General features: G+C 44.8%; 1 protein-coding gene across 3 annotated transcripts; it reads left to right on the top strand.

Moving 5' to 3' along the window:
* The first annotated feature begins 70,878 nt into the window (after positions 1-70,878).
* os9 (OS9 endoplasmic reticulum lectin) lies at positions 70,879-131,154 on the top strand. Of its 3 annotated transcripts, XM_041180480.1 has the most exons (16): positions 70,879-71,068; positions 95,406-95,582; positions 96,812-96,875; positions 98,268-98,344; positions 100,739-100,837; positions 103,486-103,611; positions 104,264-104,465; positions 109,544-109,711; positions 112,282-112,403; positions 114,240-114,300; positions 114,602-114,687; positions 119,027-119,263; positions 121,666-121,849; positions 125,476-125,649; positions 128,979-129,091; positions 129,960-131,154. In XM_041180480.1, exons 1-16 carry the CDS (start codon positions 70,925-70,927, stop codon positions 130,095-130,097), a joined length of 2,172 nt encoding a protein of 723 aa, XP_041036414.1. In that variant the 5' UTR covers positions 70,879-70,924; the 3' UTR covers positions 130,098-131,154. The 3 variants fall into 3 exon arrangements, with proteins under 3 accessions (XP_041036414.1, XP_041036416.1, XP_041036415.1); XM_041180482.1 differs by lacking the exon at positions 125,476-125,649; XM_041180481.1 differs by lacking the exon at positions 103,486-103,611 and having other exon boundaries at positions 70,880-71,068.
* Positions 131,155-144,179: the final 13,025 nt, after the last annotated feature.

Raw genomic sequence — 144,179 nt, 5'->3', positions numbered from 1 at the left:
ACCTGCTTTTCCATTGCTGTTAGTATATTTTTGAATGGATATTACTGAACTGCAATATTTCTTCCTGGCCTCCCATGCTAGCTGATATTGTAAATGATCCCCTCTCCTCAGACACTGCCCCTTGCTTTCTGTTCTGCCATCGTCACCCCCCCACCCTCAAATAAACCTACTCTTGACCTTGCAAACTACCATCCCATATCCAACCTCCCTTTCCTCTCCAGGATGCTTGGGAGTGTCATTCCCTCCCAAATCTGTGCCCACCTTTCCTGCAGCTCCTTGCTTAAATCTCTACAGTCAGGTGTCCGTCCCCTGCCACAACACTGAAATGGCCCTTATCAAAGTCACAAATTGCATCTTTTGGGATTGTGACCATGGTAAGCTATCCCTCCTTATCTTACTTGATCTGTTTGCAACAGTTGACTGCACCTCCAATGCCTCTCTTCCATCATCCTGTTGAGAGAGACTGTATTCACCTTATCTATCTAATCATATCCAGAGAATCACCAGTAAAGGCTTCTCTTCCCGCTCCTGCACCTTTACGTCTGGTGTCCCCCAAGGATCTATCCTTGGGTCCCTCCTATTTCTCATCTACATGCTGCCCCTCAGCAACATCATCCAAAGGTACAGCATGAGGTTCCATTGCTATACTGAAGACACCAAGCTCTACCTCTCCACCACCTCTCTGGACCCCTCCACTACCTATGTATTGTCAGACTGCTTATCTGACATCCAGTTCTGGATGAACCACAATTTCCTTCAACTAAGTGTTGGGAAGGTTGAAATTCGGCTACTGTGAAAAATTCCCTCCCTGAGCTACTGACTCTATTCCTCTCCCTGTTTGAAACCTTGGCATCCGATTTGTTTTTGAGCTAAACTTCTGACCCCATATCCTCTCCATCACAAAGACTGCCTACTTCCGCCTCTCTAAGATTGCTAATGCCGCCCCCACCTTAGCTCATCAGCTGCTGAATCCCTCATCCATGCTTTTGTTACTTTACTCGACTATTTCAATGCTCTACTGGCTCATTTTCCACCCTCCAGAAAATTGAGCTTGTCTAAAACTCTAGTGCCTGTATTATAGCGCTCACTGAGTCCCATTGACGCATTATCCCTGCCTTTGCTGATCTGGATTGACTCCCAGTCCACCAATGCCTCAGTTTTAAATCTGTCATCCTTATGTTCAAATCCCTTTATAGACTTACTTTATCTGTCCCTACAACCCTCCAAGGAGTCTGCATTCCTCCAACTCTGGCCTCTTGTACATCCTCCACTCCCTTTGCCCCATCACTGGTGATCATGTCAATCACAGCCATTTGGCCCCTAAGTTCTGGAACTGCCTTCCAGAGGAACATGGGAACAGGAGTTGACCATTTAGCCCCTCGAGCCTATTCCATCATTCAGCTGAGATTATGGTGGATCTACAACCTTGCTCCACCTTCGCCCCATATCCCTTAATACCTTTGGATCACAGAAATCAATCTCAGATTTAAAAAGTACAACTGATCTAGCATCAATTGCTATTTGCGGAAGAGATTCCAAACATTTACCACCCTTTGTGTGTAGAAGTATTTCCTAATTTCACTCCTGAAGGCTCCAATTCTCAGACTAGGACCCTGGTCATAGATTTCCCAACTAGCTGAAATAGTTCCTCTCTATCTATTCTATCTGACCTCATTAACATCTAGAAAACTTTGATCAAAACACCCCTTATGTTCTTAAATTCCAGGGAATAGGACCCCACTTTGTACTCTTCATAATTTAACCCTTGGAGTCCAGGGATCTTTCTGGTAAATCTACACTGCTCTCCCTCCAAGGCCAGTATCTCCTTTCCATGGCGTGGTGTCAAGAACTGCTCACAGTAATCCAGGTGTGATATAACCAGAGCTTTGTATAAGTGAAGCATGAATTCTACCACCTTGTATTCTATTGCCCTAGGCATAAACCTGCCAGTTAGAGTACCTGCCCATCATCCCTATTCTCTGTCTCCTGCCACTCGGCCAATTTCCTGACCAAGTCAATAATTTGCTTTCAATCCCATGAGCTTCAGCTTTAGCTAAGTCTCTCATGAGGAACTTTATCAAATGCCGTCTGGATGAACATATAAATAACAGACATAGACATTCCCCTGTCCACTTTAGTCACCTATTTTAAAATATTCAATCAGGTTCATCAGACATGACCTGGTCTTTACAAATCCACACTGATTCTCTCTGGCTGAACATTGACAAGATGTCAGTCACCCTGGCCTTTATTATAGAATCTAGCATTTTCCTGACAATAGATTTTAGGCTAACTGGTTTATAGTTTCCTACTTTGCCTCTCTCACCTTTCTTAAATAATGGAATGACATGCAATTTTCCAATCTAAAGGAATGGTACCTGAGTCAAGAGAGCTTTGGGAGATTATAATTAGGGCATCTGCTCTGTCCTCACCCTGCTTCCTTTGAAACCCATGGATGGAAACCAGTGCCATTGTTTCCTTCATTATTGTTATTTGCTTATATTAATTTTGATGAGTCTCTGTCCCTGCTTCAATGGGCTGCATATTATAGGGCGGGTGGGGGCAGACGGCTGAATACCCCCCAATACCCCTTCGGAAGGAAAGTCGGCAGGAAGCCGACTCGCTCCATGCCAGCCCACCTTGCAGCCATAACACGCTGCGGCGGGCTAAATTGACAGAATGTAGGACTTCTGCCCTTCATTCGGGAGCTGCCAGCTAATCTGATTGGCCAACAGTCCTGACAGCGCCAATATCTCAGTAACAGGTGCTGCTGGGACTGCCTCCAATCCCAAGAAGAAGGCCCAATGGATCCTGGAGTGAGTTAAGTCCAGGGTATTGGGCAGGGAGGGCTCGGCCAGTTTAGGGAAGGGGGTGGGGGCGGTGGGTTCTGAAGAACAGGCAGGTAGGAAGAAGTGGGGGGGTACTATCTCAGGGGGCTGCCCCCCCCAATGAACAAAGGGCACCCCCATCCCAGAAGATAGTACCCCCTCCCTGCCCGCCCTTTTAAAAACTTATTTACAAAAACGGCCTGCCCACTCCTGCCCGTCTGCCCACATCAACCGTGGTATGGCATGGGCAGCATATTATCGGGGTCAATTGGCCTGTTAACAAGCTCAATTGATCCTTGATTATTTATTTAAATATGGCAGGCAGGGTGCCAATTTTGGTGCCCGCTCACCTATAATGTTATGAGGGTGAGCTCAGGGGTGGGCAGGAAGGTGTTGGGATGGGCAACTTCCCTATTTTGCATGCCACCCACACCAAAAACATGCCCAGTGGGGGCACATAATTAGCCCAATATTAGTTTCCTTGGGATGTCTGGTATGCTGAGCTCTTCCTCTGTTGTAAATACTGATGTAAAGCAATTATTCAGCATGCCCAATATTTCCTTATTTTCTTTGACAATGTCACTGTTACCCATTATTAAGGAGCCCATATTGCTCCTGACCACCCTTTATTCCTGATATTAAGGTCTTGTGTTGATTTTGATTTCCTTTGCAAGTTTCTTTTCATACATCCTTTTGTAGCTCTTATAGACTGTTTTATTATCAATTGCTGCTTTTTGGTCCTTCCCACTTGCCAGAAGCTGTGCGACTTTTTGCATTTGTTGTAAAGCTAGTTTTAGCTTTAGGGGTCTAAACTTGTTCTGTATCACATTCAATTCTTATTTGAACACACCACCCCGCCACCCCACTGATCTGTGGTTTTACCGAACAACAGATATGCCCAGTTTATTATGGACAGTCTCTGCCTCATCATATTGAAGTCGGCATTGCCTAAGTCTAGAATCTTAGTTATATCTAAAAAAAACCAGAAAATGCTAGAAATACTCAGCAGGTCAGGCAGCATCTGTGGAGAGAGAAACAGAGTTAACGTTTCAGCTTGATGGCCCTTTATCAGACGCACCAATATTTTATCATGCAGTATTGAACTTTTGTTCTTGAATCTTCGGGTGGGATTTAATAAGAAGAGCGAGGCTCTCAATGGCGGGACAGGAAGTGGGTGCCACTTGCGTCAGGAGCCGCAGCACACGCAATCACAATACAAATTTTAACTCTGTGTGGTGGGTATGTTTCCCACATGCAATCACCTGACAGGGGGTCCCTCATCAACTTCCGATGCAGGGGCCACAATGAGGGGTGGTGGTTGAATAAAAAAAATTGAGAAGGATTGAGGGCACAATGGTGGCATGGGCGCTGAGACACTGTTATGCTTTGCACATGTATATTTATATCACAACATATGTTCACTTGACTACTGTGTGCATTATGTGCATTTATTTGGATGTCCTCCTTTGAAGGGCATATTGCGTTATCATGCTTCATGTTTGGCATTTGTGCTGAGTGAAAGGGACTAGGGACACCTAACCTGTGTGGGCAACAAAGTGGCAATGTGTTAGAGGTCACTCTTTATTGGATCCTAATGTGTGTGGAGTGATTTGCACTGGGTCTGCACTGGGGTGCTGCTTTGGGTTGCATTAGTGTGCTTCAGTTGGAGTTTGGTGAGAGAGGGAGTTTGCTGAATACGGAAGGAGGGATCCTTTCATTTTCTACCTTCCTCAGTAAGAAGAGTGGCAGCCTTGTAAGTAGGACCTGCTAAGTACTTATTCTGTCCTTAATATTCTCTAAACTAGAGGAAGTAAAAATAAAGGGAGTAATTTAAGGGGCAGGGCAGCTCACCCAAGTGGAATGCTCCTCCTGTGCATTGTGGGAAGTCAGAGACACTTCCAGTGTCCAGGGTGATCACTTGTGCAGGAAGTGTCTCCAGCTGCAGCTACTCCAAATCTGCATTTTGGAGCTGCAGCTCCAGCTGGAGTCACTGTGGAGCATCCACAAGGATGTAATCTTTGTGGATAGCATGTACAGTGAGGTGGTCACACTGCAGGTAAAGAGTGCATGGTCAGAAAGGGAATGGGTGACTGCCAGACAGAGTAAAAGCACTAGGTAGGTATTGTAGGAGCCCCCTGGGTCCATCTCCCTCTCTAACAGATTTTTGGTTTTGGATACTGTTGGGGGAGATGGATTCTCGGGGAAATACAGCAAGATCCAAGTCTGTGGCACCACAAGTAGCTCAGCTGCATGGGGGGAGAAAAGAGTGGGAGAGCAATAGTGATAGGGGATTCTATTGTAAGGGGAACAGATAGATGTTTCTGTGGCCACACATGTGACACCAGGATGGTATGCTGCCTTCCTGGTGCCAGGGTCAAGGATGTCACTGAGCAGCTGCAGAACATTCTGAAGGGGGAGGGTGAACAGCCAGAGGTCGTGGTCCATGCCAACAACATAGCGAAAAAGAGGGATGAGGTCCTGAAAGCAGAATATAGGGAGCTGGGAAATGAATTAAAAAGCAGGACCTCAAAGGTAGTAATCTCAGGATAACTCCCAGTGCCATGTGCTAGCGAGATCAGGGATAGGAGAATAGACCAGATGAATGCGTGGCTGGAGAGATGGTGTAGGAGGGAGGGATTTAGATTCCTGAGGCATTGGGACCGATTCTGGGGAAGATGGGACCTGTACACCTGGACGAGTTGTACCCCAGCAGGACTGGGACTAATATCCTTGTAGGGGTATTTGCTAGAATTGTGGGGGAGGGTTTAAACTAGATTGGCAGGGGGATGGGAACCTGAGCAGAGAGTCACAAGAGAGGGGAACAAAGATAGGAATGAAAGACAGTAAAGTAGAAAGCAAAAGTGGAAGGCAGAGGAAGCAAATGCTAGCAGCAAATAGGGCCATAGTACAAAACAAGATGTGTAAAATTCAAATCTAAAGGCACTGTATTTGAATGCACAGAGCATTTGCAATAAGGTAGACAAATTTACAGTACAAATAGATGTAAATGGGTACAATATGATTGCGATTATGGAGACATGGCTGCAGGATGACCAAGGCTTGGAACTGAATATCCAAGGGTACTCAGTAGTTAGGATGGACAGGGAAAAAGGAAAAGGTGGTGTGTTGTTGTTAGTTAAGGATGAAATCAGTGCGATAGTGAGAGAGGATATTGGCTTAGAAAATCTAGATGTAGAATCAGTCTGGATGGAACGAAGAAGCAACAAGGGGCAGAAAACATTAGTGGGAGTTGTCTATAGACCTTCAAACAGTAGTGGTAAGGTAGAGGATGGCATTAAACAGGAAATAGAGATGCACCTAACCAGGGTGCTACAGTGATCGTGGATGACTTTAATCTACTTATAGACTGGGCAAACCAAGTTAGCAATAATACTGTGGCCAATGAATTCCTGGAGTGTGTACAAGCTGATTTTTTTTAGACCAGTATGTTGAAGAACCAACTAGGGAACAAGCTATCCTAGATTTGGTATTGTGCAATGAGAAGGGGTTAATTAATAATCTTGTTGTGTGGGGTCCTTTAGGGAACAGTGACCATAAAATGTAGACTTTTTCATTAAGATGGAAAGTGAAGCAGTCTGATCTGAAACTAGGGTCCTAAATCTGAAAAATGGAAACTTCGAAGGTATGAGGTGTGAGTTGGCTAAAATAGATTGGGGAACTTCATTAAAAGGCATGACAGTGGCTAGGTGATGGCTAATATTTAAGGAACGAATGTATGCATTGCAGCAGTTACACATTCTTTTCTGGTGCAAAAACACACCAGGGAAATCGGTCCAACCATGGCTAACAAAAGAAATTAAGGATAGCATTAGATCCAAAGAGGAGTCATATAAAGCTGCTAGAAAAAAGTAGCAAGCCTGAGGATTGGGAGCAGTTTAGAATTCAGCAAAGGAGGGCCATGAGATTGATTAAGAGGGGAAAATAGAGAATGAGAGTAAACTTGCAAGGAATATAAAAGTGGACTGTAAAAGCTATTATAATTATGTAAAAAGAAAAAGATTAGTGAAGACAAATGTAGGTCCCTTACAGTCCGAAACAGGAGAATTTATAATCAAAACAAGGAAATGGCAATTAAACAACTACTTTAGTCCTGCCTTCACGGAGGAAGACACAAATAACTTCCCAAAGATACTAGGGAACCAAGGGCCTAGTGAGAAGGAGGAATTGAAGGAAATTAGTATCGCTAAAACAATAGTGCTGGAGAAATTAATGGGACTGAAAGCTGATAAATCCCCAGGGCCTGATAATCTACAGCCCAGGGTACTAAAGGAGGTGGCCATGGAAATAGTGGATGTGTTGGTTGTCATCTTGCAAAATTCTGTAGGTTCTGGATCAGTCCTGGCAGATTAGAGGGTGGCAAATGTAACCCCACTATTTAAAAAAGGAGGGCTGGAGAAAACAGGGAATTACAGACCAGTTAGCCTAACATCAGTGGTAGGGAAAATGCTAGAGCTTATTATAAAGCATGTGACAACAGGACACTTAGAAAATATCAACGGGATTAGACAAAGTCAATGTGAATTTATGAAAGGGAAATCATGTTTGACAAACCTACTGGAGTATTTTGAGGATGTAACTAGCAGAATAGATAAGGGAGAACCAGTGGATGTGGTATATTTGGATTTTCAGAAAACTTTTGAATAAGTCCCACATAAGAGGTTAGTGTGCAAAATTAAAGCACATGGGATTGGGGGTAATATATTGGCATGGATTGAGAATTGGTTAGCAGACAGGAAACAGAGTAGGAATAAATGGGTCTTCATCAGAATGGCAGATGGTGTCTAGTGGGGTACCGCAAGGATCAGTGCTTGGGCCCCAGCTATTCACAATATATATCAGCGATTTGGATGAGGGAACCAAATGTAATATTTCCAAGTTTGCTTACGACATGAAACTTGGTGGGGGAATGTGAGCGGTGAGGAGGATGTTAAGAGGCTTCAAGATGATTGAGACATGTTGAGTGAGTGGGGAAATACATGGCAGATGCAGTATAACATGGATAAGTGTGAAGTTATCCACTTTGGTAGGAAAAACAGAATGGCAGAGTATTACTTAAATAGTGATAGATTGGGAAATGTTGATGTACAAAGGGACCCGAGTGTCCTTATACACCAATCACTGAAAGCAGGTGCAGCAAGCAATTAAGCAGGTAAATGGTATGTTGGCCTTCATTGCAAGAGGACGTGAGTACAGGAACAAGGATGTCTTAACTGCAGCTGTACAGGGCCTTGGTGAGACCACACCTGGAGTAGTGTGTGCAGTTTTGGTCCCCTTACCTAAGAAAGGATATACTTGCCATTGAGGGAGTGCAGTAAAGGTTCACCAGACTGATTCCTGGGATGGCAGGATTGTCGTATGAGGAGAGATTGAGCTGACTAGGCCTGTATTCACTGGAGTTTAGAAGAATGAGAGGGGATCTCATTGAAATTAACCAAATTCTGACAAGGCTGGATAGACTGGATGCAGCGATGATGTTTCCTCTGGCTGGGGGGCTCTAGAACAAGGGGTCACAGTTTCAGGATATGGGGCAGGCCATTTAGGACTGAGATGAGGAGGAACTTCCTCACTCAGAGGGTGATGAACCTGTGGAATTCTCTACCACAGAAGGATGTGGAGGCCCAGTCCCTCAATATATTTAAGGAGGAAATTGATAGATTTCTGGACTTTAAAGACATCAAGGGGTATGGGGAGAGAGCGGGAGTAAGGCGTTAAGATAGAGGATCAGCCATGATCACAGCAGACCTGAAGGGCCGAATGACCTACTGCTCCTATTTTCTACATTTCGCAAGGCAATGTGACACGGCTGCACATGCAGCATCTGCTGTCCTCCACATAAATGACGTGCCAAGGAGATTGGCCAAGGTCACTGATGAACACGGGAAGTGATGAGCTGACCACGTACTCATGGCCTTGACAATGCAGCAAGAGGCAGAGAGTTGGCTCATGATGGCTTCATTGACTTGATTGTCAGTGCAAAGCAGGTATCCTCAGGGGCCATCATCTCTTTTCATCCTGTGTGAGAATGGCCTTCTAGAGAGTACAGGATATGTGTATTGAGGTAGCTCAGGATGGAGACTGGCAGAGGCGGGTACACAATCGGAGCAGACAAAAGTTTGCAAGTGAGGTAATGAAGGTCAGGTAGGTGGATCACTTGTTGTCTAAACAATTGAAGATGAGGTTGTCCCTCACAACCTTGGCAGGTCTCTGCATGGCCCTGGCATCTGAGGGAGCTGCCACGTGATCTCTGTCCTCCTCCTTATATTCTTCATCATCATCCTCATTTGAAGAGGTTAGCAGCTCTTCCACATCCTCGATTGGTAATTCTTCTCCCCTTTGCAATGCCATATTGTACAAGGCACAGCAGATGACAATACTCCTGATCACTCTCTCCATGGTGTATGTTGTACAGCTCCTGCTGGACTGGTCAAGGCACCAGAAGTGCATTTTGAGCAATCGCATGGTGTGCTCTATGATTGCCCTTGTTGAGCTGTGTGCTGCATTGTAACGCTGCTCCACATGGCTTTTGGGGTGATGCACTGATGTCATGAGCCATGTTCTGAGGGGATAGCCCTTGTCATGTAGGATCCAACACTGCACTTGGGCAGAGGTCTCAAAGAACTGTGGCAGTTCCTTAAGATATATGTGTCCTGAGTGCTTCCTGGGAAACGAGCAGACACCTGCATAATTCTTTTCTGGTGGTCACAGACAACTTGAATGTTAAGGGGCTGAAACCCCTTCTGATTTAAAAATGCAACTGGCTGTTCCCAGAGAGGCCTAATGGCCATGTGTGTGCAGTTGATTACACCCTGTACCTTTTCGGAACTGCGTGATGGCTCCAAAGCCAACTGCTCCAGCGGCTTGGCTATTAGCTATTGAGAATCCGAGGAACTTGTTGGCCCTTCTGAACAGGACATTTATCACCTCCTGTATGCACCTATGTGTTACAGCTTGGGGAAATGACACTCGTGCCCTAAGCGGAGCCCTGAAATGAGCCCCTGGCACAGAAGTTTAGGGGCCACCAGCTACCTTGAGGTTGGCTGGCATGGGGTTCTCTCCAAAGCCACGTGGTTGCAGGCCTTGTTAGAGGAGCATGCACAGGTCAGTAACTGCTTCCTAAAGAAGGCTTTGCCGTCTCTGACTTTGCCTCTCAGGCATCGGGTGGTAGTTGGTGCGCGTTCTGAATACGTGCTGATGCACCAATGCTCTTTGGCAATGCAGATGGCCCTGGTTGGTTTCTTCCTGACCTCCCTTCCCCCTTGGCTGGTGACAGCTGATGGCCTCGAGGCCTATATTGTGCAACCAAGGTCATCCTCTGGCGAATCCTCTCCTCCACTGCCCAAGGTTGCAAAAAGATTGGGTGTATCACACCGATTGCAGATTCACAGAAAGAACTGTGTGAAGAAGGCAGGCAAAGATATGAGCACCTTTGGTGACATGGCTTTCATTCCTCAAGTAGCTACAGTTGACCAATGGGAATGCATGATCCTCCCATGGGCCACACCCAGAACTCCTCCCATCCCATAGTCGCCTCCCTCCACAACAACCTGATTTCTTGCTAGGTAAAAGTTTCCTAGCAGAACCTGATCTCCAGCAAGCTAGCAGTTTCTTTGCAGCCATGTTAGTGAACGCTAACATTGTGATTACATGGTGTAGGGGGTAACCTAATAGCATAGATAAAGGACTGGTTAGTTTACAGGTAGGGATAGGGTCTTTTTCAGATTGGCGAGTTTTAACAAGTGGAGTGCCACAGTGCTGGGGCCTCAACTGTTTACAATCTACATCAATGATTTAGATGAAAGGCTTGAACGTAGCTAAATTTGCCGATGACACCAACATAGGTAGGAAAGTAAGTTGTCAAGAGGAGGTAGAGATTCTGCAATGGGATATAGACAGGTTAAGTGAGTGGGCAAAAATTTGGCAGATGGAGTAATTTGTGGGAAAATGTAAACTTGTCCACGTTGGCAGGAAGTATAGAAAAGCAGCATATTATTTAAATGGAGAGATTGCATAACTCGGCAGTATGGAGGGATCTAGGTGTCCTGATACATGAATCACAAAAAGCTAGTATGCAGGTGCAGCAAGTGATTAGGAAGGCAGATGGAGTGTTGGCGTGTATTGCAAGGGGAATGGAATATACTGCAGCTGAATAGGGCATTGGTGAGACCACATTTGGAGTATTGTGTACAATTTTGGTCTCCTATTGGTAAAAAGGTATAATTATACTAGAAACAGTTCAGAGAAGGCTCTCTTGACTCATTCCTGGGATGAGGGGCTTATCTTGTTCCATATTTCCACTACCCTTTGTGTGTCAAAGTGCTTTCTGGCATTACCCCAGAAGAACGTGGCTCCAATTTTAACATTACACCCCCTTTCCTGACTCCTTCACCAGGACAAGTAGGGTCGATTGAGAGAAACTGTCAAATTCTTTAGTCATCTTAAACACCTCAATTAGATCACCATTTAATAAGACCATAACTCCATAAGACATAGGAGCAGAAATTAGGCCATTTGGCCCATCAAGTCTGCTCCACCATTCAATCATGGCTGATAAGTTTTTCAACCCCATTCTCCTGCCTTCTCCCCGTGACCTTTGATCCCCTTACCAATCAAGAATCTATCTATCTCGGTCTTAAATACACTCAATGACCTGGCCTCCACAGCCTTCTGTGGCAACGAATTCCATAGATTCACCACTGTCTGGCTAAAGAAGTTTCTCCTCATCTCTGTTCTAAAAGGTCTTCCCTTTACTCTGAGGCTGTGCCCTCGGGTCCTAGTCTCTCCTACTAATGGAAACATCTTCCCCACGTCCACTCTATCCAGGCCTTTCAGTATTCTGTAAGTTTCAATCAGATCCCCCCCATCCTTCTAAACTCCATCGAGTATAGACCCAGAGTCCTCAAATGTTCCTCATATGTTAAGCCTTTCATTCCTGGGATCATTCTCGTGAACCTCTCTGAACCCTCTCCAGGGCTAGCACATCCTTCCTGAGATATGGGGCCCAAAATTGCTATTCTAAATGTGGTCTGACCAGAGCCTTATAAAGCCTCAGCAGCACATCCCTGCTTTCATATTCTAGTCCTCTCGAAATAAATGCCAACATTGCATTTGCCTTCCTAACTACCGACTCAACCTGCAAGTTAACCTTAAGAGAATCCTGGACTAGGACTCCTAAGTCCCTTTGCACTCCAGATTTCTGAATTCTCTCCCCATTTAGAAAATAGTCTATGCCTCTATTCTTCCTACCAAAGTGCATGACCTCACACTTGCCCATCTGCCACTTCTTTGCCCATTCTCCTAACCTGTCCAAATACTTCTGCAGCCTCCCCGTCTCCTCAACACTACCTGTCCCTCCACCTATCTTTGTATCATCTGCAAACTTAGCCAGGATGCCCTCAGTTCCTTCATCTAGATCATTAATGTATAAAGTGAAAAGTTGTGGTCCCAACACTGGCCCCTGCGGAACTCCACTAGTCACCGGCCGCCATCCTGAGAAGGACCCCCTTATCCCCACTCTCTGCCTCCTGCCAGACAGCCAATCTTCAATCCATGCTAGTACCTTGCCTCTAACACCATGGGCTCTTATCTTACTGAGCAGCCTCCTGTGTGGCACCTTGTCAAAGGCCTTCTGGAAGCCCAAGTAGATAACATCCATTGGCTCTCCTTTGTCTAACCTATTCATTACCTCCTCAAAGAATTCTAACAGATTTGTAAGGCATGACCTCCCCTTGATGAAACCATGCTGACTTTGCCCTATTTTACCATGCACTTCCAAGTATTCTGAAATCTCATCCTTAATAATGGACTCTAAAATCTTACCAACGACCGAGGTCAGGCTAATCGGCCTGTAATTTCCTGTCTTTTGCCTCATTCCCTTCTTAAACAGTGGGGTTACATTAGCAATTTTCCAGTCCTCTGGGACCCTCCCTGACTTCAGTGATTCCTGAAAAATCGCCACTAACACCTCCACTATCTCTTCATCTATCTCCTTCTGAACTCTGGGGTGTAATCCATCTGGTCCAGGTGATTTATCCACCTTCAGACCTTTCAGTTTTCCTAGCACCTTCTCCTTGGTAATGGCCACCATACTCACCTCTGCCCCGACTCTCTTGAACTTTGGGGATGTTACTCGTGTCTTCCACTGTGAAGACTGACGCAAAGTACCTATTTATTTCCTCCACCATTTCTTTGTTCCCACTATTTCTCCAGCCTCATTTTCCAGCGGCCCAATCTCCACTTTTGTCTCTCTCTTACCCTTTATATATCTAAAAAACTCTTGCAATCTTCTTTTATATTACTGGCTGGTTTACTCTCATATTTAATCTTCTCCCTCCTTATTTCTTTTTTAGTTGTCCTCTGTTGGTCTTTGTAGGCTTCCCAATCCTCTGGTTTCCCACTGCTCTTCGCCGCATTGTATGCTTTCTCTTTAGCTTTTATGCTGTCCCTGACTTCCCTGGTCAGCCATGGTTGCCTCGTCCTCCCTTTAGTATGCTTCTTCTTCCTAGGGATGAATTTTTGCTGTGTCTCCCAAATTACTCCCAGAAACTCCTGCCATTGCTGTTCCACTGTCTTTCCTGCTAGGCTCATCTCCCAATCAATTCTGGCCAGCTCCTCCCTCATGCCTCTGTAGTTACCTTTATTCAACTGTAATACCGTTACATCTGATTCCAGCTTTTTCCTCTCAAATTGCAGGGTAAATTCTATCATATTATGGTCACTTCCTCCTAAGGGTTCCTTCACCTTAAGCTCCCTTATCAAATCTGCCTCATTACACATCACTAAATCTAGAATTGCCTGTTCCCTAGTGGCTCCACCACAAGCTGCTCCAAAAAGCTATCTCGTAGACATTCCACAAACTCCTTTTCTTGGGATCCACTACCAACCTGATTTTCCCAGTCTACCTGCATATGGAAATCCCCCATGATCACTGTAACCTTGCCTTTCTTACACGCCTTTTCTATCTCCTAGTGTATCTTGTGCCCCATATCCTGACTACTGTTCGGAGGCCTGTACATATCTCCCATAATGGTTTTTTTACCTTTGCAGTTCCTCAACTCTACCCACACAAATTCTACATCATCTGACCCTAATCTTCAAGGGTATGCAAGCTTAGTTGCTGTAGCACTGGTATTGTTCTGATGAATCTGTGCTGCCCTTCCTCTGAGGCCAATATATCCTTCCTTTGGTGCGGTGCCCAGAACTGAATGCAGTGCTCCAGATGAGTCTGACCAGAGCTCTGTACAGCTGTAAACAACTTCTACCCATTTGTATTGCAGCCCTCTTGAGACATGAACCAACATTCCATTGGCCTTTTCTTCCTTCTGTTCCTGTGAACTAGCTTTCAGTAATTTCTCTACTCGAACTCTAAAACTCTTCGATAAAAGAAAAATACTATAGATGCTGGAAATCTGAAACAAAAACAGAAACTGCTGGAAAAAGTCAGCAGGTCTGGCAGTATCTGTGGAGAGAGGAACAGAGTTAACGTTTCGAGTCCGTATGACCCTTCTTCAGAGCTGAAGAGAAGTGGAAATGTGATGAAATTTATACTGTTTAAGGGGGTGGGGCAGGTGGAGCTGAGTAGAAGGCCAGTGATAGGTGGGGACAAAGGAGAGATTGATAAAGATGTCATGAGCTAAAGGACAAAGGGAGTGTTAATGGTAGTGGTTAGTGCTAAAAAAGGTGATGATAGGGGTATAAAGGTAAGAAAGCAGAATGTGGTAATAGCAGAATAAGGGTAAGCACCCTGAAAAGGACAACTTGGACAAGTAACAGATGGCCCTTGTAGGGGTGGGGTGGGGGGGAGAGTTGGTGGTGGGGAGAAAAAAAGGCATCGAAAATGGGATAAGAAGGGGGGGAATAAAAAGGGGGATAAAGCAATGAATAAATGAATGAAAATAAAATTAAGTGGATAAAAAATAAAAATGAATTTTGAGAAAAGGGGTAAAAAGCTGGTGAGGATAGAGGAGAGAGTTCATGATCTGAAGTTGTTGAACTCAATGTTAAGCCCAGAAGGCTGTAAAGTGCCTAGTCAGAAGATGAGGTGCTGTTCCTCCAGTTTGCGTTGAGCTTCACTGGAACAATGCAGCAGGCCAAGGACAGACATGTGGGCATGAGAGCAGGATGGTATGTTGGGAAGGTCTGAGTCATGCTTGTGGCCAGACCGAAGGTGTTCCACAAAGCGGTCACCCAGTCTGCGTTTGGTCTCTTCAATGTAGAGAAGACCGTATTGGGAGCAATGAATGCAGTAGACTAAATTGAAGGAGGTGCAAGTGAAGCTCTGCTTCACCTGAAAGGTGTATTTGGGCCCTTGGGCGGTGAGGAGGTAAAGGGGCAGATGTTGCACCTTCTGCGATTGGCATGGGAAGGGGATGAGGCGTTGGGGGTGATGGAGGAGTGGACAAGGGTGTCCCAGAGGGTACAGTCCCTATGGAATGCTGACAGGGGGATTGAGGGGAAGATGTGTTTGATGGTGGCATCATGCTGGAGTTGGCGGAAATGGCGGAGGATGATCCTTTGAATGCGGAGGCTAGAGGAGTGAAAACTGAGGACAAGGGGGACCCTATCATGGTTCTGGGAGGGAGAGGAAGGTGTGAGGGCAGAGGCGTGGGAGATGGGTCGGGCATGGTTAAGGGCCCTGTCAACCACCGTGGGTGGGAAACCTCGGTTAAGGAAGAAGGAAGACATGTCAGAGGAGCTGTTTTTGAAAGTGGCATCATCAGAACAGATAAGACGGAGGCAAAGGAACTGAGAGAATGGGATGGAGTCTTTATAGGGAGCAGGGTGTGAGGAGCTGTAGTCGAGGTAGCTGTGGGAGTCGGTGGGCTTTTAATGGATATTGGTGGACAGCCTATCACCAGAAATGGAGACACAGAGGTCAAGGAAGGGGATGGAAGTGTTGGAGATGGACCATGTGAAAGTGATGGAGGGGTGGAAATTGGTAGCAAAATTGACAAATTTTTCCAGGTCCAGACGAGAGCATGAAGCGGCACCGAAACAGTCATCAATGTACCGGAGAAAGAGTTGTGGGAGGGGGCTGGAGTAGGACTGGAACAAGGAATGTTCCACATAGCCCATAAAGAGACAGGCATAGCTGGGGCCCATGCGGGTACCCATAGCCACACCTTTTATTTGGAGGAAGTGAGACGAGTTAAAGGAGAAATTGTTCAGTGAGAGAACAAGTTCAGCCAAATGGAGGAGAGTGGTGGTGGATAGTGATTTTTCAGGCCTCTGTTTAAGGAAGAAGCGGAGAGCCTTCAGAATATCCTGGCAGGGAATGGAGGTGTAGAGGGATTGGACGTCTATGGTGAAGAGGAGGCGGTTAGGGCCAGGGAACTAGAAATTGTTGATATGACGTAGGGCATCAGAGGAATCACAAATGTAGGTGGGAAGAGACTGGACAAGGGGAGAGAGAACGGAGTCAAGATAGGAAGAAATGACTGCCGTGGGGCAGGAACAGGATTCCAAAACTCTTTGCTCCTCCACAGTTCCTTGCTTCTCACCTTTTACAAAAAATACTCTTGATCTATCTTTCTTGGGTACAAAGTGGATGATCTCATACTTTCCAACATTGAACTCTCTCTATCACAGTTTTGATTACTTAATCTATCAATGTCCCTTTGCAACTCTCTGCTCCCAGTTACACAACTTGCTATGCCACTTAGTCACTTAGTGTAATCAGAAAACATAAATATACAGCTCTCTATTGCTTCGTGGAGTCATTGATAAATGCAGTGAAAAGCTGAGGCCCTAGTAAAGATCTCTGGGTGGACTCCACCAGTCATATCTTGGCAATTTGGAAAGGTACCCATTATCCCTACCATATGTTTCTTACCCTCAAGTCAATAAGTTGCCACCAATTCCATGCATGCTCATTTTTGTTAACTGTATTTCATATATGGAACCTTTTCAAAAACCTTCAGGAAGCCTCTATAAGTAACATCCTTTAGATAGCCCCTTAATTACCATGTTATGGGGATGAGGCAGGGGAGTGGGACTAGGTGGAATGCTCTTTCAGAGAGCCAGTGCAGACTCGATGGGCCACATGGCCTCCTTCTGCATTGCAAAGACACTGTGATACTACTGTGATCTTATGAGGAAAGGCTGAACAGGTTAGGCCTACACTCATTAAAGTTTACAAGAATGAGAGGTGATCTTATTGAAACATATAAGCTCCTAAGGGACTTGACAGGGTAGATACTGGGAGGATGTTTCCTCTTGTGGGAGAGACTAGAACTAGGGGACACAGTTTAAGAATAAGAGGTCTACCCTTTAAGACAGAGATTAAGAGAATTTTTTTCTCTCAAAGGGTTGTCAGTATGTGGAATTCTCTTCCCCAGAAAGTAGTAGAGGCTGGGTCATTGAATATAACCAAGGCTGCACCAAACAGATTTTTGATAGACAAGGGGCATGGTTATCAGGGGCAGATAGCAAAGTGGAATTGTGACTGCAGCCAGATCAGCCGTGATCTTATTGAATGGCGGAGCGGGCTCAAAGGGCTGAATGACCTACTCCTGCTCCTAAGTCCAATGTTCCTATGACACTAACACTGTGACCCTGCAGCTGGGGCCCATCCATTTCCACTCTCTTTCTGTCACCCTCGAGCTTCGTCTCATCTCCCTTGACCCTCCCAACATTACCCTGCTGTTTCCCCCCCCCTCCTGAAGCATCCAACATTTGCCTGCCTTCACTTTCCCCCCGACCGTCCCTCAGAAACCATTGACCTGCTCGCCCTGCAGCTGGACCTGCCCTGCTTCAAACTCAAGGTCCTTTCCATGACTGTTAACTTGTCACGTGTGGTGCAGCTCCAACACACAGGAGGAGACCCACTGCAATGATGGACCCCGCCCTATAGGCCGGAGCCTGACTCCTTTCTGACGGCTCTCCTGTGCCCAAACGTGCCAGTGCCTTGCTGTGCTGCCACTTGAGGACCCGAGCACAAGCACCACCCTCTTGCCAGCCCAACTGCTGCACCAGTTGAGAATCCGGGCACCACACTCTCCACCCCTTGCCTGGTCCTTTCCACTGTCTTCCCCTCGTAACATCCTCTGTGCTGCTGAGTTAGGCAAGGTCAAAATCTCATCTCTGGCCCAAAGATCGGACAACCTCACCCAGTGCATGCCTTTAAGCTGGCAGGAAACAGGAGGCACAAGTTTTCTTGCACCACTGACTTCATCTTGAAGGTAGGGCTTAACTTGGTGTGATTCCCAGTAAATGAGTATGCATGTCACGCAAATGAATGGGAAATGCATGTTGGCCACTCTGCGACTGACTCACTGCCCACTTTATCTCACAAACTCACCCCGACGTTTGGAAACTGAGATTTGGGTATCTGCCCCACCCATCACTCTTACAGGTGCCATTAAATATCACCTTAGCTACTATTTCACATTTCTCCCTGGCAAATAATACGTTGAACTTGATCACATTGCGATCGCTATTGGACAAATGTTCATGAACCGTTAAGATGTTAACTAAATCTGGCTCATTACTAAATTTAATATGGCATGCCCCCCTTGTCGGTTTTAGGACACATTGTTGCAGAAAACTATCTTGAACACTGGGAATGCGAGCCACTGCTAAATTGGTTAAGGGCTTTTTTAGGCAGCACCAGCAGTTGCCTGAAATGAGCAGTGACCTCAATTGAAAAGAGGCTCTGGCACTAATTTCGGACCTGAACTCCTGAATTTCGGTGCCGTTGTTCAGGCTCATGACATGCTTGGCTATGCTGCAAGGCGTGAGAAAAAGAGTAGCGTTTCCTCCATCTAGCAGAATGGTATGTTCCTGGCTGCAAAAGATTGCAAAGTAGGGCTTTTTCATCCAAAGCCCATTCGCACCCACCTGCAGCATTATTGTCGTCATAATCCTAGGTTGCATGATGATTATTAAAGTTCCTGGCCCATCTTTAAGGGTGGCTTATGATCTGGTAAAACTAGTTTGGGTCAGACAAGATTTGATAGTTTTTAAACGTTTGTAATTGTAAGCTCATTGGCTCTGATTGTGATGGCGTTGAATCCAAGGAGCATTCCAACGCATGCTGTGGTCTTGGCTCACTGTAAACGTATATCCAGGAATATGATACTTTGATGTTTTATTATCATCAGCAATGTAAGTCTCTTGTAGCACAAGAACATATGGCAGAATTTTGCCCTTGGCAGGGGTGCTTGGCAGAGGTGGGTGGGGGTCAGCCAGGAAGCCGACTGCCGCCTGCGATCGGCACAGCACTGCAATTTTACACGGGCGGGCTAATTAAGGCTCACGCCGTGTGGAAAGCGAGTGGCAGCGCTCAGTGCCGCCCGTGGGGGATGGGGGAGGAGTGCAAGCAGGTCTAGCGCGAGCTTTGCGCAAGCGTGCGAAAGAGCTCTTCAATCTCCGTGAGGCACGGAGCTGCCTCAGGGAGATGGAGCCTTGCTTGAAAAAACTGCTGAACAAAATAATAATGTCATAAAACGTGTCCTCTCATGTGACTCTGTCACGTGCTCAGGGGCATGTTTTTAATTCAAGTTTAAAATTTTTATTTTATTTTTATTTGCTTTAGGAAACCTCATCCCGCCTGTGGATAAGGCTTCTTAAAAAATGCAAAGGCCGCTTGGCCTTTTCGCCTGTCCACCAACTGTTGGGTTGAACAGGCAGTGAAAAATTCAGCTCAATTGTTAACTTAATGGCCTTAATAGGCCTTTTAATTGTCAGTTGGCGCGCACCCGCTGACCGAATTATCGCGAGAGTGCGCGTTGACGTAGGCACACTCAGCTGACGTCAATGCTCTCTATTTCACATTTGAGCGTGCTGGGAGCGTGGCTGCACACTGAGGGAAATATCCTGCCTGCCCATAATCTCTTTTTTTTGCAAAAATATATTTTATTTATAAATATCTGAAAGAACATTACAAAATATTTCCAAATGGCCATCGCCAAAAGTGCAATAATATTCACATTTTCCACATAGATCGTGTTGCATCCTGATCTATGCACATATACAGCCAGGTCTTTCTGCTCCTGCACCCCGTTCAAAATTTCAGCCCTTATTTTATATTGTTTGTCCATGTTCTTCCTTAAAAAATTCATCATCTCACACTTCTCCGCATTGAACTTCATCTGCCACCTATCTGCCTACTCCACCAACTTGTCTATGTCCTTTTTGAAGTTCCACACTGTCCTCCTCATAGTTCACAATGCTCACAAGCTTCGTATCATCCACAAACTTTGAAACTGTCCCCTGCACACCAAGATCTAGATCATTAATATATATCATGAAAAGCAAGGATCCCAAATACCTAGCCCTGGGGAACTCCACTACAAACCTTCCTCCAGCCTGAAAAATATCCATTGACCATTACTCACTGCTTCCTATTTTTCAGCCAATTTTGTATCCACGTTGCTACTGTCCCTTTTATTCCATGAGCAATAAATTTTCTCTCAAGTCTGTTGTGTGGCACTGTATCAAATACCTTTTGAAAGTTCATGTACACCACATCAACAGCATTAACCTCATTGACCTTTTCTGTTACCTCTTCAAAGAACTCCAGCAAGTTAGTTAAATACAGTTTTCCCTTTGGAGAGAGGGCAGTCCCGCCTGACTCCAGATTTAATCAGAAAGCTATCTGATTCCCACCCATTGATTGAAATTGCGCTTCTGATGTTTGTGTCGAGCAGTTGGACCCAATTGCAGATTCCCTTCTCAAACCCCATTTTGGGGAGCACATCTATCATGTAGGTGCGAGATACTCTGTCAAAGGCCTTCTCCTAGTCCAGGCTGATGAGGCAGGTGTCCACACCCCTGTCTTGTACATAGGCAATCATATCCCTGAGTAGTGCAAGGCTGTCAGAGATCTTCCTGCCGGGTACAGTGCATGTCTGGTCAGGTTGGATCACCAACTCCAGAGTGGACTTGACCTGATTGGCGATGACCTTGGACAGAATCTTACAGTCCATATTCAACAAACGGGTCACCAATTTCTAATTTACTCCCTTTCCCCCTTGTGCTTGTAGATGAGGGTGATGATGCCTTTCCTCATGGATTCTGACATGCTGCCGGCCAGGAGCATACTCTCGTACACTTCTAGCAGGTTTGGGCTGATCCAGTCTCACAGAGCCAAGTACAACTCAGCTGGTAAACCGTTGCTTCCAGGAGTTTTACTCTTCTCAAAGGACTCAAGGGCCTTAGTCAGTCGTTAGAAGTTAGCGGTTTGTCCAGACTCTCCCATGTACTGTCATCTAAGACCTCCGTGATAGAGGACAGGAAGGACTGGGAGGCCATGCTGTCTGTGGGCTTCACGTCATATAATCTGACATAAAAGGATTTGCTGATCTCAAAATGTCAGACTGCGATGACTTTACTGAGCTGTCTTCTTCCTTCAGGCTGCTGATCACAGAGCTCTCTCTGTGTACCTTTTGGAAGAAGAAAAGTGAGCACGTCTCATCCTGCTCCATGGAGCGGACTCTGGACTGGAAGATGATCTTGGAGGCCTCCGAGGCAAAGAGCGAGGCTTGCTGGCTCTTCACCTTGATATCGACCCCCATCAACTGCAACCGGAGCAGGTTCTGCATGTTTTTCTGGAGTTGGGACATTTCTCTCTGTCCCTTTCTAGCTTTCTGAATACCTTTGAGGATGAAAAACCCTTTGATGTTTTCCTTGATCGCTTCCCACGAGTGTGTCAGGGACTCAAAGAGGGGTTTCATGGTTCTCCAACCTTTGTAATCTCTCTTGAGTTCCTTAATGTTCTCTGGGGTCAGCAGTTGAACGTTCAGCTTCCATGTCCCCCTGCCAATCCTCTGGTCTTCCTGTAAGTGACAGTTGGCCAGTAGGAGGCAGTGATCAGAGAAGTTAGTCATTTTTTTTTGGAAAAATATACTTTGTTCATAAAATATCTGAAAGAACCTTACAAAGCATTTCTATATTTCTTTAGTTCTGATGAAGAGTCATCCGGACTCGAAATGTTAACTGTGTTCCTCTCCGCAGATGCTGTTAGACCTGCTGAGTTTTTCCAGCTATTTTTGTTTTTGTTACAAAACATTTCTAAATGGCCATCACAAAAAGTGCAATCATAGTCAACTTTTACACATGGATCACGAGGTGCTTCAATACAATCAATGAACATTACAGACATTTCAATATTGTCAGTACAGACAGTGCAATGGGATTGGAGTTTTCGACATAGATCATGTTGCACTCTGAAGTGCTTCAATACAATTGTGATACATTTAGTGTTCACTACATACATTCATTGTGAGCTGTACAGCCCGAGGGGTCTATACAATTCCCAGCCCCTCAGTGTACTCTGACAGGAAGGTCTTAGACAGCGACCTTTCCCCATTGTGCCTTTGCGTTGGCTGCCCCAAGCTTTAGTGCGTCCCTCAGCACGTAGTCCTGGACCTGGGAATGTGCCAGTCTGCAACACTCGGTCAGGGACAACTCTTTGTGCTGGAAGACCAACAAGTTCCAGGCAGACCAAAGAGTGTCTTTCACTGAGTTGATGATCCTCCAGCTGCAGTTGATGTTTGTCTCGGTGTGTGTCCCTGGGAACAGCCCGTAGAGCACAGAGTCCTGTGTCATGGAGCTGCTCGGGATAAACCTCAACAAAAACTATTGCATCTCTCTCTCTCCAGACCTTCCTTGCAAAGGCACATTCCAGAAGTTGTTCATATAACAACTTAGTCATCTGCATCTTGCAGATGAGAGGCCTTCTACATTAAGTGACAGACACATAGGGATTTATGCCTCTTGTTTGATGTTGGACTCAACCAGGACCACATTGGTTAGGAACGTCGGGTGTGTTGCTCATTCAGTGACAACTTAGGTGAGGCTTTTTAATAACTCAGATATATTTTTATGTTAGAGTTGCTATGTGTAATCAGAATGTCTGGATTTAAATCCAGGAACAGATGCAAGTTTTCAGGTTGCCAGTATTTGCATATCAAAGGGTTTTACTGGAATTTAGTAGGCTCTCTGATACATAGACTCCCCAAACCATATGGTTCAGAGATCAATCCCTGGTGCTGTTTGTTACTAAACCCATCTGCCACGGCTGCAAGGTGTGCTTTGCAAGTAGGCTCATTAACACTTTTGATCATGATCTTATTGTGTTTGTTTGTTGGGTAATGAGATTCTATCGGGTAAATTCAACAGTCTCACTCTCATAGCTGGGAGCCATGTTTAAAGGGAGTGTGGTTCGGACAATCACTGCTATAGAGTTGTAACCTACTCTGGCCCGAGTGTTGTGGGCTTGGTTGAGTTGATGCTTATAATCTAATGCTTGGAATTTTGCTCCATATGTGGGCCAACTTGGCTCAGTTGGTAGCACTTTCACTTCTCAGTCAAACTGCGCTCCAGGGCATGAGTATATAATCCAATGGAGGGCACCAGTACAGTCCCGAGAGAGTACTACATTTTCTTACCATTTCTAGTAAGATGATAACCTATAGCTCTAGACGGTTATTCTGGCAGTCCAGTTGGGCTTAAAAGATCCCCCAGTCAGGAGGTTTTTTTTGATCTCCTTGTTAAGATTCCTCCCTCAACCAATGCCAACAAAACAGATTACACCCAGCACAGATATGGGGTTCACAAGACTTGGCTTGAACCAACCTGTGTTTAAGTTCTGTGTCCTGTGAGGAAGCGAACATAGTGTAGAGTCATTTAGTGAGATGGGCTGGGAATTCAGGAACTATGGAAATCACCAGTTCCCCGCTCACTTCATGCTGCACACGAGACTCCCAATTTGTTGGACCCTTGGCTGTGGTCTCATGCAGAATATACAGGAGCCTCATTAGGCAGTCAAATTGATTTTCGAATGAAAAATAATTACTTCCCACTACTTCTTTGTCTTTGCACACAGTTTCTGGCCAGCATTAAGCTCATGCATAGATAATATGTGAAAATCCAGCAAGGCTATTGAAAGGCACCTGTTGTATTTTTTTTGCCATTCTATTGCAAGATGGAGAGGTTGCTTTCGGTGTGTCCCCACCACAGGATTTCACACATGACGGCTTTCCAGGATGTTGAGGTGGCACCTGAGCTAGGCTATCTGCATTCTCAATTATTCCATCAACTATATCCTCAGTCTGGCGATGCCCAAAGAGAACCGCCTTCTCAGGTTGAGTAGGAAGGTAAAAGCAAAATACTGCAGATGCTGGAAATCTGAAACAAAAACAAAAATTGCTGGAAAATCTCAGCAAGTCTGGCAGCATCTGTGGAGAGAAAGAGCTGACCTTTCGAGTCCAGATGATTCTTCTTCAGAACTATTCTGAAGAAGAGTCATCTGGACTCGAAACGTTAACTCTTTCTCTCCATAGATGCTGCCAGACCTGCTGAGATTTTCCAGCAATTTTTGTTTTTGGGTAGGCAGGTAGTCATTATAAAGCTATACCACCATCTGCAAGGAGACCAGCAGCCAAGCGCCATAGGAATGGCAATGCCAGTGGCAGTCAACAGCATCTCTGCCCTTTCCTTTTATGCCTCTATCTCTTTACAGTGTGGGGTTTAAGCACATGGACTGCATGAAGGTTAAAAAAAACAAGGTTTGTTTATTCCACTGACATCAAAACCGTATAAACTTTCAAGGGAAAGCGTAACTCCAAGAAACAAACTATTTACAGAGAATATTCACCACTGATGGTCCAGATCTCTGTCCTAGACAGGGCCTCGGCTCCTCAATGCAGTCACGCACCAGGCCTGTTCTGCTCCCTAGCTCTTGGCTGCTGTCCTGCTCTGTCTCTCTCTCTCTCACTCTATCTCTCATGTGGCTCCTCAGACTCTGAGGTGCTGCCAGTCAGTCTATCACTTTCCAATTCCCTTCCTGGCTCCTTAACCACCCCCGGGGAGGCCCCACTACATTTTTGTGGAGCAACATAAAAACAAGAGGTATTCTGCCACATTTGCTATCTGCATGCATCTCAAACAGGTGACTGATAGTTGAGTGGGAGAACCATTTCCATCTCACTTCTCACTGAATACTAACAGCATCCTGACATGATTGGCCAGTGTCACTGTCATAGAATCAGATTCAAGAATGAGAAACAGAAGAAGGACATCTGTCTTATTATGCCTATAACAGCTCTTTGTTAGAGCTATCAGATAAATTCCACCTCCCATTATCGCAAATGCAAAAACAAGATACTGCAGATTATTGCTGAAAAAAGAGACATGTCGAAGCTTTTCACCTTGCACTCATCAGGACACTTTGCAAGAATACCAATATAAGAGGAAAACAACAATTTATACTGCATGTAAAGAGAGTGCTGGTTGGTTGGCAAGTCCACTTGTTACTGTTTTCCCCTTACATTGCTATTCTTGCAAAGTGTCCTGGTATAAAGTGAAAAGCTTTGACATGTCTCTTTTTTAGCAATACTCAAGTTCTGTACTAACAAACGACTATACTGCAGATTCTTGAAATCTGAAATATAAACAGAAAATGCTGGCAGTATCTGTAGAGAGAGAAATGGAGTTAGGGTTTTGGGTCGATGACACTTCATCAGAACTGAGGAAAGATATTTGAACAAATCGGGCGTGTGGAGGGCGCGGAGTGGAGAACAAAAAGGAAGGTCTGCGTGAGGGCTGAGGGCAGGAGAGATTAAATAACAAAAGGTTTTGTGGCAATGGGTAAAGTACTTAAAAATATGTATGTCCTGATGGGGTGGGAATGGCTGGACAGCAGCTGTCTGAATGCGAAGTGAACAAATAAAGAAAAAAAGAGACAAAATGGAGGCAGATGTTATGATCTAAAATCGTTGTACCAAGTTGAAAGATGAGGTGCTGTTCCTCGAACTTGCTTTCAACTTCATTGAAACAATGTACAGGCCAAGGATGGGGAGGTCGGAGTGGGAGCAAGGTGGAAAATTAAAATGACAGGTAACAGGAAGCTCGGGGTCGTGCTGGTGGACTGAATGGAGGTGTTCCACAAAGCAGTCACCCAGTCGCATTTAGTCTCCTGAGTGTAGAGGAGGCCACACCATGAGAAGTGGCAGTGGCGCAGTGGTATTGTCGCTGGGCTAGTAATCCAGTGCCCTCTGGGGACCCGGGTTTGGCAGATGGTGAAATTTGAATTCAATAAAAGTCTAAACCATTGTCGAATGCCGTAAAAACTCATCTGGTTCACTAATGCCCTTTAGGGAAGGAAATCTGCCATCCTTACCTGGTCTGGCCTACATGTGACTCCAGACTTACTAACATCTGGGGGCTTGTGCCAAAATTGGGGGAGCTGTCCCACAGACTAGTCAAGCAACAGCCTGACATAGTCATACTCACAGAATCATACTTTATAGGCAATGTCCCAGACACCATCATCACCATCCCTAGGTATGTCCTGGCGGCACAGTAGTATACAGTCAGAGGGAGATGCCCTAAGAGGCCTCAATATCGACTCCAGACCCCATGAAGTCTCAGCAAAAAAACTTCCTGTTGATTACCATGTACAATATCCCTCCATGTTGAACACCACCTAGAGGAAGCATTAAGGGTGGCAAGGGCGCAGAATGTACTCTGGGTGGGGGGCTTCAATGTCCATCACCAAGAGTAGTTCAGTAGCACCACTACTAACCGAGCTGGTTGCATCCTAAAGGACACAGCTGCTAGACTGAGTCTGCAGCAGGTGGAGAGGGAACCTACAAGAGGGAAAAAACATACTTGACCTCATCCTCACCAACCTGCCTGCCACAAAGGGGCATTTGTGGATCAGATGAGACGCATCTGCGGCACCCTTTAGTCCATGACAGTATCGGTAGGAGTGACCACCGCATAGTCCTTGTGGAGACTTCACATTGAGAATACCCTCCATCGTGTTGTGAGGCACTACCACCATGCTAAATGGATTTCGAATAGATTTAGCAACTCAAGACTAGCCAACCATGAGGTGCTGTGGGCCATCAGCAGCAGCAGAATTGTACTCAACCATAATCTGTAACCTCATGTCCTGGCATATCCCCCACTCTGCCATTACCAACAAGCCAGGGGATCAATGCTGGTTCAATGAAGAGTACAGGATGTTATGCCAGGAGCAACACCAGGCATACCTAAAGATTTGTTGTCAACCTGGTGAAACTTCAACACAGGACTACTTGCGTGCCAAACAGCATAAGCAGCAAGTAATAGAGCTAAGCAATTTCACAACCAGTGGATCAGATCTAAGCTCTGCAGTCCTGCCACATCCAGTCGTGAATCGTGGTGGACAATTAAACAACTCGCTGGAGGAGGAGGTTCCACAAATATCCCCATCCTCAATGATGGAGGAGCCCAGCACATCAGTGCAAAAGATAAGGCTGAAGAATTCGCAACAATCTTCAGCCAGAAGTGCCGTGTAGATGATCCATCTCAGCCTCCTCCGGAGGTCCCCAGCATCACAGATGCCAGTCTTCAGCCAATTCGATTCACTTCAAATGATATCAAGAAACAGCTGAAGGCACTGGATACTGCAAAGGCTATGGGCCCTGACAATTTTCGTAATAGTACTGAAGACCTGTGCTCCAGAACTTGTCACACCCCTAGTCAAGCTGTTCCAATACAGCTACAACAATGGCATAGTGGTAATCCAGAGACCCAGGGTAATGCTCCAGAGACCCGGGTTCTAATCCCACCATGGCAGATGGTGGAATTTGAATTCAATAAAAATCTGGAATTGAAAGAAAAATTATGATTGTTGTAAAAACCCATCTGGTTCCCTTTAGGGAAGGAAATCTGTCATCCTTACCTGGTCTGGCCTACATGTGACTCCAGACCCACAGCAATGTGGTTGACTCTTAAGTGCACTCTGAATAAGTGCAATTAGGGATGGGCAATGCCGACATCCCATGAATGAATTAAAAAAAAAATCTACCCAGCAATGTGGAAAATTGCCCAGGTATGTCCTGTACACAAAATGCCAGAAAAACCCAACCTGGCCAATTACCGCTCCATCAGTCTACTCTCGATCATCAGTAAAGTAATGGAAGGGGTCATCAATAGTGCTATCAAGCAGCACTTTCTTAGCAATGACCTTCTCATGGACACTCAGTTTGGGTTCCGCCAGGGCCGCTCAGCTCCTGACCTCATTACAGCCTTGGTTCAAACATGGACAAAAGAGCTGAACTCCTGAGGTGAGGTGAGAGTGACTGCCCTTGACATTAGGGCTGCGTTTGACCGAGTGTGGCATCAAGGAGCCCTAGCAGAACTGGAGTCAATAGATGCTGGGAGGAAACTTCTTTGATAGTTGGAGTCATACCTAGCACAAAGGAGCTCTGAAGAAGGGTCATAGAGATTCGAAATGTTAACTCTGTTTCTCTCTCCGCAGATGCTGTCAGACCTACTGAGTTTTTCCAACATTTTCTGTTTTTGTTTCCTTAGATACTGAAGCAGTCCATGTCCAAATGCAGCAAGACCTGGACAATATCCAGGCTTGGGCTGACAAGTGGCAAGTAACATTCGCACCACACAAGTGCCAGGCAATGACCATCTCTAACAAGAGAGAATCTAGCCATCATCTGTTGACATTCAATGGCATTACCATCGCTGAATGCCCCATGATCAACATCCTGGGGGCTACCATTGACCAGAAACTGAACTGGACCAGCCATATAAATATTGTGGCTACAAAAGCAGGTTAGAGGCTGGGAATCCTGCGACGAGTAACTCACCTCCTGACTCCCCAAAGCCTGCCCACCATCTACAAAGCACAAGTCAGGAGTGTGATGGAATACTCTCCCCTTGCCTGGATGAGTGCAGCTCCTACAACACTCAAGAAGGTTGACACCATCCAGGACAAAGCAGCCCGCTTGATTGGCACCACATCCACAAACGTTCACTCCCTCCACCACTGATACACAGTAGCAGCAGCGTGTGTACCATCTACAAGATGCACTGCAGGAACTCACCAAGGCTCCTCAGACAGCACCTTCCAAACCCACGACCACTACCATCTAGAAGGACAAGGGCAGCAGACACATGGGAACACCACCACCTGGAAGTTCCCCTCCAAGTCACTCTCCATCCTGAATTGGAAATATATCGCCATTCCTTCACTGTCGCTGGGTCAAAATCCTGGAACTCCCTTCCTAACAGCACTGTGGGCGTACCTACACCACATGGACTGCAGCGGTTCAAGAAGGCAGCTCACCACCACCTTCTCAAGGGCAATTAGGGATGGGCGATAAATAAAATGTTGGCCCAGACAGCGAAGCCCACATCCCGTGAATGAATAAAAGAAAAAGTGACTACAGTATACCAAGTTGAAAGAAGCACAAGTAAATCACTGTGTCACCTGGAAAATTTGAGAAGGCATTGCATCTTCTGCAGTTGCTTGGGAAGGTGCCGTAGGAAAGGGAAGAAATGTTGGGTGGATTGAGGAGTGGACCAGGGTGTCGTGGAGGGAATGGTCCCTTCTTTATGCTGAAAGGGGAGGGAAAGAAGATGTATTTGGTGGAGGCATCACGCTGGAGGTGGCAGAAAATGGCAGAGGATGTTCCATTGAATGTGTCGGCTGCTGGGCTGGAAGGCAAGGACAAGGAGAATCCTGTCATGGTTGAGGGAGGGAGGGGAAGGGGTGAGGGCAGAAGTGCGAGAAATAAATCAGACACACCGGAGGGCCCTGTGAAGCATGCTGGTGGGCAGGGGGTGGTGGTGAAATCCTCATTGTGGAAAAAGGAAGCCATATTGTTTGGCACAATAGTGGATGAATACCCAGAGGCCTGTAACTTTGTCAGAGTGAATTAGGTCATTGAACCTCTTCCTGCTTTGAGTCCAGTTTCCACGCACCATTTGTCTGTCAGCTATCTCCATCTAGGCCTGCTTAGTCTGGGTGGTTAGCTTCCTTCTGTCACCTTTTGGGATGCGGACCTTCCTGACAGCCTCCAGGAGGACCTCCAGGTCCACAACGGCGAACGGAGGGGCTGTCCTGCCTGGGTTCCAGGCCGCTTGCTTTCTTGAGACATGCCAATTTCTTCACAATACAGTGTCATCCAAGCTGACGTTAGAGTACTCAAATGGCAGCCACAGCAATGGCTGCTGTGGTCTGTCTAAAATCAGGCCCGCACTTGAGTAGTCCCGCCTCTATTCCCACCATGCGGCCGTTAATTGGCCACCAATCTCGTCTCCAAGCCAATTAAGGGGGTGGCCTGTGAAAATAGAGGATGTTGGCTATATCTCCCAACCCCCCACCACCCTGGGGACTGCAGGAGTTCCTCAGGAGAATGTCCTAGGCCCAACCATTTCAGCTGCTTCATCAATGACCTTCCCTCCAATATAGGGACGGAAGTAGGGGGTGTTCATTGATGATTGCACACTGTTCAGCTCCATTCACAATTCCTCTGACAATGGAGCAATCCATGCTAGTCTACAATAGGACCTTGGGCAGAGTTTTATGTCCCACAGGCAGGTGCGTGCCCAACCCGATTGGGCCTAAAATCACGCTCGATGACGTCAGGCTGCTCGGCCTGATATCATCGCGCAATTGCGCGATATTTCACTCGGCGGGCGCACGCAAAAGTCAGGAGCGCGCCCACCGACAATTAAGGGGGCATTAAAGGCGCAATTGTCTCCGATTTTTCTGTGGCCCGTCCAACCCTACGATTGGCGGGCGGGTGAATCAGCCAGGCGGACTTTGCATTTTTCATCCAACCTTGTCCAAGGGCGGGATGAAATTTCCGTTTTAAATAAAATAAAAATCAATATCTGTGGACAGCATTGTTATGAGGTATATTTTCAGGTGCTTGATTGCGATGCATGGACATTTTTTGTGCAGCTTTTTAAACCTTTATTTCATCATTTGAAGGTCTGCAGTTCCCTGAGGCAGATGTCTGCCTTCAGGGAGCTGTCTCGCAGCGATCGCCCGTGTCCCCATCCATGACGGCATCGTCTGCCCTCTTCCTGCCCCCATCCTGGCAGCGCTGAGCTTTTTAGCGCGCGTCTCACGTTGGTTGGTTGTTAATTGGCCAGCCAGCCAAGGATAAAATTCAGGCCCTGGAAAACATCCAGGATTGGGCTGGCATGTGGCATGAATGCAACTAACCACTTAATGCCAGTCAATGACTGTCACTAATAAGAAAGCGCCCAAGCACCTTCCCCCGATGTTCAACAGAACCATCATCATTGAGTACCCACCACCGCATTCGGCAAGGAGGTTTGTGATGTGTTATAATGCTAGCCCCTTTTTGGGATAATCCCAGTTTAGGAGTATCTCTCATACGATTCCCCTCAATCTCAGATAGAGAAAGACAGATCCCAAAGAAGCTTAAGTGGGTCTGAAGGACGGATCTATCCCTCCCCAAAGGAAAGGAGCTAGCCACAGCCTTCCGGACTGAATATTGAGTTCAACAATTTCAGATCATGAAGTCCCTCCTCCATCCCCACCCCCTTTCCAATCCCCCTTTTTCCAATAATTTATAATTTTTTTTACAAATATATTTTCTTTTTCCACCTATTTTTAAATTTATTTTGATCTGTTGTTTCATCTCCACCTTTTAGCCCATTTCGATCCCTTCCCCCCACCCCACCCCCACTAGGGCCATCTGCCACTTGCTTGTCCTGCTTCCTACCCTTAATGTCCCCATTAGCATTCCTTAGATAATATCACCACCATCAACACCCCTTTGTCCTTTTGTCTATGACATCTTTGGCAGTCTCTTCCTGGCCTCCACCTATCACTGGCCCCCTATCCAGCTCTCTTGTCTCACCCCCTCTACCAGCTTATATTTCACCTCATTTCTATATTTTTTAGTTTTGATGGAGAGTCATACGGACTCAAAATGTCAGCTGTATCCGTCTCCGCAGATGCTGTCAGACCTGCTGAGTTTTTCCAGGTATTTCTGTTTTTGTTTTGGCCGAGATTATTACCGTCTTCCGCATAGCCTTTTTAGTATATTAAAGCCAAATTATAATTTCCCAGATATTGTTAGGGTCTGGGTAAAAAATTCCTCAGTAATGTTCACCCTCACCAAAGGGAGTGCAGAGCTGGGTTCTCCTGCTTACGATACAGAAGACTATGTTAGACAATAAAAATTCTAAAATATATAGAAATTTGTTATCGAACCAAATATGCAATTCAAAGTCAATCGCAACGTTAAAGAGAAGATACAATCTTATTTCTAGTAGAGAATCCAATTTTAAATTTCAGTTGTTACAGTAAAAATATTTTAGGTAGGACATCCATCAGATATTAGAATAACATTTACCTTAATCCCCAAGTGAGCGAGAGATGCCTAGGTTAACTGGGTCAATCACATCAACAGTGTGGCTAAAAGAATAGAGAAAAGGATGGGTACTCTGGAAGGACGGGTTCAACTCCTGACACCACGCTTGTGGATCTGGAGCTCAAGGGATCAATTTAAAAAAAAAACATGCTTATATACCATCCAATGTTGGTGGAAGCACCGGGGCCATAACAGACAGTGTGCAGCAGACTGTGGCTAGGAAGAGTCCATCAGTGATATAAGCAAAATAATGGAGAAACATTTAACAACACGGCAGACCACCAGAGAACATGGGGCAGCTCTAGCTGCAAATCCTACTGATGGTTTCTATACAAATGGGGAAGATGCGAGGGAAGATGATGATGTAGTGGTAATGTCACTGGACTAGTAATCCAGAGACCCATCCTAGGGACACAAGTTCAAATCCCACCATGGCATTTGATGGAATTAATAAATCTGGAATTGAAAACTAGTCTCCACGAAACTATCATCAATTGTTGTCAAAATGTCCTTCAGGGAAGAAATCTGCTATCCTTACCTGATCTGGCCAACATGTGACCCGAGACTTGGTCGATTCTGAAATGCCCAAGGCAAGCCACTAAGTTTATGGGCAAGTAGGGGGTGGGCCTTGCCAGTGATGCCCACATTCCATGAAAGAATAAAGAAAAATGCCCAAAAAATGGGCAGGGACTTTCCCAACTGCTGGAAATGAAAGCAGAAAATGGGTTAGGAGCTAAAGTGGGTGGAGTACTGGAAGAAAGGAATGCCTGCCCATTTCTGAAAGCCAGTCACCTGGTTGACAGCAGTGGGTCAGAACCAGAACAAGCAGGCTCGGTTTTGAATTCTCAGTTAAATATAGTAGCAGCACCCTCTGCTGGAATTTCTAATGATGTGCTCAAATCAAACAGATGGAGGTCTGCTTTTAACTTGCCCTAACAATTTACTTCAGACTAGGGCGCACTCACCGTGTAAAATGGTCTGGAGAGCAGTAAGGGATAAATGGGTGGGGTTGTGCAGAAAAATCAAGTGGGAAGCAGAATGCCAGGTCACTGCCACAATAACCCACAGATACAAAGTCCCACTGCAGGCTTGGATGCATGTAACTTCTGTACACCTCATTCAAGGCCATAATATCAAGAAAAAGGCAACACCATCAGAAACCTTGCAGCGAGATTAGAAAGGATCAAGCATCGAAGCCAACCTTTCTTACTGGTTTCTAAATTTTTTTTATTCCTACACGGGATGTGGGCGTCGCTGGCTGGGCCAGCATTTATTACCCATCCCTAATTGCCCTTGAGAAGGTGGTGGTGAGCTGACTTCTTCAACCGTTGCAGTCCATGTGGTGTAGGTACACCCACAGTGCTGTTAGGGAGGGAGTTCCAGGATTTTAACCCAATGACAGCGAAGACATGGTGACATATTTCCAAGTGTGGCTTGGAGGGGAACTTGCAGGTTGTGATGTTCCCATACGCCTGTTACCCATGTCCTTCTAGGTGGTAGACATCACAGGTTTGGAAGGTGCTATCATAGAGTCATAGAGGTCTACAGCACAGAAAAAGGCCCTTCGGCCCATCAAGTCTGCATTGGTCAAACAAGTATCTAACTATTCTAATCCCATTTTCCACCACTAGGCCCATAACCTTGTATACCAAGGCATTGCAAGTGCACATCCAAATACTTCTTAAATGTTATGAGGGTTTCTGCCTCTACCACCCTTTCAGGCAGTGAGTTCCAGATTCCCATCACCCTCTGGGGGAAAAAATTCTTCCTCACATCCCCTCTAAACCTCCTGCCCCTCACCTTAAATCTATGCCCCCTGGTTATTGATCCCTCCACCAAGGGGTAAAGTTCCTTCCTGTCTACCCTATCTATGCCCCTCATAATTTTATACACCTCAATCATGTCCCCCATCAATCTCCTCTGCTCCAGGGAAAATAACCCCAGTCTATCCAATATCTCCTCATAACTAAAACCTCCAGCCCAGGCAACATCCTGGTAAATCTCCTCTGCACTCTCTCTAGTGCAATCGCATCCTTCCCATAATGCAGATTCCAGAACTGCCTGCAATATTCTAGCTGTGGCCTAACCAGCGTCTTATACAGTTCCAGCATAACCTCCCTGCTGTTATAATCTATGCCTTGGCTAATAAAGGCAAGTACCCTATATGCCTTCTTAACCATCTTATCTACCTGTCCCGTCACCTCAAAGGACCTGTGAATATGCTATCGATGGAACCTTGGTAAGTTGCTGCAGTGCATCTTGTAGATGGCACACACTGCTGCTACTGTGCACTGGTGGTCGAGGGAGTGAATGTTTAAGGTGGTGGATGGGGTGCCAATCAAGTGGGCTGCTTTGTCCTGGATGGTGTTGAGCTTCTTGAGTGTTGTTGGAGCTGCACTCATCCAGGCAAGTGGGGAGTATTCCATCACACTCCTGACTTGTAGATGGTGGACAGGCTTTGGGGAGTCAGGAGGTGATTTACCTATGGCAGAACTCTCAGCCTGTGACCCACCCTAGCAGTTTCAGTATTTATGTGCTGGTCCAGTTATGTTTCTGGTCAATAGGAACCTCCAGGTTGTCAGTGATTCAATGATGGTAATACCGTTGAATGTAAAGGAGAATGTTTAGATTCTCTCTTGTTGGAGATGGTCATTGTCTGGCACTTGTATATCGTGAATGTTACTTGCCATTCTTCAGCACAAGTCAAAATAATTAATTCTATATTGTGTGTTTAATTGTATGTAGGTGATGGTATTAACTGAACATTCATTTGAGTCCCCTATAAATACTCACAAACTAAAACTGTGATTTTTGGGTTAGGAGTTGTATATTTAGGAGTTTGTATATTGTATATTTGTAATGCATATCTGTAAATAAATATAAAAGTGTGTAAAGATTGGCTCCAGTTCTATCCTTCACCAACTGGCTTTCTGGAATAGAACAGAATGTTGTGCAGGTCTTGCTGCAAGTGTGCACAGACATTATCTGAGGAGTTACAAATGGTACTGAACACTTTGTAATTATCAGTGAACATCCTCACTTTCGACCTTATGTTGGAGGGGAGGTTATCGATGAAGCAACTAAAGATAGTTGGGTCTAGGACACAGGAACTCTTGCAGTGATGTCTGGGGCTGAGATGATTGGCCTCCAACAACTACAGCCACCTTCCTTTATGCTAGGTATGACTCCAACCAGTTTTTGTTATTTTCTTGTTTTGTGTCTCTTGCTCATATTTCAAAATTTGTAGCTGATCTGAAACTTGGAAGTGTAGTAAACATTGATGAAGATCGTGATAGACTTCAGGAGGACATAGGCAGGCTGGTGGAATGGACAGACATGTGGCAGATGAAATTCGATGCAGAAAAGTATGAAGTGATACATTTTTGTCGGAAGCTAAATAGTACAATTTTAAAGCAATTGCAAACAGTGAGACTAGGGAGTGTTTGTGCGCAAATCTTTGAAGGTGGCTGAACAGGTTAACAATGCAGTTCATAAAGCATATAGGATGCTGGATCTTATGGAATACAAAAGCTAGGAACTTATGCTAAACCTATATAAAACACCAATTCAGGACACCATACTTTAAGAAGGGCATGAAGGTCTTGGAGAGAGTACATGAGATTGACTAGAATGGTTCTAGAAATAAGGGATTACAGTTCTGTGGAGAGAGAAGTTGGGTTTGTGTTCCGGGTTAAGCTAAATGTGTTAAAGGTGTTTAAACCCACAAAGTACTTAGCTCGAGTGAGTAAAGAGCAATTGTTTCCAATGGTTAAGTGGCTAAATCAGAAGCCACAGATTTAAGATGATCAGCAAATGAACTAGAGGTGGCACGAGGAAAAATGTTTTTACGCAATGAGTAGTTAGGATTTGGGAAGCATACTCAATTGTGGCTTTCAAAAAGGAATTGGATAAATACTTGAAGGAGAAAAAATTATTGGCATATGGGGAAAGGGAGTGAGAGTGGGATGAACAGGAATGCTCTTTGAAAGAGCTGGCACAGACTCAAAGGGCTGAGTGCCTCTTTCTACATGACACTATTCTATGATTCGATAATTGTGTGTTTTTGTTCCTGTTATTCCTGTTTCTGTGCTTTTGCTTCTTGTTTTTGTTCCTGTTCTTATTCCTGTTCCTGTATCTAGTCTTGACCCTGTTCTTGTTCCTATTCTTCTTCTTGTTCCTCTGCTCCTTGTATCTCCTCTGTTTCCTGTCTGGTTCTGATGAAATGTCTTTGACTCGAAATGTTAACTGTTTCTCTCTCCACAGATGTTGCCAGACCTGCTGAGTTTTTCCAGCATGCTTTTATTTCAGATTCCTATTCTTATTGTTCCTGTTCTTATTTGTGTTCCTGTTACTGTTCTTGTTGCCGTTCCTCTAGCTCTTGTTGTCCATTCAAAATGGAGCCAGCTGCATCACAGATGTTCATGGAACAGCATGGTTACCGACCCCATTTTGAGGCCTTTACTGCTCTGCTAACAGCAGGCGAAGCCAGCGAAAGTTGACCTCAAACATTTGTTTACTGTTAAAAGTTGTTCAAGTTATTTCATTTCACCGTGTGCGTGAGAGACCGAGAGAAGAAAAAAATTGTCCACGTTCAACATTTATGAAACCAACAAGCAGATGTCCTTGAAAGTGAATACTGGAACTTTAATTATTAATCATGATGCAATCATGAATATTTAAAGTATAAATACATTCTTGCATTATTGTTACCAAATAGCTCACTGAAGAGAAGATGAAAGGAAGACTAATTAGTGACCCTCTCTTGATTGTTTCTTTATTTAAAATTACTTGCATGGTAGCACATGAAGGGATGGGAAATCTTATTTACTTTTCAGTCCTGAGAGATGTTGAGCAATAGGAGGAGTTTTTGGAGGGAATATTAGCCAGACCACCAGGACTAAACATTGCCCCTTGGCGATCAGTGCCGCAGGAACTTTCATTGTTTATCAGGATATGGAAACGAGATCTGAATTTAATAACCCAGCCAAAAGACAGTGCTCCAATCTATAAAGTACTCATTAAATGTCACACTCAGGTGTCAGTATGTCATTCTCCCCATCAAAGTACCCCTGAGTTTCCATGACATCTGCTGCTGCTCTAATTTATGGATAATTCTGTGATCAAGACATAGCTATAGATTCAAATCTGCTGACCACACTTTATTTTAAGTATCCTATTGCTTTCTTTCTTGATAATTCTATGTAGAAGTGGAGATTAATTATTTGCTTTTGGTCTCAAGCTCCGTCTTCAGCAGTGGGAAAGCTCCCAGTTCACATGAACACTTGCCTGTTCTCAGCTTGATTCTATGGACAATGCCCGAGTGTCTGACAAAAGTTTGCAAGTTTGCATACAGTTAACATTTGAAAGACGAAGTAGTTTCTGATCTAATCAACTTATGAATGTAGACATATTGTTACAATTGCGAGGTTTGTAAGATTGTTATGTTTCGTGACTGTGGGTGAATCGTCCAGTCCCACTGACAGCGGGTGTCATGGCGGGTGTGAGTGGACTATATGGTGAGAAAGCCAAAAATTGGTTTCACGCTGTCGGAAAACTAGTTTCTAATTGTCTGCTCTGCCCATTGATGGTGGGCCGCAATTCCTGCCGTCCAATGTCAGGAACTTAATTTTAATGCATTTGCATTTCATTATTGTGCCCACACGCTGGAATCATTCTCCCCCAACCCCACCCCCCCCCAACGTCAAATTTACCGCCCACGTCAGCGTGACTTCAAAACGGTGCACTTCACGACTGCTTTTAAAAGGTGTGCGCCCGGCAAGCTGAACTTCAAGGGGAACTCAGAGGTGAGTGTACACAACCTTACACACTGCTTGCGAGCATCGCCCATAAGACATTAGGGAAGAGGCGCTGTGCATCTGGGAGAGCACAGGCAAGTCGCTTTTTCCCGGCCGGCTTTCAGTACGGTGGCCAGGGCAAGGGCTCCAGTACAGGTGGGGCCGGGTGGGGGCGCAAGGCAGCACAGACTGAAGGATATACACAACTACATGCTGGGGTTGGGGGGGGAGGTGGATGGGGGTGGAGGCTGAGGGGAAGCGGCCATGCACTTGGAAAAGCTTGTCAAAGGTGAACATTCTTCCACAGCTGAGCCCGTTCAGTTGCAGCTCCATTGACAGGCTTGCAGTCGGCCTCTGAAGCATTACTGCCCGCTCAAGCAACGCAAAAGCATGAGAAGTGCCACCAAATGCCCCAGAACTTTTCACCCCTCGGACACAGGCTGCAAATTAATGTGTGTTTCAGGGGGCAGCAGGACAATTGGCCGACTGGGCAGGTTGTAGAATCCCCTTGTGAAAGGCGACCATGGCGCAGTCACTGGTGGAGGCGCTCACAGCCCCTGCACTGTCTTTATTCAGGTTTGGGCCAGTATCCATCATGGTTCGAGCTAACAGTGCAGCCTCGCAATGCAGGTTAGGAGAATGTCTGTGCCTGTGCTGAGAGCACAGTATGCAGTCTAATGGCCAAAACTGCTGCCAATCGGTCAGGTAGAGTGGGGCGGAGGTGTGTGGGGTTTCAGACTACACACTGGCCATCCAAGTGGTGGCCAGCACTCTCTGGGGCCTTCAGACTTAACCAAGAGAGGTTCTTAGCACACATATGCTAACCCAAACATCTCTCTCTTTGATTCTGCAGGAGGAGAACATCAGGATCATGGAGCCTGGTGTTTAGCGATATGCTTGATAGCTTACAGGGACCAGAGAAGAAGAGAGCGGTGGAGACACCTGGCCTGGTAATGGGAGGAGCACCTCCCTCAAGATGAAGGGGCAGCAGGGCCTGCTGTGCACGCGGCTGTAGATCCACAGAGAGCTGTCGCTCGTAGGTGCTTCGCTGGACCCAGTCTATAGACAGCTCCTGCCATTCCTGCAGGTGACTAAGAACCAGTGTCGCCGAAGACTGTGCATGTCTTGGGAACTGTTCGGTCATATATGTCACCTGCTGCAGGATCTGGTGCCACGGGGACTTGGAGGGCATCCACTGCCAGTGGCTGTGAAAGTGACCACGGTGCTCAATATTTACACCAATGACTCCTTCCAGGGCTCCACAGGTGACCTGTGCGGGATCTCGAAGCCTCCACGCACAAGTGTGTCCAGGAGGTCACGGACGCCATCTTCGCAAAGGCACAGAACTTAGTGCATTTCGCTCGGGATCAGGAAATTCAGGAAGCAAGAGCGCTGGGATTTGTGCAGATCCCTGGTTTTCCACAGGTGCAGAGTGCCATTGACTGCACTCACATGATGCTTAGATCTCAGTGGCAACAAGTGGTCTACTACGTCAACCACAAGGGCTTCCACTCGCTCAATGTTCAGCTGGTGTGTGACCACCTCAAACACATCCTACAGGTCTGCGCACGATTCTCAGGGAGCACTCATGACTCCTACATCCTCAGTCAGTCACAGATCCCTGACATCTTGCAGGTTCCGCAGACTCTACAGGGTTGGCTCCTTGGGGACAAGGGCTACCCACAGAGGCTGTGGCTGATGATGCCCGAGCAGTGGCCTCAGACTGCAGCAGAGCGAAGGTGTAACAAGGCTCAGGTCGCGACCCAGACATTGGTGGAACAAACGATAGGCATCTTTAAAATGAGGTTCTGGTGCCTCGACAGGTCCGGTGGAGCACCGCAACACAGTCCACTGAGGGTGTCACGCATTATCGTAGCTTTCGGCGCACTACTCAGCCTGGTGCTGCAATGGGGGGGGGGAGGACCTGGCTGAGTAGGAGATGGAAGAATTGCACGTCTCCTCTGATGAGGAGGAGGTCCAAGGCGATGGTGGTGATGAGGTCTTGGAAGGCGAGGATGCTGGTGATGAGGCCCTCGCACTGGCTAGACGAGGCAGGTACACTCAGGAGGCAGTCCTAGCTGCAAGGTTCGTGGAGGATGATGACGAGATGCAGTGAGGACAGTCCTGGAATCCTCACCTTGCATCTGTGAACGTTTGACTCCTGTGTGGCTGATGACAGTGCACATGTCTTCAGTGCTCAGCCTCATGTCATGGAGACGCAGCGGAGGCCTCTAGTTGTCACTAGGTTCCAGGAGGACGATGATGACATGCAGTGAGGGCACTCCGTAGATCTTCACACAGCCTCTCTGAATGTCGGACTCCTGGCTGGCTGAGGGCAGCTTGCTTGCGCCTGTGATCAGGGTCATATCACAGCAATGCAGCCATGAAACTTTAAATACACCTGATCCTTTGTCAGCCTTCAGCACCTGACCCCTCCAGGAGCACAGAGTCACTGGTCACAGATGCTGAAGAGATGGGGGACCAGCCCCACCTTAAAGGTGCTGAGAGCACAGAGAGAATGAGGGAACTCTGTGACACCTGCCCACTACATTCTGGCAGCAACAACCAGCACCATCGAGGTACAGGCATCAGCAATGTGTCCAGTGAGTGTGAGGCTGGACCATCACTGTGGTCTGAAGGTTACACAGACACAGGGAAGAGGCCCTGGACTGAGACACCTGCCTTTATCTTGTGCAGAAAGATTTCACATCTGAGTGACATGAACACTGCTCATCAGAACAAGGAGCCATAGGCAGGGAGACATTCCTGGGAGTTTCTTGACAATAGTGAACATTATGTACAAGTGATTAACACCAATGACCAGGCTGTGTAACTACATCTTCTTAACTTTCCTAACCCTACCACTATGTCTTGATGCTCCCCAGACATCCACAGCGGAGGTGGAGCCAGCCTGCTGACTGTGACACCCTGTCTGTGATGACTTTGGTGGGTGTTCTCTGGCGGGCTGAGACCTGGAGGTCCCTGGCCTGCTTTCAGGGTCCTGCTGTGTGGCAGTGACACCCTCCTCGGCCTATGGAGCTGAAGCTGGAGCTGCTGGGGTCACAGGAAGAGGGGATTCGGATGGGCCGGATACTCCCGGAGTCACCTGGGTGGATGGTGCACCTACTGATCCTCCTCCCTATGGGTGCCCGAGGGCCCCTGGCTGACTCCTTGAGGAGAAGGGGGAGCTGGAGTGAGATCGAGCTGCCCCACACCCCTCTCACCTACACACTGTTGGAGGCCAACTATGGCATCAGTGATGGAGTTAAGCCTGCGCAGCAGTGCAGGAGCAACGTCCTGGACCAAGGTCTCCATGGCGGCTGCCATCCTGCCAGTGTTGACCTCGGTGAGTTGCAATGCCGGCGCTATCACCTCAGCCTGAAGACAGACAGACTCCTCCATCATCCTTTGCAATCTGAGGAGTGCAGCGGACATCCCTTCCTGATGTTCCCGAGCTTGTCTTTGCAGCTCCAATAAGTGATTGAGGATGGAGTCCAGATGCTCATCATCTGACTCAGACTCAGCACATTCCTTGCCTCCAGCAGTCCTCTGAGCCGGCAACCAAGGACGTCCCTGCCCCCGCTGCTGTGGAACACACAGTGTGCTGTGCTCACCAGATTATGGTCCCGAGGCTGCTCTACATCTAGGTCCCACCGGTGTGTGTCTCACTGCGTTGGTGGAGGGTGTGGGTGAGCACCATGATGGGTCTTCAACAGTGCTGCCCTCTCAGCACTGGGGTTGGGGTCAAGGTTGCCTGTGGGAAAGTGGGAATTATCAGTGCTTGGCAGCTGCATTGAACACAGAACAATGGACTCAGAGTAGTGTTGAGAGAGAGATGATATGGTGCAGGATCCTCATGTAGGTGTTAGCCACCGACCTCACCATCGCCACAGGCACAGTCCACGTCTTCTCCGGCCAGCTCCAAGGCATGACTCTCAAACCTTGGGGACCTTGATGTCCGGTACTGCACCCCTGGTCTGGGGCCTGTCCCTTTGATTTTGCGCAATCTTGTCCTGCATAAAGACAGATGGAGAGAGTGTGTGCAAGGCCAAATGAGAAGGTTGTCAGGCGTGTGTGTGTGCTGAGTGCAACCATGGACGGGATGAGGAGGCAGTCTCCAGAGGAGATGAGGCCAGGTGGAGATGTGAGGCTGTGTGAGAGAGTGAGTGGTGATGTCCCTTGAGCTGGCAGTGAGTGAGGTGCCAGTGAGTGTGTGATGGGCTTGTGAGTGTGTGAGTTTACAGTGATGAGATGGTTACCTTACCTGGCTGCATGGATGAGATCCTTCACCCTCTATCTGCACTGGATGGCCAACCTCTTCTGTGCAGCGTTGGCACTGACCACCTCTGCCATCGCCTACCAAGCCGGAGTAGTGAGACTGATGGGCCTCCTGCAGCCAGAGTGGAGATAGAGGACATCGCGGCGGGCTCCACAGTGTCCAGATGGCATCCCAGGGATGTGTCACTGAATCGGGGGGGTGGGGGGGCTGCAGTCTTCTTGGGTTTAGGGGCCATGTTTACACTGGAGCAGTCCGGGGCTGCATGCAAACCCATCTGGGTCACTAATGCTCCTCTGGCCTACATGTGACTCCAGATCCACAGCAATGTGGTTGACTCTTATCTGGCCTCTGAAATGGCCTAGTAAGCCACTCAGATGTACCAAACGACTACAGAAAAGTCAAAAAGGACGACAACTGGATGGACCGGCTGGCATCGACTTAGGCACTGGAAACAACAACAGTACACCTTGCCTTGTTGACGCTGCAAAGTCCTCCTTACTAACATCTGGGGACTTGTGCCAAAATTGGGAGAGCTGTCCCTTTAAGACAATGGGCAGAATTTTCCACTCATGTCAACGGCAGGACTTGTGGTGGGCAAGAGCACAGATATTGGAATGATGGCAAAAGTCTGTTTCCAGTTAGCGGGAAATTAGTTTGGAATTTTGTACTCGCAGATTTCAGGGCGAGCTGAAGGTGGTTCGACTTTCCCGATGATCCATGCTTGGAACCACATCTGCATGTCAAAATGATAATTAAACATACATTTTTTCAGAAACACATCCTCCCTCAATTTAAGTGCCACACCATCAGAAAATGAGAAAGCTCTGTTTGACGGACATATTTAAGTGGGACTTGCCTGGCGACCATCACTTCACCAGTGCCTTCGAGATATGGGGACAGGTTGAACAGAATGTCCTGGGGCAGTGACCACACTGTCAGAGACAGGTTGAACAGACTGTCCTGGGGCTAAGACCACAATGTCGGGAACAGATTAAACAGAGAGTCCTGGGGCTGACACCACGCTGTCTGGGACAGATTGAACAGACTGTCCTGGGGCTGAGACCACATTGTCAAGGATAGATTGAACAGACTGTCCTGGGGCTGAGACCACACTGTCAGGGACAGATAGAACAGACTGTCCTGGGGCTGAGACCACACTGTTAGGAACAGATTGAACAGACTGTCCTGGGGCTGAGATCCCGCTGTCTGGGACAAATTCAACAGAGTATCCTGGGGCTGAGATCACGCTGTCGGGGGCAGATTGAACAGACTCTCCAGGGGCTGAGACCACACTGTCGGGGACAGATTGAACAGACTGTCCTGGGGCTGAGACCACACAGTCAGCGTAAGATTGAACAGACTGCACTGGGGCTGAGAACACACTGTCGGGGAAATATTGAACAGACTGTCCTGGAGCTGAGACCACACTGTCAGGGACAGATTGAACAGATTGTCCTGGAGCTGAGACCACACTGTCGGGGACAGATTGAACAGACTGTCCTGGGGCTGAGACCACACTGCCGGGGACAGATTGAACAGACTGTCCTGGAGCTGAGACCACACTGTCAGGAACAGATTGAACAGACTGTCGTGGGGTTGAGACCACACTATCGGTCGGGGACAGATTGAACAGACTGTCATGGGGCTGAGACCACATTGTCAGAGACAGGTTGAAAAAACTGTCCTGGGGCTGAGACTAAACTGTCGGGAACAGAGTGAACAGACTGTCCTGGGGCCGAGAGCATACTGTCAGTGTCAGATTGAACAGAGAATCCTTGGGCAGAGACCACACAATCAGTGTCACATTTAACAGACTATCCTGGGGCTGGGAACACACTTTCGGGGACAGATTGAACAGACTGTCCTGGGACTGAGAGCACACTGTCGGGGACAGATTGAACAGACTGTCCTGGGACTGAGAGCACACTGTCAGGAACAGATTGAACAGATTGTCCTGGAGCTGAGACCACACTGTCAGGGACAGATTAAACAGACTATCCTGGGACTGAGACCACACTGTCGGGGGACAGGTTGAACAGACTGTCCTGGGGCTGAGACCACGTTGTCAGGGACAGGTTGAACAGACTGTTCTGGGGTTGAGATCACACTGTCAGTGTCAGATTGAACAGACTGTCCTGGGGCTGAGAGCATACTGTCAGTGTCAGATTGAACAGAGAATCCTTGGGCAGAGACCACACAGTCAGTGTCACATTTAACATACGATCCTGGGGCTGAGAATACACTTTCGGGGGAATATCGAACAGACTGTCCTGGAACTGAGAGCACGCTGTCGGTGGCAGATTGAACAGCCTGTCCTGGGGCTAAGACCACACTGTCGGGGACAGATTGAACAGACTGTCCTGGGACTGAGACCACACTGTGAGGGACATATTGAACAGACTGTCCAGGGTCTGAGACCACACTGTCAGGAACAGATTGAACAGATTGAACTGGGGCTGAGAGAACGCTGTCGGGGACAGATAGAACAGAGTGTCCTGGAGCTGAGACCACACTGTCAGCGCCTGATTGACCCGACAGTCCTCGGACTGAGATCATGTTGTCGGGGGCAGATTGAACAGGCTGTCCTGGGGCTGAGAACACACTTTCGGGGGAATATTGAACAGACTGTCCTGGGGCTGAGAACACACTTTCGGGGGAATATTGAACAGACTGTCCTGGGGCTGAGACCACACTTTCGGGGACAGATTGAACAGACTGTCCAGGGGCTGAGACCACACTGTCGGGGACAGATTGAACAGACTGTCCTGGGGCTGAGACCACACTGTCGGGGGACAGGTTGAACAGAGAGACCTAGGGCTGAGACCACACTGTCGGGAGCAGATATAACAGACTGTGCTGGGGCTGAGACCACATTGCCGCGGACAGATTGAACAGAGAGTCCTAGGGCTGAGACCACACTGTCGGGAAAAGATTGAACAGAGAGTCCTGAGACTGAGATCACACTGTCGGGGAGCAGATTGAACAGACTGTCCAGGGGCTGAGACCACATTGTCAGGAACAGATTCAACAAACTGTCCTGGGGCTGAGACCACACTGTCGGGGGACAGGTTGAACAGACTGTCCTGGGGCTGAGACCACACTGTCGGGGGACAGGTTGAACAGAGAGCCCTGGGTCTGAGACCACACTGTCAGAGACAGGTTGAACAAACTGTCCTGGGGCTGAGACCACATTGTCAGGGACAGGTTGAACAGACTGTCCTGGGGCTGAGAGCATACTGTCAGTGTCAGATTGAACAGAGAATCCTTGGGCAGAGACCACACAATCAGTGTCACATTTAACAGACTATCCTGGGGCTGGGAACTCACTTTCGGGGACAGATTGAACAGACTGTCCTGGGACTGAGAGCACACTGTCAGGAACAGATTGAACAAACTGTCCTGGGGCTGAGACCACACTGTCGGGGGACAGGTTGAACAGAGAGCCCTGGAGCTGAGACCACTTTGTCAGGGACAGGTTGAACAGACTGCCCTGGGGCTGAGAGCATACTGTCAGTGTCAGACTGAACAGAGAATCATTGGGCAGAGACCACACAGTCAGTGTCACATTTAACAGATGATCCTGGGGCTGAACACACTTTCGAAGGAATATCGAACAGAATGTCCTGGGACTGAGAGCATGCTGTCGGGGGCAGATTGAACAGACTATCCTGGGGCTGAGACCACGCTGTCGGGGAGAGATGCAACAGCCTGTCCTGGGGCTGAGACCACACTGTCGGGGACAGATTGAACAGACTGTCCTGTGGCTGAGACCACACTGTCAGGAACAGATTGAACAGACTGTCCTGTGGCTGAGACCACACTGTCAGGAACAGATTGAACAGACTGTCCTGGAGCTGAGACCACACTGTCAGGGACAGATTGAACAGATTGTCCTGGAGCTGAGACCACACTGTCGGGAACAGAGTGAACAGACTGTCCTGGGGCCGAGAGCATACTGTCAGTGTCAGATTGAACAGAGAATCCTTGGGCAGAGACCACACAATCAGTGTCACATTTAACAGACTATCCTGGGGCTGAGACCACACTGTCGGGGGCCGATTGAACAGAGTCCTGAGACTGAGATCACAATGTCGGGGACAGATTGAACAGACTGTCCAGGGGCTGAGACCACACTGTCAGGAACAGATAGAACAGACTGTCCTGGGGCTGAGACCACACTGTTTGGAACAGATTGAACAGACTGTCCTGGGGCTGAGACCACACTGTCGGGAGACAGGTTGAACAGACTGTCCTGGGGCTGAGACCACGTTGTCAGGGACAGGTTGAGAGACTATTCTGGGGCTGAGACCACACTGTCAGTGTCAGATTGAACAGAGAGTCCTGGGGCTGAGACGACACTGTCGGGGACAGAGTGAACGGACTGTCCTGGGGCTGAGACCATATTGTCAGGGAAAGGTTGAACAGACTGTCCTGGGGCTGAGACCACACTGTCGGGGACAGAGTGAACAGACTGTCCTGGGGCTGAGACCACATTGTCAGGGAAAGGTTGAACAGACTGTCCTGGGGCTGAGACCACACTGTCGGGGAAAGGTTGAACAGACTGTCCTGGGGCTGAGACCACACTGTCGGGGACAGAGTGAACAGACTGTCCTGGGGCTGAGACCACATTGTCAGGGAAAGGTTGAACAGACTGTCCTGGGGCTGAGACCACATTGTCAGGGAAAGGTTGAACAGACTGTCCTGGGGCTGAGACCACACTGTCGGGGACAGAGTGAACAGACTGTCCTGGGGCTGAGACCACATTGTCAGGGAAAGGTTGAACAGACTGTCCTGGGGCTGAGACCACACTGTCGGGGACAGAGTGAACAGACTGTCCTGGGGCTGAGACCACACTGTCGGGGACAGAGTGAACAGACTGTCCTGGGGCTGAGACCACATTGTCAGGGAAAGGTTGAACAGACTGTCCTGGGGCTGAGACCACACTGTCGGGGACAGAGTGAACAGACTGTCCTGGGGCTGAGACCACACTGTCGGGGACAGAGTGAACAGACTGTCCTGGGGCTGAGACCACATTGTCAGGGAAATGTTGAACAGACTGTCCTGGGGCTGAGACCACACTGTGAGGGACAGGTTGAACAGACTGTCCTGGGGCTGAGATCCCGTTGTCAGGGACAGGTTGAACAGACTGTCCTGGGGCTGAGACCACACTGTCAGTGTCAGATTGAACAGAGAGTCCTGGGGATGAGACCACACTGTCGGGGACAGGTTGAACAGACTGTCCTGGGGCTGAGACCACACTGTCAGGACAGAGTGAACAGACTGTCCTGGGGCTGAGACCACACTGTCGGGCACAGGTTGAACAGACTGTCCTGGGGCTGAGTGCATACTGCCAGTGTCAGATTGAACAGAGAATCCTGGGCAGAGACCACACAGTCAGTGTCACATTTAACAGACGATCCTGGGGCTGGGAACACACTTTCGGGGGAATATCGAACAGACTGTCCTGGGGCTGAGACCACACTGTCGGGGAGAGGTGCAACTGACTGTCCTGGGGCTGAGACCACACTGTCGGGGACAGGTTGAACAGACTGTCCTGGGGCTGAGACCACACTGTCGGGACAGAGTGAACAGACTGTCCTGGGGCTGAGACCACACTGTCGGGCACAGCTTGTACAGACTGTCCTGGGGCTGAGAGCACGCTGTTGGGGGCAGATTGAACAGAATGTCCTGGGGCTGAGTGCATACTGTCAGTGTCAGATTGAACAGAGAATCCTGGGCAGAGACCACACAGTCAGTGTCACATTTAACAGACGATCCTGGGGCTGGGAACACACTTTCGGGGGAATATCGAATAGACTGTCCCGGGGCTGAGACCACACTCTCGGGGACAGATTGAACAGACTGTCCTGGGACTGAGAGCACGCTGTTGGGGGCAGATTGAACAGAATGTCGTGGGGCTGAGACCACACTGTCGGGGTCAGATTGAACAGACTGTCCTGGGGTTGAGACAACACTGTCGGTCGGGGACAGATTGAACAGACTGTCCTGGGGCTGAGACCACACTGTCGGGGACAGATTGAACAGACTGTCCAGGGGCTGAGACCACACTGTTGGGGACATATTGAACAGACTGACCCGGGGCTGAGAACACACTTTCGGGGACAGATTGAACAGACTGTCCTGGGGCTGAGAGCACACTGTCGGGGGACAGATTGAAGAGACCAACCTGCGGCTGAGAGCACACTGTCGGGGGACAGATTGAAGAGACCAACCTGCGGCTGAGACCACACATTTAGGAATAGATTGAACAGAGAATCCTTGGGCTGAGAGCACACTGTCAGGGACAGGTTGAACAAACTGTCGTGCGGCTGAGACCACACTGTTAGGAACAGATTGAACAGACTGTCCTGGGGCTGAGACCACGCTGTCGGTGACAGATTGAACAGACTGTCCTGGGGCTGAGGGCACACTGTGGGAGACAGATTGAACTGACTGTCCTGGGGCTGAGACCACACTGTCGGGTACAGATTGAACAGACTGTCCTGGGGCTGAGACCACACTCTCGGGGACAGTTGAACAGTTTGACCTGGGGCTGAGACCACATTGTCAGAGACAGGTTGAACAAACTGTCCTGGGGCTGAGAGGACACTGTCGGGGGCAGATCGAACAGATTGCCCTGGGGCTCAGACGACTCTGTGAGAAACAGGTTGAAGAGACTGTCCTGGGGCTGAGACTACACTGTCTGGGACAAATTGAACAGACTGTCCTGAGGCTGACATCACGCTGTCGGGGACAGATTGAACAGACTGTCCTGGGGCTGAGACCACATGTCGGGGACATATTGAACAGACTGTCCTGGGGCTGAGACCACACTGTCGGGGACATATTGAACAGACTATCCTGGGGCTGAGACCACACTGTCAGGGGCAGATTGAACAGACTATCCTGGGGCTGAGACCACACTGTCAGGGGCAGATTGAACAGCCTGTCCTGGGGCTGAGACCACACTGTCGGGGACAGATTGATCAGACTGTCCTGGGGCTGAGACCACACTGTCGGGGGCATATTGAACAGCCTGTCCTGGGGCTGAGAACACACTGTCAATGTCAGATTGAATAGACTGTCCTGGGGCTGAGACCACAATGTCTGGGACAGATTGAACAGACTGTCCTGGGGCTGAGACCACACTGTCGGGTGCAGATTGAACAGACTGTCCAGGGACAAGGACCACACTGCTGGGGACAGATTGAACAGACTGTCCTGGGGCTGAGACCACATTGTTGGGGACAGATTGAACAGACTGTCCAGGGACAAAGACCGCACTGCTGGGGACAGATTGAACAGACTGTCCTGGGGCTGAGACCACACTGTCGTGGGCAGATTGAACAGACTGTCCTGGGGCTGAGACCACACTGTCGGGGACAGATTGAACAGACTGTCCTGGGGCTGAGACCACACTGTCGGGGACAGATTGAACAGACTGTCCTGGGGCTGAGAACACACTTTCGGGGGAATATTGAACAGACTGTCTTGAGGATGAGATCACACTGTGAGGGACAGAGTGAACAGACTGTCCTGTGGCTGAGACCACACTGTCAGGTGCAGATTGAACAGACTATCCTGGGGCTGAGACCACACTGTCAGGGGCAGATTGAACAGCCTGTCCTGGGGCTGAGACCACACTGTCGGGGACAGATTGATCAGACTGCCCTGGGGCTGAGACCACACTGTCGGGGGCATATTGAACAGCCTGTCCTGGGGCTGAGAACACCCTGTCAGTGTCAGATTGAATAGACTGTCCTGGGGCTGAGACCACAATGTCTGGGACAGATTGAACAGACTGTCCTGGGGCTGAGACCACACTGTCGGGGGCAGATTGAACAGACTGTCCAGGGACAAGGACCACACTGCTGGGGACAGATTGAACAGACTGTCCTGGGGCTGAGACCACATTGTTGGGGACAGATTGAACAGACTGTCCAGGGACAAAGACCGCACTGCTGGGGACAGATTGAACAGACTGTCCTGGGGCTGAGACCACACTGTCGTGGGCAGATTGAACAGACTGTCCTGGGGCTGAGACCACATTGTCGGAGACAGAGTGAACAGACTGTCCTGGGGCTGAGACCACATTGTCGCGGACAGATTGACAGAGAGTCCTAGGGCTGAGAACACACGGTCGGGAACACATTGAACAGACTGTCCTTAGACTGAGACCACACTTTCAGGGACAGGTTGAACTGACTGTCCTGGGGCTGAGGCCACATTGTCAGGGACAGGTTGAACAGACTGTCGTGCGGCTGAGACCACACCATGAGGGACAGGTTGAACAGACTGTCGTGCGGCTGAGACCACACTGTGAGGGACAGGTTGAACAGACTGTCCTGGGGCTGAGACCATGTTGTCAGGGACAGGTTGAACAGACTGTCCTGGGGCTGAGACCACACAGTCAGTGTCAGATTGAACAGACTGTCCTGGGGCTGAGACTACACTGTCAGGGACAGAGTGAACAGACTGTCCTGGGGCTGAGACCACACAGTCAGTGTCAGATTGAACAGACTGTCCTGGGGCTGAGACTACACTGTCAGGGACAGAGTGAACAGACTGTCCTGGGGCTGAGAGAACTTTGTCAGGGACAGGTTGAACAGACTGTCCTGGGGCTGACACCACACTGTCTGGGACAGATTGAACAGTATCCTGGGACAGAGACCACACTGTCGGGGGCAGATAGAACAGCCTGTCCTGGGACAGAGACCACACTGTCGGGTGCAGATAGAACAGCCTGTCCTGGGGCTGAGACCACACTGCTGGGGACAGATTGAACAGACTGTCCTGAGGATGAGATCACACTGTGAGGGACAGAGTGAACAGACTGTCCTGGGGCTGAGACCACATTGTCGGGGACAGATTGAACAGAGAGTCCTGAGACTGAGACCACACTGTCAGGAACAGATTGAACAGACTATCCAGGGCATGAGACCACACTGTCAGGAGCATATTGAACAGACTGTCCAGGGGATGAGACCACACGGTCAGGAACAGATTGAACAGACTGTCCTGGGGCTGAGACCACACTGTCGGGGACAGATTGAACAGCCTGTCCTGGTGCTGAGACCACACTGTCGGTCGGGGACAGATTGAACAGACTGTCCAGGGGCTGAGATCCCACTGTCGGGGACAGATTGAACAGACTATCCTGCAACTGAGACCACTCTGTCAGGAACAGATTGAACAGCCTGTCCTGGGGCTGAGACCACACTGTCGGGGACATATTGAACAGACTGTCCTGGGGCTGAGACCACACTGTCCGTGTCAGATTGATCAGGGAGTGCTGCTCCTGAGGCTATGCTGTCGGGGCCAGATTCAGAAGATAGCCCTGGGGCTGAGACCACACCGTCACTAGCCGATTCCAAGAACAGCCCTGGGGCTGAGCTGGCCATGCTGAAAGACTGCGCATGGCATGCATGTCTTGCTCCCCTCCCTGGGCAGTGGAAGGCCTTTCTGGCAGTGAGTGTCTAGCACATTATGGTGTGCAGCGTGAGGTCAGTCAGTTACAGATTTTGGTCCTCGGGTTTGGAGGATTCGCATTGGTTTACAGATGGTACAGTGATGGTCAGGGGAGACATCTGCATCTTGTAAATTGGGAGTTGGTAAGTCACGGAGGTACTGACTCAGCTCATGGGGTGGCGTGGGGGGCTACATGGTCGGTTGGGGGCAGTTCGCCGAAAGTCAGGTTGCATTTGGTCTTGAAAAAGAGAGAGGTCAAGTCGACAAAAGGCTTTGGGACATCAGCAGTAAATGGTTCAGGGGGCAGGACAGGAATATCAAATTATATAAAGATTGGCTCAAGGTAACAGGGGGTGCAGCACAGTGATCAGAGGAAGGGAATTTGTATGCGGTGAGGATGGAGGAAGATAGGAGGGACTTGGAGAGTAAGAGGGGCAGGTTGAAAGCTGGTTGCCCAGACAAATCGCAGCACCACCATAATGATCAAAACCTTGGAATGACGCAGTTGAACAATAAGTCTTGAAAAATATTGCCTGGGCAGGCATCTGATGGTGTGCAGGAGGAATCAGTGACTGCAATTTTGGGCCGATTGAAGGGGCACCCTCATAATTATCAGCTCGAGACATGCAGATTAAGGATCAGCTAACCATAAGACCATAAGACATAGGAATAGAAATTAGGCCATTCGGACCATCGAGTCTGCTCTGCCATTCAATCATGGCTGATAAGTTTTTCAACCCCATTCTCCCGCCTTCTCCCCGTAACCTTTGATCCCCTTACCAATCAAGAACCTATCTATCTTGGTCTTAAATACACTCAATGACCTGGCCTCCACAGCCTTCTGTGGCAATGAATTCCATAGATTCACCACTCTCTGGCTAAAGAAGTTTCTCCTCATCTCTGTTCTAAAAGGTCTTCCCTTTACTCTGAGGCTGTGCCCTCGGTCCTAGTCTCTCCTACTTATGGAAACATCTTCCCCACGTCCACTCTATCCAGGCCTTTCAGTATTCTGTAAGTTTCAATCAGATCCCCCCTCATCCTTCTAAACTCCATCGAGTATAGACCCAGAGTCCTCAAACGTTCCTCATATGTTAAGCCTTTCATTCCTGGGATCATTCTCGTGAACCTCCTCTGGACCCTCTCCAGGGCCAGAACATCCTTCCTGAGATACGGGGCCCAAAATTGCTCACAATATTCTAAATGTGGTCTGACCAGAGCCTTATAAAGTCTCAGCAGCACATCCTTGCTTTTATATTCTAGCCCTCTCGAAATAAATGCCAACATTACATTTGCCTTCCTAACTACCAACTCAACCTGCAAGTTAACCTTAAGAGAATCCTGGACTAGGACTCCCAAGTCCCTTTGCACTCCAGATTTCTGAATTCTCTCCCCATTTAGAAAATAGTCTATGCCTCTATTCTTCCTACCAAAGTGCATGACCTCACACTTCCCCAACTAACAACTGTTAACATGTATGCAGTGTCAAGGCTAAAGGCGGCAAGCTGACAGTAGCCCGACTGAGGGTAAGAGCACATGGCTATATTCACTCTGATCAAAGTCTCTTTATTAATGTGCAGTCATGTCGAATGCTCAGCCACCTGTGAACCTTCAGGATGTGTGTCAGCTGCAAGGGGTGGCCTGGGGATGCCATGTCTGGACTGAGGGCAAGCCTAAGGCTTCACACTAGCTTCCTGGCTTGGTGATGGAGGGAGAGCATTCCAGGGTAAAGTCCAATCATGTCTTGATTCTATTTGTCCACAGAGACAAGAAGAAGTGCAGAATGCAGGCTGCAGGCAATGCTGCCTTTTTGATAGGTTTGATGTGAGTGAGGAGAAGGGCCTGTCGCCATTTGGTGCAGCTCAGGGACGAGCGTCGTCCTGTGGAACAAGATCCAGCGGGGCCCTAGGAAGACCCAGATTCTGACGAGGGGAGGACCAAATCCACAAGGCATTTGGTATGACCAAGGATCTACAGAAGATGCCTCTCATACATGGAGAAGAGTGAAACACAGTGCTGGGGTGCCTTCGCTTGTCTGGGGATGTGGTGGATCATATCGGCCACATTCTCCACGAGGGTTGCACTCTGCACGGACGGGGAGGCTATCCACTGCCAGTCGCTCTGAAAGTAACTGTTGCACTTGACTTTTTTGCCGATGAATTGTTCCAAGACTCCGCTAGGAACTTCTGCGGAATCTCACAATCGCCCACTCATAAATGCATAAGGGAGGTGACTGATGCCCTTTCCAATAAAGCACACAATTATGTGCACTTCGCCACGGATGAAGCAAGCCAGGCTGCCAGAGCTGTGGGATTCACAGATGTCTCCGGCTTCCCACAAGTGCAGGGCATCATCGACTGCACATGTGGTCTTAAGAGCTCCCTAGCAGCAGCCAGTAAGAATTATCAACAGAAAAGATTCCACTCTCTAAACAAGCAGCTGAATTGTGATCACCGAAAGCAATAATGCATGTTTGTGTGAGGTACCCTGTAATCTCACATGACTCTTACATCTTGAGTCATTCGCAGCTGCTACAGATCTTCGAGGGCCCTCAGCACATTCAGGGTTGGCTACTCTATGATAAGGGATACCTCCACAAGACATGGCTAATGACGCCCATTCATCCTCCACATAATGCATCTGAATATGGCACATTCTGCAACAGGTCCTTAACAGAGCACACCATTGGCATGTTGAAGATGCATTTCAGATGTTTGGACCGATCAGGTGGCACTTTCTAGTACTCTCCACAGAGGGTGTCCTGCAGCATTGTTGTTTGCTGCACCCTACAGAACCTAGCACTGCAATGGGGGGATGAGTTGCCACATAGAGACAAGGAGGAGATACATGTCTCCTCAGACTAGGGGGATATGAAACGGGATGATCTTAAAGAGGTCGAGGATGCTGATGCGCCACAGAAAGAGGCCATTGCATGATGGGGAAGACATGCCTATGAGACCCTCATAGTGATGAGGTTCCAGGGCAAATAAGGTGAAGGCAAGCTGATATGAGCACAGTTCTCCTGTCCCTTCGATGTTTGTCATCTTCAACATCTCAATGAAGATCATCAATCTCAGAACAAATAATCACATTCACGTGTAGCGATAGCCTCATCCTTTGAAGGCTAAGCACCCACCCTAGGGAGCATGTGGTCATTCTGTAATGGCATAAGCACTCCACCAGTGCTCAATCTGAAGCAAGTACACATTATGCAGCCCTTTGAACCATAGCATCAACATTTCATTGGCCATGGCAGTCTTCAAGAGGGAGAAATGCTACTGCAAACATCAAAGCACTCATGGCAGTATGCCAGGGGCTTAGCAAGATGGCTCATGGAAGAAAAGTATCAGTCACTGGTCATCATTTGACCATCTGAAGACGGATCTAAATTCGGACAGCAGCATCTCTCCAAATGCCACCTCTCATGTATGATTAATGATGGTGAGGCCACATCTTGATACTGAGCCCCAGGATGATATCACTCTTCAGGATGCTGTGATCTGTCACTCCACAGCATGGAAGCGAACCTGTGAGTTAAGTAACCTCTGTAAGCACAGAGTGTGCTTCAGCAGGAACACTGTGTGATCATTGACAAGCATTCATGATCCTGCCTTCATCAGAAGATTCCCAAGTCAACGTCCAGCATTGCCTTGGCATCTGGGAGAGAGGTGGCCCGGTCAGTATCAGCACAGCATTTAATGATAACTTAGTACCCTCACAAATACTGAAGAGCACTCAGGCGATGTGTAGGACCATCGCTCTCATCCTATTACAGTCCTCCACGCTTTCAACCTGCCAGAGTGTGATGTGTACGAGGAAGCCTAAGACATTGGTTGCACTGTCAGGTTATGAGATCCATGTCGATTATTCTTCTGAGGCCTAACACAGGGATTCCATCAAGCCACGCTAGGCAGCCCTTCGGGTGCAAACTAACATCCTCACGCGATAAGCTGGCATCATCGGGAACATTGCGCCATATGAAAGAGCCATTCAGTACCTGAGACTTTGAAGGAGAGAAGCAAAATATATTTGCAAAAGGTGCAAAGTATATACAATGACTGAACACCCATGCCACCATTGTGCATTCACAACTTGATTTTTCTAACTTTGCTGCTACGTCTAGGTGCATCCCCGACATCTGCAGCAGAGATAGAGGCAGCCTGCTGACTGCTACGCCCTGTTGTCTTGAGGTGACTTTGGCGGGTGTCCTCTGAAGGCCTGAGGCCTGGAGGGCCCCGGCTTGCTCAGGGGCACATGCACCCTCTTTGGCCTGAACAGATGGAGTTGATGGGGTCACAGGCAGAGGGGATTTAGAGTGGCAGGACACACTTGGAATGCACTGGGTGGATGCTCCGGGGTTTCCAGCTGATGCTCCTGCTCCATGGGTGTGAGGGCCCATCCCTGACTCTTGAGGAGAAAGAGGCACCTAGAGGGAGGTTAAGAGGCACCTGGAGGAAGGTTGAGTTGCCGGTCTCCCTCTCGTCTAGCTACTGCTAGAATGCACCCATGGCTAGAGTGATGGTGTGCAGGCCCAATCGCAAACCCAGCAGAAACGGTGTGTTCTGGACTTGGGTCTCTGAGGCGGCTGCCACCCTTCCAATGGAGTCTTCAATGTGCGTACATGCTGGAGCCATGACATCAGAGAGAACATGGACAGAGTCCTCCATCCTTCGCTCCAATCTGCTAGTTCAACGATAGTCTCAGTAATGCTGCCGTGAAACTATCTTTCAGATCCAGATTTTTTTTTATTGAGTGGGGTTTGAACCCATGTTCCCAGGGCATTAACCTGGACCACTAGATTACTCGTCCATTGACATTATCACTACTCCACTGTCTCCTCGCCACGTTTATGTGCAGGCCCTGAGCTCACTATCACATGGCGTGCAGCATATGAGAGGCAGCATATGACAGGTACCCCTCTGCCTGTTGTCAATGTGACAACCACTTTGTTAAAGACAATTGCTGGTTAAACAGGTGACGGGCATTGATTATCTCATCAAAATAGAATAAAAATATACAGCTGGAACACTGTGTGTGGAAGCTTCTTGGAAGTCAGTAGCACTGAGGAGTTGTCTTGAAAATAAACCAGCTTGAAGCAAATGACCAACCTGCATTAATTCTTCCAACCTCTTATTGTGAATAACATGGTATTAGAGGTTGAACTTTAAGCTTTGCTAATGAATTGCTGTATAGGAAGATTTTTGTCTCAGTCCTCTGAGGGAAAAGAACTGCACTGTTGCTGACAATTTAGGTTATGGAATGGCAGGATAGTGCAAAATCACAAGCTTTGACTGTCCACCAATTTTTTCTGACTCTGAACCTTATCAGCAATGGGAGGCTGAAGTTGAAATGTGGACCTGAGTTTCTGCTATACCTCAGAAGAAGCAAGGTATAGCTTTGACATTATCATTACCAGCCAAAAATAAGATAAGGAGTAAGGTATTTTCAGAGTGGATTTGGATCCTGAAGAGGGATTGAACCATCTGATACAATTTCTGGATACGTTTTACTAAAAGGATGAGTTATTGGAAGTGCATGAAACTTGGATGATCTTTGATAGGTTTAGGAAATCAGATGATCAGTCCATGGAGGAATATATCATGGATCTTGATAAACTGTACAGGAGACTACAGAGATTTGAATTTGAAATTCCAGAATCGGTATTGGCATTTAAATTACTGGACTGTGCTCGCATTTCTCACGTTGATAGTCTTTTAGTACTAATGGGTTCAATTCTGGGGGAAAGAATCTCTCCTAGATCAAATGGCTGCTGCCCTAAAAACATTTCTGGGGAAACAGTCGTTCCCTGCCAATTTCTTTAGCAAATGCAAACAGCTATGCTGTGAAACAAAGGATAGAGGATTCAATGGTGGCTGAATTGCGAGGTCAACCAAATATTAGATGAAGATTCCAATACAAAGATGGGGTTAATGACAAAGAGGTCTGAAAATTGTTGTAGCCCTATCCAATTTGAGAGTCGGGACAAAAAGCGTGTCTGGCACGGTAACCGTAGGTGTTTATCCATGCCCTGTGCATTTTTTGGGTTTAATCAGTGTGATTCCCAATATCATTACGCGGTGAACTGCCCACAGCAAAGGAATCGTGTTTTTGAAGTGACCCACGAGACAGATTCGTCTGAAACTGAAAACTACGATGGTAACTGCCATGAGGGGATTGTATTGATCAGAGTTTGAATCCGGTGAGTATCTTGATGGTAGATTCCTTCAACTGTGCAGATCTGGACAGTGGTTGCACTTCTACCGAGTGTGGCATGGACTGGCTTGACTGCTATCTGGAGTCTCTCGATGAGGCAGACTGGTGGAAGGTCAAGGAGTATGAAAGCTCTACCTGCTTCAGGTTCGAAGATGACAATACATTAACATCCTCCAAATGGCTGGTCCTCCTATGTGAGACAGCAGGAATCAATCTGTTTATCAGTGCTGATGTGGTTTCTAGCGAGATACCACCATTGTTGAGGAGTCGATCTGCGATGAAGGAGGCTCAGATGACACCAGATATGAAGAATGATAGAGCAGTCGTGTTTGGAAAAAATGTGGATCTAAATTTCACTCGGTCAGGCCATTACTGCCTACCACTAAGGAAACCAGAGATTTCTCATCAAGAGGTTCATGAAGTTTTGTTAACTGCTGAGAATAAGAATTTGGTGGACAAAAAGATAATTTGGAAATTACATACAGTTTGCACATCCGGTGCCACAGAAACTGAAGACGTTACTTTGAGATGCGGGAGTGGTCAATAAAGGATATGATGACCTTATTGAACAAATCACTGCTTAGTGTGAAGTTTGCCTTAAGTATCGCAAGACCCAATCGTGTCCTGTTGTGAGCTTGCCACTAGCCAGGGAGTTTAACCATGCATTGGCAATGGACTTGAAAGTTTGGGACAAGGATGGGGGTATTTTTTAACTACACTTCATAGATATGGCAACCAGATTTAGCCTATAAACTGTGACACATTGTAAAGACAAGAGGACCATTGTCGATAAGGTCATGAAGAAATCGGTAGGAACAGGATTAGGAACACCAAAGTTCCTCACAGATAATGGGGAATTTGCCAATGATGAATTTCGAGAGATGTGTGAAAATTTAAACATCATAGTTATGCATGCTGCAGCTGAGAGTCGGTTTAGTAATGGTCTTTGTGAAAGAAACCATGCAGTAATAGATGACAGGTTGCGTAAAATATTAGCTAATCAACCAGATTGTAAATTGTAAACGATGCTAGCATGGGCGGTGCATGTAAAGAACTCTCTGCAAATGGTTGGGAAGTATAGTCTGTACCAGTTGGTGTACAGAAGAAATCCAAAGTTGCCGTCAATGTTATTGGATGCTCCCCCTGCTCTAGAAGGGACTAGCATTAGCTCCAACTTTTCTGCTCATCTGAACGCTTTTCATGCAGGCAGAAAAGCTTTCATTAAAGCTGAGGTTTTGGAGAAAATTCAGCGGGCCCTACAGCACCACATGAGACCATCAGGAATACAGTGTAGACAAGGAGACATGGTACATTATAAGAGGGAAGGCCAGAGAGTGGAAAGGACCTGGCAAGGTAATAGAGAGTGATGGGAAAGTAGTAATTGTGCAACACAGTAATCAAACTGTTAGGGTACATTCTTCATGGTTAATTGGTACTGACTATACCTTTACAGGTTTTGAACAGGACAGGTTGACTATGAACAAAGTAACACTGAGGTACAGGATAATGCTATTCATCCAAAAGGGCAATTACCCAAAATAGGAACAAAGGTAACATACATGTCAAAAGGGACCAGTGTGTGGAGGGATGCCACCATCATAGGGAGAGCAGGAAAGGCCACTGGTAAATGCAAACATTGGTTAAATGTGCAGGATGAAGGGCAGGAGACAAGACCTATCGATTGACAAACTGTGGTAAAGATGTGGAAACCCAGAAAGCGTAGTATGAGTTCTGAGTGAACCAGAAAGTGGTCATGACCCTAGAAAAAAATCACAGACTTGCGAACGGAGTTCTGTTCGCATGGGAGGATCATATAGTGGCAGACCAGAAAGGGAGAGGAATGTGAGTAGACACCATAGCTTAACAAGGAGGGCTAGAGAGCAAGCTAGCAATCTCCATCTCTGCTGCAGATGTTGGGGATGCACCAAGACATAGGAACAGATTTAGAAAAGCGGTGGAGTCCCTTCCCTCATGGGAAAGAACATTAATTTTTTTTTTCCTTATTACAGACATCAATGGAGTTTGTAACCATTCCTTGCCTGCATCAGTAGCAAAGGATAAGTTATTGCTCTCTCCTTATCAGAAGCACAAACTCTAGCTTTGGAAGTCCTGGGGAACAAGGAAGAGAGAGTCCTGCACTCCAGCTTTGACACATCAAGCTTGCTTGCAAGAGACACTTTTTCAAGGCTTTAAGGGTCATCTGGGAAATATTTTTTGAACACCTCCCTGCTGATCTTCTGTTATTTTACCCAATAGCAGGTTTGCCCAACAAAAAAGCAAAATACTGCAGATGCTGGAAATCTGCAATAACAGAAAATGCTGCAAATCCTCAACAAGTCTGGCAGCATCTGTGGAGAGAGAGAGAGTTAATGAACTGGACTTTCCCTTTGAAGATGGGAAACAGGAGCTGGGTCTGTTTTTGTGTCAGAAACACACCTCCAAAAGTCAGTTGAGTTTCGGATTTTCCCAAGGTGAGCCCTTATTTGATAAGGAGACTGGTTTCCTGTCCCATTAAAGCTGGTGGGGGTAGGAATGGAGGCGGGTTTCAAAAACCAAAGGCAGCCAGCACTGAAGCTAATGGTTGTTCTGAGGAAAAGAATTTGTACCAAAGCTTTCATTTCACAGGGAAGCAAGATAGCATAGGGGAGGCAGAGACCTGGCACCCATGTGGGAGAAGAGGGAGGTCCACTTCCCAAAGGGTGGCAGAAGGGGGCCACCTCACCATGCAGCATCATCTCTGTTTGCTCCTCCTCTCTTACCCAATGCTCTTCCCCAATGATCTGCCTCCTTCCAGGACCTTATCACTGCCAAGGTCCACACTTCTCTCGAAAGCCATGTTATGCAGAGTGTAGTAGACCATCACAATGACTGACACCCTTGAGGGTATCGAAGGGCACCACGTGACTGCAGCAGGCACTGGACCCAGTGACCTCTGAGCCCACAATGTCCCATCAGTTGTGATCTTGATGTGTTGTCCAGCATCGGTAAAGAGGGCATCTGTCACCTGGTGATTCGTTGGTTTGCAGCCACCTGTGAGATGTCAGAGGTCTGCATTGCCGAAGGCTGAGACGTTTGTGACCAACTGCCTTGAAAGGCAGTCTCCTTTGCCACTGGTTCTCAGGTCTGCAGATTCTGTGCTCAGGGTAGTGTCTCCTTCTCCTTCGTGCCACTCATCTCTCTCCTCTGGCCACCTGATGCCTGGCGTTCTGGTCTTCCTGTGCAGGCTGCTGCTCCTTATCTCCAATGGCCTCGATTTCTGAGATTGCAGAATTCATTTTCAGCTGCAGCCTTCCTGGTGCTCAGGTGGCATCCAAACAGCTGTGCCCACTGATCCAATGCCCACAGGATGCCTGGAGGGTGATGACCACTTGAATTGGCAAAGTTCTTAATGTTGACTCTTCCCCTGACCTGTGATGGGCTGCTTTAACCTCAAAGGGGTGAAGCACTTCAAACTTTGATAATCATTTTTAATTACTTTTTTGAGCTCTTCACACCTCCCATGATTTGTCCCAGACATGGTCCTAGCCTCCATGCAGCTGGTCTGACACAGACAGTGAGTGAACACTGGGGCCCTCTGGGAATATTGGAAAAGTTTCAGGATATGGGCTTTTAATATGCCCACAATGATAATTTGCCTCATGGGAGGTCTGGGCGAGTTCCGATGCCCACGCTCCCTCCTGCCCTCAGCAACTCAATGTCGAGGCTATTTTTGTTACTTTCCTGCCTCTGTTCCAGCCTGATTGTGGCTGGGAAAATCCAGCCCAATGTTTCAGGTTGATTGGTTTTCATTATGCTTCCTGACCTGCTGAGTTTTTCCCAGCATTTTCTGTATTTATTACAGATATGTCCAGTTTACTGTGGACAGTCTCTGTCTCATCCCACTCAAGTCAGCCTTACCTAAATCTAGAATCTCAGTTAAATGCCTTTCTCGTTTTGAAACACAACATTGAACTCAAATCATATTATAATTGCTAAATGTTCATGCACTGTTGGATTGCTGAATGAATCTCATCACTTGTTATTAAATCGAATATGGCCTCTCCCCTTGGTGGCTCTTGGATATATTGCTGCAGAAAACTATTCCAATACACTCAAGATATTCACTACTTTTCTGACATGTGCCAGTCTGCCTGTCCTAATCTAGATGAAAGTTAAATGTCCCACTGGTGATGCCTAAAGCACAATTTCTGCATGCTACGCTACTCTCTTCCCTTTCCTTTGTTTTTGAACTGTTATTCTACTGTTTCCACCTGAGCTGAGTTTCAAAGGGCACGACTTAAACCTGAGGAAAATTATTAATAATGTTGCGATACCATTTCCCTGCAGGTGGCACAGAATAATCCTTCAAGCATTGATCTTTATGGGACTGAGTTCCAGGTTCCTCAGACTGCAAGACATCCAGGCCCACCACTTCTTGTCAATGCATTTCCAGCCCTTCCTGAAATGTGAAAGGCACAGCAAGCTACAAAAATGCACAACCCATTTTGACAGCATGCTGCAAAGTCCCTTCAGAATGACCAAGGTGGCCCTCAGAATTCCTAAAGTTCTCTCAATGGCCAAATCTTGTTGATAAATTGGACTAGTCACAATGATGTTCCGTTTCTACATTCAGCCGTTGAAGTGGGCTGATGAGCAATGGGTGAAAGAGATGCACTTTTCCCCCTCAGAAGCAATCCTGGCACTCTCTTGTCTTCCAGGGTGGGGAATAGAGGTTGGGTTTTCATTATGCTTCCTGACCTGAGTTTTTCACCAGCATTTTCTGTATTTATTACAGATTTGCCCAGTTTACTGTGGACAGTCTCTGTCTCATCCCACTCAAGTCAGCCTTACCTAAATCTAGAGTCAGGTCTGGAAACTGCCCCAAGAAGGAGGGGGGAGGGAACAGTCACACACTGGGATTTTCATGGGGGCACTCCCTTAATGAACATGGAGATGGGTTCTCCGTCCAACTAAGAGTATCAGGCAGGTTCTTGGAACTGGAGGGCTAATCAGGGGCCTTCCGTCATGAAACAAGCAGCAGGTTGCAATGGACAGCAAGTAACAAAGAAACTTCAACATCAAGGCACCCTCTCTCCACACCCTGAATTAAAAAATAGATTTGGTAGTCAGGCCACCACAGGGGTGGTGGGAGGAGTCCCTCTACAGGGTTGCCTGTGGCTGCGTTTGCACGCAGGCAGGGAAAGCTTCTAGATCTGCCAGGTACATTGGCCCTCTGGCCTGCCATAGGGTGCCAACCTCCTGGCTCCTAACCTGGCTCCGGCCATTGCAGGAACCTGGAGACTGATGGGAAAATCCCGATCAGCTTCATTTGATTGGACTTAAGGCTTTTAATGAACCTGATTGGCTAAGCACCACATGCAGGCGGGTAGCACTGCTGGTCCCAATCCCGCCTCAGCAAAAAAATGGCCTGGAGGTGGGATGGAGTTGGCACGCTGGCCAACCTGGCTAATTTTGGGTCATGACTGGCTCCAGAAGCAGCAAGGGCTGGTATAAAACCAACCAAAAATATCTTGCATTTATACGATACCCTTACCGTAGTGAAACTAACCCATGGACTTCGTAAGAATATGACATTGAGCCACATAAGGAGTTATTAGGACAGGTGACCAAAAGCTTGGTCAAAGAGGTAGGTTTGATGGAGTGTCTTAAAGGAGAAGAGAGAAGTGGAGAGGTAACAGGGAATTCCTGAGCTTGGGGTGCAGGCAGCTGAAAGCCAATGGCTCAGCAACTGAAATCGGGGATGCGCAAGGGGCCAGAATTAGATGAGCGTGGAGGTCTCAGAGGTTGCAGGGCTTGAGCTTACAGAGATAGGGAAAGGCAAGGTCATGAAGGGATTTGATAACAAGAATGAGAATCTTAAAATTGCAGTGTTGCTGGATCAGGAGCCAATGTAGGTCAGCGTGCACAGTTGTGATAGGGGAACAGGACTTGGTGGAATATAGGATACAAGCAACAGAACTTTGGATGAGCTCAAGTTTATGAAGGATGCAAGCTAGAGCTTGTACAAGAGAGCAATGGAGTAATCAAGAGTTAAGAAAGGCATGGAAGATAGCCTTCCGGGAGCTGATCGGCCTTAGTAGCCACCTGCGTGCCCACCAGGACCCTACCAAACACCCCCGATGTTGGACATGGTCATCTTCACCTTGCAGGATGAATCACCTCTTCAGGGAAGATCTGCTCTTGACCAGGTTATACTTTTATCTACTTGTGCATTACACAGACAGGAATGCGCACACCTTATACCATCCATCTCAGAATGGTTACGGCATAGAAGGAGGTCATTCAGCCCATCATGCCGTGCCAGCTTTCTGCAAGAGCAACTCAGCTAGTCCCACTGCCTGCCCTTTTATTCTCTTCAAGTGTTTATCCCATTCTCTTTGGAAAACCACGATTGAATCTGCCACCACCACACTCTTAGGCAGTGCATCTCAGATCCTAACCACCTGTCGCATAAAAATGTTTTTCCGCATGTTGCCATTGGCTCTTTTGCCAATCACCTTAAGTCGGTGTCCTCTGGCTCTCAAGCCTTTTGCCAATAAGAGTAGTTTCTTTCAATATACCTTGCCTCAACAGCTCATAATTTTAAACACTATCAAAACTCTCAACCTTTGCTTGTCTACGGAGAACAACCCCAGCTTCTCCAATCTATCTGCAAAACTGAAATCCTCATCCCTGGAATCATTCTCGCACATTCTGCACTCTCTCATGCCTTCACATCCTTCCTTATGTGTGGTGCCTGGATTTGGACGCAATACTCCAGTTGAGGCTGAACCAGTGTTTTACATAGGTTGACCATAACCTCCTTGCTTTTAGAACTCTATGCCTCTATTTATGAAGCCCAGGATCTTTGTAAGCCTTTTTAACCACTTTCTCAACCTATCCTGCCACCTTCAATGATTTGTTCACATATACTCCTAGCCTAATGCCAAAATCCCATGAAAGAATAAAGAAAAAGACATATATCCCCAGCTTCTGCATTCAATGGAGGATACTATGCCATTTCTGCCACCTCAAGCAAGATGACACCACCAAAAACATCTTGAGCATTGCTGAAAAAAAAAATAGATATGTCTCAGCTTTTCATCTTGCACCTATCAGGACAGCTGCAGCACCCCCGCCTGTGCCCCTTCCCGGTCCGCTCTTCAATCCACCCCCCTCAACATCCCTTCTCTTTCCTAAGGCAGCTTCCCATGCAAACGCAGGAGTTTTAACATCTCTTCCTTTCTCACCAAGACTCTAAACTCTCCTTCCAGGTGAAACAGCGCTTTATTTAATACACACAAAATTATTGCAGCACCCAATCTGAGCATTTACATGGCTCGTCCATGTTGTGGACCAACTCCAGGAGTGACCACAACCAAGAGAAGTGACTCAGGTGAAAGCGGAGCTCGGGAATAACTGACCATGAGCCTTGATGTCCACCAAGTGTGAATGTTCGTCACATAGGTACTGATGATGACTAGGTAGCCAATCACAAAGTTAGTGGTCCAAAGACCTACCCTGAATTACATCATATGATCATGTTGCCATCTTTATTAATTAATTACATTAACATAGGAAAAGCCGCTTTAGTTAACATTTATAATTTATATCATGCACCCACCACCCAAAATAATGACCAAGGTAACTGCCAAAACTATTACGCTAGACGAACATGATCACCGCACGTATATAAACAAATTACCCACCCTACCCGCCCACCAGGGATCAGGAGCTGGACTTCTCAACTCTGTCGATAAACAATACCTTCCTCGTAGCAGCTTCTCGTCCTTCATCTTGGGTCTTGCGATATCAAACCAGCTGAGCTGTTAAACGACCCTGATTACTGGTCTCCAAATATTTGCAAAAGTTCCAAGGTCAGAGAGATCGTCAGTCTCGAGATAAGTTGGGTGAAGGGCTTGTATTTCTGGATCTTCAGGAATCGCATGAAGCTATTGTTCAAATTGAGCCACTTTCCTCTTGCTCCCATGACGAATCTGAAGAAATTAATGGACGTGTCCTTGGTCAGCTCTTGTATTTCGTCCTTCAGGGGTTGCTATTTCTGTTCTTTCTCTGCCCAAGCTTTTTCCCAACAAATTGTTATTGTCTTCAAATTGTACTGTGACATCAACAATTGCTACTACTCCATCCTTGACGAGTACCAGGTCTGGCTTCCAGACGGTCCTGTCTTTTCCAAAGAGTCTCCGTTCCAAGTAGGATGCCCAGCTGTACTTTGAGATAAACTGTTGCAAGTGGCCCAGGATTTTGTTGTGTCTTTTTTGATCTGGGCGTTTTTAAACGAACAAACAGTTACCGGAGATGTGAACCAGTGATTCGAAAGGGGCCTCATCACCTGCAAGACTTGTTTGCATGGTGTCTTCCCCTGTTTAAAGGTGGATCCCGTTGGATAGAGATTACACTGTAATAAAACACTGTTCATGAGTCTGGATTGCTTGAGATTAAAACAAGTTCTGAGCCAGGAATTTGAAGTATAGTCACTGCCATAGTACTTGATGCCCACTCCTTGGCATTGGAGTCCTGTCCATTTTAAATATTCGACCTCCCTCCAAGCCACATATCTGTTGACAGGTTTTGGTCTGGATGTTTGGGTAATATCCGTCCATTCCAAAATGTTTTCACCAATGCTATTTGCTTCATGCGTCCCTCTTGGACCACCCTTCTCCTTGAGGGATTTTTCGATTTCCCTGAGCACTTTAAAATTCCTCAAGGAGTTGATTGTCTCCTTGTTCTTGATCCCACTGAATTCAAACGAGGCCTGAATTACGTCTGGTGAGCTCTCCAATGCCTCTAACTTCCAGATAATGGCCGAAGGAATTTGGACTTCAAGTCTCGGCATAGCTAGACTACCATTGCGGTTACTGCTGTAGAGTATTCCATCCGTTATGTGCGGTGGAAGGTGGAGGATTTCTTTTGTTGCGTTTCTAATGGAGGTGATTGCTTTTCACCAATGTGTTTTGAGATATCTCTGCAAGGGTTAACTGAATGTAGATTCTTGGAATCATGTGCGTTAAGGATTTTGATCCTCTGGATAGGTCAAAGTGCTGCCTTCTTCAAACTCGCTATCCATTCATCGATTTTGGATCCCCATTGCTCCTCAGTTACCCCTGCTCAGGGGTTGATTCTGGCTCCCAGATATTTCTCCATCTCTCCTGGTGTTAAGTATGAGATCAGACCTCCTCTCAACTGCCAGTTCACCATACTATTGTACAGAAACATCTTCCTCTTGTGGATGAAGTGGAAGCCCTTGGTCTTCCTGGCATTCATCTCCCACCCTGTATTCTGGCAGAAGTCCTGTACAACGGCTAAGTTCTTGGTTATGCCGACATCGGAGTCACTGAGTAAAGCAATGTCATCAGCGAACGCCAGAGCTGAAAAACTAATCTGTGTTCCCCGGAAGGGCAAGTGGACGCCCAACTATGCATCCTGTAGGGAACAGATCAAAGGGTCCACTACAATGTTAAACGGGATTGGTGATAATGGGTCACCTTGCTTGACCCCTCTCATGATACTAATAGTTCGGTTTTCCAGTCTTCACATTTGATACGTGTGCTAGTTTCCGAGTATAAAGCTATGATCATTGTTATGAATCTTTTTGGCAGCCCCACTCTTTGAAGTGCCTTGATGAGCATTTTATGCCCTAAGGAATCAAATGCCTTAGCCAGATCCACAAAGACAACAGCCAGCTCTTTCCTGTTTTGTTTGGCCGCTTTCATGATGTTACTTAGAACTGTGATGTTCTCATTACAACAACCAGGAGTCGCCACCAGAAACCCTTTCTGCCTGGGGTTGATCTGGACTGCTTCACTTAAGCGTTTGGCGATGATCTTAGTGAAGAGCCGTAATAAAATCGGACCGATCGTTATTGAACGCCAGTTGTCTATGCTTTAGTTTCTCGGCGTCATCCGTCTTAGGAATGAGAACTGTGCGACTCTCTTTCGAGACCGTTGGGATGGAACTGGACATGAGCCAGAGGGAGAAGAGACGTGGAAACCTGACTTCGTACTCTGCCTGAATGTCCACGATGTCTTCCAACTTCATCCCATCAGGTCCTGCTGCCGTTTTCTTATCTATGCCTTTAATTGCCGCCTCCTCGACCTCTTCCTTCTGTATGGGTTCTTTCAGAGAGTCGTAACCTCTCTGTCCATTATATAATGCAAACTTTTGGTGGTTTGCTTTGTTTGGTTTTGAAAGCTTATCGGTAAAACTCTCTTCGAATTCAGATTTGCCGAGTGGACATTGTAGGGTGGATAGTGCATCCATGATTTGCCGTGCTAACTTTCTCCTGTAAGCCAACTGAGTTGCTTTGAAATTTGCTTTTTTAGCTTGCCACTTTTACGTAGATTTCATGTTACAGCTTCTGTCCTTGGGGTGCGCTTCTGTCATCCTGGACCTTCTGCCAGTTTCCTCTCCCTTTCCTTCAGTTAATATGGCTTCTGTGATGCTTTCAACAAGGCCGATGGCCATGGCTCTCGTTTCTGAGTTGTTCTGTACCAGCATTAGCTCTTCAGCTGTATGCAGCTGATCATCTAGATCCATGTGTCTAGGGATACTGGCTGGGGGTCACACATTCCTTGCCCTTTGGGGACTGTTCCCCCTCACCGCCTGTGTCATCCCCCTCTTGTGGAGCTTCCATTTCCCAAGCATCTTCTGTCTGGCTGCTTTGCGGTGATGGTAGGCTCGTTGTGCTCTGCTCTGCTTTCAGTGGACATCTTGTCTGGGAAGCAATCTGCCTGTTGGTTTTCAACGTTCGATGGACTGCAATTTGTTTGTTGATGTCTGCACAGCCTTTGTACCGTTTTATTAACTCCGAGGAGATCCGCTTCCTCTTTTGTCCGTTTATGATCTCTCCGGCCAGGCTTTGCTTGCGGTCAGTGAGCTGTTAATCGTTTCGCATTGCGTACTTCAGCGTGTCTATGACGCTTGTGCTGGCTGAGCCCAATTTGCAATGTGAACTGCATTTCCCAGTTTTCACATGCATAGGTCGTACTAGTAAGAGGTGGCCTTACCCCCTTACATTTGCTATAATCTGGTGACTGCCAGATTTTCTGCATTTGGAGCAAATCGTATGTACGCGTTCAATCTGATGTCTCACGGTCTTGTGTTTGCAGAACTCACCCATCCTGGGGAGTAGCTGATAGCAGAGCAGCCCATCAATGGGGTATTGGATCTCCATTTCGCTCTGCACTGTTCTGTCGCCACTGAGTGGCAGCACCACAGGCTCGATATAGGTTGGTAGAATACCTGTCCCATCTTGGGGGTCCTCAACCCCATTACTGTCCAAAGTTAATGCTCCCTTAAACTTGTTATAAAAGGTCAGCGTTTTTATGGCTCTCGTGTCATCCCTTTCACTTAGGGGGCTTGACTCCGAACCTTCTCGTGTTGTTTGTCATTCACTACAAAGCTTTCCAGATCTTCCAGTCTGGCTTGTTTCACTGGTTTCCAGTAGGGCACCGGTGTCTAAATGGCCTCCATTCCACCTCGGCGGTTTGTGTTGAGGTGGACTTTTTCCCTCTAGTCTGTTGAGCTCGGAACTAGCACTTGCGTAGCAATTGCAATTTACATATTAGCCTGCTACAAAAGGGACAACTGCGGGGATGTTGTTTCTCCGGGTCGCTTCCCACCCGGGCCGCTCTGACCAACGACGGTCAACCATTTTTATACGATAATGCTGGTCTCCGGCAGACCACAACCAACAGTGTTTTTTCTAAGGTTGTTTAGTCAACTAAACCTTTTCCATCTGTGCCAACTTAGATAATGGTGACGTTGTTACCAGTGGGATGCACGACCGATGCTGCGGATGGCGGGGACACCAAACCACCACAGATTAAGCGATTACTATCCAGACATACTCACTGGCGAGGCCGCCACCATCAGAGTCATAGTTACTCACACGACTTCTTTCAATTTAGTATTCTGTATTTGCTGCTCATGATGTGGGCCCTCTACATTAGGGAGACAAAACGCAGACTGGCCGACTGCTTTGTGGAATGCTTCCGTTCAATCTGCAAGAATGACCTTGAGCTTCCGGTTGTTTGTCATTTTAAGCTCAAAGAACAGCACCTCATCTTTCAACTCGACACGTTACAGCCTTCTGGACTCAACATTTTTAAAAAAAAATTCATTCACAGGTTGGGGGCTTCACTGGCTGGGCCAGCATTTATTGCCCATCCCTAATTGCCCCTTGAGAAGGTGGTGGTGAGCTGCCTTCTTGAAGCGCTGCAGTCCATGTGGTGTAGGTACACCCACAGTGCTGTTAGGGAGGGAGTTCCAGGATTTTGACCCAGCGACAGTGAAGGAACGGTGATATATTTCCAAGTCAGGATGGTGAGTGACTTGGAGGGGAACTTCCAGGTGGGGGTGTTCCCATTGAGATCAACAACTTTAAATCATAACCTCTGCCTCCATTTTGTCCTGTTTCTTTCTTTGTTCCTTTACTTTGTATTCAGACAGGTGCTATCCAGCCACCACACCCCAAAAACATACCTTTTGGTTTTTTTTTGACTTTGCCCATGGCCCCAACACCTTTTGTCATTTAATCTCTCCTTCCTGCCCCCCTCTGCCTTTTCACTTTCACAATACCTTTTACATTTCTATCTTCCTTCTTGGAAGGTCATCTCGACCTGAAACGTTAACTCTTTCTTTCTTTCTTTCTCCGCAGATGTTATCAGACCTGCTAAGGACTTCCAGCATTTTTCCGTTTTCAGCTCAGATCTCCAGCAGCTGCGCGATTTTGCTTTTGAGGCAAAGTAATCACCATGATTGACATCCCAGTAAACCAATCACTTAGTGGCAAATCAACTTCTTCAGTGCTTTAACCAATGAAGCAGCGTGGAGGCGGGTGTAAGAGTCGACAGGTTTGGAAACAAGCAATTAAAGAAGGCCGGCAATCGTGAGTGACAAGGATATTAGCCAATCAGATGTTATATCGTGATTGTTGTTGTTCACCCACTCAATCAGCGTGGCGGAACTTGAATGGTCAGGTTCGGTTGCCTGGCAGCCCCCAGCACGTTGGGTTGCAGCCTGTGAGTGACGAGACAGTTGAGCACTCAGCTCTGGTGCAGCGGCGCGTCACGGCCCGATTGGCTGCGGCGGGGACAGTTGACCAATAGTCGTTGCATGGAGGCGGGAACCGCTCTATTAAAGTTCGGGTGAGCGGTCTCGCGCCTGGGCGAATGTTTCAAGATGGCGGTCACAACAAGGGGCTTTCTACTTGTCACCGTATGGTCGATGCAGTTCCTGTGTCTCTTGGCTTTCCTCAACATCGAAGAGCTGAACGAGATGAAATACGGCATCGAAATCCTCTCGGACCCTATCATTAAAGGACAGGCGAGTTAGCCAGTGCTGTCATAGGCGGTGTTTATGCGACTACTCGGGTGTCGTTCACCTCAGTGCCAATAGAGGCTTCTCCCTGGAAGTTAATCTTCAATCTTTTTCATTGCATTGACTTCATTTTGGGCTGGTTGAAGAAATGTTGGGTGCCTTTTTTCTTTGTCACGATCACATCACGGGCAAGTGACGGTGATGTGGTTGTCCTGACATTGGGTTGCATGTATCTGAAGAAAAGGTGGAGAGAATCTGCTTCTTGCCTTTTCATGCGGTTTATGCCCGTTTAGCATTTACATTACGTACTTTGTGCCATGTGTGCACCTTGTCTTGTGTAGTAGCTTTTAATCTGACTTAAATGTGTTGACATTGGATTGCGCTATAGTTCAGCCAGCAACTTCTGATACTGGCATGAAACATTAGAAAGGTTTTCAGCACAGCAGGCGATTTTCTGGCCCATCCTGTTTGTGCTGGCTGAAAAAAAGCTGTCTCGCCTAATCCTGCTTTCTAGCTCTTGGCCTGTAGCCCTGGAGTTTATGGCACCTCAAGTGCATATCCAAGTATTTTTTTTCAATGCTTTGAGGTTTCCTGCCTTTAGGCAGTGAGTTCAGACCCCAACTATCCTTTGGGTGGGAAAAAATGACTGTTCAATTCACTTCTGTTTCCCCTGGTTATTGATCTCTCTGCTAACAAAAATACACACTTCCTATTCACTTCCTGTAGACTTTTCATAATTTTACACATCGCAGTTAAATATTCTCTCAGCTGTCTCTGTTCCAAAAAAAACAGCCCTAGCTTATCCGACCTTTTCTCATAGCTAAAATTCGCTATTCCTGGCAACAGCCTTGGTTAATCTCAGTACCCACTCGAATGTGGTGATATTCTCCTTGTAATGCAGTGACCAGAACTGTAGGTGGTACACTAGTGGTATAACTAGTGATCTATACAGTTTTTGCAGAAGCTCCCCTTCTACTCTAGGCCTCTTCCAATAAAGGAAATAATCCAATTTGCCTTCTTAACTGCTTTATTTATTTGAGCTGTCACTTTCTGGGATCTGTACACAGACACTTAAAGGTCCCCTGATCCTCGACACTTCTGAGTATCCTACCATTAATCATGTATTCCCTAGCTTTGTTAGCTTTCTCCAAATGTATTGCCTCGCACTTCTCCAGATTGAAATCCATTTGCCACTTTTCTGCCACCTGACCAGTCCATTGTCTTCCTGCGGTATTGAACTTGCTTTCTTGCTGTCAACCGTGTGCCTAATTTTGTATCATCTGCAAGTTTCTTCATTATGCTCCCTACATTTAAGTCTAAACCATTGAAATTGCAAGGGATCTGAATTGAGCCCAGTTGACCATTTTCCTTGGCTTCCTGTGCTGAGCAAATTTTCCTGCTTTCCCTTGGATCCCACAAGCTTTCATTTTCTGACCTGTCTGCCTTGTGGGATATTGTCAAAAGCCTTGCTAAAATCCATGTAGAGCCCATCAAACGTGCTACCCTCATCAATCCTCTTTGTTAAAATTTCAATCAAGTTAGTCCGACGTGACCTACTCTTAAATCCGTGTGCCCTTGGTTAATCCTTCATTATATAAAACACCTTTGCGTTTTCCTTGATTTTTACATTCCAATTTTATTCATTCCACCTCTTTGCTTTCCTAATTTCCATTTCAAGTTCACCTCAGCACTTCCTGTACGTCTTGAGGCTTTCTGCAGTATTGAGCTCTTGGCATCTGACATAAGTTTTCATTTTTGCCAAATCCTACTGTGTTCTCTTCGACATTCTTGATTGTTTTGGGGTGGGGGTTCTAGATTTGAGTCACATCATTTTTCTTTGGAGCATGTTTGTTCTGAACCCAATCTATCTCCTCTTTGAATGCCCCCTGTTGTTCTGACACTTCTTCAAGTAGCTGTTGCCTGTCTGCCAAATCAGATCTGAGCTTGGTAAAATGGGTCATTGCACCAATTTAAAAATTTACTCTTGTTCTATCTTTATTCTTTTTCAGAATTACTCTAAACCTAGCTGAATTAAAAATATTCTTCCACTGATGACCCCTTCTAGCTTCCCAGATTCATTCCCATAAACTAAGTCCTGAATTGCCCCTGCTCTTGTTGGGGCTTGCTACATAACTGGCTACAAAAGTTCTTATTTCATTCTTTCATGGAATGTGAGCATTGCTTGCTAGGGCAACACTTGTTACCCATCCTGAGTTGCCCCTGGTGGTGAGCTGCCTTCTTGAGCCACTGCAGTCCATGTGGTGTAGGTACACCCACAGTGCTGTTAGGGAGAGGGAGTTCCAGGTGTTTGACCCAGCGACAGTGAAGGAACGGTGATGTATTTTCAAGTCAGGATGATGAGTGACTTGGAGGGGAACTTCCAGGTGGTGGAGTTCCCATCTGTCTGCTGCCCTTGTCCTTCTAGATGGTAGTGGTTGTGGGCCTGGAAGGTGCTGTCGAAGGAGCCTTGGTGAATTCCTGCAGTGCATCTTGTAAATGGTACACACTGCTGCCACTGTGCGTCGGTGGTGGAGAGAGTGAATGTTCGTGGATGGGGTGCCAATCAGTGGGCTGCTTTGTCCTGGATGGTGTCAAGCTGCTTGTGTTGTGGGAGTTGCACTCATCCAGGCAACTGGAGAGTGTTCCATCACACTTCTGACTTGTGTCTTGTAGACAGTGGATGGGCATTGGGAGTCAGGAGGTGAGTTATTCACTGCAGGATTCCTAGCCTCTGACCTGCTCTTGTAGCTATAGTATTTATATGGCTAGTTCAGTTTCTGGTCAATGTTAACCCCCAGGATGCAGATAGTCGGGGATTCAGTGATGGTAATGCCATTGAATGTCAAGGGGCGATGGTTGGATTCTCTCTTGTAGGAGATGGTCATTGCTTGACACTTGTGTGGCGTGAATGTTGCTTGCCGCTTGTCAGCCCAAACCTGGATATTGTAGCTGAATTTGGACATGCACTGCTTCGGTTTCTGAGGAGCCGTGAATGATGCTGAATATTGTGCAATCATCAGCGAACACCCCCACTTCTGACCTTTATGATAGAGGGAAGGTCATTGATGAAGCAGCTGAAGATGGTTGGGCTGTGGACATGACCCTAAGGAACTCCTGCAGTGATGTCCTGGAGCTGAGATGACTGACCTCCAGCAACTCCAACCATCTCCCTTTGTGCTAGGTATGACTCCAACAAGCAGAGTTTTCTCCCTGATTCCCATTGACTCCAGTTTTGCTAGGGCTCCTTGATGCCACACTCGATCACATGCAGCCTTGGCGTCAAGGGCAGTTGCTCTCGCCTCACCTCGGGAGTTCAGCTCTTTTATCCATGTTTGAACGAAGGCTATAATGAGGTTAGGAGCTGAGTGACCCTGACGGAACCCAAACTGGACATCAGTGGGCAGGTTATTGCTAAGCAAGTGCTGCCTGATAGCACTGTTGATGGCCTCTTCCATTACTTTGCTGATAATAGAGTAAACTGATGGGACGGTAATTGGCTTGGTTGGATTTGTCCTGCTTTTTGTGTACTGGGCAATTTTCCACATAGCCGGGTAGATGCCAGTGTTGTAGCTGTACTGGAACAGCTTGGTGAGGGGTGCGGCAAGTTCTGGAGCACAAGTCTTTAGTATTGTTGCTGGAATACTGTCAGGGCCCATAGCCTTTGCAGTATGCAGTACCTTCAGCTGTTTCTTGATATCATGTGGAGTGAATCGAATTGGCTGAAGACTGGCATCTGTGATGCAGGGGATCTCCAGAGGAGGCTGAGATGGATCATCCAATCGGCACTTCTGGCTGAAGATTGTAGCAAATTCTTCAGCCTTATCTTTTGTACTGCTGGGCTCCTCCATCGTTGACGATGGGGATATTTGTGGAGCTGCCTCCTCCAGTGAGTTGTTTAATTGTCCACCGCCATTCACGACTGTATGTGGCAGGACTGCAGAGCTTAGGTCTGAACTGTTGGTTGTGGGATCGCTTAGCTTCATCTATCACTTGCTGTTTGGCTTGCAAGCAGTCCTGTGTTTTAGCTTTGCCAGGTTAACACCTCATTTTTAGGTATGCTTGGTGCTGCTCCTGGCATGCCCTCCTGCACTCTTCATTAAACCAGGATTGATCCCCTGGCTTGATGGTAATGGTGGAGCAGGGACAGTGCTGGACCATGAAATTACAGATTGTGTTCGAGTACAGTTCTGCTGCTGCTGCTGATGGCCCACAGCGCCTCATGGATGACCAGTCTTGAATTTCTAGATCTATTCAAAATCTAGCCCATTTAGCACAGTGGTAGTGCCACGCAACATGGAGGGTATCCTCAATGTGAAGGTGGGACTTCGCCTCCACAATGACTGTGTGGTGGTCACTCCTACTGAAACTGTCATGGACAGATGCATCTGCGGCAGGCAGGTCAGTGAGGGTCAGGTCAAGTATGTTTTTCCCTCTTGTTGGTTCCCTCACCACCTGCTGCAGACCCAGTCTAGCAGCTATGTCATTTAGGACTCGGCCAGCTCGGTCAGTAGTGGTGCTACCGAGCCACCCTTGGTGATGGACATTGAAGTCCCCCACCCAGAATACATTCTGTGCCCTTGCCACCCTCAGTTCTTCCTCCAAGTGGTATTCAACATGGAGGAGCACTGATTCATCAGCTGAGGGAGGGCAGCATGTGGCAATCAGTGGGAGGTTTCCTTGCCCATGTTTGACCTGATGGCGTGAGACTTCATAGGGTCCCCAGATGTTAGCAAGGAGGACTTAAGGCAAACTCCCATGAACAGGCATGGGTAAATAACCAGATTTTCTTTTTTAAATGTGATGATGGATTGGCCAGGACAGCAGACAGAAATCCATTGCTGATCGTGATAGTGCCATGGGGTTTTAGTGCGTTTACATGAGAGGATAGACAAAGCCTCAGTTTAAAGTCTCATTGGAAAGGAGACACCACTGGGTGATGGTTGCCTTGGAAGGAGTCTGAACATGTTGCAAGTACTTTAAGATAATAGGTAATTTGTGCAAAGCAAAAAAAAAACAGAAACAGGGGTATGATTTGCAAACTAAGGAAGCCACAAACTGAGGTTGACTAAGGCTTCACATTTCATGCTTGATCTATTCCTGTAATTTGGCTGTGATCCAATGAACGCATATTTGATGCATTCAGGAGGTAATTGAATCAATTCCTTGCTCAACAGATATTGGAGAAACTACCTTGGTGTAGGAAACTGGGCTTGTAACCCCAAGATCAAGAGTTCAAATCTCACAATGGCAAACTATGAAACAATGTAACTTCATCTGAAACAGATGGAAATGTGTTTGTACTCGAAAGGGTTACCTTGGTGTAGGAAGGTGGTGAGAAATGTTAATTGGGTTTTGAATAGGACTTGGCAGACAAAGGAATAGAGTGAACAGCTTTTTCTTGTGCCTGAGCTGTCCTTGGATCTGTGGGCCTAATTTCCAGTGCCACTTCCTCTGTTCAAACCCCATTCATTCAGTAGTGCGTGTATTGGGAACGTAAGGGATTTTTACAATAATGTTTACACTTTCAGCTACGCATCTGCTTCAAATTCAACTCTCTTTTCTGAACACTTTAACATTTCAGTGGTAGATAACTGAAGCATTTGGGTTCAGTTTAACACTATACCACCTGCTTGTGTTTAGTTTACTAATTGCATTATTTCTTCATGTATTTTGGGGACAGCATTATGTCATGTTTCTGATGCCATTTGAGTTTGGATTCAGAATGACTAATTTGCACAAATCCCACCAAATATAACTGGCTCAGAATAAGAGTTCTCGGGTGTTTTCTCTGTTCCCACTGCAAGTATCGACAGCCTTGGGGACCCTTTATTCTACTCTGAAAGACTGTACCAGCTGTGTTAAGGATAATTTTACCACCATTATAGAAAATGGTCTTTGTACAGTAATGGACTAGTAACTTGACAGATACAGGGGAGAAAAAAAAAACAGAACCTTGGAGGCACATACTGTACTTCAGAAATTCAATCTTGTTAGCCACCTGGAACACTCTGGGAGATGACTGAAATCACAAGAGCATTATCAAACAAAATTTGACACAGCGATTTCTGGAAATATTAAAGCAAGTTACCAATAGCTTTCTCAAAGGAAGAGAGGTAGTAGAGAGATGGAGAGGTTTAAGAACAGAATTCCAGAGTTTGGGGCCCAGGCATAAGAAGGTGCAATTGCCAGTGGTGCAGTGATTAAAATTGGGGATGCACAAGAAGTCAGAATTGGAGGAGCGCAGAGGTTTGTCAGGCTGGAGGAGGTTATGCAGATGGGGAGGGGTGTGGCTATAGAGGGGTTTGTAAACAAGGACTGGGAGCCACAATGGATCAATGAATACAAGAGTGATGGATAAACAGTGCTTGTTGTGAGTTAGGACACTGGCAACAGTGTTTTGGATGAGCTCAAGTTTATGAAGTGTGCAATGGATAGTTATTCAGGAGAGCATTGGAATAGTCGACTCTGGAAGCAACAAGGGCTTGGATGAGGATTTCTTTAGCTTATTTTAATACATCCAGATTGCTCAACAGTAATGTAACTGGAAAGTAAGGTTGCATCTTAGAGGCTGTCAATATGCATTGTCTTGTTATCCAGCATTCTATCAAGCATGGCATCCACAGTTGTCAGTGTCTCTTTGCCATCTTTACCATTGTGTTTAGGTTTAAAAAAATGATGCTGTTTTTTGAATAAACGTTTTGCATAGAAACCCTTTTGATAAATGTGAAGCTTTGCTCAATAATATGAGAATGGTGATTTCTGGGTCCCATTTGGGCATGTATGGCTGCAATCAGTCTGAGCTTTTCATATTACAATCAAAAGTAATCCCTTCTGACCAGAAATTTTCTTCTCAGTTTTGATGTCCTTCCTCTCCCCTTTAGCATTGCTGTTGAATCTAAACCTTGAATATTTTTGCACCCCATGTTTTGAAATCTACTCACTCGTGCAACCTTCCTTTTTCCGGCAATGTGATTTGTTGTAGTGAAGCTTTAGTATCACGAAAGTGTATACTCTTTACTGTCATCTGGTTAGAATCCAATCCTTGCATATATTTCAGAATTCCTTCTTCCTTGAAGTGGATCAAATATCACTATCTTGTGCATGTAAAAACAGTACTACCTAATATGGATTGTATTGTAACTGACAAGACGACTACATTAACCTTGCAGCAGCCACCTTAAAGCATAACCCATTGGTTTCTGGCAGGAAAGACTACCTCCAGACCTGGCCAAGATATGTTTTGCACATCATCTTCACAACCTATGGCCTGACTTAACAGCAACCTTCAATGACTTGGGCAAAGCAATTGCTAAGGTATCACGTCAAAAGTTACCACAAAATATAAGAGCATATGGCGTGGGGGGATAACATGTTCGTATGGGTAAAGGATTAGTTAGCTAACCGGAAGCAGAGAGTAGGGATAAATGGGGCGTTTTCAGATTGGCAAGTTGTAATTAGTGGAGTGCCACAGGGATCAGTGCTGGGTCCTCAGTTATTTACAATCTATATCAGTGATTTGGATGAGGAAATGAATGTATGGTAGCTAATTTGCCAGTGATACCAAGATAGATAGGAAAGTAAGAAAGGCAGATTAAATGAGTGGACAAAAATTTGGCAGATGGAGCATAACGTGGGTAAATGTGAAATTCTTCGTTTTGGTAGGAAGAATAGAAAAGCAGCAAATTATCTAAATGGAGAGAGATTGCAGAACTGAGGTACAGAGGGATCCCCTTGTACACAAATCTCAAAAGATTAGTATGCAGGTACAGCAAGTGATTAGGAAGGCAAATGGAATGTCGGCATTTATTGTAAAGGGAATGGAATATAAAAGTAGGGAAGTTGTACAGCTGTACACTGTCTTGGTGAGACCACATCTGGAATAATGTGTGCAGTTTTGGTCTCCTTATTCGAAAAAAGATATAATTGCTTTAGAAGCAGTTCAGAGAAGGTTCACTCAACTCATTCCTGGTATGAGGAGCTTATCTTTTGAAGAAAGGTTGAACAGGTTGGGTCTATACCCATTGGGGTTTAGAAGAATGAGAGGTGATCTTATTGAAACGTTTACGATCCTGAAGGGTCTTGATAGGGTGGATACTAGGAGTATGTTTCCTCTTGTGGGGGGAGACGAAAACTAGGGGGCACTGTTTAAGGCCCCCCTTTTAAGACGGATGAGAATTTTTTTCTCCCAAAGTCATTGGTGTGTGGAATTCTCTTCCCCCAGAAAGTAATGGAGGCTGGGTAATTAAATTTATTCAAGGTTCAGTTCGATAGATTTTTGTTAGGTAAGGGAGCAAATAGGGGACAGATAGGAAGGAAAGTGGAGCTGAGACCACAACCAGATCAGTCATGATCTTCTTGAATGGTGGAGCAGACCTGAAGTACCAAACGGCCTACTCCTGCTCCTATGTTTCCACATGTCGTAGATAACCTGGTGCCTTTTTAACTGCCTTGGAGAGTCAGGGTGGAATTTCCCAACAGGTTATTCCTGAAATTGGCCGCAGGTTTCTGTTTCCTGTTCCTGTTTGTCCCAGGAGTTAGCATTACTACTGATAGGGGAAAGTGGTGCATGAGGCATCAATGTCTAATTGATGACATGGGCATTGATGGATCCTATGGCGTTATCTTGACTTTATTAATTCATGGGATGTGGGTGACCTTGGCTAGGCCAGCATTAATTGCCCATCTCTTATTGCCCTTGAAGGTGATGGTGAGCTGCATTGGAGTGCTGCTTTGGGCCACATTAGAGTGCTTAACTTGGAGTTTGGTGAGAGAGGGAGTTTTATGAAGAGGGAAGAGGGGATCCTTTCATTTTCTACCTTCCTGAATAAGAACAACAGTGTCCATGGTAAGTAGGACCTGCTGAGTATTTCTTCTGTCCTTAATATCCTTTAAATTAGAGGAAGTAAAAGTAAAGGGAATAACTTAAGGGTAAGTCATGGCAAGGCAGCCCAGCCAAGTGGAAGGCTCCTTCTGTGCGATGTGGGAAGCCAGGGACATGACTAATGTCCAGGGCGACCTTGTGTGTGGAAATTGTCTCCAGCTACAGCTACTTGAAATCAGTGTTTCGGAGCTGGAGCTAAGGCTGTAGTCACTGTGGAGCATCCGCAAGGATGAGATCTTCGTGGATAGCATGTATGGTGAGGTGGCCACACCTCAGGTAGAGTGTACAGGCATGAAGGGAATAGGTGACCACCAGACAGAGTAAGAGCACTAGACAAGTAATGCAGGAGTTCCCTGGGTCCATCTCCCCCTCAACAGATCTGTGGTTTTGGATACTGTTGGGGGAGATGGATTCTCGGGGAAATACAGCAAGAACCAAGTCTGTGGCACCACAAGTAGCTCAGCTGCACAGGGGGAGAAAAGAGTGGGAGAGCAATAGTGATAGGGGATTCTATTGTAAGGGGAACAGATAGATGTTTCTGTGGCCACACATGTGACAGCAGGATGGTATGCTGCCTTCCTGGTGCCAGGGTCAAGGATGTCACTGAGCAGCTGCAGAACATTCTGAAGGGGGGAGGGTGAACAGCCAGAGGTCGTGGTCCATATTGGTATAAGTGACAGGTTTAAAAAAAAGGATGAGGTCCTGAAAGCAGAATTTAGGGAGCTGGGAAATAAATTAAAAAGCAGGAGCTTGAAGGTGGTAATCTCTGGATTGCATCCAGTACCTTGTGCTAGCGAGATCAGGGATAGGAGAATAGACCAGATGAATGCGTGGCTGGAGAGATGGTGTAGGAGGGAGGGATTTAGATTCCTGAGGCATTGGGACCGATTCTGGGGAAGATGGGACCTGTACAAGCTGGATGGGTTGAACCCCAGCAGGACTGGGGCCAATATCCTCACGGGTATTTACCAGTACTGTGGGGGAGGGTTTAAACTGGACTGGAAGGGGTATGGGAACCTGAACAGAAAGACACGAGAGGGGAACAAAGAAGAATGAAAGGCAGAGAAAAGTAGAAGGCAGAGGAAGCAAATGCTAGCAGCAAATAGGGCCTTAGTTCAAAATAAATGTGTAAAAAGACAAGTCTAAAGGCGCTGTATCTGAATGCACAGAGCATTTGCAATAAGGTAGACAAATTTACAGTACAAATAGATGTAAATGGGTACAATATGATTGTGATTATGGAGACATGGCTGCAGGATGACCAAGGCTTGGAACTGAATATCCAAGGGTACTCAGTATTTAGGATGGACAGGGAAAAAGGAAAAGGTGGTGTGTTGTTGTTAGTTAAGGATGAAATCAGTGTGATAGTGAGAGAGGATATTGGCTTAGAAAATCTAGATGTAGAATCAGTCTGGATGGAGCGAAGAAGCAACAAGGGGCAGAAAACATTAGTGGGAGTTGTCTATAGACCTTCAAACAGTAATGGTAAGGTAGGGGATGGCATTAAACAGGAAATAGAGATGCACTTAACCAGGGTGCTACAGTGATCGTGGATGACTTTAATCTACTTAGACTGGGCAAACCAAGTTAGCAACAATACTGTGGCCGATGAATTCCTGGAGTGTGTACAAGCTGATTTTTTTTAGATCAGTATATTGAAGAACTGGCTAGGGACCAGGCTTTCCTAGATTTTGTATTCTGCAATGAGAAGGGGTTAATTAATAATCTTGTGTGGGGTCCTTTAGGGAACAGTGATCAATTTTTCATTAGGATGGAAAGTGAAGTAGTCTCATCTGAAACTAGGATCCTAAATCTAAACAAAGGAAACTACAAAGATATAAGGCGTGAGTGCTAGATTGGGGAACTTTGGGGAATTAAACAGCAGATAGGCAATGGCCAATATTTAAGGAACAAATGTATGCATTGCAGCAGTTACACATTCCTTTTTGGTGCAAAAACACACCAGGGAAATCGGTCCAGCCATGGCTAACAAAAGAAATTAAGGATAGCATTAGATCCAAAGAGGAGTCATATAAAGCTGCTAGAAAAAGTAGCAAGCCTGAGGATTGGGAGCAGTTTAGAATTCAGCAAAGGAGGGCCAAGAGATGTATTAAGAAGGGAAAATAGAGTATGAGAGTAAACTTGCAAAGGACATAAAAGTGGACTGTAAAAGCTTCTATGAGTATGTAAAAAGAAAAAGATTAGTGAAGACAAATGTAGATCCCTTTCAGTCTGAAACAGGAGAATTTAAAATAGGGAATAAGGAAATGGCAGAGCAATTAATCAACTACTTTAATTCTGTCTTCACAGAGGAAGACACAATTTACTTCCCAGAAATACTAGGGAACCAAGGGTCTAGTAAGAAGGAAGAATTGAAGGAAATTAGTATTACTAAAACAATAGTGCTGGAGAAATTAATGGGACTGAAAGCTGATAAATCCCCAGGGCCTGATAATCTACATCCCAGGGTACTAAAGGAGGTGGCCATGGAAATAGTGGATGTGTTGGTTGTCATCTTTCAAAATTCTGTAGATTCTGGATCAGTCCTGGCAGATTGGAGGTTGGCAAATGTAACCCCACTATTTAAAAAAGGAGAGGGAGAAAGCAGCAAATTACAGACTGGTTAGCTTAACATCAGTTGTAGGGAAAATGCTACAGTCTATTATAAAGCATGTGACAACAGGACACTTGGCAAATATCAATAGAATTAGACAAAGTCAGCATAGATTTATGGGAGGGAAATCATATTTAGTAAACCTACTGGAGTATTTTGAGGATGTAACTAGCAGAATAGATAAGGGGGAACCGGTGGATATGGTGTATTTGGATTTTCAGAAAACTTTTGAATACGTCCCACATAAGAGGTTAGTGTGTAAAGTTAAAGCACATGGGATTTGGGGTAATATATTGGCATGGATTGAGAATTGGTTAGCAGACAGGAAACAGAGTAGGAATAAATGGGTCTTCATCAGAGTAGCAGATGGTGTCTAGTGGGATACCGCAAGGATCAGTGCTTGGGCCCCAGCTATTCACAATATATATCAGCGATTTGAATGAGGGAACCAAATGTAATATTTGTAAGTTTGCTGATGCCACAAAACTTTGTGGGAATGTGAGCACTGAGGATGGTGTTAAGAGGCTTCAAGGTGATTTAGACAGGCTGAGTGAGTGGGCAAATACATGACAGATGCAGTATAATGTGGATAAGTGTGAAGTTATACACTTTGGTAGGAAAAACAGAATGGCAGCGTATTATTTAAATGGTGATAGATTGGGAAATGTTGGTGTACAAAGGGACCTGAGTGTCCTTGTACACCAATCACTGAAAGCAGGTACAGCAAGCAATTAAGCAGGTAAATGGTATGTTGGCCTTCATTGCAAGAGGACATGAGTACAGGAACAAGGATGTCTTAACTGCAGCTGTACAAGGCCTTGGTGAGATCACACCTGGAGTATTGTGTGCAGTTTTGGTTTCCTTACCTAAGAAAGGATATACTTGCCATAGAGGGAGTGCAGTGCAGGTTCACCAGACTGATTCCTGAGATGGCAGGATTGTCATACGAGGAAAGATTGAGCTGACTAGGCCAGCATTCAATAGAGTTTAGATGAATGAGAGGGGATCTCATTGAAATTAATAAAATCCTGACAGGGCGGGACAGACTGGATCCAGGGATGATGTTTCCTCTGGTTGGGGGTGGGGTCTAGAACAAGGAGTCACAGTCTCAGGATACGTGGTAGGCCATTTAGAACTGAGATGAGGAGACACTTCTTTACTCAGTGAGTGGTAAACCTGTGGAATTTTCTACCACAGAGGTCTGTGGATGCCAAGTCACTGAATATATTTAAGAGGGATATAGATAGCTGGACTCTAAAGATGTCATGGAGTATGGGGAGAGAGCAGGTGTTGAGATAGAAGATCAGCCATGATATTGAATAGCAGAGCAGGCTTGAAGGGCCGAAAGACCTACTGCTTCTATTTTCTATGCTTCTGTTTTCTATGTTTCTATGGCGCTAGTGAACCACTCTTAGTAATGAACCTTAAAATACCCCCAGAGTACATTCTGTGCCCTTTCCACCCTCTTACTTCCTCCAAGTGGTGTTGAACATGGAGGGATGCTGATTCGTCAGCTGAGGGGGTGGGGGAACAGTAGGTGGTAATCAACAGGAGATTTCCTTGCCCATGTTTGACCTGATGCCATGAGACTTTGTGGGGTCCGCAATCGATGTTGAGGGCTCCAAGGACAACTCCCTCCTGACTGTATACCACTGTGCAGCCACCTCTGGTGGCTGTCCTGTCAATGGGGCAGGACATAGCCAGGGATGGCATTGGTGGTGACTGGGACATTATCTGTAAGGTACAATTCCATGTGCATGACTGTCAGGCTGCTGCTTGACTCGTCGTGAGACAGCTCTCCCAGTTTTGGCACAAGCCCCCACATGCTAGTAAGGAGGACTTTGCAGGGTCAACAGGGCTGAGTTTGCCGTTGTCATCTCTGGTGCCTAGGTGGATGCCAGACGGTCTGTCCATTTTCATTCTTTTTATAATTCATAGCACTTTGATACAACTGAGTGGCTTGCTAGGTCATTTCAGAGGGCAGTCAAGAGTCAACCACATTGCTGAGAGTCTGGAGTCACATATAGGCCAGGCCAGGTAAGCACGGCAGATTTCTTTCCCTAAAGGGTATTAATGAACTGAGTTTTTACAACAATAGGCAATGGTTTCATGGTCACCATTTGACTAGCTATTAATTCCCTGTTTATTAATTGAATTTATATTCCACCAGTTGCTGTGGTGGGATTTGAATCAGCATCCCCAGAGCATTGGCCTGGGCCTCTGGATTACTAGTCCACTAGGCTACTGTCTCCCCATCTTTCCATTTTGTTTTTAATTTGCAGAACGTAGGTGACACTGGCAGCTCCACATGTATTGTTCATTGGACAGGTTGGGCCTGTATCCATTGGGGTTTAGAAGAATGAGAGATGATCTAAGATCCTGAGGGGGCTTGACAGGGTGGATGCTGAGAGGATGTCTCCCCTTTTGGGAGAGACTAGAACTAGGGGACATGGTTTCAAGATAAGGGGTCTCCCATTTAAGACTGAGATGAGGACAAATTTTTTGAGGGTCTATGGAAATCCCTTCCCTAGAAAGCAGTGGAGGCTGGATCATTGAATATTTTTAAGGCTGAGTTGGATTAGTTCTTGACTAACAAGGGAGTCAAAGTTATAGTGGGTAGGCAGGAAAGTGGAGTTGAGGCTGCAGTCAGATCAGCTGTGATCCTATCAAGTGGCAGAGCAGGCTCGAGGGGCCGAATGGCCTACTTCTGCTCCCCCATTCTTATGTTTGTATTCGAGTTGTCCTGAGAAAGTGGAGCACCCAATACTGACAGTGTTTTATTTAGTAGATGCCTCATTCTAGCTCTGTTGAATAGAAACATCCTCACCACGAAAGGTAAGCGTGCATTGGAATCTCTAAACTAATTTTCATTATCTGACTTCAAACCTACATTTCCCAGCTCTGCTGTTTCTGTGAGTTTAAGCTCTTGACAGCTTCATTTAACTTCATGGAACTTGAATCTATGTAGGACTTTCCCCTCCTTGGGGTGCCCCAAAATGTGCTACAAACAATGAAGTACTTTTGAAATATTTTTACAGTTGTGATATAGACAGATGTAGCAACCAATTTGTATACAGCAATATGCTATAAGCAGCAATGAGGCAAATAACCAAATAAACTCTGATAAAAACAAAAAAACTGCGGATGCTGGAAATCCAAAACAAAAACAGAATTACCTGGAAAAACTCAGCAGGTCTGGCAGCATCGGCGGAGAAGAAAAGAGTTGACGTTTCGAGTCCTCATGACCCTTCGACAGAACTTGTGTTCGAGTCCAAGAAAGAGTTGAAATATAAGCTGGTTTAAGGTGTGTGTGTGGGGGGCGGAGAGATAGAGAGACAAAGAGGTGGAGGGGGGGGAGGTGTGGTTGTAGGGACAAACAAGCAGTGATAGAAGCAGATCGTCAAAAGATGTCAACGACAATAGTACAATAGAACACATAGGTGTTAAAATTAAAGTTGGTGATATTATCTAAACGAATGTGCTAATTAAGAATGGATGGTAGGGCACTCAAGGTATAGCTCTAGTGGGGGTTTTTTTTTTATATAATGGAAATAGGTGGGAAAAGGAAAATCTTTATAATTTATTGGAAAAAAAAAGGGAAGGGGGAAAGAAAGGGGGTGGGGATGGGGGAGGGAGCTTACGACCTAAAGTTGTTGAATTCATTATTCAGTCCGGAAGGCTGTAAAGTCCCTGGTCGGAAGATGAGGTGTTGTTCCTCCAGTTTGCGTTGGGCTTCACTGGAACAATGCAGCAAGTCAAGGACAGACATGTGGACAAGAGAGCAGGGTGGAGTGTTGAAATGGCAAGCGACAGGGAGGTTTGGGTCATTCTTGCGGACAGACCGCAGGTGTTCTGCAAAGCGGTCGCCCAGTTTACGTTTGGTCTCTCCAATGTAGAGGAGACCACATTGGGAGCAACGAATGCAGTAGACTAAGTTGGGGGAAATGCAAGTGAAATGCTGCTTCACTTGAAAGGAGTGTTGTTTGGGTCCTTGGACGGTGAGGAGAGAGGAAGTGAAGGGGCAGGTGTTGCATCTTTTGCGTGGGCATGGGGTGGTGCCATAGGAGGGGGTTGAGGAGTAGGGGGTGATGGAGGAGTGGACCAGGGTGTCCCGGAGGGAGCGATCCCTACGGAATGCCGATAAGGGGGGTGAAGGGAAGATGTGTTTGGTGGTGGCATCATGCTGGAGTTGGCGGAAATGGCGGAGGATGATCCTTTGAATGCGGAGGCTGGTGGGGTGATAAGTGAGGACAAGGGGGACCCTATCATGTATCTGGGAGGGAGGAGAAGGCGTGAGGGCGGATGCGCGGGAGATGGGCCGGACACGGTTGAGGGCCCTGTCAACGACCGTGGGTGGAAAACCTCGGTTAAGGAAGAAGGAGGACATGTCAGAGGAACTGTTTTTGAATGTAGCATCATCGGAACAGATGCGACGGAGGCGAAGGAACTGAGAGAATGGGATGGAGTCCTTACAGGAAGCGGGGTGTGAGGAGCTGTAGTCGAGATAGCTGTGGGAGTCGGTGGGTTTGTAATGGATATTGGTGGACAGTCTATCACCAGAGATTGAGACAGAGAGTCAAGGAAGGGAAGGGAAGTGTCAGAGATGGACCACGTGAAAATGATGGAGGGGTGGAGATTGGAAGCAAAATTAATAAATTTTTCCAAGTCCTGACGAGAGCACGAAGCGGCACCGAAGTAATCATTGATGTACCGGAGAAAGAGTTGTGGAAGGGGGCCGGAGTAGGACTGCAACAAGGGATGTTCCACATACCCCATAAAGAGACAGGCATAGCTGGGGCCCATGCGGGTACCCATAGCCACACCTTTTATTTGGAGGAAGTGAGAGGAGTTGAAGGAGAAATTGTTCAGTGTGAGAACAAGTTCAGCCAGACGGAGGAGAGTAGTGGTGGATGGGGATTGTTTGGGCCTCTGTTCGAGGAAGAAGCTAAGGGCCCTCAGACCATCCTGGTGGGGGATGGAGGTGTAGAGGGATTGGACGTCCATGGTGAAGAGGAAGCGGTTGGGGCCAGGGAACTGGAAATTGTTGATGTGACGTAAGGTGTCAGAGGAATCACGGATGTAGGTGGGAAGGGACTGGACAAGGGAGAGAGAAGGGAGTCAAGATAACGAGAAATGAGTTCTGTGGGGCAGGAACAAGCTGAGACGATCGGTCTACCGGGGCAGTTCTGTTTGTGGATTTTGGGTAGGAGATAGAAGCGGGCCGTCCGAGGTTGGGCGACTATCAGGTTGGAAGCTGTGGGAGGGAGATCCCCAGAGGAGATGAGGTCAGTGACAGTCCTGGAAACAATGGCTTGATGTTCAGTGGTGGGGTCATGGTCCAGGGAGAGGTAGGAGGAAGTGTCTGCGAGTTGACGCTCAGCCTCCGCGAGGTAGAGGTCAGTGCGCCAGACAACAACAGCACCACCCTTGTCAGCGGGTTTGATGACAACTCTGATGTTGGTTGAGGTGTAATTAATAGCCAGGGCACTAGGTAAAATCCCCTGCCTGCCTAGAATAGTGCCATGGAATCTGTTGCATCCATCCAAGAGGACAAACGGAGCCTCATTTGAAAGACTGCACCTACGTTGTTCATTATAGCACTGAAATGTTAGCCCAGAGACTTAGTGCTACCACTTGGCTAACATGTACAGCAGTATTTTTAACAGCTTGTATCAAGACCTTCTGAGTGCTAGTCCTCATCAGAAATCTGGAAATGTAACGGTTGTACTCGGAGCTTTTCTGCTACCTCGTATCATGAATGTTTTCTTTGGTCACACTTCAATGCCTGTATTTTCAGTTGTTGCTGATGTTTGTCAGTTCTGTTATATTGTAATTGCTAAAAAATTCTGAGCCTGGATAGTAAGGTTTCACTAATCAGCTACACTACCCTTGATGATTCAATTGCTCTTATGCTAAAAAAATTTAATTATCCAATAACTAAATTATGCTATATACCCGAGATGATAAAGTAGCAATTTAATGCTATAAATTCAACTAATTGGAATTAAATTTGAATTGAGAGTATACTGTATTTTTCTCTATCTGTACAGATAGATATTTGTCTTAACGGCTGGGAAAGAAGCAAACTGAAAGGTGATAAGCAAAGCAAAAGACCACAAATGTGTTTCCTCTCCATTTTTGAACACTGGATATTTGGAGACCCCCTATCAGCTAATCTATTAATTTGCTGTTTGTGGGATCTAACTATGCAGATTGGCTACTGCATTTACATTACAACGGTGACTACTCTGCGAAGGCATTTGTTGGGTGCGAAACACTGGGATGCCCTGACACTGGAAGGTGATACAGAAATACAAGCTTGGTTAAGCCTCTGCTAAGTCCAGCCTGGAGCTAGTGACTAGCTAAGAGAGGTTGGCAAGCAGTTCCTGCTGAGTGCCATCTGGGTTTCCCAGTTCTGCTTTCTAAACCCCCACCTCTTCCCCACACAGTGCTTGGCCTTCACTCAGTAACCTCCTACTGCAGTATGTCTGAGATCAGGAATCTGCCATGCTGTGAATTGTGGGTGCATACTCACTATTGTGTGGTGTTACTTGTTGGCGCTTAACTGAGATGTAAGAAAGAGGGGTGTAGCAGCTACATTTTGGGGACTGCAAATGGTCTAAACTTCACAAAGGGTTCTCTATTCAGAGTGAATTCAAAACATATCCTAAAATATGAGTGAAACCAAATAGCTTGCAAATTGTATTCCAAAATAAATAGTGTTGGTTTTGAATTTGTTTCCTGGACCAGCATGACTGACTCTGCTCTTGGCTCTTATTTCGTCACCTTGACTAGGTAGTCTGGTCCCTGTTTGAACAGCAACACAATGAGTCACCTTCCTCTTTCAACAGACCAAAATTAAACCCCACACATGGCTTATGCAAACTAAAGAAACCACAGTTAAGATAGCTTTGCAGCTGTTCAGTTTTAGAACTGTTGACTGAATACCCTCAGCTTTTGGGAAGTTCTGTGCATGGAAATTAGTGTGGCAGGATCATTTATTTGTAAGGCTTTTAATATGATAAATGTTGGTGAGCAGAGCAATTTCAATGGACATTGGTGAAATGATAGAATAGGCATCTCTAGGTCAGACTAAGTTTACTGGCTTTGCACTTTTGAAACTTATCCTTAGACTGAGTTTGTGTGTTATTTCCAACCATACTGTACCTGTGAAATTGGGATTGAACAGGCTGGGACTTTTTATTCTAGAAAAGAGAAGGGTGACCTGATGGAGGTCTTTAAGGTTATGAAAGTCGTCACTGATAAATGAAATGAGAATTCAGAAGAAACTTTACACAGCATGTTGTTAGAATGTGGAACTCGCTCCCACAGGGAATTGGTGAAGTGAATAGTGTAGATGTGTTTCAGGGGAAGCTAGATAAACACGAGGGAGAAAGATATAGAAGGGTTTGCTGATAGGAGGAGGCTCATGTGGAGCATAAACACAGACGTGGACCAGTTGAAAGAAATAACCTGTTCCTTTGTTGTGTTTTCTGTGTTGGGAGAAAATTGCATAAAGCCCTGGTTAAGCTGCAACTGGAGTTTTGTGTCCAGTTCTAGTTGCCACATTTTAGGAAGGATGTGAGGATCCTTGATGGGGTGCGGAGGAGTTTTACCAGAATGGTTCCAGGGATGAGGGATTTTAGCTCCAAGGTTAGGTTGGGGAAGCTGGGATTGTTCTCCTTGGGGCATAGGAGATTAAGGGGGAGATTTGATCGAGATGTACAAGATTGACAGGTTTAAATAAGGTAGATAAAAGCTGTTTCTGTTAGCTGATGGTACAAAGACTAGGAGACATGGATTTAAGGTTTTGGGCAAGAGATGCGGGTTGGTATGTAAGGAGCATCTTTTTTACACAGTGAGTGGTAGTGACCTGGAACTTGCTGCCTGTGAGAGGGGTAGAAGCAGAGATGATGAATGATTTCAGAAGAAAATTGGATGGGCACTTGTGGGAAATAAAGTTGCAGGGCTATGGGGATAGAGCAGGGGAATGGGACTGACTGGATTGCTCATTGGACTCGATGGGGTCAAATGGCCTCCTCCTGTGCCGTTATGAGTCTGATTCCATGATTCTACTTGGATTCATGCAGTCCTCATTATTTTCTTTCTATTGATTCTTTATGGAGCAAAGTGCCAGAATGCAATTTGGTGTGTACAAAGCACAGCTAATATTGATTCACTCTGTATGAAGCAGTTGCATGGTCCCTTGTGCCATGTTTACCTGTAGCCTAAGGGTTTTTCTTTGTGTAAATGTCTTGCCTTGAAAGTATTTTTCCTGGAATCAGTGACTCTGTTCCTCAGTTGCTTTGAGGGTGGGTAAGCAACTAGCCTGTATACCAGAACTGGCAAGTGCCTGGTGACTATCCTACCCTTTTGGGAGGTATTTGGCTTCCACTTAGCGCCTCTCACAGTAACATAGCTGAGGTCAGACATTCAGTGCTGTGTTTAGTCACCTCTCTGTTGCATATTGGTGACCTGCTACCCTGAGCCACAGTGGCTGTTCGGCCCAACTGGCCTGTGCTAGTGTTAATACTCCACATGAACCTCCTCCTGGTTTGTCTGACTTACTGTAACCTTTCAGTACATTATTCCTATCTCCTTTCCTCTCATGTACTTGTCTAGTTTTCTTTTGAAAGTATTTGCTTCCTGTGGCAGTGAGCCCCACCATTGTAAAGTAATTTCCCTATTGGATTTATTAGTAACTGTCGTATCTATGGCCCTAATTTTGGATTCTCTCAAGTGGAAACACCATATCCACATCTACCCTGCCCAACCCATTCATCATTTTCTAAAGGCATAAACCCTTTCCTGATGGTTGTAATATCTCAGTTTTGGTACCATCCTTGTGCATGCTCTTTTTTTGTGCACTCCAGTGCTTTATGTCCTGTAAATGAATACACAGCCAGAAAGCTTAAAAAAATGCTGTTACTGGCTGAGTAGCAGTTCCTTTGCACTTGTGTTGTTCACTGCCTTAAATTTGGATGCAGGTGGTGCTGACAAGGCTGCATTTACTGTTCATCCCTAGCTACCCTACCAGCAATTTGCCAGGACACTGCAGATGTTATTTAGTCACAGGGAGGTCAGAAAGGGTAGGGGTGGCAGATTTTCTTCCTGTGAGGCATTTGTGAATTTTAGGTTTTTGACAATCTGTCAGTTTATATTTTCTTTGTCCTTTCTCCACCAAACTGAATTAGCTGTAAAGCACTTTGGGATGTCCAGAGGTCGTAAGTGGTGCCATATAAGTGTGCACATGTTTTCTGGGATGGTGCAGCAAATGTTGTGGCATTGAGCTGTTCATCTACATCGTTAGAAGTAGGAGAGAGCGAGAAAAAGAGTTGAAGGCTCTGAAATTGGACGTATCTTCCTTGTGGAGTAGAGAGCTGCAAAATTACTACTTGAAACATGCACCTTAATTAATATTTTTAAAAATTTTAGATGTCCCAACTTGTTTCGTGCATGTGGGTTGTCGTACGTGCATTCCATCAATCTGCACGTGGATTGACTTCTGTGTTATCGGCACTGATTGATCTGTAGTTTAATGAGAGTGGTTCCAAAAACATCCCCAAGTTTGTCTTGTTGCTCATTCTGTATTTGGGATTGCTGTGAAGCTGGCAACCTTTCCAGCAATGTGGCAAGCAAGGCAATGTCACAGGCACTAAACGTACATTGCAACTGCACCATTAATGACTTGCTCTCTTCAGGCGATACCTGACCTGTCATGTGGACTAATAGACAGCTGGGCCCTGGAGAGGGAAAGCATTACAAATTAACGTGCCCCAGGGTATTGGTTCAAAATAGTGACACTCATTCCTGAAAAGGTCAAATCTAAAATTAAACACTCCAAGCCAGTGGTCTAAGTGAGAGGATGCAGTGCAGCACCATATTTTCTTTTTGTTTGTTTTGAAATGGCTTGTTATGCTCTGCATTTAGCTAACACATTGCTAAATCAAAATGTAAATAAGCGCTAATGGGTATTTACTTCTTGCAGTCATAATGTCAGATTGTTCCTGATTTACTTGGAGCCAGACCAAGCACACCTGAATCAAAACGGGACGATGTCTTGCCTTGTTTTTGGATTGTTTTTCTATTTATAAAACATTGACTGTTGCCAGATCTTATCTCGCAGCAATCATGGCATGTATAATGTAACTTGAATCACTTTGGTATTTCCACTCTAACTTGCTTCCATACTGTTTTCTGTTTTCGCATACATCTTTAATTACCGTATTCCTCCACATTCATAAATGTTTTGTGCTGCTGCAATGTGCTGATCTTCATGTTGCGCAGTTTCTGCCAAACTCCCCTTAATGGATGTGAGGAAAAGCTTTTTTACCCAGAGGGTGGTGATGGTCTGGAATGCACTGCCTGGGAGGGTGGTGGAGGCGGGTTGCCTCAAATACTTTAAAAAGTACCTGGATAAGCACTTGGCACGTCAAAACATTCAAGGCTATGGGCCAAGTGCTGGTAAATGGGATTAGGTAGGTAGGTCAGGTGTTTCTCACGTGTCGGGGCAGACTCGATGGGCTGAAGGGCCTCTTCTGCACTGAGATTCTGTGAATTGCTAAGATGGTGTTTGCCCTTCAATGACATGGGGAGGGGGGGTGGTGTGAAATCAAGGGGTGGGGGCAATGTGGGAGTGGGGAGGTGTTGCTGTCTTTGCTAACTGCCTAAATTCCTATTTCCAAAATGTATTTCTTGCATCCCATTGGGAGCTTCATTGCTGGAAGGACCTCATCATTAAATTGTTTATTTTCCTCACTTGCACTGCTCAGCCATTTTCACCAAAAATCACACGTCTGCAACAGTGAATTTTGACATTTTAACTAATGAAGTGGCTAATTATAAAGTGTTAAAGAATCACTACTGCAGATGCCCTGATTAGGTTCCTCAGTTTCCATTCTTGCTGGCAAAATTGCATTCATGGAAATTGCATATCTAATAGCCCCATCCTCCAGCTTCTTCACCTTGGAGAATAAAGAAATATTTCCTCCATTTTTGATGAAGGAATTTCTGACCCTAAATTTCTTGAACTCCACTAGGTAGCGATGCACTTTTGTCTACAGGTTATTAATCGCTGCTTTATCTACCAAGTAGAGAGAGACTGTACTAGAGAAAACATTCTGGAGGTATCAGTTCTATCCTTTGCACTTGAAGACTGGAGCAGTATCTGTTCCTGTTTGAGTAGTTAAGGTCTAATGAAGTGAAAATTCCACATATAGCACAGTGAAATTTCAACTTCTCCTGATTTCTTCCTTGCCTGCCAGAGAAACAAGCTACAAGCCTATCTCTACAGAAGAGTTGGCTTGGCTGTTCTGCTATCAGGGCAAAATATAATTGCAGTATTTGGGGGTGTATATTGTCAACTGTGACTCAGTTGGTGGCACTCTTGTCTTTGAGTCAAAAGGTTGTGAGTTCAAGTCCCACATCCGAGGCATGAACACAAAATCTGGGCTCGCACTCTAGTGCTGTGCTGCATCGTGGTCTGTTGAATGGATAGATTGTCTGGAGACCTGGTGGTCCAACCCCTGGCTTACATTGAGTTAGCTCAGTTCGGCTGAGGCAATAATGGGTGCACTTTAAATATTCATTCCCTTCACCATCAACGCACAGTAGTAGCAATGTGTACCATCTACAAGATGCACTGCAGGAACTCACCAAGGCTCTTTCAACAGCACCTTCCAAACCCACAACCACTATCATCCAGAAGGACAAGGGCAGCAGATACTTGGGAATACCACCACCTGGAAGATCCCCTCCAAGCCACTTACCATCCTGACTTAGAAATATATCGCCATTCCTTCACTGTCGCTGGGTCCAAATCCTGGAACTCCCTTCCTAACAGCACTGTGGGTGTACCTACACCACATGGATTGCAGCAGTTCAAGAAGGCAGCTCACCACCACCTTCTCAAGGGCAGCTCTTTGTAGTTAAATAGCTCCAGCAGAGCACTGTCTTGAATGGGCACTTGAAGTACTGGAACCTATGGAACAGAACTTCCAAGATTCGGTGGGGAGGGGGTGGTTGCAGAAAATGATGAGATTTTCCAGCAATCCCTGTGAGACCTTTGGCGAGTGACACCCCGTTTAGTCCGCTACTGTGGTTAAGTTTGTTTTTCATTTTATTAGATTCAACTGTTGTGGGAAAATTTAAAAGGAATCCACAATGTGTGACTGTATATACAAAACTAATTGACTTTGATTTATAAATTTCAGTGGAAGTAAATTGCAAAACTTTACACGTCTGAAAAGAGAGCACGCAACACTTAAGCATTTCTAAGAATTTTAAATGCGCCTTTGTATAATGCATATCTGTTCACTTGACACCTGAAATACTTTCTATAATTGTATAACATTATATACAATATAGCGTGTAGTGTTTTATTTTAAACTATACAAATGATAAAGCCAGGAATTAGTGACCAATCAGGGCAACCTTTTAGGTAATTCAGTGTCAACGTTTCTTTAACCGTTTAAAAATCAGATTAAAATTCACCAAATTAAATGCCTCGGGTTTGATTTCTCATCCTGTTAATTGAAATTAGCATGAATGTGTAAACCTTTTAATGTTCCAGGGTGATACTTCTATTTCTCACATCAACCATCTGGTCTGTGGCTGTAATTTGTTGGCTAGTTTTGTGGCATTGAGTTGTACCCACTAGCAAATAGACTGCTACTGCCCGAGCATTTTTCATGTCATGTCCTTGATTATTGAAGGAATTCTTTGATCCATTAGTCTGAACTGGATTGGATCCCTGGCCTGGGGTGAAAGAACTGGCACAGGGTAGTCTGTTACTGGTACAAATTTGACATTGCAAATGCTGTCTAATTGAGCGTTTTCTCTCTTTGCAGACTAAATCGGATGATGTTGTCATAGTTTCTTCCAAATATAAGCAGATGTATGAGTGCAGGCTGCCGGTTCAAGCCATGAAATTTCAGCAGGAATCTGAAGATGAAACACAGTCCTACTCTGGGCTAGAGATCTCTGAGCTGTTGAAACCAATGCAGGCAGCCCCTTGTCTTGTAAAGGTGAGGTTGTTATTTTGAAGGAATGAAGCTAAATGTATTGTTCTCTTAAACCTGTGCGTTGTTAAATATTTCCCTGGCTTCACTCATGGTTATTCCCCTCATCTAAAAAAAAAATCAAATTGCAAATTGAATGTCGTGCAATGCTGTAACGTCAGAACACATATCAGCATTTTTAATTGACATTTGAAAGCTGTTTTCTCCCCCACCAAGCTCCCTCCCTAATTTTCTTCACCCTAGGGGGATTTACTGCTTCCTGCAGTACAGTTCTGCTACTGGAAGCCCTTTGGTTACTCATCCTGTTAGCCATTTTTCATACAAGTTTAAACAGTACTTTGTTTAACGTTGTAGGGGTATCACAGGACATTGCCAGATGTTCACATGTGCTTAATCCTACGACCGTGACTAGGAGTGGAAACTTTTGCTTTCTTTATTTTACTTCCTCCTCTTGCTCAAGGATTTTCATGTTGCCATTCTGGCCGAATATAGACTTGTGCTGAATAGGCCAGGACTTGAACACCAGATCCTTTGCCATCTGTTGGGCTGACTGCCACAGTACACGGGGTTTGCCAACAGAGTTGTAGGGCCTCCAATGCTGGCAGTGTCCAACAAGATTGATGCAATGTGCTTCCATGTAATTAGCACAGTAGCCCTTCCTGTATCTCTGGTGCATTGCAACTTGCTTTTTCTTGTGTAACTTCCAAAGACTGCATTTTAAATGTAAACATTGTGAAGAATTGTAGAGATGCAAATGGTGGCTGAAATTGAAACCAGAACTCAATCTCAATGTTGACCTTTTATTGGAAGAGGAGAGTTTGTGTTTCACTAACACAGAATCAGTATATTTCCATACGAGTCCTTTGATTTGGGAATGTTGCTTAAAATTGTTTCTGGTCATCTTGCATGTAGAACAAAAGTTAACAACGGAGCACAGCACATTGGCATCTGCAAGCAGGCTGTGATTAGATAATAAACTGTCATAAAATGTTAGTTCTTACCCATGCCCTCAACTTTTCAAATGTAGAAGTGACAAGGAGAAGGAACAACTGACCTGAAGCAAAAATAAGTGTCTTTCTACAGTAAGAAATATTAGATCTTTCCCTTTTTTCACTAAAGTTGTTGTATTAGAGAAGTGTGATTTTCGGGGTGACTGGTTTGGTTAACTTGCTGTTCAGTGTCAAATCTGCATGTTTCATTGTTGGAGCTTGCTTTTCTTTGTTGTTTCCTTACAGACCAAAGACTGGTGGACGTATGAGTTTTGCTATGGCCAGCATATCAAGCAGTATCACACAGAAGGTAAATATGGATGCTTCTGTTAATGTTACATTTTTGAATCTTCTCTAAATTAGGTTGGCTCTCAGCTTTTCTCACACTCTCTCTCCTGTATTCTCTTAAATTGCTTTAACGTCGTGGGGGGCTATCTAAATTCAGATGGTTTTGTGCAACTTCAAACCAATTCTCTTTGTTTTCCCAACAACACACCACCCCCCCCGCCCCAAAAAAAAACTTTCAGATGAGTTTCTGAGATTGACTCCATGTTTCCGACAATCTCTTTATATCCCAGAAAAGAATTACTGAGACTTTACGTTTAGGATATCCTACCTATTTTTTTAAATGCACACTGTCAATCATATAAACTGAACCAATCTCACTCCAATGTTAAAGTTGGCATTATTTCTCTCTCCGACTTTTAGTGAACTAAACTTGCAACCTTGTACTGAAATAAACAGTGCAGGAATCTGTTGGAGTTCTTGTAGCCACTAAGCCAAAACTGGGCCAAAATCAGAAGCATTGCACACCATGAGGACTTGTGTATGTGCTGCCAACAGAAATCAGATTCAAAATGCCTTTGTATAGCTGTGAAGTTCTTACTAATTTGGCTTGACTATATACCAGTATAGTCACAGATATTTAACATTCATTGTGCAAAGATATAGAGATATTTTACTTCCCCATTCCCACCCCCCGTTCAAAGTTATACACCTGCTGCAGTTGAGCGGGTAGGTGTGTAAACTGTCCCTGCCTTTGGCTAAATGTTGCCCTAATCCCATAAAATGTTCACACTAGATTTCGCTTTCTACATTATAATGCAGAAAATAATTGTGGTGAAGGTGTGATTTTCAACTATTTGCCTCTTATTGCATGCCAGTCCATATGTCTGATGCTGTTATGCATGCTCAAGTTCTAAGTAAATAGTTGAATACTTTTGTGTGTTTATATTATGAAAGCTTCTGCATTATATCAAGGCTGCTGGTGCGCAGGTTACTGACAAATCACTGCACCTGCTGTGTTGTTCAGAATGAGTTTGTAGATTTCTGGCCTGAAAGCTTCCCTAAAATTGGGGGAAAGGATTGTACAGGCCAGAGATGTAAAAACTGCAATGCTGACCTCTTAACAGGTGAGTTGAGAGCTTGGAGGCAAGAGCAAAATGCTGACTAGAGGCAAAGCACTGAATGCAAACAAGTGACATAGAAAGGAGCTACCTGTGGAAGGTGGTCTATATGCCAGAGGGGTCACCCTGGACTGACATGCTATTTACAGCGCTGCTGACAAAATTGAGTTGCCTACATTGCCAGCTCTATAATATAAATGCAGTGTTTGTCTAACACTGCATATAGTTCTCAAATTTTTAACTCTACTTTCAAGACAGAGTTTGCATTTTAGCTTTAATTTTTTTGTTGTGCTCAGATTCTGAAGTTAAAGGAGATGTGATGTATCTTGGGTTTTATGAATCTGAATTTGACTGGAACAATGAAACTGCAAAGGTAAGGATGAATTCCAATCATAGGTAGGCTAGTCTGGTGTCATTCTGTTACAGGTCACAAAAGATCAATGCTTTTAAGTAAATACTGTTCATACTCTCAATAGCCAATTTGCTATGGCTGTTAACCTTGCATAGGTTGAGTGATTAACTCTCCAGTTTTATTTTGACTTTGTTTCGTTAAGTTGATTTTCAGAGGTCTGAATGGATCTTGGCACTTAATGGTATGTGTCAGCTGTGACTCAGTGATAGTGCTGTCACCTCAGAGTCAAAAAGCTGGGGATTTAAGTCCCACTCTACAGATGTGAGCACATAATCCAGGTTGACACTTCAGTGCAGTACTGAGTGCTGCACTGTTGGATGAGATGGGTGTTGAACCAAAATCCTGTCTTTTCCCCCTTCCATAGATATAAGACATAGGAGCAGAAATTAGGCCAAGTTTCTCAACCGCATTCTCCCGCCTTCTCCCCGTAACCTTTGATCCCCATACCAATCAAGAACCTATCTATCTCGGTCTTAAATACACTCAATGACCTGGCCTCCACAGCCTTCTGTGGCAATGAATTCCATAGATTCACCACTCTCTGGCTGAAGAAGTTTCTCCTCATCTCTGTTCTAAAAGGTCTTCCCTTTACTCTGAGGCTGTGCCCTCGGGTCCTAGTCTCTCCTACTAATGGAAACATCTTCCCCACGTCCACTCTATCCAGGCCTTTCAATATTTTGTAAGTTTCAATCAGATCCCCCCTCATCCTTCTAAACCCATCGAGTATAGACCGAGTCCTCAAACGTTCCTCATATAAAAGAACTCATGATGCTAATCAAAGAAGAGCAGGGGAAAGAAGCCCCAATGGCCTGACCAGTATTTATCTCTCAACCAACGTCACTAAAACAGATTATCTGGCCGTTTCTCATTGCTGTTTATGGAGCCTTGCTGTGCGCAAATTGGCTGCTGCATTTCTTTAGAAAATGACTGCACTTCAAAAGTACTTCATTGGCTATAGGACGCCCTAAGGCCATGAATGGCGCAATATAAATGCAAGATCTTTTTTCCCCCCCACGTAATGGTTCACCATCATTGCAATACTGAATTGTGCGCAAATATCTATCTCCATCTTCCTTGCCTTAATAAGTAGAAGCTGTGCATTTTTATTTTTTGTTCTTTGGAGTACTGCAAGCTCATGGGATAGCAAGGTAAGATCACAGGGAAGTGCAATTTGAAGCATTTATTTCCTGGCAAACTTGTAACTCATTTCTGTTTTATGGATGCGGAGAGTGAATGTTCAACAGAAATTCTTTTTCTCAAAACAAAATGCCCCAAGTCACATGCTAAGCTAAAATAAAATACTGCAGTTGCTGGAAAATCTGAAATACAGACAATGCTAGAAACTCAGTTGGTAAGCTAGTATCTATGGAGGGAGAAGCAATTAATGCTTCTGGTCACTGACCTTTCTTTAGAACATTACTGATGAAAGGTCATCAACCTGAAACATCAACTGTTTCCCCCCCCCCTTCACAGATTCTGCCTGACCTGAGTATTTCCAGCATTTTCTGTTCTTATGCTAAGCTAACCTGCTACTCTGCTGGAGAATTACCTTCTCTCAGTCAATAGCCAATAGGTACTTTTAGTTCAGATATAAACATTGTAATCAGCTAACTTTTGAAATGCAGTTTTAAAAAAAAATTGCAGGATATTGGATATCAAAGTTGTAAAAGCTGTAAGTATAAATGCCTGGAACCTTTGACATTTTACTTCCTGTTTCTAGCCTGCATCATTGTTTTGGAAGTGTGTAGTCACTTGTTTCCTCATCTGTTGGAATAGCTGTGCCATTGTGTCAGATCTCTTTCTGCCTGTGTCGCAACCTTGTTGGTGCACTAGTTTAGCTAACAAGTGGTTGAGCCATACAGATGGAGAGCCCCAACTTCAGTCTTTGGTCCATATTGAGTTGCCTGATGTCAGTCAGGACAGATGACCTTTTAAGCTGGGGGGTGGGGGGGGGGGGGAGTGGAAGAGTAAATTGCCCTGAGTTCCCATTTCCGATCACTATTCAGTCACAACTGCCAGAAATGGGGTTGTTGGATGAGGACAGCATCAGACTTGACTATGCTTTGCTCCCACCCCTCAGGGTTGTGCAACTTGTTGAGACTCGTGAGCCTGCATGTGAGAAATTATCACTTTGATCATGGAGAACTGCTGGTGCTCATTGAATTGTACACAGTAAAGGGCGAGGGGAAGACTAATTGTAACCAATGCCGTTTGCTCCTATTGCCACCCTGATTTTATCACCAATGTAACCGTGCACTTAAGTATTTGTACTTGGAGAATTTAATGCATTTTTTTTAAATTTGCAGTTTTGAAAGCTCAAGTTTATATATTTTTAAGAATCACCTTTATTTGCAGGCTTCAAAGCAGCATAAATTGAAAAGATATCACAGTCAGAATTATGTGAATGGATCCAAGTGTGACCTGAATGAGAAGCCAAGAGAGGCTGAAGTGAGGGTAAGTTTACAGGGCCTCTATCCTAGAAACTATCTGTAGCTGTATACTTAAATCCAGAAATCATTATTGTTTGAAGAGTTGAAGCACATAAATTGGTTTAATTTGTTTTTAAAAAAAGACTTCTTTTACAGATTATTTTAACATCAGCATTAACTTTGTGATTATTCTTTATTGCCACTTAAGGTGAAAGTGAGGAATGGAACATTTATCTCCGTGTAGGTCACTCTATGCGGTCAAGATGTGCTGCTAAGGAAAAGTAAATTTAACTCATGGTATACTTGACCAAGCACTCTGGTCAAGTATGGCCTGATTTAAATTCTCTCTGCCTTAAGCAGCATATCTTGACCGCAAATTTAGCTACCCTCTATTGTGTCAGAGTGTCATTCATAAAAGGAGTACTTTAATCTAGTGGTTACAGTACTGAGTTGATAGCCCAGATGTTAAGTTCAAACCCCATCAGAACAATTTGTAGGCTGTCACCAGGAGCATAGCTATAGGATGCTAGGTTTTTATTAAAAACCCAACTAGTTCATTAATGTCCTTCAGGGAAGGGGACTTGCAAGCTGGACTGGGATAGCACATGGCTCGAGACCCATACTGTGGTTGACTTTTACTGGCATCGAGGCACTTATAGGTGGAGCATAACTATATGGTGTCAAATAACTACTGCCTTGGCAGTGTCACCCACATCCCAATAAATAAAAATGTTTCACATCAGCTGGTGTTGTGGCATGCTTGATTAATCATTGTACAGTAAACTACTCAAACTTGTCTCTTCAGATTGTTTGAACTGTCAGCAGAGACTTCTAGTCCAGCACTTTAGCTGGATTCCAGCCAAAGCCTTTAAGATGAAAGGCTTCTTTGTACACTGCCCCATCTCAACTGTTCGATATTAAAGACAATCTGGGCTTCTGCATAAAACTTTCGAGTGGTAATTCCCCAGTGCCTTGCTGTTTGTATATGTTTGTGCTTGTGTTTCCTCTCTCTTGTAGATTGAGACCCATAGGGGAATAGAGCAGAAACACAAACGTGTACAAACAGCCTGATCAATGTTCCACTCTGTAAACTAAGCTAACCACAATCTGTTCAAGGTGGAGTGTATGTGTCATTGTGGATTAATAACAGGCTAATGCTTTAGCAAGACTAAATCTGATAGAGATTAGTTTAAGGCATTCTTGGAGTAATGAGGAGACCAAGACTGGAGTCCTATAGGTATAACTTCAAAAAATGTAGCTTCAATGAATAGCCTGTATCTTTTTATTCTGTTAGGTTAGTGCTAACTCTTATTGTAGTTCTATACCCAAATGTTCCACATGGCGTCATTAAATGCATGCATGTCTGTAACACATTGACTTTAGAGCTGCTAATGTTATGGGGAAATAAAAAATATATATAATTGGAGTGGAAAAGATGCTCTTTTTGTGACGCTTTTCAAAATATGTTCCATTTTTGAACCAAATGGGGAAGACTTGACCAGCATGTGCCACAATCTGCTTAATCAAAATGTGATAAATGGATGTTTTTAAAAAATATTTTTGGGGAATATTGTGTTATTCTGTGGAAAAGTCTATATATGTATGTGTGTGATTTAATTAAGCTGGGCAGAGATTGATAGGAGCCAGGTTGTCTGGGGAGGTTGAAATATGAAAAGGATAGAGGTGTTAGGTTTGAGGTACAAGTAAATAAATTAGATCTGATATTTGCATTTTTAGCCAACTTGAGAGTTTGTTTGAATATCAAAGGGTAAAGATGTAAAGAAACATGTTTGTATTTTGCAGGCATTCCATTGGTAAATAGAAGGGGGATATTATATTATATTGGTCCTAAAACAATGACGAGATAGAGCTATGAAAAATGTTATATTTGGAAGGATTGGAGTTCAGAGAGGTTTGAGAACAATGCAACCTGAGATGAAAGGAGGAAAAGGTATTTGAGTTACTATGTAGCTGAGATATAGCCAGGGCTATCTGTTTGAGCTGTAGCAGCAGGAACTGTTCAGTTGGGAGCTGTTAGCTCTGGGCTGGGAGGAGGTGCCGTTTGAACCAGCCATCCAGTCAAGCCAGAAAAGTCTTGGGCTGCAACAGGCAGTTTTATTCTGAAGCTTGGATTCCACAGCAAAGTGGAAGAGTGTTACAGGTCATGTGGTAGCCTCTATTAAAGATACAGCAGTTTGCCTTGGGTAATATTACTGGATTTCTTATAGTTAAGCATCTATATGGAGTGTTGCCTAGAAGGTGTTTTACTTGTGGGTCTGACCAAGTGGAGATTTTTTGGGGGGGAATGTTTGTCAGAGTAACCTTAATTGCATCTGTAATCTTGTGCGCTTAAGTTTTCTTTTATTATTTTTAATACAACTTTACTTTCAATTTTTAAAATCCCAAAAGTGTTACTGGACCACTTGCTGCTGAGATTGGAACATCGTCTTCTCGTTTTCAAAATACAAAAAAAAGGTTGTGGCCCATAAGCCAAGTTTCCCTCAGGGATTTGGTTTGTGCAGCAATTAACACTGGCTGTGGTCATATACACATGCACTCTAATACTGAAGCCTACTTAAAAGAATGAGAGATGGATCTCTTGTGATTAGTTTTAATGTATCCACACATCCATCCATCTTAAATCTCTTGGCCTTCTCTCCCTTCCGGAAATAGATTCCAATGATGTGTGAAGGAAGCCACAGATGTTATTTTGATGTCAACAGGATTTCCATGGAACAACTCCCAAAAGCAGACCATGTTTGGCTGTTTTATGATGGTGCCTCTGGGTTTAAGTTTTTGGTAAAGCTCAGTTCTTCATTTGTTGACCACTCCTCCCTGCCAAAGGATGCCCAATGTTGTTCATAACTCATTCAAAAAGCACCCGATTTGTGCTTCTGCACCTTCATTCTGGTTGAGCCTTCTGCAGTGTACAGAAATGCTGATTGGACACCAGCCTCCCGTACTCTTTCACCTTGATGTATATTTCCTATAATCAAAATACATAGAAGGCTTTTTTTTTCTCTCTACTCCCATTAAATGCTGGTGTTTTTAAAAACTTGCAGGTGCTAATGAAAATTGTCACTGTTGATTGACTCCCCAGCACAAATTGTGGCGATTTAGATTACAGCAGCAATTCCATTGAGAAATCTAGCCATCAAAAGCAGGAAAAGTAATTTTTTTGCTGGATACGGCAGTGTACTCAGCCTGTCCTGATCTCCATTCTGGCGTTTCCCAAGTTGGTATCCAACCAGTCCCAGCCCCAGAATTCCAGATTTCAAAATGAGTTGCTTGCTGGTGTGCGTTTGGGGAAACCTGAATTGTGAGTTGCTTCAAAACCGAGGGGAAATTGATAATGCTTGCTTGATAGGTAAATGACATGAATTTTTCTAATATAACCATGCATTCTAACCAAATGTTCTAATTTTCTTTTTATTTCTTGTATTTTTAATAGTTTATGTGTGAGGAAGGATCAGGGGATTACATAGCTCGAGTGGATGAACCTCAGTCATGTAATTATGTACTAACAATACACACCACTCGGATCTGCCATCACCCTTACTTGCGTCCTGCTATTGTTTCCAAGCCTCAACCAATTAAATGTCAACCTGCCCTCAGTCCAGAGCAGTATGTTGAGTATGTCAAGGCCCAAGTGAGTAAGTACTGAAATTTTAATACCTTAAATCTAGAAAGGTGAATTAATGACTCTGCACAAGTAGACTTGTACTTCCAATGGTGTATAAAATGCTGTTGCATTTCCTTACGAAGGTGTACTTGTAATGGTGGTTTCTATAATGAAGCTTAGTGCTATGACCACTCTGCTTCCATGAATTTGGAAACTTTTTAATCTACTCTACAGTGATGCTTTGTGCCTGTAACTTTGGAACCAAGAGGGAAGCAATAGTACGGCACTTGGGCAGTAAAAAGGTTTGTGCCCAATCTATAGGCAATGCAGCAACATTTAAGTAAGATGGTGAGTGTATGGGATATGTATTCAATATGGAAATACTTTTTTTAACTCTTCTTTCTCCCCCCAGCCCCCCTCCCCTGTCCATACCCTCAATTAACTTTGAAGAAAAACAATACTCCTACCTCGTGTGGAAGCCTCTTTTCGCTTTGCAGTTGAGACGTTTGCTTTCAATACTGCTGTTCCCTCATTGGATATTTTGACCTGCCCTTTTTATCTCTTCCTAGCTTGGATGCCTGTTAATTCTCCATTAAGGAGCAAATGCAATGCCAGTCTACATGACTCCCAGTGGAGTTGTTTGCTGGCAGGCCTGGTTACTAACATCAGCTGAAGGGATCTGATTATGGCGATAGGCCTGAAAAGAGCTGCGTTGCTGGGTAGGATAAAGACTCCAATTAAAAAAAAAAGAAATTAAAAACAAAAATTGAACTTTGGATGAGGTGAGGGGATTTTTTTATATAATGAATGTTTCATCTTTCGCACTTGGCTTCTCAAAAGCACCAAATACCTATTCTGGGAATTGATTCCAATGTCCAACCTCAATATATTTATAAATGGTGGTTCATTAATGTGTTGAAACAAAAAAATACTATTCACAGATGTTGCTGGCTAGATCAGCAGTTTATTGCCCATGCCTGATTGCCCTTTAAGGCGGTGGTGAGCAGCCTTCTTGAGCCGCTGCTGTTTGGGAGGGAGTTCCAGAATTTTGACCCAGTGACACTGAAGGAACGGTGATATAGTTTCAAGTCAGGACGATGGGTGGCTTGGAGGGGAACTTGCAGGTGGTGGTGTTCCCTTGCATTTGTGTGGCACAAATGTTACTTGCCATTTGTAAGCCCAAGCCTGAATGTTGTCCAGGTCTTGCTGCATGTGGGCACACTCTGCTTCAGTATCTGATGAGTCGCGAATAGTGCTCAACATCGCACAATTATCAGCGAACATCCCCACTTCTAACCTTATGTTGGAAGGAAGGTCATTGATGAAGCAACTGAAGATGGTTGGGCCGAGGACACTACCCTGAGGAACTCCTGCAGTGATTTCCTGGAACTGAGATTACTGACCACCAACAACCACAACCATCTTCCTTTTGTGCTAGGTATGACTCCAATCAGTGGAGAATATTCCCCCTGATTCCCATTGACTCCAGTTTTGCTAAGACTCCTTAATGTCACACTCGGACAAATGCTGCCTTGATGTCCAGGGCAGTCACTCTCACCTCACCTTGGGAGTTCAGCTCTTTTGTCCATGTTTGGACCAAGACTGTAATGAGGTCAGGAGCTGAGTGACCCTGACGGAACCCAAACTGGGCATCAGCAAGCAGATTGTTTCTGAATAAGTGCCACTTGATAGCACTGTTAACGATCCCTTCCATCATTTTGCTGATGATCAAGAATAGACCGATGGGGCAGTAATTGGCTGGGTTGGAGTTGTCCTGCTTTTTGTGTACAGGACATACCTGGGCAATTTTCCACATGGCTGGGTAGATGCCAGTGTTGTGGCTGTACTGGAACAGCTTGGCTAGGGGCGCGGCAAGTTCTGGAGCACAAGTCTTCAGTGCTATTGCCAGAATGTTGTCAGGGCCCATAGTCTTTGCAGTATCCAGTGCCTTCAGCCTTTTCTTGATGTAACGTGGAGTGACTTGAATTGGCTGAAGACTGGCATCTGTGATGCTGGGGATCTCCGGAGGAGGCTGAGATGGATCATCCACTCGGCACTTCTGGCTGAAGATGGTTGCACATTCCTCAGCCTTATCTTTTGCACTGATGTGCTGGGCTCCTCCATCATTGAGGATGGGGATATTGTGGATTTTAAATAACTGACTTTTGGTGAATCTAAGGTGGAATTTTCTGTGCCCTTTAGCGGCGGGTGGGTTTGCCAGAATGAGTGGACAATATGGTGAGAAGACCAAAAATTGGTTTCAAGACATCGTGAAACCAGTTTGCAATTGCTGCTCTGCCCATCAATGGCGGACTGCGTTTCCTGCCGTCGGGCATCAGGAATTTCATTATAATACATTTGCATATCATTATAAGGCCAGATTGCCAGAATCACCCGTCCCATGCTGAAGCACCCATCACGCCAACGTGTTTCACGACTGTACATAAGCGACGTGTACCTGGCGAGCTGCACTTCACTCGGGACTTCGAGGTTTGTTTGCCTACCTTGCTTCAGGCAGCACTCGCAGTCATCAGCACCAGGCTTCACAGGCAGCACCACATCACTTTTAGGGGGGCTCACGGGCAGGTCTCTACCCACCAGACCAGCCGTAAGGTGGGGGTGGCTTTTCAACAGCTGCAGGGCTGGGGTATTACTGGGGGAGGAGGGTATCCCAGGGTGTGTGTGGGGGGCACAAGTTGATCAGTGCAAGTGGCCCCAAGATGGTGAGGGCTGAGGAGGCAGTCTCCAGAGGAGATGAGGCCAGGTGGAGATGTGAGGGTGTGTGTGAGAGTGAGTGGTGATGTCCCTTGAGCTGGCAATGAATGAGATGCCAGTGAGTGTGTGAGTTTAGAGTGATGAGATGGTTTCCTTACCCTGGCTGCACGGATGAGATCATTCACCCTCTATCTGCACTGGATGGCCAACCTCTTCTGTGCAGTGTTGGCACTGACCACCTCTGCCACCGCCTCCCAAGCCAGAGTGGTGAGATTGCTGGACCTCCTGCAGCCAAAGCAGAAGTAGAGGACAGCACAATGGGCCTCTAAACAGCATCTAAATGTCATTCCAGAGACATATCACTAAATCAAGAGGCTGCAGTCGTCTTGCCTTTCAGAGCCATGTCTTCTGTGCAATAGTCCTGGGCTGGAAGCATGGAGGTGTGCGCACAGCTGCAGTTTAAATATGGCACCAGATGTGATGAAGTGATGAGCTGACAGTGTGGAAGGCAAATGAGAGCCCGCATGTTTCCCGAGAATGCATGATTAATGAGGTGGGATTGGGACAATACGGTGTGAAAAGCCATCATAGTAGCCAATGGGTAGTTGGTGCAAATCTGGGATGATTAAGTCCTAAGACTTTAAACTTAGGGGTAACAGCATCTTATTAGAGTTTCAATTTTCATGCATCGCGTGTATATATGTCCACTTGGTAGTCTGACACCCCTGCATCCCCATCGGACCAGCCCAGTTGTCTTTGTGTTGTATATGTTTTTTTTGCCTATCAATACTAATCTAATCTCTGAAGATATAATTTATGTTTTCTGCTGGACTCCCATATTCTGCACCATAATCCAGGTCTGATGTAACTTAATATTCATTTAGTGCTGGGCAATGTGTTCCTTGTGTATGTGTTTTTATGAATCTCTTAAACCATTTAGGGCCCCTCCATAGATCGCTGAAGGTGAATCACACTGGTGATGCGTTTGTTATCTACATGCCCTTGAAACTCACCTAACACTAGGTCTGATTTGAAATAAATTGCTATTTCTGATTTGGTTCTGGACACTGACCCCAAGGTTTAAGCAAAAAAACTACTTGGGGCAGAATTTTGCCCTTGGTGGGCAGGGGCACTCAGGAAGCCGACCGCTACCTGCGATTGGCACTGCACTGCGGTTTCACACTGGTGGGTCAATTAAGGCCCGCCAGTGTGAAACGCAAGCAGCAGCACTGAGCACCGTCTGTTGAAGGGGGGGTGGTTGGGGGGGGTGAGCGGGTCGAGCATGAACTTTGCGCTTGCACGCAAGTGAGCACTGTGTAATCTCCATGAGGCACGGAGCTGCCACAAGGCGATGGAGATATGGCAAAGCAGAATAAAGAAAATAAAAATGTAATAAAAGCTGTCACATGAGCAGGGACATGTTATTAATTCAATTGTAAAACTTTTTATTTATTTGCTTTAGGAAACCTCATCCCGCCCGTGAATGAGGTTTCCAAAAAAAATGCAATGGCCGCTGGGCCTTTTCACCTGCCCGCCAAATGTTAGGCTGGACAGGCAATGAAATATTTACCTTAATTGGTTATTTAATGGCCTTAACAGGCCTTTTAGTTGTCAGCGGGCACGCTGCCGACTCTGGCGCATGCCCGCCGACCAAACTATCACGTTACTGCGCATTGACGTCAGCACACTCGGCTGACATGAGCGCGCGTCATTTCACACTCGAGCAAGTCAGGCATACACATGCCCACCGAGCGAAAATTTCTGCCCTTGGCTTTTTACTAATGTTGTTATCCTTTTAAAGAGAGAAAAATTCTCAAACACTGGAGAATAGTTAGTTAGCACTTAACAGCATGCAGCCATGTTTTAGTCGCATCTACTTGTTTTGCTACAGTTAGCAAATGGTGGCCGGGGGGGAATAGGAACCCAAGGTTGGTCCATTTTCTTGACTGTACACCTAAAAGGCAACAAAACCTTCATGTGAGAAGTAAGGCCCATCTAGCTCATCATCTACCATCTTGGTAATTGCATGATTCAGTGATACTGTTGACTAGTCATGGCAATCAGTCCCTATCAATTAGTTTACAGCAAACCCAGATATAGCACAAGGGAAACATGTGGCAAGAGCTTTGGGAACCGTAACCCTAAGCCACCTGTTCCATTCCCTCCACCTCCCACGCCTCCAACCAAAAGCATGCTACGCCCGTCTCATGTCATATCTCTAATTAATTATTCTGTATCTGAAAATATTTTCTGATGTGCTACCTGCTTCAGCCTGAGTTGTGGCCTAGTACTTGAACCCTACAGGCCCTGACACCTATTCTAGGTCATGAGTGCTGTTTATGAAAATAATATTTTTGTAGTGATTTCTCTCTTTTTCCCCAACATTGCTTTTAGCTGACACCAAACGCAAAGTAGAAAAAATCTCAGAGGAGTTGAAAACTTTGGATGAAATGCTGTTGAAAGACCAAAGTGCACAGACAGAGGAGAATGATTTGACTCAGGAGCCTGAAAATCAAACGGAGGAGCTTCTAGGCAATGATGAGAAAATATCGGAACTGGAAGGTATGCCAGTATCCTCTGTCTGTAACCATACAAAAACATGCAAGTTTAAGTTTTTATAGTATTGGGTTCCATTCCAAAACATAGGCTGAAATCCTCCACCTTTGTCCCTGTTAGGCTCAAAGAGGTTGATATATGGTAAGAGGCATAAAGCAAGATTAGAATACTTGAAGCTGACTAAGTATCGTGTGAGGTGATAAATGGGGTGAAAATTGAGAGGCAAGAGGTACTCGGAAGGTTAGCTATGCTTAGTGGTTGCCTGGTCCAGATGATTGGCATTCTAGATTGCTAAAGGAAATGGGATTAGAGATAGAAGGGCTCCCTTAGATATGGGGGAGGTGCCAGAGGATTGAACAGTGACAAATGTGCCACTCTTATTCAAAGGGTGTAAAGACATTTCCTGTAACTACAAACTAGTTTAACATCACTGATGGGTAAGGTTTTAGTAATAATCAGGGGGAAAGAAATCAACAGGCGCTTGGAGAGGTTTTTGAGTTAAGGAGAGCCAGCACAGATTTGTAAAAGGCAGATTATGCCCGATTAATCTAATTGAATTTTTTTGAAGTATCAGAGAAAGCTGTTGAGCTGGATGCAATGGATGTTGTCTATATGGATTTTAAGGAAGCATTTGACCAAGTACTGCACCCAAGGCTGGTAAACAAAATTGTGGCTCATGGCATAGGAGGGTCAGTGTCAGCTAAGTTTAAAAAAATTGGCTTAACGACAGAAAGTAGCAAGTCATAAATGACTCCATGGATTCATGGAGGAATGGCAAGCAGTGAGGATGATGTGAATGTACTGCAACAGGGCATGACATAGCCTAACAGAATGGGCAGACAAGTGGCAGATGGAATTTAATACAGAGAAGTGTGAGGTGCTGTGTTTTGGCAGAAGGAATAGGGAGAGGCAATGTAGACTTAATGGAGCAGCAGTTCTAATGTGCATGCAGGGACTTGGAGACCTGGGGGTACATGTGCATAAATCTTTGAAGGTGGCAAGACATATTGAGTTAGCAAAGCATATGGGATCTTGAGCTTCATAAATAGAGCTATTGAGTACAAAAGCAGGGAAGTTATGCTGAACCTGTATAAAGCACTGGTTAGACCACAACTGATGTATTGTGTCCCGTTCTAGTCACCACACTGAAGATAGGATATTAGCGTTGTTGAGTGTGCAGAGGATATTTCTCAGAATGGTTCCAGGATGGGGCATTTTAGCTACAAGGCTAAATTGGAGAAGCTGGGATTGTTCTTCTTGGAGCAAGGGAGATTTGATGATAGTGGTGTACAAGATTGTGACAGGTTTGACAGGGTAGACAATGAAAAGCTGCTCCCACTTGCTGATAGTACAAGGAGTAAGGGGAAACAGATTTAAGGTTTTGAGTAAGTGATATAGGGGGGATGTGAGGAAGACCTTTTTTTGCACAGTAAGTGGTAATAACTTGTAACTCGCTGCCTATGGCAGTGGTGGAAGCAGAAATGATCAGTGATTTCAAAAGGAAATTGGATGGGCACTTGAAGAAAATAAACTTGCAATGCCCCAGGGATTGGAGTGAGGGGCTGGAACTGACTAGGTGGCTCTACAAAGGGCTGGCATGTATTTGATGGGCCAAATGGCCACCTTCTGTGCCATAAATGACTGATCTGCATTATTATAAGAGTCAAATTTTCACAAGTCTCTTCCTTTTAACAAATTGCATGCTAAGGTTATTTCTTCCTCGGGCATATGAATGCCGAACTGGACTTGTTGGGTAACTGATGTTTGGACTAGTGGTTTAAGTTTGCTGCTTTGACTCCATTAAGCTACTGCTGGGAATATAGCTTCCCAATTTGAGATATGCTCCAAAGGCCTCTGAAAATTATTTAGAATTGTCTCCTTGTCTGTCATTTTGTAATATTCAATCTCTCTCTGGCTCTCACCCCTAACTACCTTTGTTTCTCTTTCCTCTCTTATCTATCTCCTGTTGGAGTGGGAGAGGGGGTTTTGGGGATTTGGAAAGCTGTATGAAGACAGTTCCGGAGTGCAGGAATTGGTTCTGGTAACCATGTAATGTAACAATAATCATGCAGTTAGCAGGGACCAAACAAATATTGCCACTGACCAATGGGAGACAAGATTTGGGGTCATTGACCAATCGGATAACCAGATCAGACAGATGTTTTTGAAAGGTCCTTCACCTGAAACGTTAACTCTGTTTCTCTCTCCACAGATGTTGCCAGACCTCCTGAGTATTACCAGCATTTTCTGTTTTTATTTCAGATTTCCAGCACCTGCAGGGTTTTGCTTTTTGATCTTTTTTTAAATTTTAGCATTTTGAGATTTGAGCTGAAACTGCCCCAGGTCATTTCACAAAAGGACACTTTGTCCCAGCAGAGTGGCAGATTCAAATCTTAAAATCCTTGGTGCACTAATTCACTGTACTGTGCCCCAGCAAATTTGTAGTCTTTGTAATGGAAAAATACTTCTTCACTTGTGATTGGATCTGTAGTGAATCCATCTTTTACTTAAATCACATGGTGTGTATAAGGAACACCTGTGACTATTGACTGACAGCTGGGGTTTCTGATTTCCAGGAGGTGAAACCTTAAGTTCACATGAGGTGACTGAAGAGGATGACTATGGTGAGGATTTCTGGAATAAAATCAGCAAACCAGAGACTGAGGATGGTCCCCTTTCAGAAGAAAAGCTAGAAGAGGTATCGCAGAATTTTTATATATCTTTCCCTATATATAACAATGAATCCTCATGTTAGAAGAGCAGTGGATGTTGTTGTCATTTCTGTTACCAAGTATTTTAAACTATGGCAATTGAAGGATTGATGTTCAAGTAATTATACAGATCTTTGACAAAGTGCTTATTTGAAAAGTAAAAATTTAGCCATAGCTATAAGAAATGAGCAGCTTATTGCAGTTTGGGGAATGGGGCAATGTGTTGAATTGACAATGACTCCTTTCTTTCTGACAGCCTTGTGCAATACAGTGTTCTGCTGAAAATTGGGATTTTATTATTCAAAGCATTTATACCAAACCCTAAATCAGTTAAATTTTTAGCAGACAACATAATCCTCAAAATAGTAATCCCTGCCTCTATAAGATATCATAACACGGTGGAAGTTTGAAGAACTACTTTGAAGTTGCTGCATCCCATGTGGCTATAATGGATAAGGGTTTATTTCAATGGACAAAATTTCAATCTTGTTCAAATTTGGGAGCATTGAATCTTGGGAAATTTAAGAAAAGATAACACCGAATTGAATGTCTGCATTCATGTAAAAGTATTAAAGAACAGGATCGCCTCAAAGTTAAAACTTGCTTTAAACATTCCTTAATTTTGATTTTTTTTCCCCCCTTGTTAAATGCCATAGCACCTGAGTTTGGTTAATTTTGTTCCTGGTGTGCTTTTTTTAAAAAAAAAAAGTAAATAAACTGAAGGCTTAATCTAGCTTCTTTTTTAAATTCTAAAGGAGGGTGTAGGAAAGTGCTTGGTATGGATCTAGGCGAGAGCTAAGAGAAATGACAAAAGGAGAGTTTGAAGTTTGATAATCATTGCATAAGTATGAAGTGAATATAGGCTTTGTTAAAGCAATGTGCCCAAGACAAACCCTTACACTGGCCTTAAACATGTCCTTGGTATCCCTTTCTTTGTCATGTTTGGCAAGTGCACCATGCAGTATGGTGTAAATAATCCAATGCACGTGGTGCCCAGTTTTAATCTCAAACCAGAGTTCAACAGTGATCCTGTCTATGCAGTTACTAACACATGCCAAACTTAATTTTAACAATGGACAATGGCATGCTGTGAAATTATGAATTTAAGGTTTTTCCTTGTTTGTTTTTCATGTAGTTTACACGCAGCTGCTGTTTAAAATATTGTTTTGACTCTGTATTGTGTTTTATCCACGTGTACTCTTCGCTGTTTCGTACAGGCAAAGCCTCAAAGATTGGAAGTGTGCTTCATTCAAAGAACAGTCCAAGAAACTAATGTGCACTGAAAAGAAAGGGGAGAGGGCATGGGGTGGCAGGCAGAATCTTTTCCTGGTTGCAGTAGCGTCTACCTTAACAGCTTTGAATATAGAGTTTTGAAAAGTTGTGAACATCTGTTACTTTAACTTCTACAAATCTTAACGCTTCTTTACCTCAAACTTAGTGCACAGGCATTCACAGTGCCATTATACATGTTTTCCCTGGGACCACTGCTGTACCGTGAAAAAGCTTGAGAGCTGGCATGTAGCTTAACTTATTTTTAGGCCTTGTTTTCCCTGCTTCTTGCTATGTTTCGAATAAGAACTTCTTTTATTCTTCCTTTTCTCCCAACATACCTGGTTTTTTGGTGTCCAATTTTCTTTTTTAATGCAAAAATAGATGCTGGAAAAATATCTCAAAATGCTTCCTTAAATCTGCAGCAAAAAACTACTACTGATTATGAACTCATTTTGCCATAAATTTTTGTCAATGTCTCAGTGGGAAATATGCAGAACTGCCCTCTCGAACTTGAGGGAGTAACAGTAATGGCATGTTTCTTTATTTGGTAGGCTGAATCTAAATTGAGTGACACAGTTAAAGCTGAGGATGACCACCTTCTGGGTGACCAAGGTAAACAAAAGTTGCTGTTGTCTTTCTTCCTGAGCTCTACAAACACTTGAAAGTGGAAGGGCAGAACAGCCCATCTCTCGGATGTCCTTCAGGTGCAAAATGGGCTGTTCTGTTCAACCGTTTTCCTTGAACATAGTTGACTTGAGCGAAGCTGCTATCTGAGTTTTATAATTTAATATACTTGTAACTTATACTGTTGAAATTAACTTTAGGTTTAAAAAAAAAATCATTTTTCAAAGTTCAATTCCAAAGTGACAGTGAGCTTGTAATTTTTCCACCCCACTGCCCTCTTTCTATTCAGGAAAGCAGAAAGTGCAATTCAGAATAACACGGAACCCTGATGATCTTCTGAAATTGATTCAAGAATTAAAAGACCAGACTAAAAAGGTACAGTCCAATGCGTTTCAGCATAGTCCTCAAATGTTGATCTCGAAACAAAGAAATGGTTACCATGATAGTTTCACCCTTTTTTAGTGTTCTATTTTAGCAATTATAATTTGCTTGACTGGATTTTGTAACAGTTTAATGTAGTTCTTTTCTGTGCTAAATTTACTTGATAGAACCTATTTTTCAACCTTCTTGCTGGCATTTGTTTCAATAAACATCGCTCCTTGCCTAGCCAATGTGCATTTCTACATAGGATTACATGGGTTATTAGGCACAGAAACAGGCCATTAATTTTCATGCTCCACTCAAGCTGCCTTCCATCTTGCTTATCTGAATTTACTATTGTAATCTTCTATTCCTTTCTCTCTCATATACTTGTCTAGCTCCCCCTTAAATACATCTACACTATTCACTTCAACCACTCCTTGTGGTAGGGAGTTCCACATTTCAACCTCTCTCTGGATAAAGAAGTTTCTTCTTTATTCAGAATTTTATGGACCTCTAAGTTGCCCCTCAGTCATTTTTCTAGAGAAAAAAGACCCAGCCTGTCGATGCTTTCCTGATATGTATGCACATGTATTTCCAGTATCATCCTTGTACATTGCATCTGCACCCTCGGCGACCAGAACTTGATACAGTAGTCCAATTGTGGTCAAACCAAGGTTTGATGCAGGTTTAATACAACTTGCCTAATTTTCAATTCTGTCCCTTTAAAAATAAAGCCTAGTGTTTGGTTTGCTTTTTTTTATGGTCTTGCTAACCTGCGGAATCACTTTGTGATTAATGCATTTGTACTTCGAGATCCCTTTGCACCTTTCCAGTAATAAGTGACCTCCCTCTTCTTTCTACCAAAATGTACTACCTCACATTTATGTTAAACTTCATTTGCCGATTATTTGTCCATTCTGCAAGATCACTAATGTCGCCCTCTAATTTGTTGTAGTCCTGCTCAGTATTGACTATTCCCCCTGCCCAAATTTGGTGTCATCTTTGATTCCACAGTCCAAATAGTTAATGGAATGTAATGATCCCAGCATTGATCCCTGTGGAACGCCATTTCCTACCTTCTGCCACTCTGAATAGCTACCCTTCACCCCCACTCTCTGCTTTCTGTCTTGAAGCGAGCCAACAATCCATTCTGCCACTTGTCCCCCTGACTCCACATTCTCTGACCTTATTCATTAGTCTGTTATAGTGCACCTTATTGAAGGGTTTTTGAAAATCCAGATAAACTACATCTACAACATAACCATTGTCTACTCTTTCAATTCCCTCCAAAAAAATCAATAAGGTTGGTCAGGCAAGATTTTCCCTTTTTGAAATTCATTATTATATTTTTCTTTTCTAGATGTTCCACTTTTTTTAGTAGGGATTCCACTATTTCCCTTACCATTGATAAGCTGACTGATCTATAATTCCCTGGGCATGTTCTGTCCCCCTTTAAATATAAGAATTGCATCAGCTATCCACCAGTCCTCTGACACTACACCTTTTTTCTGACGAATTATTAAACATGAGTAGTAATGTCTCTGCTATCTCTTCCATGTATTTTAAAAGAATCTAGAGATGCAGTCCATCTGGACCAGGGGATTAACCCCCTGAGTTTGTTTTTAGTTTACTTAATATATCCCTTTTTTATTTTAGATGCACTCATCACATTGCTCATCTCATCATTCATGATTTTTCTGGCGGGTAAACTAAATTTGAGTTGGGAAGAGAAGGGAGAGAAAAGGGGAAAAATCTCGAATCTTTTTTAAATTTAATTTGATATAATCTAGTTGAAAGGATTTTAAAGCCACCTGTATTGAGATGTAGTTACAATGATAAAGCAGTTAAGGAAACAGTTGTTTCTCCAGTTTCTTACCTTGAACCTTCTACTCTATTAAAAATGGCAACTCGTAGGCTATAACCTGATGAGCAATAGCAAAGCTGCTAAAGTAACCTGGATTATGAATGTTGGCAATTCAAATGTTTTTGAGTCTTAGCTGAGCCCAACCTTGTTCTCCCTCATCCATACTGTCTTACAGCAGTTGTTAAACTCAAACCAACTGCTCCCACATCACTCCAGTCTTGGCTTGGGAGTGCTAAGGCCAATTATGTCAGGCAATTGAATCTGCAGTCTTCCTTTACTGATCTGCCTTTTTACTACACAACGTGGGAAGAATTTTTGGGTTGGCAAGTGGGGGCGGGGCCCACTCGCCGACACGCAGAATGATGCATGGTGATGTCGGGCAGGCATCCCGATATCACCGTGCATTTAGATTGTCAGTTCGGCGGCAGCTGCAAGCCCACTGAACAGTAAGGCCTATTAAGGCCATTAAGAAAGTAATTAAAGTTATTAAGGATACTGCCCATCCAACATTAAGGTTGGCGGGGGGGCAGGCAAAGAGCCCAGGCGGCCTTCACGTTTTTCACGAAACCTCATCCATGGGCGGGATGAGGTTTCATGAAGGGTTTTTTAATTAACTAAAAATTCATTGACATGTCCCAGCTCATGAGACATTGTCACATGAGACATGTCTTAAAATGTTTTCTTTTCCTCATTTAAATTTTTAAACCTTAAACTAATCTCCCTGAGGTATCTCTGTGCCTCAGGGGGATTTCTGTGCTCTTTCGCATGCATGCGTGAAAGGGCACAGGCCCTGACTCGGGGAATTCCCCCACCCACACAGGAAGCGCTCTGTGCTTCCAGACGCATGTCACGCTAGGCGGGTTGTAATTGGCCCGCTCATGTAAAATGGGGACGCGGCCCCGATTAGGGGCACCGATCGGGTTCGCGCCCACCCCCGCATAAACCCCCCCCCAACCAGACGGGGGGGAAATTTTTGCCCAATGTGTTGCATTTATCAACTAAGATCTTTTAGAGCTCCCTCTAGTTTCCAAGATAAGTTTTAGATTTGATGGCTATTTACGTTAGTGTTCACTACGCATTCTGAACACAATGTTAAATTTAAAGGTTCCAAAAACGTGTAGCCCAAAAAGAACTATTGGTGATACCACCAAGTGAAATTTAACATGTTTATGGCATTCCCCTATGCTATTTTTAAAGAAGCATTGGCCCATTTTAGTATAAAGGTAACACCTACATTAAAATAGCACAGAAGTATGTTTCAGGTGTTCACCTTCATTGTCACAAATTCCAAGTCTGCTGTAAATTCCTTCTCTGGTCAGTGAAGTCGGGCACTCCCAAAGGTGATCCCATGCTGTGTCCTGGTGATCCCACACTGCCCAATATGTACTCCTCTCCCCTCTTTCCACACCACCCCCCCCCCCCCCCCCCCCCCCCCCCACCTATAAATTGGATGTTGTGAACTGGCACATCCCCTCGTTCCCCCATGTGTGCCTGTCAAACTTTCAATAGGCTGAACTGATGAGAATTCTGACAGGGCCAATGACCAATTGAAGTTGGTTTGTTTTGCAGAATACATGTGACTGAACAAAACTAACAATTCCATTGTTTGTAAAACTTCTCCATTCAACACTTGCTGTTGCACTAGAAAATAAAAAGATGCTGCACAATCCTGTCATAGATGGAATCTTCACCCTTTTTAATATATTTCTTTTGGTTTAGCTGGGAAACCTCACTTGATTACCTTGATTCCCAGCTCAGGCCCACACTTACCTCCTTGTAGCTGCCTTTAGGCCCAGTTGACTCTGAACATGAGGTGTCTCCCCCTTTTTTTTTAATTCTTACCTTGGGAAGCAATATCTTCACCAAATACCCTGGCAACTACTGTCTACTGAGCGCAACTGAATAGATGTGAACAATCACTCAAATGTTCAAACTAACTTTCATTGTGTGAAGCACACTGGTTCAGGCACCTTGCCTGAATCTGAACTTATACTTAAATCCACAGCAAGGTTAGTAACATGTTTAGTGCTAAATTTAACTTGGTAGTGGCATTTTTAACATGTATTGCACCAACCCCATCCCATGGAGGCATAGTCAGAAATTCCAAAATATGCCAACACGAGTCATTTCTAGGCTTATTTTGAACTTGAATTGGTTTTGAATTTTTAAAATATAGTTGTAGTGTCAAATGTGAAAACTTGTATCCTACCAAAACTAATGTTCAAGCAACAAATGTTTGTCATTTTACATGCTACTTACCAACATCCAATTTGGAGCAGCGCATCTAGATTAGATTGCAAGTAACAATGTACTTTGCCATACTTGCAGAAAAATTCTAATCACCTAATCATCTAATATACCTTCTGTATATTGGTAAATGTATTAGGTTAAAATATACCCAGGGGATGGCAAATACAGGGGATAGTGAGTTGTGTTTCCAGTTGTATGTGTCACAATTTAAACCTTTCTCTTGGTATATGAAAGCAGAAAGGTGATGAGGACAGGGATCCAACCACAGACACTTCTGCAGGGTCTTCTGACAAATCCGCTGACCAAGACTTATCAGCAAAGCAAGAGGAGATGGTTGATATTGAAGAAAATGAGCTTATTAAAGACTTTGAAAAGGAACTGGAAGATGTGTCCCTACCAAAATCCAAGATGTCTGAAATTAAAAGGGAAGTGAAGGAAGAAATGGAAAAAGAATTTGAAAATCTTATTGATGAAGTGAGTAATATTCTTTTCAAATTTAAGAGTTACATATATTAAAATCAATGCAGCGTGCCTGATAAGACAGGGCCTTAGCAAATATTTTGAACTTGGTGCTAGTGTTAGAATGACCGATGTGCTGGTAAGTTACATAACACGCAAGGATGCATACATGAAATAACCATTAATTGATCTATACTGCTGCAGATTATGCATTGTGTTACGCACTTCCTGCATTGATTATCTCAGTGCTATATGTGCAGCGATTTTGTTTAATTGCAAGATGTTAATTCCCAGCTTCAGTCCTGACCTGAGTATTTCAGTGGTTGTGCAAGTCACCAAGAGAACAGTGGGCCAGTGAAATAAAATTGTACTGGAAGTCAAGGTTGGCTTCTGATTTTGAAATCAACAGATTAGATGCACTTCATGTGTTCAATGCACAAAGGAAGATTTGCGTTCAACTTTCCCTGGATTATCCTTAGTGAAAATCTAATAAATGACTCATTTGATTTAATCAAGAGGATTACAGCCAAACTTCATTAAAAACCAGAGGGAGGAAAGCTAATTAGAACTTCATATGACTATTCTCTTGCTCTCACCACACTTAGTATTGACAAATAACCTCTGACATTTCTGTTCACCATTTCCTAGATGCCAATCATCCTTGCATGCGAGTAGTGCAGATAGAAAAATATATTTCCATATTCTGTAGCATTCTACCATCTGCATGTCTTCTTTCTCTTCAGCCACTATATATCAGGTCAAACTAATATAAATAGGGACTTTGTAAACACCCAAATACTCTAAGCTCTTGGGGCTCTATTATGCAAAGGTTTGCTGATTGCATAGTATTTACAGCACAAATGGGCCATTCAACTCAACTAAACTATGCCAGAATAAAACCAGAAAATGCTGGAAATACTCTGTTCTGCTTTCCACAGATGCTGTTTATGCACCACACCAGCTGCCTCCCATCCTCCTTCATTTAACCTGATGAGCATATCATTCTATTCCTTCCTTCATGTTTATCTGCCTTCCCTTGAAATGTATCTGTGCTATTCACCTCAACTATACCTTGTGGTAGTGAGTTCCACATTCTTATCACTGTCTGGGTAAAGAACTTTCCTCTCAATTCCCTATTCGATTTATTTATGGCCCCAAGTTCTGATCTTGCGCACAATTGAAAATCTCTGTCTTCCATATCGAACCCTTTTGTCTTCCTATCTCTAACAGGACACCCCTTGGTCTTCCCTTCTAGAACAAAGACCCCCAGCCTGGTCAATCTTTCCTGATGAATACAGCCCCTCAGTTCTGGTACCCTTGTGGTAAATGCTTTTTTGCACCTTCTCCAGTATCTGTCTATCCTGGAGACTAAAGTTGTCACACTACTCCAAGCTTAGTCCAACCAAAGTTCTATACAAATTTAACATAGCCTTTTGGAGCTTCAATTCCGTCCCTCTTGAAATGACTCCGTGTTTTCTCTTCATGGCCTATCAGTCTGTTCAACCTTTATCTTAAAACGTACATAATCTTTGTGCCTATGGTAATCCAGATACAATCTATATTTAATTTCCCCTGTCATCCTCTTCTCTTTTCCCTCCTCTCCACCTCAAGTAATCCCTTGCTGTTACCTCTTTTTTTTCTTTGGAGGGGGGTGTTGGGGTTGGTAAAGGGTAGGTAAGCCGGAAAGCAGCTAGATTGTGGTAAAGTGTCACCATCTAGCATTGTCATTCTTTTCATGAAGTTCTGGCTGTACCCAGTTTATTCAGTACATTGTTGGGATTGAACCCAAGACCAGCCTTTTTATTTTTTGGGCTCAGTAATATTTCAGCACTAAATAAACACACTTGCCCAAATCTGTCATTTGAATAGTATGAAGAGGAAGGGCCCAGATAAGACCCATGTTGCAGCAGTCACTGTTCATAGAGCTTTTTGTTTCATCATTAACTGCCATGTAACAGGAAGCAGAAATTAATCTCGCTAATGTGACAATGCCATGAACCTTCAACCTTTCAAAGTTTCCAAAGGAAAACTTCCATCAAATGCTGTCTGGAAACCCAGTTAAATTATATTCTTTTGGCTCATCTTTGCCCATCAGCTTAGTTACCACCCTTGGAGATGTATTGAACTTGTAGTCGTATCTAGTGGAATGTGACCCGTGCCTTGAAAATAAATGGCATCGTGCAACTGATACTATAGTTATGTTAGTCTCTCCTGCAGCAGATTACTAGGAATTGCCCAATACTTAATGAGTGATGCAATCTTCCTTACTCCCAGGGTAAACAATGACATTGCTCCTAACTGAAGTGTATTCTATGTATTTGTTTGTTTGTATGGTGTAACCTTGGAGTTGGGGGCAGCAAGGGTGTCACATTTTATTATTATACTCTGATGGAATTGTGCACAATAATGTTTCTCAGGCACAAGATGAACTTGAAGCTGAAGGTCTCAAAGGGGAATTTGATCGCAATCAAGCCTCCAAGACCTTGGCTACTACCCTAAACAAGCTCATAGACAAGCTTGAAGAAAAAGAAAATTCACACGGAGACGAGGATAGGGACACAGGAAAGGGTAGTCCCAGTCGCTCTTCAAAACAGACAGGAGGTACGCAACATGCATTTCTTTTGTTCACTTCTACAAGCCTTGTGGGGATTTTTTTTCTTTTTCCTCCCTTCATATAGAGACAGAACTTGGCAAAAGTATTAAACAAATACTTTGCATCTGCCTTCGCGTAGGGAATGGATGAAAGAAGAGGGGAAGTTATTGGCAGGGTAATAATAGAGAAGGAGTACTTAGGGGGAAAAAAGTGCATGTCGAGCAGCATTATAAAGTTTGTAGATGATACAAAACTTAGACACACACAAAGTAGTCGGGTGATGATGAGGATATTTGTACCCTTCAGGACAACACCAGCGTAATGATGCAATGGGCAGAAGCATGGCAGATGGAGTCCAATGTGATGTCAAGTGATGCCCTTGAAAGACTGTATGTTATGAACATAGAAATAGGAGCAGAAGTAGGTCATTCGGCCTCTCTAGCCTGCTCTGCCATTCATTAAGATCATGGCTGCTTAGTTTGTTTCAAATTCCACATTCCCATCTACCCCGATAGCCTTTAGTTCCCTTGCCCAACAAGAATCCATCTACCTCCACCTTAAAAAAAATATTCAATGACCCCGCCTCCTCCACTGAGGCAGAGTTCCAAAGTCGCACAACCCTAGAAAATTCTCCTTATCTCTGTCCTAAAAGGGCGACACCTAATTTTAAAACAGTGCCCCCTAGTTCTGGACTCACCCACAAGAGGAAACATCCTTTCCACATCCACCTTGTCAAGACCGTTCAGAATCTTGTATACTTCAATCAAATCACCCCTCACTCTTCTAAACTCCAGTGGAAACAATCCCAGCCTGTCTAACCTTTCCTCATAAGACAACCCTACTCATTCCAGGTATCAATCTAGCAAAAGCAAAATACTGCAGATGCTGGAAACCTGAAACAAAAACAGAAAATGCTGGGGAAAACTCAGCAGGTCTTGCAGCATCTGTGGAGAGAGAAACAGAGTTAACGTTTCGAGTCGGTATGACCCTTCTTCATACCCTTCTCTGAAGAAGAGTCATACGGACTCGAAACGTTAACTTAATTTCTCTCTCCACAGATGCTGTGAGACCTGCTGAGTTTTTCCAGCATTTTCTGTTTTTGTATCAATCTGGTAAACCTCCTCTCAACCACCTCCAATGCATTTGCATCTTTCCTTAAATAATGAGACCAAAACTGCATAAAAAATGTTACAAATTATACAATTTTGAAAAGTGTTGATAAGCAGAGAGACATTGGTCCATATGCACAAATCCTTAAAGTGGCAGGGTAAGTTGATAAGCGGTTTAGAAAAAGTATACGTGACACTTAGGTTTATAAATAGAGACACAGAATATAAAAGCAGAGGGAACTTTATAAATCATTGGTTAGGCCTCAGTTGGAGTATTGTAGACAATCCTGGCCAGCATGCTTCAGGAACAATGTAAAGGCCTTGGGATACAGAGGAAGCTTACCAGGATGTTATCGGTGATGAGATACTTCAGTTATGAGGGGAAGTTGGAATAGTTAGGGCTGTTCTCCTTGAAATAGAAAAGACTAAGATGTCACCCAGTAGAGGTTTTCAAGATAGATCAAGATTTTGCTCCGATAAAGGAAAAACTATTCTCTCTGGCAAGTGGGTCAATAGGCAGGTATCATCTATTTAAAATGATTGGAAAAAGATATGGAGGGGAGATGAGAATTTCTTTTCACTGAGTTGTCAGGATCTGGAACTCTGTACTTGGAAAAAGGTAGTCGAAGCTGATTCCATAATTTTAATTTAGCAGGGAGTTAACAGGTACTGGAAGATAAAGAATTTACAGGATTATAGATCAGAAATGGGGGTGTGGGGCTAAGGGTGACTCTTCTCCAAAGACCTGGCACAAGCAAAACATGACTCCTCCTTCTGTACTGTAAGTTTCTATGAATCTACTTCATCTCTTCCTATCTCATCGCAACACTTTTTTTCTCTTGAATGATTGCAGGGTTTTTGCCTCATACTTTTCTGAGAGTGCATCTCATATAGTAATCATGACACCCTGACATAAGCCCTAAATTTCCTCTTTTATTAGTGTAGAACAGTGGGGATTCAAACTGTAGTTACTATCTTTTACGCTACTTTACATCCGCTTCTTTGAAGGTTGAAAAGTCTGTTTCTCAAATCTTTCTCCATATTTCAGACCTCTGATTTCGGGAATGAATCGCATTGTCTTTTTCTGCAACTTCTCCAGCACTTGTATGTCTTTTTATATGCCTTGGTCACAGACTTGGTCACAATAGCCTGACTGGGACAGTATATGATCTGACATGGCTTCTTCAGAGTTGTATTCTATTGTATTGACTATGAACTTTAGTATTCTGTTTACTTTATTGATTGCTGCTCTGTGGTGGTTGGATATGTTGAACCTCAAGTCTACTGAGACCCCAGGTCGGTCTCAATTCTATCTTTAGACCATTCTTGGGAGTATGTGTATATTTTACCCCTTTTTTGTATTCTTCCAGTATTCACATTGAAATATCATCGGTCTCTGTAATGCCATTTACATATCTTGTGCACTTTACATTTCCTGAATTTCCTCCTCAATTAACTGTACCTCCCTCCTAATTAGGCATCATCAGCAAGTTTGACCACTTTGTAATGAATTTATAAATTCAAGCGGGTGAATTAAATTTGAAACAGTACTGGTCCCAATACTGAACCCTGGAGCACCCCCACTCTGTCCTTGCCCTGCCATGACTCCTTCAATCAGTACTTGCTGTTATCTATGCTTCAGCCAACTGCTTAGCCATTTACCTTGAATCTCCACAGTTTTGAGTTAGCAAAAGATTTTGGGAAGTCTAGGCACACCCATGTTGTAGAACCTTCTGCAATTCCCTTAGGTTGTAGCGGTTGGAGGTTTGTTGAATGAGGTCTTCTCTTTGAGTTTGCACTCGTTATTGTTTGCTAGGTTATTACAGATAATCCTTAAGGTTGCTCCTGATGATGAATTCCATTGTTTTATGTTGTTCAGCCCATAACATAAAGAAAATAAATTGAACATGATGTAGAAGAATGGGTCTGTAGTTGCCTGTCTGTTGGCCTGTTTTCAGCCAACTTGGAGCATTGACTCCCTCATCATTATCAATGCTTCAAAAATCTGTGCCCTGGTTTCTTGTACTTTGGGACACATCTATCCCTGTTTATTTAATTTGTTCTGAGCTCCTGTAGCCTGTTTGGAGTTTCCTCCTTGCTTATATTCAAGTCATTAACTACTTTAAAGGCACTGGTCCACTACAGCAGTGTTGTTTGAATAATACCCACCAATCAAGGTGCTTGAGTTAATCTATCCTTTCTTTTGAAGTTAACCTTGAACTAGAATACCCATAGATTTTAGCTGATGGTTTAGAGCAGGAGCATCACAAGAAAAAAAATTGGGATGTTTTCTTTTGAAAAGAGGTGATGAGGATGCTTTGCATTGAGTTCTATTCCCTGATGATGGCCTGTTAAACCTACTTTTTTTTTTTCATAACCTGTTAGTAGCTATCCAAGTAAAGGGATGTAGGCATTTTTGTGGAAACTGAAGGCCTCTAAATATTACAATGTTAGGTTTTATGTACTGTTTTTAAAAACTCAAATGGACTTTGTACCTTTGCTACTGACTTCTTGCTGCATTTCAGAAACTGATGAAGAGACTGAGGGGCACGTTAAAGTCCGAGTCACAAAAATCAACCCAGGCAGCCCACTACATAAAGAAATGAAAGTGCGTGAAATGAGTGGCACAGACCCCCAGCTCAGGCAGATTCAGAATGTGGTGAAAGAGCAGCTGGAGAAAGCAGGATTGAAAGCAGAAGGTAGTTTGGAGACTATTTATACTGCAACAATAGGGCTTCTGCCATGCCAACTCTGTCAGAAAACTGCATTTCCTTCACTATAACACTTGGATGATGCAGAGCACTGCCCTTTTTTCTCTGGTTTGGATTTGGGCCAGAATGATGGCATCAATGTCTGCCAGTTGTAAAGGTGCCAAGTGAAATGAGTATGACTTACATCACACTAGCTATGTGACACTAAACCATAAAAATGCCCATAATGATGCACTAACATGGAGCTTTGCTGAGTCATCAGGATAACAGTGTGGGGAAAGTGAATAAAGTCCACTCTGTGGAAGGGTATATTTTGAAGATGTGCTTAAAGCATTGCTTCTATTTACCTCTTGCTTATGAAAGTGTTTAATGTTGATAGGGGTGCCAGAAGTGGAAATATGTTCCAAATCCCAGCAGTGGTCTCCCTCACCTTGATTATCAGAAGGTGTAGAAAAGAGATGTGTTTATTAAACTGCAGTGTATTCTACCCAGCTGTGCAATTCATTGAGCATCATCATTTTTGTGCATGTATGTTTGAACCATTTCCATCTAGATCATTGTATGCAAGGGTTCAAAATATCATTTCAGGGGCGACTGAAGAGTGGCTGCCATGTTAAATGTTTTTGATTTTGGTTCTGTTGTAAATGTTTTGCCAGACTTTACAGGTTCAACCTAATTGATTCTTAAATCAATTAATCCAGATCATAAAGCAGTGGAATTTTCAATCCTAAAACATTTAAGGTTCGGTTATATAGGCAAGGTTTTAAATTGCTGTAAGCACTGAATCTTTACGCTGTGAGGTGATTGGCTGCCCTTGACATCAAGGCAGCATTTGACTGTGTGTGATATAACCTAGCAAAACTGAAGTTGATGGGAATCGGCGGAGGGGGAAGCTCTCCGGTGATGTAAATGCATTGGAAGCAGTTCAGAGAAGGTTTACCAGACTAAATACCTGGAATGGGCAGGTTGCCTTATGAGGAAAGGTTGGACAGGCTGGGCTTGTATCAGCTGGAGTTTAGAAGAGTGAGGGGTCACTTGCTTGAAGTATACAAGATCCTGAGGGGTGGATGTGGTGAGAATGTTTCCTCTTGTGGAAGAATCTAGAACTAGGGGTCACTGTGTAAAAATAAGGGTCGCCCATTTAAAACTGAGATGAGGCAAAATTGTTTTGCGGGTGGTGAGTGTCTCTTCCTGAAAAGACAGTGGAAGCAGTGTCTTTGAATATTTGTAAGGCGGAGCTGGATAGATTCTTAGTAAACAAGGGGTCGATAAGTTATTGACGGTAGTCGGGATAAAGATTTGAGGTTACTATCAGCCATGATCTTATTAAATGGCGGAGCAGGCTCGAGGGGCAAAATGGCCCACTCCTCCTTGTCTATATGTTCGTATATCTAGCACAAAGAAGATGGTTGTGGATGTTGGAGGCTAATCATCTCAGTCCAAGGACATCGCTGCAGGAGTTCCTCAGGATACTGTCCCAAGCCCAACCATCTTCAGCTGCTTCATCAATGACCTTCCTTCCAACATAAGGTCAGAAGTGCGAATGTTTGCTGATAATTGCAGAGCGTTCAATACCATTTGCACCTCCTCAGATACTGAAGCAGTAAATCTCCAGACACAGCAAGACCTAGGCAACATTCAGACCTGGGCTGATGTGTGGCACAAATATTACTTGCCACCTAAGTGCCAGGCAATGACCACCCCCAAAAGAGAATCTTAACAGTCTCCCAATGATATTCAGCAGCATTACCATCACTGAATCCCTCACCGTCAACATCCTGGGGGTTACCATTGACCAGAAACTGAACTGGACTAGCCATATAAATAGTGTGGCTGCAAGAGCAGGTCAGAGGCTGGGAATTCGGTGTCAAGTAACTCCTGACTCCCCAAATTCACCATCTACAAGGCACAAGTCAGGAGTGTGATGGAATACTCCCCACTTGCCTGGATGAGTGCAGCTCCAACAACACTCAAGGAGCTCAACACCATCCAGGGCAAAGCAGCCTCTGCTTGATCTGCACCCCACACACCACCTAGATTGCTCTTCCTTCACTGTTGCTGGAGAAAAATCCTGAATAGTCCTCCCCAGCAGCACTGTGGGTGTACCTACAGTGGGTCAAGAAGGCAGCTCTGCACCACCACCTAGGGAGCAATTCGGGGTGGGCAACAATGCTGTGCCTGTCAGTGACGCCCACATCCCATGAAAGAATAAGAAAAGTATAGTTGGCTATGATTTAACTTGGATGGGCTAGCTTGACATTGGCTTATTATTTTAATGTGCTAAAATCCTGGTACTTAATTTTTTTGCAATAATTTTCAAAAATTGCCATTCCTTTCCTTGGAAAGGGTCATCTGTAGGTCTTTAAAACAAAATATTGTCCTGAAATTTAAATTTGCCACCAACCAATTTTTTTGAGCACTTCCTGTTGGGCTTCCTTTAACCAGGCCCCTGGTGGTCGAATAATACCTGAGTAAATACCCTCCTGCCCTGCCCCACTCTCTCTCTCTCCCCCCCCACCCCCCCCCCCCAATCTGCTCTCTAATCTTCCGGTTAAGAATGAAATTTTAGTGTACTTGAGTAATTCCTTCCATGACTACTGTTCATCTACATTTACTAATTGAGCTTTTTTATTATATTTCTCAGTTTATGCTCACTTAAAATTTGCTTACTGTAACATTTTTTCCTAAATTATTATTGGAGCTCATTTGCATCAGATTGTTTCTCAGATTTCAAACGAAGGAGGGGAGTGTTTTAAATCAACATGCCCATTTACTAGTTTGTTATTTCCACTGTGGTATACCAGAACTCTTTCACCCTGGTGAAAGCGGAGTTCTGTTTTGGGTAACTGGCATTGTCTTTCAGAAGTCCTGGGAATGTGTGAATATTTGCAAGGACTGACTTTTAAAGGCCACCGGAGGCAGGAGTGGTATTTCGGTGGCAACACCATTTCACACCGTTCTGCAAAAGATTGGTAATTCATGCAATTTGAATAAGTGATGACAGCCAAGTTAAATAACAAAACAATGGTTAGATGTGGGGGGAAGATCGAATGAAGCACTAGAAGAAATGCGCCCACTTAGATGCAGCTCATGCTCCAAAGGATTATATTGCATATGACGCAGATCTGTCCTTTTGTGTGTTCAGTCTGGTCTGAAGTAGCTCATGGCAATTGAGTAATTAGGGATACAAAACCTTTCACTGGCTGCAAAAGAAATATTAAATATTTTTACTGCGTAAACAGCAATGCTACTAAAATAAAGTTTTCAAGGATGTAGTGACAATTCACTATGAATAAATATTGGATTTTTTTCTTCAGGTAAAATCGAAGTGAAGATTGTAACAACCGGATCACTTGGCGATGATGATGATATGCACTGGCTATCTGAAGAAGACACCAAATCCTTCAGAGAGCTTCTCATCAACTTACTGGTGAGGATGTTTGTACTGCTGCCTTGTTACTAGAAAAATTGCAGTGAGCAAGATTGTGAAGCTGTTTTCTCCCTAGGACGTGTTCAGAGCAATGATCTCCATATGCCTTCTCAATCACAGATGCAAGGTGAAATTTACTGAGACCCTGACCCACTAGTAGGGCATTGCGCAGTGGGCAGTTTATTGGAAAACCACTGGCCCACTGCATGCCATTTTCCATTCTTTAATATCTATAATACAGTGCACCCACCATTTTCTGATGATTCGCTCACCAATGGTGCGAGGCCTTTGAAAAATTCACCCATGAACCATTGCAATCTGTTATTGGTTGCGGTTCTTAAAACATGCTCTCAGTTGAGTTTTTGGTTTTAAGGGCTGACATATATCCAAATTTTGGGCAAGCTCAGTATGGTCCTTCCAATATCGTATCGGAAAGTTTGACTAAAATAACATGCAACTTACATTGACTTGTCTTCTGCCCACCTTCTCGGTTCCTTTTTTTAAACTGTTCCTCCTCCTCCTCCCGAGACCTACCATATTGGCCCTCTCACTTAGTGCCAATGTAAAGGTATCCAAGCCATGTGTGCAGGGCACAGAATTCCAGGCAATTGGGTTGACCAAAGATAAAGCTCCATAAGTAAATAGTGATCGACCAGGAGTAATAGCAGTCTGGCTGTAATCATTTGAAAGAACCTCAAGAATGGAAATGACTATTGTGAAAAGCTGTAAGCATTAAGGAGGAAGATTGGGAAGAAATATGACTGTTTCTCTGTCTTTTGAAATCTGGCAGGCCAGGTTTTCATCTGTTGACAAATGGAAATGCATTGAGCGTGTAATTTAAAATCTTAAATTCTTGTTTTTCCAACAGACCGGTGGTACTGAAGAGGTTTACAAAGAACAACAGAGACAACAGCAGTTGGAGGATAATTACCGTTTTGTGTGGGGGGAGAGCCAAGAAGAAGCACAATCATCGAGCACCACAGATTCTGATGATATGGACTTCTAGGGACACATGACTTTTGGTATAAACCAAATACATCTTCGGGTGTTAGCACATGAACCAGTCAATTTGCACTTTGCCATGCATAATGGCATATTTGTGATCACTGATCACAATAGATAATAAATGAACCTGCAGAAGAATGGTCAAATATTTGCATTTTTATTGATAAGCTGAAGTGGAATTTTATGTTTGTCTGATGCAGTCTTCTTTGTGGTGGAAATGGTGTGTATGGGTAGTACTTAAAAACTTATGAATGTGTTTCTTGGTAATGAACCTAATCAGCAAAACACCAATGCAGTCAGACATTCATTCTCCTTGGTCTGCAGACAAATGTGATTCCATAAGAGGTAAAGACTGTTCACTAATTTGAAGAGTGAGCGATGAATGTAATGTTTTTTGTCCCAAAATGGAGTTGTCTCTTTTAGATTGAAAGTAGAAAGCTGGATAGGTGAAGAATTGAAGAGTAAGAAGGCTGAGCAACCTGGTGGGAGAAATCACTGGGATTGCTACGCATCAGTATAGCAGTAGCAACCTGGACAGTAGAGCTTCAGATAAAGCCAACAGTTCCAGTCTTTAGATGCCATCACTGGCTTCAAGCTATTTGGGAGGTATTTATTTCCAGATGGTATTGTTTCTGCCAAATTAACCAAAGTCAGAGACCATAAACAGTTGCTTCCTTTTTTAATTTCAGAACCAGTGACCAAGATTTCCTTGTCGTAATCTTGAAATGGCAACTTGCTGCTAAGAAAAGTAGAGCCAAAATGCAAAATGATCCACCTTCCCCTTATTGGTTAGATATCATGGCTGCCAGACATTTGTCTCTGGCAGCTAATCATTCATTTTATTGAAATTGGTGTATATGTTTGTTTGTTATCCTTGATTTCTTTTGTGCTAACTGCTTTGTAATTCAAAGAATATGGATTAGCTTTGTGAATAATGCAGCAGCTGCAATGAAAGTTTGCCACACTTAGACCAAGTAGATACCTACTTTCTCCAATTCTTAAAATATTTGGGCAACACTGTGATTGAATAATGTTTAATAAAAATATAGTATACAGTTTACATAGTGTTTAACCATTCTTTTTCCTGAATCAAGTGGGTGAAAGGTTTTACATGCCACCCAATACTGAACTTTATTTAAAGCTTTCGCAGTCAAGAGCTTTAGATAATGCACTGAAATGAAGCCATCTAACCTAAGCATTTGGACTAATGTGAGTTGATCAGGGAGACGGCATGGATTTTCAAAGGGCATGTCATATCTAATAGATGTAGCTGATTTTTTTGAGGAGTTAACAAATGTGGTAGATAAGCGACTGTCTGTTTGTTATTAACATGAACTCCCAGAAGCATTCAACTAGGTTCTACTTAATGAGACAGTGGAGTTGGAGGCAATTATTAGTTTGGATGGGGAATTGGTTAGGAGATAGGAGTAGGGATAATGGTTAGTACTCAAATTGACACGGTGTGACTTAGTGTTGTGCCCTAGGAATCTGTACTGGGGCCTCAACTTTTTAAAAAAATTTAGACTTCACTTAGATTAAAGAATATCGAGCTTTCTAGTTTGCTGATGACACTTCAGTGGCACAGTAAGTAGCGTAGATGGGAACAGAAAGTTGCAAAGTCATGTTGCTAGATTGAGTTCAACATAGGGAAGTGTGAGGTCACTCATTTTAGACCTAAAAAAGATGAGTATTTTCTACATTGCACATCCGCAGTTCCTTCTAACAGAGCGTGTGTTGGGGGTTGAAATACAGAAATCTTAGGTATAAAAACAGTTGAATAGATCAATGAAATGTTGGCCTTATCTCAAAAGAGGGTGATGTGATGCAGATGCATCAGAATGATACGAGGGCTAAAAAGGTTAAATACAAGAATAGGTGGCATAGACGAGGCTTGTATTTCCTTTGAATATAGAAGCTTATGGGCTGATCTAATTGAGATGTTGAAGATGATTAAAGAGTTGGTAGGGTGAATGGAGAGAAACTACTTCCTCCCGTACGAGAGTCCAGAACAAGGTGGCATAACCTTAAAATTAGCTAGGCCATTCAGGGGCGATGTCAGGAAGCACTTTTCCCACAGAGTGGAAATCTGGAGCCTGGAACATGAAAGGCCATCTCGACCTGAAATATTAATCGTTTCTCTTTCCACGAATGCTGCCTGACCTGAGTATTTCCAGCATTTTCTGATTTTTATTTCAGATATCCAAGTGGTATTTTGCTTTTTAGTGTGCGCAAGAGGGTAGACTTTCATTTTATATATCTGGGTATCCCAGAGCATTTCAACACCAGGGAATTGCTGTTGAAGTGTGATCACTGTTGTAACACAGGCAAACATGGCAGCCAAAATTGCAGGTTGGCAATGCAGATTTTTAAAAAATTTTCAGACCTGTCTGTTGCTTCTGCCAGTGAACTTTAGCTGTGCCACTGGTTATCAATCTTCAAAATTTATGAAAATATTTTTTGGAGTTGGGGGAATAACGTTGAACTATTGCACATCATGGTCTTGTTGTAACTGATTATTTAAGCGACCCAAGTGTTTCATAAATTTGAGAGCAACTATATAAATAGTTGTGCAAGTACAATTTGCAAGTACAATGGTCTTGACAAGGTGGACGTGAAACGGATGTTTCCTCTTGTGGGTGAGTCCAGAACTAGGGGGCACTGTTTTAAAATTAGGGGTCGCCCTTTTAGTAGGACAGATGAGGAGAGAATTTTTTTTGAGGGTCATGCGACTTTGGAACTCTGCCTTGGAAGGCAGTGGAAGCGGGGTCATTGAATATTTTTAAGGCAGAGGTAGTTTGGTTCTTGTTAGACAACAGAACCAAATGTTATTGGTGCTAGATGGGACTGTAGAATTCGAAACATAAACAGATCAGCCATGATCTTATAGAATGGCGGATCAGGCTCGAGGGGCCAAATGGCCTACTCCTCCCATTTCATATGTTCGTACAATTGAATTGGATCACCGAAGCCACTTTCAAATTCATATTTTTGAAATGAATATTTACAAAGTGCAATTCAATATTTGTCACATGATAATGTACCGTATGAAAGATTACATGTGACTAAATATTCCACTCTTGGCATCCAACAGCTTGCTTGTGACTGATACAGAATGAAAAGGGAACATTAAGCAGCTGATGAAATGGCACAGATAAAGAAGTAATAGAAATGGAAGTTAACCCTTTTATTCCAAAGCCATTTAAGAACCTTGTATTCACCGCTTGAATTGTCATCTTAAATCTAAGTGGTGCCTACAGTATTTCTTGTGTAATGGAAAATGACTACACAAATATTGCAGCTTTAATGTAAATATTACTTCTCTGACTGCACCTCTCTATCCTTTTGATTTTTAAAAAAATCATTTTAGGGATGTGGGTGTCACTGGCAAGACCTGCATTTATTTGCCCATCCCTAATTGATTTTGAGAAGGTGGTGCTGAGCGATTAACTTAAACCACTGCAGTCTGAATGATGAAGGCAGTTGAACAGTGTTGTCAAGAGAGGGAATTCCTGGATTTTGACCCAGCAATTCTAATAAGTGAGGATGGTATGACTTGGAGATGCTGGTGTTCCCATGTATCTGCTATCATGCACCTTGTTCTAGCTGGTAGAGTTTGCCATGCTCTTTGTGGCTGCAGTGTGCGTCATCTACAATGTACTGGTAGTGGGTGGGGTGTTGATCAAGCAGGCTGCTTCATCCTGGATGGTGCTGAGCTTGTGTTGTTGGAGCTGTACTCATCCAGGCAAATGGAGGGTATTCCATCACACTCCTGATTTTTGTCTTGTACATAGGCTTTAGGAAGTCAGGAGGTGAGTTACTCATCGCAGAATTCTGAACCTCTGACCTCTTGTGGCCGCAATATGTTTTAGCGATTACAAGTAAGTTTCTGGTCAAAGTTGGCTGCAAAAATATTGATGGGTGATTTGACTATGCTAATTCTATTGAATATTAAGAGATGTGTTTCACTGCTCTTGGTGGTACTCATTTCCTGGCACTTGTGACTTTGGGAATCATATCTCAAGACTGAAGTTTTCTATTACAAAATGGAAGGATTTGGCATGATCTGGACATGCGAATGCTAACCTGGGATTATTTTTTAAAAGAAGGTCAAGTTCACCTTGGAACTGTCAACAAGCAGGCCTCTTCCAAGAAATCATGACCTATATGGTACTTGATTTGTTTGTGCTGAAGTGCAAAGCATTTTAATTAATGAAAAGCTGGGAGGTAAAAAGGCAGTCACATTGAAGAGAAGGAAAACTTGTGAACCTGCTTGTTTTGAAGCCAGTCGTCTTGGCGAACAAGCTGAGGAAAGAAGGCTACCTTGACCGGCTCTCTCTACCTTGCCTAAAATTGTGTGGGGCTATCCACCTGTAGCCAGAGAACCCTCATCCGAGTGTGACTAGTCTGCATTTGGACCTGCAAAGCTGAAAGTTGGTGAGAACTTCCAGGCATCCACCAGGATCTACACATGAGAACTCCAGGTCGACAGCATCGAGACCCTGCAAACTTTATCCTTCATTTCGTAATGCCCAACCTCCAAAGCCCATCTCTGCGGAGAGACTCTGTTTGTCTTTGTGCGCTCTGGGGGAATTCTTTTAGGAAGACAGATAGTTATACTTCCTGATTACAATTGTGTGTTAACCGGTACCTGCAACTTGTTAAAAGTTTTGTTTTAAAATAAATTAATCAGAGTTTTTGAAAGAAGCCTGGTCAGTCTCTCTTCTGGGTACTAGAGGTACAGGTACACAATTGGCCATTTTGGTGAGAAAATTAAACATTTAAATTAATGGTGTGGCCTGCGGAGTAGTGGGGCTTAATAATTTGCACACTCCTCCCATCCCGGTCGTAACGACACACGTTACTTTCTACTTCATGAGGCTGAACTTGAATGCTTTCCAGGTCTTGCTGCCTATGGGCACAGACTGCTTCAGTATCTGAGGAGTTGTGAGTGGAACTGAGTACTACAATCATTAATGAGCATCTCTACTTCTAGCTTTATGGAGGGAAAGTTGCTGATGAAGCAGCTGTGAATGGTTGGTCTTCAGACCCTGTCCAGAGAGGAACTCCTGCAGTGATGTCCTGGGACTGAGATGATGGACCTTCAGCAGCCAAAACCATCCTTCCTTTATGCTTGGTATGACTCCAACGTGGAGACCGCCCCCCAATTCCCATTGATATAGATTTTTTCTGCAGCTTCTTGATGCCACACCCAAATGCTGGCTTGATGTCAAGAGCAGTCATCCTGCCTCACCTCTTGTTCAGCTCTTTAATCCATGTTTGGACGAAGGCTGTAATATAGTCTGGAACTGAGTGGCCCTGGTGGAACACAAACTGAGTGTCAATGAGAAAGTGCCACTTGATAACCCTGTCAACTATGCTTTGCTAATGATTGAGAGTAGATTGGCGTGCCAATTAGCCAGATTGGATTTGTCTTGCTTTTTGTGAACAGGGTGTGCCTGGGTAATTTTCCACATTGTCAGGCTGATTTTTTTATTCAATGACGCGGTGTGAGCATTGCTGGCTCGGCCAGCATTTATTACCCATCCTGAATTGCCCTTGAAAAGGTGGTGGCTCAGAACAGCTGTGGACCATGTGGTGTAGGCACACCCACAATGCTGTTAGGAAGGGATGCAATCATCAGTGAACATTCCCACTTGTGACCTTATGATGGAGGAAAGATGCAAGTGCTGTAGCTGAACTGGAACAGTTTGACTAAGAATGCAGCTTGTTCTGGAGCAGTCTTCAGCACTGCAGCTAGGTTGTTGTGGGGGTCCATAGCCTTTGCTGTATCCATTGCACTCAGCTGTGTCTTAATATCATGTGTGGTGAATCAAATGTGCTGAAGACTGGCTTCTGTGATGGTGGTGACCTCCATAGGCAGAAATGGATTTCATTCACTCAGCACTTTCAGCTGAAGGTGGTTAGAAACACTTCAACCTTATATTTTGTACTGATGTGCAGGCCTCCCCCATCATCGAGGATGGGGATGTTAATGGAACTGCCTCATCCTGTTTGTTTATTTAATTGTCCACTACCATTCAGGACTGGATGTGGCAGGATTGCAGAGCTTATCTCATCTGTTGGTTGTAGGATTGTTCAGTTCTGTCTATAACATGCTGATTCTGCAGTTTGGTATGCTTGCAAACTTGATTTGCAGCTTCACCAGTTTGGTACCTCCAACTTTTAGTATGCCTGATGCTGCTCCTGGCATGCCCTCCTGCACTGCTTATTGAACCAGGGTTGGTCTCTGGCTTATGATAATGGTAAACTGAGAGATATGCCAGACCATGAGGTTACAGATTGTGGTAAAACAAAAATTTGCTGATGACTGACAGTATCTTGCGGATGCTTAGTTATCAACTGCTAGATCTATTCTGAATCTCTCACTTAGCTTGGTGGTAGTGCTGCACAATGTGATAGAGAAGGGAAAAGGAAAGGCTTGCATTTATACACTGTAGTCTCTGCCACAACTGCCCTGGATGTGCTACAGGGGCTGTGATGCTTTATATTTGTGTAGTTTGTCCGTTATCAAAAAGTTTATAACCTCTGTGTGGACCTTTTAGTTGTTCAAATGCAGTATTAGCAGACATGAGTGCATGTCCATGATGGAATTCATGTATTAGAAACAGAATAAGTCTTACATCCTCTCAGCAACTAAAGGGGACATAAGTTTGCATTAATTCTTAAGGGAGCAACTATAATTTTCTTGGATAAATATAAATACTTGACCGTGTGACCTGAGCTCGACCTGGAAGCAGAACCAACAGTAAGGAAGCTAAGATACAAATGCTGTGTAGCCAGACACTCAGGTGAGCTACAAGCAGAGGAGTTGGAGGGTGAAGGTGATCAGTGCACAGATGCAGACACAGCAGAAAGAGGATAACTGATAATTCTTGAGGAAAAGTAACAAATCGTTCTTGGGAAGAGTCAGTTTTTCTGTTTGACTGAAAAGGTGACAGGAGCTCTTGCAGACACTGAGCTGACTTTAAAAAAAAAGTCTAAAGCTTGGAAAGCTGTGTGAATAGTTGGGCACAGGGTGGTAGGAGCCCCTCTAAACACCATGTCTGCCTGAGTCTCTGCCAGCCTCGACGTTCACAACTGCATTTTTGATATCCCTCTCTTTAAATCTTAATTCCTGTTCAGTTCATCTGCACGTTGCTAATCTAGTGTCAGAAAAACCCTGGCCATTCCGAGTGCCTGAAACCTCCAGTTTTTAATCTAGTCCTTGGCTGCCACTAGCTGTTCTGTAAGTTCTATAACTTCTTTATCTCTGGCCTCAGTGTCTTCTCCTAACTTCTGAATTCCCAGCATTAAACACGGCAACGCTAATGTTGTATTTTCACTTTTGAACAGTTGTCCCTTAGTTTTTACCCAGACACACTCTCCACTAAGGAATTTGAGTCTTAAGATTCATTATGGCACAGGAGGTGGCCATTTGGCCCATCAAGTTCATGCCATGTCTATCCATTCTCTTGTTATTGTTTACTGCCCTATTTCATAAAGCCCCTTTTCCTTTCAATCTATTTAAGAAATGACTCGACTTTATCTGGAATATTCTTTGATCCTCCCATTGTTAACTAGAGATCCCCTTTAGGTCACTCCCCCTCAGAAAATGCTCATCCCTTGAACTGATGACTGGGAAACACTTACTTGAATTTGGTGAAATTCACAATTATCACTTGGCCCATCAAATGTTTGAAAACACTTCCGGAAACATCAACAACTTGATGAACTACAATTATATCATGAAACTATCACAACTGACTTAACGAACGCTGCAAACAAACACACATCAAATATAGAACATGGACCCTGGAAGGTACACTTCTATCCTCTCAATCTTTCTCAATTTTTCTGTTAGCATGGTTATGTGGTCCACTTAAGCTCTTTAATCACTTAATTACTATAAACAGTGATGAAGGAGAATGTTCCAGACCCTTGAGACATAGGTAAGTGACCTCTGCCTTGCTTCAGACTTTCAACCTTGCCTTGGGCCTGTTTCACAAAGTATCCTTATTCAGCAGAACTGAAAGCTTTTTTAACCCATTGTATCCCAATCACAATCCAGAATCAGCACAAGACATTGAAATATGTGCAAATGTGAATCCCCATCATCACCATCCCCCCCCCGCCCCCACCAATTCCCATAACGTTGCTATTTCTTTCTTTGGCTTCTAAAGGCCTTTTCAAAACTTTTTTCAAACCATGCATTTACATATCTCATAATGACTGCTAGCTGTCCACATTATCATGTGTTATGTATTGTAAATACAAAGTGGTTTATTTTCCTCTTTGCTCTATTTTTCGTTTGCCAGTTAATCGACTTGGGTAAATTCATTTGAACTCTTCTAAAATAAATGAGCTAATGAATAGATTAAGATGGTAGCCATGAGTCTACATGAGCAGTAAGAGCTCATGGGAGTTTGTTTTCAACCAAGTACGTAAGATGTCTATTAATCAGCAACCGCTTGCATTTACATAGCACCTTTAGCGTAGTAAAACATCCCAGAGTGCTCCACAGGAGCATTATATAAAATATCATTTGACGCTGAGCCACATAAGGAGATATTGAGTGTATTTAAGACCGAGATGGATAGGTTCTTGATTGGTAAGGGGATCAAAGGTTACGGGGAGAAGGCGGGAGAATGGGGTTGAGAAACTTATCAGCCATGATTGAATGGCGGAGCAGACTCGATGGGCCGAATGGCGGAGCAGACTCGATGGGCCGAATGGCCTAATTTCTACTCCTATGTCTTATGGTCTTATATTAGGACACGTGTCCAAAAACTTGGTTGAAGGGGTACATTTTAAGGAGTGTCCTGGAGGAGGAGAGAGAGGAAGGGAGTTGGAGAGATGCAGGGAGGAAATTCCAGAACTTGGGGCCTAGGCAACTGAAGGCAGCCAGAATTAGAGGAGTGCAGATATCAAGAAGGGATGTGGGGCTAGAGGAGATTAGAGATAGGGAGTGGCAAAGCCATGGAGGGATTTGAAAATAAGAATGAGAATTTTAAAGTCTAGAGCTTGCCTCAATTGATGTTGATGTTTCACCAGCGAGAGTAGTCAAAATCTGAACTGAATTGTACAGAACATGCACTCATTCAGATTGAGGGAAGACTCAGCAATTTAAGAGTTCTGTAAGCCCCAATCTTGAAATAATTTCCATATTCGGTAGTTTACCATTTAGTATGCGTTGCACAATGTCTGATGACTGTCCTGTAAGTGTAGTGTTTGAGAATGTACAGCAGGATCAGTGGGGGAAATCAGTAGACAATTGCCAGTTTTCCTGTTAAAGATTGTACTGGGTTTGTTTGTAACAAAATGAGAAGATTTTTTTTGCCACTAAGGAGTGTGCTTTGCGTTCAATCCCCATCACATCGCACCATTGTGTTGTAGTTGCAGATTCACCTGAGTGACTTGCCTATAAGCTGATCTGTGCTTTATGGAGGTTGTATTTGTGGCTGCAGGGAGTAGTGCCATAATCGCAATACCAGTCTTTATGGTCCTGGATGCGCAACACACAGTTGAGGTTCTAACACCTGTGGCTAGTTGAATAAATCGGGTGATTTGTAGGCTTGCACCGGAAAAAAGCCTGTGAAAGCTGCCCGTGTGCGAAACACACACACAGGTAAAAGTCATTGATCCAGAAATGATTGATTATCTTTCATTTTAAAGCTAATTGCTCCACCCCTACCCCCTCCTTCAGGTACCATGCACTAAGAGTGCATTTGGCACCCATGGACTTTGTTGGATTGGTCCGTGATTATTCTTGGCAAAGTCCTGCAGTGGTTTGCTGTTTCCTTCTGCAGTCTGGCTGACCAGGAAACTCTCCTGCTCTTACCGCCTGCCATCAGGCATATTGGAAGGACTTACAGGCTGATGATCAACCTGTTTGGCCACCTCATGAATGCACCTTCCATGGCCATCAAGTCCTGAAGTGAGACTTGAACCCAGAGCTTCTCCAGCTATAGGGACACCACAAGACTGCTGCCCCCACCCACAGTAGCTTTAAAGAAAGGTTACATGTAAGATGATGCAGCAAGCCATTCAGCCCATTGTACCCATGCTGGCTCTTTGAAAGCGAAAGCCCATTAATCATAAAATAGTTGCAGCACAGAAGGTGCCCATAGGATTCTTTGCTGAATCTTCACAAGAGCTAGTCTCTCTCTTTCCCCATACTCCTGCAAATTCCTCCAGGAAGAATCTCAGTCCTTGCGTAAGTTGCTCCTAGTTAATGCTGTCCAGGCCATGATCAGTGGCACTGATATCTCCTGGCTGGTACAAGCCAATAACCACTCTTTCAGTTGTCTGAACAAAGGCAACTGCGATCTCCACCATGGGTAAAGTAAGGAGGCAGGTCCCAAATCCACCCCAGCCAGAACAGGGACAGATCCCCATACTGTTGGCACCAAGCTGATCCCCACAGACTGCCCAGCCAACTAACACCGCCCCCCCCACCCACAGCCCCCGGAGTCCAAGTTGCTGTGGCAACAGGCAACACACAATTTTACCTTTATGTCATAGTCTGAAGCTATGGATAGTGATGGTAGAAACTCCAATTTCTTTCCATCATACAGCTGACCAGGAACCTCTCCCACTCTTACCGCCTGCCATTGGCTTGTGTTGGAAGGATTTACTGGCTCATACTCGACCTGTTTAGCTGCGTTATGCACACACCTTCCTTGGTCATCAAGTGCTGAAGTGGGACTTGAACCTTTATGTCAAAAGACCTCTATCCAGGCCAATAACCCCATCTAGAAAAAGGATGGGCTCTGAGTCTCTTGATTTTGGCATAATTAGGACCCACTCTGCCAGTGGAGCAGGTCAAGTGGAGTTGCAGCCTCTTAATTTTTGTCTATAATAGACCAGGACTACGTGATTCGGTGCTCCTGGTGTAAGGTGGGCAGTTGCTGGCTCCTGTGCTTGACCAGTCTTCTCCTGATCAGTCAGACTCGCGCTCTCTCTGACTCCTTCTGACAATTAACAGGATGGCCTTCCTTCGACTGCAATACTGGTCTCCAATGTGTTCAATCTCTTATGCCCTTTTTTTCAAAGGATAAGGTTAGTTTGTTATTTTGACAAGACTGACTGACCTATGGAGCTTCTTTCAAAAGCACAATATCCCAATTATATTCTGATTTGCATCCACCCAGGAAGTTACCCATCTTAATTTTGTTTTCTCCAGCAACCTTCCATTATGTGAAGCCCCTCCTAGTCCATTTTCCAAGAAAAGATGCTTCTATTTCGCTGGAGCACAGTGGCTCACCTTATTTTGATTCAAGGCCTAGTCTTCACAACTAAAACATGAGTGTCTCTGCTATAACCTGTTTTCTATAATAGCATTTGTTTTTGTCCCTCAGCTTAGTGAGGTTTATTTTAGGAAAAAAACCTGCACAAAAGTTGCTTTTCCAGTCATATCATTGTAAAGTGTGGTGGGCAGTATTGTCAATATTTTGCCCTGAATTCATTTATAAGTTTTTTTTTTTCTTTGCCTACAAACTTGAGCACACAATCTCAGCTGACACTCCAGTGCAGCACTGAGGGAGTGCTGCACTGTCAAAGGTGCCATCTTTGAGATGAGATGTTAAACAGAGGCCCTAGCTACGCTATCAGGTAAATGTAAACAATCCCATGGCACTATTCTGGGCATTCCATTTTCGTGGAGGCGTCACACCACAGCACCGTATAATGCCAACTGGAACTGTGTCCATAATTCAAAGCAATTGGGTTTAAAAGGATTTCACAACAGTGATTTGCACACACCACCACCCCGCCCGGATGCCCTGGCCAATGCTTAGCCCTCAACAAACATCGTTAAAAACAGATTATTTGGTCACTACCTTGTCGCTTTTTTAGAGTTTGCTGTATGTAAATTAGCAGCTGTGTTTTCTAGATTATAACAGTGACAACACTTCAATAGTACTTCATTGGCTGTTAGGTGCTTTGGAATGCCCAGAGGATGTGAAAGGGACTATAGAAATGAAAGTCTTTCTTTTGCTTTGTATCTTCAAAGATTTGGTACTTGTGTTAAGCAGTGAGTAACTCACCACCTGACTCCCCAAAGCCTGTCCACCATCTACAAGGCACAAGTCAGGAGTGTGATGGAATACTCCCCACTTGCCTGGATGAGTGCAGCTCCCACAACACTCAAGAAGCTCGACACCATCTAATAAGATTCTGAGGAGGCTTAACAAGGTAGATGCTGAGAGGATGATTCCCCTTGTTGGGGAGATCTAGAACTGGGGGACACAGTTTATTGGTTATGGGTCTCCCATTTAAGACCGAGATGGGGAGGAATTTTTTCTGCACTGTTAGCCTTTGGAATTCTCATCCACGGAGAGCTGGGTCATTGAATATATTCAAGGCTGAGTTAGATTTTTGATTGATAAGGGAGTCATGGGTTATGGGGGGCAGGCAGGAAAGTGGAGTTAAAGCCACAATCAGATCAGCCATGATCTAGTTGAGTGGCAGAGCAGGCTCGATGCACCAAGCAGCCTATTCCTGCTCCTATTTCTTATGATCATCCAGTACAAAGCAGCCCACTTGATTGACACCACATCCACAAACATTCACTCCCTCCACCACTGACACACAGTAGTAGCAGCGTGTACCATCTACAAGATGCACTGCAGGAATTCTGTGGAATTCTTTCCCAAACCTCTCCCGTCTGTATTTCTTTTCCCTCCCTTAAGATGCCCCTTAAAAATGACTTATTTGACCAAGCTTTTGACCTTGAGCCATGATATTGTCTCGGCGTTGAATTTTGCTTCATAAGGCTTCTGTGAAGTGCCCTGGGATGTTTTGTCATGTTAAAGAAGTTCTATAAATACAAGTTGTTGTTGTTGTGGTGAAGTTGGTCTTTTATTTTCAAATTTGAGATGGAGTACCTCCTACTACCTATTGGTGGCACTGCTGAACTAATCAAGCTCCCAGCTCTTGAAAGCACCATCACTACCAGCAGGCTCTTTATAACTTGGGTGAAATACTGGCAAAGCAACAGCATTTAAAATTATAGGTGAAAATAAATTGTTTTCCTTTTTGCTTAGTTTCCTTAGACATGCCCCTCAGCCTAGAGGTGAGTGAGCAATCAATATCTTTAGGACCTTTTGCTAATGCCTCAATGGCTGGACAGCAGAAGGTGTAAAATGGATTAGTTTTACCTCCTTGAAATTTTTAGAATGGGCTTTACTTCTTGTGCCAAATACAGAAATGTTGCCCTGTCATAGAAACATAGAAAATTGGAGCAGTAGGCCATTCGGCCCTTCGAGCCTGCTCCACCATTCAATATTCAATATGATAATGGTTGATCCTCTATCTCAACACCATACTCCCACTCTCTCCCCATACCCCTTGACGCCCTTAGTGTCTACAAATCTATATCTATTTCCTACTTAAATATATTCAGTGACTTGGCCTCCACATCCTTCTGTGGTAGAGAATTCCACAGGTTCACCATCCCCTGAGGAAGAAGTTTCTCCTCATCTCAGTCCTAACTGGCCTACCTCGTATCCTGAGATTGTGACCCCTTGTTCTAGACACCCCCCCCCACCCCCAGCCAGAGGAAACATCATCTCTCAATCCAGTCTATCGACCCCTGTCAGGATTTTATATGTTTCAATGAGACCCCCCCTCATTCTTCTAAACTCCTAGTCATCCCAATCTCTCCTCATACGACAATTCTGCTATCCCAGGAATCAGTCTGGTGAACCTTCGCTGCACTCCCTCTATGGCAAGTATATCCTTTCTTAGGTAAGGAGACCAACACTGCACACACTACTCCAGGTGTGGTCTCACCAAGGCCTTGTACAGCTGCAGTAAGACATCCTTGCTCCTGTACTCAAGTCCCCTCACAATGAAGGCCAACACACCATTTGCTGCCTTAACTGCTTGCTGCACCTGTATGCTTGCTTTCAGTGATTGGTGTACAAGGACACTCAGGTCCCTTTGTGCACCAACATTTCCCAATCTATCACCATTTAAGTAATACGCTGCCATTCTGTTTTTCCTACCAAAGTGTATAACTTCACACTTATCCACATTATACTGCATCTGTCATGTATTTGCCCACTCACTCAACCTGTCTAAA

The sequence above is a fragment of the Carcharodon carcharias genome, chromosome X (assembly GCF_017639515.1).
Source record: "Carcharodon carcharias isolate sCarCar2 chromosome X, sCarCar2.pri, whole genome shotgun sequence".
In the NCBI taxonomy this organism is placed as follows: Eukaryota; Metazoa; Chordata; class Chondrichthyes; order Lamniformes; family Lamnidae; genus Carcharodon; species Carcharodon carcharias.
Note: the sequence above shows the minus strand (reverse complement) of the source record. Positions and strands in the feature narration are given on the sequence as shown.

Coding starts and splice junctions, on each gene's coding strand:
- os9 (XM_041180480.1), top strand. CDS start 70,925: ATGGCGGTCACAACAAGGGGCTTTCTACTTGTCACCGTATGGTCGATG. Junction 95,583..96,811: donor CAGCCCCTTGTCTTGTAAAG/GTGAGGTTGTTA, acceptor GTTTCCTTACAG/ACCAAAGACTGGTGGACGTA. Junction 100,838..103,485: donor CAAGAGAGGCTGAAGTGAGG/GTAAGTTTACAG, acceptor TTCCGGAAATAG/ATTCCAATGATGTGTGAAGG.